At 45.6% G+C, this 144,179-nt stretch overlaps 1 protein-coding gene across 1 annotated transcript; it reads left to right on the plus strand.

Annotated features, from left to right (window-relative positions):
- Nucleotides 1-48,334: 48,334 nt before the first annotated feature.
- On the plus strand, nt 48,335-101,173 carry LY86 (lymphocyte antigen 86). Its single transcript, XM_061194795.1, has 5 exons — nt 48,335-48,461; nt 76,947-77,033; nt 78,624-78,752; nt 97,282-97,334; nt 100,804-101,173. The coding sequence occupies exons 1-5, from the start codon at nt 48,335-48,337 to the stop codon at nt 100,885-100,887; spliced, it is 480 nt and encodes a 159-aa protein (XP_061050778.1). The 3' UTR covers nt 100,888-101,173.
- The last annotated feature ends 43,006 nt before the right edge of the window (nt 101,174-144,179 follow it).

Below are 144,179 nucleotides of genomic sequence, written 5' to 3' on the forward strand. Positions count from 1 at the left end.
CCTGGGGCTCTCTCTAGGGCAGCTCACAGCATGGCAGCTTGATCCCCTCGGAGTGAGTGGGAGAGAGGGTGTCCACCGTCCCACTTTTCCACATACTCTTTACTAGGGACTAGTCACTAGGTCCAGCCCACATTCCAGGCAAGGGTGTTACACAAGGGCATGAGGCCCAGAAGGTGGGTGGGGACCCCTGGGACCATCTTAGAAGTTCCCTTCCATAGCCCTCAATACCATGACCAGTGATGATCACTCACCACCAGGTGAAGGGTATGATTAATTCAACCCTGTGTACCTGAGGTCCAAAAAATGAAAGTAAAACCAAGTGGCAAAAAGTACCCATGTGGCTTTGACTTTTATATATTTGTAGGTCAAGTGGTGGCTAACTGACAGTAAATAATGCTGACAGACTGAGTAGTTATTTAGGCCAAATTTTTGTCTTTAATTATGTCAATATTAAGAAACAGAAAAAATCATGGCTTTTTCACGTAGGATCAATGTAAAGAGGCAGAAAGAAAAAAGGTGACTATTAATACAGCTTCTACTGAAAATAGCAGCTCCAGTCCAGATTTAAAGTAAGCAATACTATTCTATACGCTAAACTTCTTTGATGTAGATTTGAGTAGTTTTATAATAGGAGAAAACTTTGAACATTTCCTCACTTAACAGGTGGATAATGGGAGGTCCAGATGGCCAGTGACTTAGCTCGGGCCGTGGCAGGCACCTCTGTCTGGTCAAGCAACTCTATCCAGAAGACTCTCCTGCCAGAGGAGAAATGTGACAGTCTCCAAGTAGCTTCTGGTCTGACTCTAACTGTTCTAGACTTGGTACAACCTTCCTTCCTTTCCCAGGAAATTCGCACCAAAGAGTTCATCGCATTAAAATGTCCCATATTTAATTTCCGTCTCTGCTAACAAGCAAACTTTCAACAACAGTCTCCATGTTCTTTCTTGGACCAGAGCAAGGCTTCTTTTATTTTGTTTCAACACTGTTTTCCTAAAGCTCTCTCATCCTTTTCAAGCTCCTCTTCACAGTGTCAGTACATGAAAAATTAACACCCCTGTTCAGCAGGGAAGCTAGCTCCTTTTAAAAGAATGTTCTGGCAAACCCAATGCCAGGACATGCATCTCCAAGCAGATCTGCCTTCGAAAGGTACAATGCGTTACGGAAGCTTCTCCCTGGAGAGTCTGGGTCTCCAGGGCTGTGGCAACGATGTTAGATTTCCTCTGTGTTTCCTCTACTGTCCTTTATTTAGTTCTTTCATATGATAGCACATTTTGGATCTATGAACTTGCAAAATGAAGGTAAATCACTGTAACAGTGGAGAAGCCATTATACTTTTTTTGAACTCCATAGCCAGTGAGGGACAGCTGAGGTCTCAAAGTCCAAATTCTACCAACAAAATGGCATTTGCAGTTGCTAAATAAAACAATTGAGTTTTATGGATCAGACATCTTGTTCATACCAAAAAGTTTAAAATATTAGTGTCAGCTAGAAAACATGCAGTGGAACAAGCATATCCAAGGGCTCATCAATGTCATGACAGTTCTCGCCAAAGAACATGGTTACTGTAGCATTTAATGAAAATTAAAATTGTATTTCTTAAAAGCTAAAATTATTTTTTTAAAGTTTAGTTCGAAGTACCAGTGTGTTTTTTATTCACAGTCACAAATAACCATTTGGATTAGGATTTTTTGCTGAGGAACCCTTTGGAGCTTTCAATGCACAAAGTCATAATTATATCATATTATGAAATAAGTCCTATGTATGTGATACGTAAGAGTAACCCCACCAGACTTCACTTTGTGATTTTGGTCTTATGGTGAAATTCGATCACAATTCTCCATTATTATGCCCATCCCTCTCTCCTCCCCCATCCTAAACTTTTTGACTTAGCTCATTCCAAATTTGTACCTGTTAGACATCAATCATCTCATAAAAATCACAAAAGCATCAGGTGGCTCAACAGCTGTAAGATAGAAGAGGTAGGGTCCTGGGAGATTGACACTAGCTGACCACCAACAGAAAACCTCATTCAAGTGAATTTGTTTTTCAATACCTTCATGTGTCTCTCATGCTTCAATACTAGAGCCTACTGGACCCAGCAAGCTCTCTGTCTCCTCCATTTGTCCTCCTTCTCTGAGATTCAACAGTCCAGATCGCTCTTAAAATCTTAGTTTTCAGAATCAAGTTAGATACCCAATTTAGTAAATAGCCTTTCACTCTGCTTACAATCTCTATCTTCCCACCACCACCCCCCATGTCTGAGAGTCCGTATGTCTCATCACCCGGCTCCAAAAACAGCACTTGAATTTACCAGTCAATCCTTGGTTCTGACAGATGACCTCATTCCCTAACGTGTCCTCAAAGGTCATAATAGCTGCCAGACCTTAGAATGAATGGAATAAAACATATGGAATTTGTAAACCACCTTCACACATAAACATGCAATGTTACCTTCTCTCAAAATATTTCACTGGTCCACCACCTTCCTCCTCAATCAAGTGAATGAGCATAGGACATTAATTTCCACAGGATGTATGCGTTTTGAAAGGCCTCTTTGATAAACCAGAAGAGCAATCAGAGAAACTCCAGAAAGTCCTCTCTCCCCGTTTCCAGGGTTGTTCGTTGGCTGAACCAAATCTCTCAGAATCAGATCCAACTACTTCTATTTGTCTTATGTGTGCCTCAGTCAGTCTACATAGAAAGAATCCATTACCTACTAGCTCTACAGATGATGCAAAATGTAAGAAGAATGCTAAAATAGCTAATACGACCCAGTGCTACCCTAATGGAGGTATAGAATCCAGAGCCTTAAAGATAACAGTTACACCATGTGGTCTTAGAGCAGCATAAAATAGGAGAGAAAAAAGTCATTTAAAACACAATTTAAAAAAAGAATCCTTTAGTCTAAAACTACAGTGGTCTAAATTCACTCTAAGTCGCCGCAAGATTCAATAGAAACTCAGAGGGAACTGCACAGTAATGGATTCTCAAAAGAAAAACACATTATAATCGAACCATCTTATTCCTTGGCACACATAACAGCTGGTCTGACCACGCATGGAGGATTATGTTTGATTCTGGCGCCATCTTTTAAGAGGACAATGAGAAACTGGAATGCATTCAGAATAGGGCAACCTATTCTGGAAACTACTTCATATAATAAATGGTTGAAAGAGCTGGTGATCTATATCCACCGGTGAGGGAAAAAGACAGCTGCCTGAAATAATAGGGATGGCTAGCAGGTGGGACTAGAATTAGAGAAGAGTGGGTTAGGACATTAATCAAGCGAAGAGCCCTAATGAAATAAATGCAAATATAAACAACAGTGAAATACTATTTCCGCATTCCCTCACCTCAGCAAATTGGGATATACACACACATATATTTATTTTTCAGGGGAAATGACCAGTGTGTCATGGTAGGAGGGGTGGGAAAAGCTTTTCTCATAGTCAGTTTGGAAATAAGGATCAAAAGCCTTAAAATTGCACATACCTTTATACCAAATGTTTTCACATCTGAGAAGTTACCTTGAGGAAATAACCAGAAATGTTTTCAAAGACTTTTGTAAATGAATGTTCATCAGAACTTTAATTATGCTTACAGAAAAATGGGAGCAATACCTAAATACCCAATAAAAATTTGGGGGTTGTCTACACTAATAATTATGGTATTTACAATGTGCCAGTCACTGCTAAGTATTTTTCTTGTAACATCTGTAATCTTCTCAACAGCCCTATGAAGGGGATATTATTATCCACATTTTGTAAATGAGGAAATTGAAGTTGAACATCTTAAAGCAAAGATGTTGCATTACTTAGGATCTGACAGACAACACATGGTAGAGCTGGAATTCCAAAATAATCATCCTGGCCCCGGCTCTGCACTCATAACCACCACATTATGTTGGTAAAAAGGCATGGCAACAGTATGGAGTTTCCTTAAAAAACTAAAAAGTACAGCTACCATATGATCCTGCAATCACTCCTGGGCATATATCCAGAGAAAACCATAATCCGAAAAGATTCATGCACCCCAATCCTCATAGCAGCACTATTTACAATAGCCAAGACATGGAAACAACCTAAATGTCCATTGACAGAGGAATGGGTAAAGAAGATGTGGTAATCAGCCATAAAAAGAATGAAATAATGCCATTTGCAGCAAGATGGATGGACTTAGAGATTATCATACTAAGTGAAGTTAAGTCAGACAGAGAAAGACAAATATATGGTATTGCTTATATGTGGAATCTAAAAAAATATGGTACAAATGAACTTATTCACAAAACAGAAATAGAGTCACAGATGTAGAAAACAAACTTATGGTTACGGGGGGAGGGATAAATTGGGAGATTGGGATTGACATATACACACTACTATATATAAAATAGTTAACTAATAAGGACCTACTGTATAGCACAGGGAACTCTACTCAATACTCTGTAATGGCCTATATGGGAAAAGAATATAAAAGAGTGGACATATGTATATGTATAACTGATTCACTTTGCTGTACACCTAAAACTAACACAACATTGTAAATCAACTCGACTCCAATAAAATTTTTTTAAAAGTCATGGCGTGTCAAAATATAGAATAACACGTTTCAAAATGAAATGAAAAAGGAATGTGATGAGCTCACTGGTAAGGGTTAGAAATCTATCTCAACCCCCTTTTGGAGAACTTTGAAGACCACCCTTGCCCATCTTCAGTCTTTTGCTCCCTCCTTACCCCGAGGCCCTTCCAGTTCCTGGAGATGGAATTCTCTCAGCCCAGAGGCTCAGCCACCAAAGCAGCTAAGAGCTTGCTCACAGCTGGCCACTTTTCACTCTCCTCTTTCAACTCCTATTGTTCCACAGAATCAGTGGATAGAAGTCACTAGCAGAAGTATTTTTGTTTTTACATTCCTCACCAAAAAAAATTTTCAGGCAAATTCAAAAGTAAAAAGTTAATAATGAGTTATTTTTTTCCTTTTCATTTTAGAGTAATTAGGGAAAAATTGGATGGCGGGTGTAATTACTAAGAGGAAATTTTAGAACAACTTAGGTCACTCTCAAGCACCTTTCAAATGAGGTCAAAGTTTTTGCATCTTTCCCTCTTGATGTTGAATAGTTCTTTGTTTGCTGGACAGAAAAACAAGAAGCACCTTGGGGAACAAACACCACAAACACAATTGTTGCTTCTTCTGTATTGGAAAATATCTTGTTTTAACGTTTGACTCACTTGTAAGTACACGCACATGTTTTAAACTCAGGCTATTTTTCTCCACAAATTCCCATTAAGAGCTAGATAAAAACACAAATGACCACACGAAGGGTTTTATAAACCTCTTTATTAACACCAATCAGAAGTAGAAAAAAATACATACGTAGAATTGCTTCGAATAATGCAAAGAAGTTTTTTCATAGCAAAATAAATATTATATAAAGAACTCTTCTACTTACTGAGTAGTCCTCCAAAATCTACGAGTTCGATGACTAGAGAGGCTGTGAGAGCTAGCAAGAGCTGGGGGTCACCCTGATCTTTTAATTCCTTTGGCTTGAACAGTATCATGATTTGTAGACGGTGATGTCCTGCCAAAGATTTATGTGACTTCCCAGGGGAGCCTTATATTCCCATGGTTACTCTTGGCCGTGAGCCTCTCATTCCTGCTGAATTAGTTGTAAATGTGAATCACATCAGAGTGCCTTACATGCTGTTTCTGCTCTGTCCCAAATTAATCCAGATATGGAAATGGTGCTTTCCTTCATTTTCACAAAAACCAAACTCACCAAGCAAGCAATAAAGTAAAACCCATGCTCACACCAATACTCAACATGGCAGACTCTACCCAAAGTTGGGGAAGATCAAAGAAATTTATACTGCAGCAATGCAAACAACAGCAACTGAACTGAGTGTAATCCTGTTCCCAAACCACTTGTGGCCACCTGGTTATGGATTGCTCACTGGTTACACCAACACAAATAAAGCTCTACCCCTCAGCATCCTGCCAACTTCCCTCCCTCTTCCTTCTCTCCTCCCAGCCCCTCTCTCACAGCAACATCAGTACCAAAAACGGTTTATTTCTAGCACAGAACATTTAGTACTCTCTCTCCTTTTCTCCTGCTAACCCCGTGTGATTTACGATGTTATTGTTTAAAGCAAAGGCATTTGCCCCTAACAAGAATGCTGTTGCTGTTATAAATGCAACTTTTTATGCAACTGCCATTGTAATCATAGAAACTTAGGAATCAGTTGGGCCAAGACCCTTGTCTTAAAAGGTGAGAAATCCCTAAAAATAAAGACTAAATGACTTTACCCCAAGGTCTTATATCTTAATAGTGGCAGAGCTAGCAGGAGAACCCTGCTTTTCTGATTCTGTCTGATGTTTTCCGTTACTAAATACAAATGCTAAAACATCTCAATACTTGCTGATATTAACCAGTAGGGAAAGCCTAAAATTCTATTTCATACATTATAAGAAAGTAGAATGTCTATTTAATGCAAAACCAGCCCCAGAAACTTTTCATCCTCAAATGTTTTTGAGTTCCCATTTGTGCTAAATGTCAGTGTAGACATGAAGGATTCAAAGTTGAGTAAAATGTCTTTGCCTGGCATCTAGATCCTCTGTGTTGTGACCCAAAACTACCTTTCCTAACCTATGGCTATAAATGCCATCTATATGCTGATGACTCTCCGAATTTAGGTCTCTCCACCGCTGACCTCAGCAGCAAGCTCCGTGTTTGTGTATCTAAATGCCTCCTTTACCAAGCTGTCTGGTTGACTAATAGGCAAAATGGAACTCTTGAATCTTTTCTCAGCCACTCCTTAAATAGTTCTTTCCTCGGGTTCTCCCCCTCAGTAAATAGCATCACAGCTGCCCAGTTGCTCAGGCCCCAAATCCTCAGAATTATCTTTTATTTGGCTCATTCAATTACGCCTACTCTCTCAGCTCCTCTCTCCCAGTACTTTCTGAATCCTTTCCCTTCTATCTCCACCATAACCACTCCATCCAAGATCTCCTGACAAGACTGCTCTAATAATCTCCTTACTAGCTTTCCTCCTCCACTCCTACCCCCTAGGGTCTATTATCCACAAAGCAGCCAAAGGGATTTTTTTTTTACTATAAGTCATAGAGTAATAATCTCCCACTCAAAACCCTTCAATGTCTTTCCATGAGTCTCAGTAGAGACTCAGTAGAACCACCAACCTTCCTTCTAGAGCCTACGATGGTCTGCTTGATCTGGCCCCCTCTAGCATCTTCGTGGTTAAATATATCAACCTGTTCTTTTATGGTTTTTATTTTATTTTATGTATTCCTTTACAGTCTTGATTAAGAAATTCTTCCTATTGTAAGTACATAAGGATATTCTCTTAAATTTTTTCAAATCCACCTGGAATCTAATACTAGAGAGGTAGTTTGAAATCTACTATCACAGAGGAATTGTTTATTTCTTCTTCTTGAACTTGTGTGAATTTTTGCTTTCTATATTCTATATCCACTTTGTTAGTGCATTTAAATTTAGAATCGTTATGTAATACTGGTGAATTGAATCTTTTAACACTTCGTAGTTAATCTCTAAAGCCTGAATAATTTATTTTGTCTTTTGTTTGATATGAATACACGTGTGTTTTGTGTTGTTGTTGTTTATGGGGTTTGGGGGTTTTTTGTTTTGTTTTTTGGCCTAGTTCATCTGCTTACTTTTTTTTTTTTTTTTTTATGTTTACAAATAATAATAACTTTTATTGAATATTTACTACCAGGCACTACAGAAATCACCCCATTAATTCTTTTTTTTTTTTTTTCACACACACTGTATTTTATTTTTACAAGAGATAAATGGACTGACACCAAGCATTGTACATGGATGACCACAACAAAAGCAACAATGATTGCAATTACCAAACATGAAACACACTCATACTATGTCATAATATTGACATTCAGTCCAGTAATCCTCCACTGTAACAGCTCCTTTACTTTGCAGTGAAAATTGATTTGTATATTCTTTGCCTCTGAGTTCTTGTGGGATTTTTTCTTTTTTTAAATTCAACCAGAAAGTCACAAAAATTATACTCATCCTCATCAGTTCACTCAGTCCCATGTAATTAATTTTTTTTTTTCATCTTGATCTTTTGTTAGCACTTTTATGAGCTCATCAGTTTTTCATTAGAGTTCTGAAAATGCTTATTCATTCAGTTCAGCAGTACAGTCAGGTACCAGAAACCTGTACTTGTCAGAGTCTTTTCCATGAATTTCCTGAAGATGAAACCCTTTTATAGGAACATATTTACAAAAGCATCAGAGTACACCCAGAACTGTCTGTAAATGACAAAAGACTTAAAAATGACCACGGTTAAAGATTTGATGAAAGTTCATAATAATGCAGTTGACAAGAAAATTAGTTATTTCTGAGATATACATTTTAAAGTAATAACTAGGATTATGACTTATAACATTATACCAGAACATATAAGATTTTTAGAAATTTCATGTAATGTCTGAAACATTTATATTAACATATTTCCATACAAATAACCCAATGAAAGTTTAGTATTAGTTGTTTTGTTTGTTTGTTTATACTGCAGGTTCTTATTAGTCATCCATTTTATACACATCAGTGTATACATGTCAATCCCAATCGCCCAATTCAGCACACCACTATCCCCGCCCCACCGCAGTTTTCCCCCTTGGTGTCCATATGTCTGTTCTCTACATCTGTGTCTCAACTTCTGCCCTGCAAACCGGCTCATCTGTACCATTTTTCTAGGTTCCACATACATGCGTTAATATACGATATTTGTTTTTCTCTTTCTGACTTACTTCACTCTGTATGACAGTCTCTAGATCCATCCACGTCTCAACAAATGACTCAATTTCGTTCCTTTTTATGGCTGAGTAATATTCCATTGTATATATGTACCACAACTTCTTTATCCATTCGTCTGTTGATGGGCATTTAGGTTGCTTCCATGACCTGGCTATTGTAAATAGTGCTGCAATGAACATTCGGGTGCATGTGTCTTTTTGAATTACGGTTTTCTCTGGGTATATGCCCAGTAGCGGGATTGCTGGGTCATATGGTAATTCTATTTTTAGTTTTTTAAGGAACCTCCATATTGTTCTCCATAGTGGCTGTATCAATTTACATTCCCACCAACAGTGCAAGAGGGTTCCCTTTTCTCCACACCCTCTCCAGCATTTGTTGTTTGTAGATTTTCTGATGATGCCCATTCTAACTGGTGTGAGGTGATACCTCATTGTAGTTTTGATTTGCATTTCTCTAATAATTAGTGATGTTGAGCATCTTTTCATGTGCTTCGTGGCCGTCTGTATGTCTTCTTTGGAGAAATGTCTATTTAGGTCTTCTGCCCATTTTTGGATTGGCTTGTTTGTTTCTTTAATATTGAGCTGAATGAGCTGTTTATATATTTTGGAGATTAATCCTTTGTCCGTTGATTCGTTTGCAAATATTTTCTCCCATTCTGAGGGTTGTCTTTTCGTCTTGTTTATGGTTTCCTTTGCTGTGCAAAAGCTTTGAAGTTTCATTAGGTCCCATTTGTTTATTTTTGTTTTTATTTCCATTACTCTAGGAGGTGGATCAAAAAAGATCTTGCTGTGATTTATGTCAAAGAGTGTTCTTCCTATGTTTTCCTCTAAGAGTTTTATAGTGTCCAGTCTTACATTTAGGTCTGTAATCCATTTTGAGTTTATTTTTGTGTATGGTGTTAGGGAGTATTCTAATTTCATTCTTTTACATGTAGCTGTCCAGTTTTCCCAGCACCACTTATTGAAGAGACTGTCTTTTCTCCATCGTATATCTTTGCCTCCTTTGTCATAGATTAGTTGACCATAGGTGCATGGGTTTATCTCTGGGCTTTCTATCTTGTTCCATTGATCTAAGCATTTCCTCTAAGATCAGGAACGAGACAAGGATGTCCACTCTCACCACTATTATTCAACATAGTTCTGGAAGTCCTAGCCACGGCAATCAGAGAAGAAAAAGAAATAAAAGGAATACAAATTGGAAAAGAAGAAGTAAAACTGTCACTGTTTGCAGATGACATGATACTATACATAGAGAATCCTAAAACTGCCACCAGAAAACTGCTAGAGCTAATTAATGAATATGGTAAAGTTGCAGGATACAAAATTAATGCACAGAAATCTCTTGCATTCCTATACACTAATGGTGAAAAATCTGAAAGAGAAATTATGGAAACACTCCCATTTACCATTGCAACAAAAAGAATAAAATACCTAGGAATAAACCTACCTAGGGAGACAAAAGACCTGTATGCAGAAAACTATAAGACACTGATGAAAGAAATTAAAGATGATACCAACAGATGGAGAGATATACCATGTTCTTGGATTGGAAGAATCAACATTGTGAAAATGACTATACTACCCAAAGCAATCTACAGATTCAATGCAATCCCTATCAAATTACCAATGGCATTTTTTACGGAGCTAGAAAAAATCATCTTAAAATTTGTATGGAGACACAAAAGACCCCGAATAGCCAAAGCAGTCTTGAGGGAAAAAAACGGAGCTGGAGGAATCAGACTCCCTGACTTCAGACTATACTACAAAGCTACAGTAATCAAGACAATACGGTACTGGCACAAAATCATCTGCTTACTTTTAACCTTTCTATGTCCTTGTGAGCCCATGCTGGATGTTTTGTGAGGGCTGCCCTCTTGCTGTTTGCCCTGATTCCTGTGGCTTCATCTCTGGGGTCCAAACTGACAACATGAGTTGTGTACAAGACCCCTCCTCCTCGACAGTCTGAACTGAGAGTTGTGTCTGCCCAGAACGGTGAGGCATGAGCGTCTCATGAGCATCACCTGTACTGGGGGCACGGACACCTGGTGAGCATCCCAGCAGCACGAGTGTACCAGCATCCTTGCTCAGTTTTCTGAGCGGGTGTTTCTGTTTAGTTTCTTGGCCTTTCACCCTTTACCTGCACAGCTTAGAAATCAGGAAATGTCTTGAAGAGAAATTGCATGCAGACTCAATTCCTTTGGTTCTATTTTCTCTCTGTTAATGGCCAATCAAATCCTAGCAACTTTGCAACCTGAACTCCAATTCTTTTGACTGTAGCAAGCTTTGAGCTGCCACTTTCTGTCTGGGTTCCACACCCCATGACAGGGCCTGAATCAGCAAATGCTCCATGGAGAGAACAGCAGCTGGAAAGAAAGGACTCACTTCAGTGCATTTCTCTCCTGTCTAACATCTTGGCCCTTCGAATCCTGGCAACCTTGATTGCTCTCTGATGCTCTCAGACTACTTTACATTTTATTTTATTCAGCTTCACAGTTCTTCTGCACGAGGTTATTCTGATATAAACTACTTCTTCACAGCCAGAAATGGAAACCTACTTCAAGGTATTTTTCCCTCCCAAGAAATGTACCAGGTGGCATATTTTCTTACTTAATGGAAATGCCTTTCTGTTGGCTTTAAATGTGAAAGATAATTTGATGTAGAACAAAACTCTTGGTTCACAAACACTTTCTCCTAAAAATTCTGTAGATGTTTCTCCATATTCTTTCTGCATTTAATGTGTCAGAGGAAAACTCTTATGTGAGCCTGATTTTCGTTCCTTTGTAACAGGTGTTAAAATTAATTAAATTAATGTTTTGGGCAAGACACCAAAAAGAATGATATCAGCTACAAAGCCATGTCTGCATAGATTTTCTGAGTAGGTGGTCAATAAGGAATTTCACAACTGGAGCCCTCCCACAGGCAAGACAAGGGGTGGGAAGCTGGGATGGTTTGTAAGGTGGATTTTTGGTGGGCGCCTTTGCAGTGCTGTGAGCCCTGGCTGGTTCTCTCACCTCAAGCGTTTGGGGGAGTGGATTGGGGTAGCTCAATGGAGCCCTCAGAACCCCTGAGATGCTATGCACCTTGAGATTAGGCAACCCTTTTCCCATCACCTTCTATTAACGTTTGCATATTGACCATGTTTAAAAGTTCATATCATATGGTCTCAACTAAATCAAACATGCACAGAAAAAATATTTTAAGGAAACACACTAAAAGGATTATAACGTGCTTGGAATCTGGGGGATTTTTATTTTTGTCTTCATTTACTTCCTTGTTTGCCAAACAGGTACAAAGAGGTATACAACTTTTTATAATTAGAAATCGTGTTTGTAAATATCTAAATGTAAAAACTTTACTATACACTATGTATGTTATGTATGTATGTATTTCTAACATACACTTATGTAAAAAATATTCACTTGGCCAAAAAAAAAAAAAAAAAACAACCCATAGAAGCCCATCCCCCTCTCCCCCACCCAAAAAACCGTGTTTTTCTCTGGATAGTGATTTCCCCCTATATATCTGCATTTTTATTTAAAAGGGGGTGGGGGAGGGCTTAAGAAAATACTGGTTCCAGACCTACGGTGGGTGGGTCTACCTGCGGGTCGGTCGGAGGAGCACCTGCCAGGGTCTCCCCGCCCCCGCTCCAGGTGAGTCCCACCTCATTCGGCCTCCTTCCTCTCCCTTCACTCCCTCCTCCCGCGCACCCCGCCTCCCCTCCCCTGCACCCCTCAGCCGCCCACAGCCCTCCTAGCTGGCCCTCGGTACGTATCCTCGCGCATCTTCGCGTTCGCCTGCTGGGCCCCTGCCTTGTGATGCGGTCTGCTCAGCAGCCGGCAGCTCCTCCAGGGCGGGGATGTGACCCCAGGCCGGGCTCTGGGGCGGCTTTGCGCAAACGCGATTCCGCCGACAGGCGCCCCGCTTGCCCCACGCCCGGCCCCGCTGCGAGGAAGCGCCGGCCCCCCAGCTTTGCTCCCGAAATCAAAACAGGGAAAGGGACGAGGAAACGCGCTGATGCGAGAAACAGCCCCTCTCCCGGGTCGGCCGGGGCGCGGTCGGTCGGGGGAGGGGCTGCCCCTGGCGCAGTCGGGTCCCTGAGGGCCCCTGGCCCGGAGGCCGCCTTCCGAGCCGCAGCAAGTGAGCTGTGATGAAAAATGCACCGGCCTGCGCTCGTCCACGGCCCAGATCCGCGCGGAGGACCAGGGCTTTAACGCGGCCGCGCCGCCCGGGATGCGCGCGAGGGTTTGGGGGGAGTAGGGGTGGGCTTCGGCCCGCCCGAGAGCCGGGCTTATTCTCCAAAATACCCGTGGGAAGCATGCCCTGGGCCCCAGGACCCTCGAGTGGGTAAATGTGCCCCCCGGCCAGGGCCTATTCTCCGGCCACCAGTCCCCGCAGCCACTGCGCAGCCAGAGCGCACGGCCCGCCGGCTGCGGGATGGCCCGAGCCCGCAGGTGCTGCAGCCCCCGAGCCGGGGTGGCGAGGGAGGGCGGGGGCCAGAGTTGGAGAAATGCACCAGAGCCGCAGGTTTCCGGAGGCCTCTGCAGCCCCTGCCATCTGGGCACTGCGCACACAGACGCTGCGTGGGCCCCCGGAGCTCGCCACCTCCGCGCGCGTCGCCAAACCGCCCCCGCCCCCGGCGGCGGCTGCGGGAAGGCTCCACGTCGGGGCTGCGGGGAGGGGCACCGGCCGGGCTCGCCCGCTCCCCAGACGCTGCATTTCCAAGTCAGTTTCCTAAAATCAAACTTGAAAGAGCCACTGCTGATTTGCTGTGGGCCACGCAGTACCGTGAGATGCTACACTCTGACCTCGCTGGGATGCGCAGCGTTCTTCTGTTGTTTTGCCGTTGAATCAAAGGCGGTGAAGGGGGAAGTTTTAGATTCAGGTCAGGCTTTCCCAGGACCTCCGGGCCCCGAAGGCGTCGGCTCTTAGGCCAACAGCGCCATCTGGTGGTCGTGGTCAGCACGTGCGGGCCTGTGCGGGGAGACCAGGCAGAGTGATGTCATGGTCCACGTTTGCTTCTCGGAATGGGCTCCCCTGCAAGGCCCGCGTTGCCCGGAGTTGTGTACCCGTTTTTCTTGTCAATGAGTCATCGTGCAAGGGGTTTCTCCATGGGACCCAGGTTATATATTACAACTGAAATTTCCCTCTTTGATTGCAATCTATTCTAGGGCTACTGGGTTTGAAGCTGAAAGGGACGAAGAGATCAAAAACTAACCTCCTTGATTCACAGCTTTGAAACGGGCTGGTTACGTGACCTTTCTCAGGTCCAGCCACGCCTGGACGGGAATCGGGACTCCTGATTCCCAGCTGAGGAATCGTTTTACATCCCTGTGATGTCTTGACCCCAACCAGCTCTTTCATTCCGCCAAGGACTGCAGAGTAGACGCCTCACTGCCTGAAAAGCTGGGGGCAGGGTCTCCCTGGGCACGTTCCGACCCCTCCGCTGCCCCTCTCCTCTTGGCCCCTTAACCCAACCCCGATTAACATCCTTAGCTGCTTCCTTGTCTGGCACCTCATCGGGCCAAGACTCACTGAGTAAGGTCACCACGCTGGGGACTAATTGAGCCAGAGGCAGATTTAGGTGATTGGATTTAGGATGAGCCCTCCCTGAAACTCTGCTTTCAACATCTGTTGATTCCTGCATTGCAGATACTCCAAATGTTTCCCTCTGATCTTCAGCTCTTTTTTTTTTTTTAACATCTTTATTGGTGTGTAACTGCTTTACAATGGTGTGTTAGTTTCTGCTTTATAACAAAGTGAATCAGTTATACATGTACATATGTTCCCATATCTCTTCCCTCTTGCATCTCCCTCCCTCCCACCCTCCCTATCCCACCCCTCTAGGTGGTCACAAAGCACCGAGCTGATCTCCCTGTGCTATGCGGTTGCTTCCCACTAGCTATCCATTTTACGTTTGGTTGTGTATATATGTCCATGCCACTCTCTCACTTCATCCCAGTTTACCCTTCCCCCTCCCCGTGTCCTCAAGTCCATTCTCTAGTAGGTCTGTGTCTTTATTCCCATCTTGCCACTAGGTTCTTCATGACTTTTTTTTTTTTTTCCCTTAGATTCCATATATATGTGTTAGCATACTGTATTTGTTTTTCTCTTTCTGACTTACTTCACTCTGTATGACAGACTCTAACTCCATCCCCCTCACTACAAATAACTCAATTTCGTTTCTTTTTATGGCTGAGTAATATTCCATTGTATGTGTGTGCCACATCTTCTTTATAAAAGAGTCATGTACCAAAATGTTCATTGCAGCTCTATTTACAATAGCCAGGACATGGAAGCAACCTAAGTGTCCATCATTGGATGAATGATCTTCAGCTCTTGCCCTTACAATACCTCACCGTTTGAAAAACAAATTCTCCCGCTTTCCAGAGATGAGTTCTCCTCATGGGAGCTCCCTCCATGTTGCCTCTTTTGCCCTTAAAATATTTGTATCATCTCCTATCTTCTCTTTCTCTCTTACCTCAAGGGGGAAAAAATCCTTTGTCTTTTCCAAACCAAATGCATCTACGTTTACCTCTAACCTAAAATATTGAGCCCAAACAAAACAGGAAGCAAAAAAACTCAAAAGAGAAAAATACAAGAAGCTGAAGGAAACTTTAAGAAACTATCAATAATGTTCTCAGGTGCATGAAAAAAACATATTGCATACCTGAGAAAAGAATGCCACAAGAAAAGGAATATTCAGAGGACAGAAAAACAAACCTCTTGGAAATTGAAAAGTATGATCACAACGATGAAAGATTCAAAGGAAGAGTTCACATAAAAATTTAGGGAAGCCCCAGAAAGTCGAACAAAAAGGCAAAACGATAGACAATTAAAAATTTAGAAATAGGGCTTCCTTGGTGGCGCAGTGGTTGAGAATCTGCCTGCCAATGCAAGGGACACGGGTTCGAGCCCTGGTCTGGGAAGATCCCACATGCCGCGGAGCAACTAGGCCCGTGAGCCACAACTACTGAGCCTGCGCTCTAGAGCCTGTGCTCCGCAATGGGAGAGTCCGCAACAGTGAGAGGTCCGCGCACCGCGATGAAGAGTGGCCCCCGCTTGCCGCAACTAGAAAGAAAAGCCCTCGCACAGAAACGAAGACCCAACACTGCCAAAAATAAATAAATAAATAATTAATTTAAAAAAAATTTAGAAATAAAACAACAGGATTAGTCAAAGAGGCAGAATCAGCTACATGATTTGAAAGGCTCTGTGCAAAATGATGATGTGAAGTCCCTTGTTTAAGAATCATTAAGATTTTCAAAAGCATTAAATCAGGCATTGAGCTGGTGCAGTGGATACAGCTCTCTGGCCCCTCCCTCATTCCATGCAGTTCAGGGATCTCAGCAACACAGGACATGAGGAGTCCTCCTGACCAGAGTTTTGAACCACAAGATCACTGCCTTTTAGACTATTTGGGGGTTGGTGGAAGACGAGAGGACCATATCAGCCCTAGGGGCTTCAAGCTGAGCTGTCCAATACAGTAGCCTTAAAGACTATGAGACCCCGACTCAGAAACATGGATAATGAGACTCAGATGTGATCATCTGATGGAGATGTGTTGTGAGTATAAAATATACAGCAGGTTTTAAAGATTTAGTATGAAAACAAGAATGTCAAATATCTCATTAACAATCGTGTTATAATGATTACATGTTGAAGTGATCATGTTTTGGATATGTTGAGTTAAATGTATTATCAAAATTAATTTCACCTGTTTCTTTCTACTTTTGTAAAATGTGGCTGCTAGAAAAAAGTGTAAATGTGGCTCATATTGTATTTTTATTGGACGACACTGATCTAAAGAGCTTTATTACTGAGCCACAGTCACTAACCTAGATACTTCTGTGTTTTGTTTCTTACTTTCTTATCACAAGGTTTCGGGGCAGCAGGCTTGGCCCAGGCTGTATCCATCAGTTTCCAAAGTAGGAAACAGAAATTACTCTAAGTATTTCCAAAGGATGGAGATTTGACATGGGGAATTTGGTTACCAGATTGTTATAAAGACTGAAAGAGCAAAACAGGAAGGTGGTGTTTCCTGAAATGCAGAATTGCAGAAAGCTACTCCCACCTGCCTCAGGAGCCAGTGCTCACGTGAGCCCACTCCAGTCACCCTGCACAGTTGCCCAGCAGCTCCGAGAGCTCGTGGTCAATTGCGGGCTACACAGCGCAGAGCCTGCTCACCTGTAGATGCTGGTGATGTCGGTTGGAGCTGTTGGCACTACAGCAGCCGACAGTCACCCTCTGCTATCACTGAGCTCAAGTGCATGGCATTTTTGCTGAGACACGGCCTGCCAGAAACGTAATGCCTTCTATCTTTTTACTCTTTCTAGTTTCTGTGAATGCCCCCAGTTGGCAGACTTTTAAAAAAATTTTTTTAATTTTTATTTCATATTAGATTATAGTTGATTTACAGTGTTGTGTTACTTTCAGGTGTACAACAAAGTGATTCAGTTATATATATATATATATATAAACTTTTATATATATATATATATATATATGACTTTTAAATATATATATTCTTTTTCAGATTTTTTCCCCCATTTAGGTTATTACAGAGTATTGAGTAGAGTTCCCTGTGCTATACAGTAGGTCCTTGATGATTATCTATTCCAATTGGCAGACTTAAGTAGAATTCAGCTGGTAATGGAGTCTGAAAAATGTAGTTTGCAAGCTTCCTTCCTGTCCTGGAAATGAGAAGGAAAGGAAGGTAGAATAAGGCACAGAGATTTTCTATAGAATCTCTTCTAGAAGATGAAACTGGCAAATGTAATTGAATGTACTGGGAAGAAAGTCTTTGGCTGAATGGGAATGAATTATTGATAGTGACACAGAAAACTAAGAGAGCAATACAAATTTAAAAATAAGTCAACTATAAACTCCAGGAAAAACAAAAAGTTGTACAATAAAGGAAATATAATTACAGTGCACTACTGGCTGTAATTATTCGGCTGTGAATAATGTTTCTGTGGTCATAATAATATAAATTCTTAATAGTAATTTAGCAAAAATAACACATAATTTCATTGGGATGATAGGGCATGTGAAATAGGTGGGTGAATTTGAACTCTAAATCTTCATTCCCCTTGGTAATAATTCAACACATAAATTCAAATCTGGGAGAGAAAACCAAGAAATAGCAGTATAAGATGGTCATTTCTATGTTTGAAGGTGTATCCTCAAAGAAACAACTGAATCATTAAAACAAGGAGAGGAAATCTGGAATGAGGAGTGGGGCAGTGACACTGCTGTTTGGGGTGATAAACTCTTGGGAATTATATAATTTGTTTCGATGATGTACATGTATTCTTTTGAAAGATATAAAATTTAATAAGTTTTTAATTTTATAAATAAGGAAACCTTCCCCCTCAAAACCCTTCACCTCTCATAGAGCATTCATTGTACACACATATCTATGATAATGATGAAAAGAAAATGCAATTACTGTCAGAGTAAAGCGATGCTTGACAGCACTGAGTGGCATGATTTATTTATGGAAGGAAGGTTGACTGGGCAGTAACTAATTATTATCTTTAACCAGTGTTCTTTACCATAAATCCATATAAATCTAGTTACACTTTGGATGAGCAATTGAGCTATAAATACTGCTTTGGAAGTCTGTATGCAGCATGCTGTCTCAGACTACCAGCCTTAACAAGACTGTTAGTTAGGTAACTTTGAAATCTATGTTAATTCTTTGGAGCTAAATTGTATCTGGACGAAGAGATTCACTTCTCACCAAATATCCACCTCTTATAGTTAGGTAGGGCCATGTGACATTCTAGCCAACAGGCGATATGTGGAAGTGATTCAAGTCCCTTATGAACCAAAGCATTTAGGAGCCAGGGTTCAACCTGTCAGCCCTCTCTCCCCAACCTTGGTGATTATTGAGAAGAGCATTCCAAGATGGCAGCAGCATGCAGCATCCTGGGTTGTGGAGTCACCACGTGGAAGATGGTTACCCTGAGAGTCGCCCCTCATTCAGTGGACCCTAAGTGGTTGAGAAATAAACTTTTATTGTTTTAACCTCTTGAGATTTTAGCAGGTATATGTTACTGAAACATAACCCAACCTATCTGACACAATGTTATTTTGTATCATTTCACTTACTGTATAATTTTAATATATGCTCTTTATAGAAGTCACTTTCTAATCCACCATCATAAATCCATCACCAAGTGTACTTACGCCATGATTCTCACGAAAGCAATCAGTTTAGGCTGAGTCCCACGCACTCCCTTGCCCGAGGCTCCTAGGATGACTTTCCTTAAGGTGGTTATCGGGATGGAGGGGGACAGCAGGTGGCCACATGATGGGTCTTTTCTCTGTGTGATGTTAACCCACCACTGAGGCAACTGGACCCAAAACCGAGCAGCCATCACGTTCTAGCTGACCACCCACCAAGGAAGCAGAATAAAAGGGCTTAGACTGTTTAGACTGAGTCAAACATTTCAGTCAATCAATCAATAACATTAATTCAAAGCCCGCTGAGTTCAGTTTGTTGAGCCAAGCACAACATGAGACTGAAAATGAATGGGAGATACATTTGTTTCCCCCAATACAGGAAAGAAGAACCGCCGTGGGAAAGGAAGGCTCAACATTTCTGTAAAACAGCATCCCAACAAATATACAACAGTCTACTTCAAATTTCATGCTGTCTTGAAGCCGAGGAATAAAGGAGACTGAAGAAGTTGCTCAGTGGAGGATTCGTAGGGATGGTGTCCAAGCTGGGCTTTGTAGGGGGCAAAGACAAGTAGCAGTCGAAAGGTGAAAAGAATATGGGCCAGATGAAAATATTGGCACATCCAGAAGTGCAGGAAAGAGCAGGCAATGTATGGAAGACAAGAAGATCTGCATGGGTGGAGTGAGGGTTCCTACAGGGGAATAAAAAGATGACATGGGGTAGAGAGAAATTAGTGAGGGACCTTGAAGGTCAGTGATACAAACCATTTAAGGAGAATTGCTTGAAGAGTTTTATATAAAATGATATGGAAAGGAGAGAGACCATGCAGGTGGGGAAAGAAGACCAAACAGGACGTAGTGCGATGATTTAACTGTGAAATTATGAATTGGGGTAGTGGTTTGGGGTTTGGAAGGGAAGGGTGAATCCAAAAGAATAACTCAGAAGGATCTGAAGATGTATTTCATGTGAGGGTAAAAAAAAAAAGAGAGGCAGTATGAGTGATCCCACATTTTCAAGCTTGAGGAAATGGAAGGTGTCTATTTGGGGGTAAATGAGCTTCCAAATCCAGCACTAGTATTTTTCTTTAATTCCAGGAAAAAGAACAAATTAGACTGAAGGAAGAAACCAAGCAGAGCAGGTGGGGAGGGTAATGATCCTAACCTGTTAGCTTTTTGAGGCCAATAATCACATGTTCAGTTATTTTAGCATCCTCTTCATGCGTCTAATACAAGGACTAGCACCTCAAACCAACCAAGGAATAGTCATTAAGTGAGCGAATAGATGGATTCAAACTGGTTTAGCTTTCCTGTAGACCAGACATGTCAGTGTGATCAGGAACTTTCCACTACACAGTGCAGGGGCTGAGGTCTCCATTCAGGAGCCACCAAAGGATTTCTCAGAAGAAACTCACTCTAAGTGGGGAGGGAGCCCGGTTTACCAAGGTTGAGCACATAGTAAAGCCTTAGGCAGCAGAGGGAGGTTGTGATTCGGGATAAATGGCTAAATCGTCTCCTGTACAATTAACTGGACACAGGTCTGTCTGAGTCCTGAGCATGGGGCCCTAAGACTAAAAGGGCTGCTTCCCTTCCACCACAATAGAGCCTAAGTGCTGTAGCACCCATGTGACTTCAGTGACTTGAGTCTTGGGTTGGCCATCGTGGGAACATGAAAGGCTACACTACCTAAAAGAGCGAAGATGGTGAAAAAATGCTGGCCACTTGGAAGAGCAGCATGAAGGCTACAGCCGTGTCGTGGAGGTGTAGAGACCACTGGAGTATATTTATTCATAAGTTGATTTGAAAATTCTCCCGCCACCTCCCAGAAGTACCTGAAGAGGTGGGAGATATTGCAGGGAGCTAAGGTCTGAACATCAATAAACCAGGTCACATCAGACTCAGGGTCTAATCAGAGCTTTGCCCAAAGTTCATGATACGGTGAAGCCCAACGCCAGAGATGGTGTCCATTGCAAACATTTGAAGGCGCATTCCAGACAAGAGGGGCCACTGCTGAGCTGGGAAAGTGGAAGGGTGTGTCAATAGCCGTCCAAAGATGCTGATGGGTAGGATGAAACCCAACTGCCGTGGACAAATTTCTTGCCATAATATAAAGAAATGTGCAAGGAATTGGTAAGCAGTTAACGGTACCACACAGAAACTATTACACAGACTTCAAATCTTAGCCTCCCAGCATGCCTTGCACTTTCCTACCTGTGCTGATCTGCCATCGGTCTCTGCATCTTCCTTACCAATAGTGCCTCCGCTTTGTCCTGTGTGGTCATGTGCACAGCTAGTGCTTCCAGGCCGGGGCGGGGTCGGGGGTGGGGTAGGCACGTACCCCATCTCTAGGAGGATACGGAAGTCTCTGGGCGATGCTTTCTTGGAGGCTTCCTAAAGGGGGTGGACTCCAGTGACAAGAGTCTCTTTCGTTCCCTTTCTCGCATGGAATGTAGGCCCCCCGCTGAGCTGGAGTGACCAGCTACCTGGTGAACACAAGGTGGAAACCGTGGAGACTAGAGCCACTTGCCCAGGAGGGCTGAGAAGAAAGAGAAGGAGATCAGGACCCAACGGCATCAGGGAGCCACCAAACCAGCCCTGCCTTGTCTACCTCGACGGCCCTGCTTCTTCCCATCTCTCTGCAAACCCGCCACCCTCCCCAACCTTCCTATAGGAAGGACCCCTCCCTCAACTCACTCAGCACTGTTGGTGGATGTGTCATGTGGGAGCATTTCCTTGCCCGTGTATTTCTAGCTCGCTTTTCTTGATGCTTCTTCTCAACTACATGGTAACATCCTGATAGCAGAGCCCATGGCTATCAGATAAACCTGCTATCAAATAAACCTGTTGTTTATTTTGGATTTTTTTTAACTTCTACTGAATCCATGGTAGAACCTGAGTGCTTGCTTCCCTTGTGGAATGCTGGTTTAGAAAGGCAATTTCATCCTTGTGTAAGCGCGTGAAGGGTGAGGGCAGGAGTGGGAAGCTTGTTTAAAATTTTTTTAAAATGTAGTTCCAGGAGATGGGGTATGGGTGAAATGGGTGAAGGGGGTCACAAGGTACAAATTTCCAGTGATAAAATAAATGTCATGGGGATGTAATGTACTGCGTGGTGATTAAGAAAAAAATAAGTAATTCCAGATTTTTGCATTAAAGTTCACGGACTATTTGGTCTCAACTTCAAATTTACAATACACTAATTATGATTCATTCAGCATCATAACAGCAGACTCTGGTCCACACACATAGCACCAGACACAGCCAGCTACACCCCAAGCTGTTAGAAAAACACCAGCTCAGGGTGGGGGGGGAGTTCCTTGATGTGAACACTCCTGACTATTCCTGAGGAAATGCTGAGTGACTCATCAGCTCCCCTCCAACACCTCCCTCTCTCCATCCTGTGCTGGGTCCATCTGGCTTCCCAGGGCCAAAATAGCATCCTGGGATGACTGTCCCAGAACATACCAGAATGGATAGACAGAATGAAGCCTCTCCAGAGGCACTCGGGTGATTTTCTAGAACAGAAAACACCAGCAGTTCTTTTCTGCACTGGAATCCTTTGTTTGACCCTGGGTACCAAAGATCATCCACTCACCCCATCTCCCCCTGCCAGGCCCTTCCCAACGCATTATTTTCCAGTAACAGTAAACTCTGCCATATGTCCAACAGATGTAGTATCGCTTAGAAACTTCAGCCTGTCTTCTCTGGTGCCCCTCTCCAAGGCGGAATGGATTGCCACAGCGCAGCGTGGTGAAGAGATACCTCCACACGACCCCATAATGGCATAGTTGCATTAGTTCTAATTTCCACGCTAGTCTCCAGACGGAGGAAGATTATACCCCGCGGCCCCAGGGTCTGTAAGTGCCCAGCCAGCCCAGACAGGTGTGCAGCAGCCCACACAGACCAGGTGCAAGGCAGAGCAGCCTCCAGCCTCACGATACCTGCCGTGTGCAAACGGAGTCCCCGAAACCTGCCTTTTTTTTTTTTTTTTACAACTGATCAAAAATGCATGAAAATGAGTCATCTATAACATGAAATCAAACCTCGATAATTCATCAGCAACATTTTATTTTTTTTATTTTTTTAAACATCTTTATTGGAGTATAATTGCTTTACAATGGTGTGTTAGTTTCTGCTTTATAACAAAGTGAATCAGTTATGCGAAACCTGCCTCTTGATTTAGGGTTGGTCGAATTCCAGGAGCCCTGTGAGAAGCTGCAGAGCAGCCAGGTGGCCACTAGGGGGCTCCCTACTAGCATCTGCCGGAGCCCGAGGGCTCAGTCCCTGAAGATTTCTGGTCCCTTCCGCAGGATTCATCAAACTGTTTATTTTCTCCTTCCGTAAAGATTTAGATGCCAAGTGAGGAGGAATATGCGTTGTTTTACTTTCATTTGCTTTTGGAAAGAAACTGAATTTAACATGGGCCAGCAGTATGGAACTGAGGTGGAGGTGGGTGGCAGCAAGGCACCCCATGGCAAACCTTCTCGAGAAAGGCAGCAGGATGGCCCTCTAATCCCAGAACTGTAGGGCCCAGGGCATTCCCTGTCCCAGAAGAAGCAGGAACCGTGTTAGCGCTACCCAAACACAGTATTTCTGTCAGGAAGACTAGGTCTTCTCCTCCTTCACCTTCACCTCCCCCTCCCCTTCCTCCTGCTTCTTCTTTTTCTTCTTCTTCTGAAATTGTTATTGAGATAACTGCAGATTCACATCCAGCTGTGAGAAATAATGCTGAGATTTCATATTTGCTTTACTCAGTTTCCCCAATGGAAACATTTTTCTAAACTGTAGCATAACAACCAGGATACTGACATTGATACAACCTACTGATCCTATTTAGATTTCTCCAATTTTACTGCTACTCGTGTGTTTGTGTCTCTGTGTGTGTGTGTGTGTGTGTGTCTGTGTCTGTGTGTGTCTGTGTGTGTGTCTGTGTGTGTGTGTGTGTCTGTGTGTGTGTCTCTGTGTGTGTGTGCCTGTGTGTGTGTCTGTGTGTGTGTGTGTCTGTGTGTGTGTGTCTGTGTGTGTGTCTGTGTGTGTGTGTTTGTGTCTCTGTGTGTGTGTCTGTGTCTGTGTGTGTGTGTGTGTGTGTGTGTGTAGCTCTATGCAATATTGTCACCTGTAGATTCAGACACCCACCACCACAGTCAAGACACTGAACATCTCCACCACCACAAGGATCTCTCACGTTGCCCTTTTATAACCACACCCCACACTCTCCCAAGCCTCTGGCAGCCACTAATCTGTCTTCCATTTCTAAAATTTTGTCTTTTCAAAAATATTATATGAATAGAATAATATAGTATGCACCTTTTCAGGACTGGATTTTTTTCTTTAAATTTTATTTATTTATTTATGGCTGTGTTGGGTCTTCGTTTCTGTGCGAGGGCTCTCTCCAATTGCGGCAAGCGGGGGCCACTCTTCATCGCGGTGCGCGGGCCTCTCACTATCGCGGCCTCTCTTGTTGCGGAGCACAGGCTCCAGACGCGCAGGCTCAGTAACTGTGGCTCACGGGCCTAGTTGCTCCGCGGCATGTGGGATCTTCCCAGACCAGGGCTCGAACCCGTGTCCCCTGCACTGGCAGGCAGATTCTCAACCACTGCGCCACCAGGGAAGCCCGGGACTGGATTTTTTTACTCAGCATAATTCCATGGAGATTCATCCACGTCACAGTTTGCATGCACTAGTTTGCTTAACCATTCACCTGCTGAGGAACACCTGGGCTGATTCAAGATTTGGCTATTAAATGAACTTGCTGTGAACATTAGTAGTGTTGTTAGTATTGCTGGCTAATGACGTTGAACATTTTCGTGTGCTTACTGTCTAACTGTAAATCCTCTTCGGGAAGTAACTCTTCATGTCTTATGACCGTTTTCTAATTGGGTTGTTCCTTTTTTGACTGTTGGGTTTTGAGTGTTCTGTATATATTCTGGATCCTAATCATTTGTCAGATATTTGGTTTGCAAATATTTTCTCTCCATCTTAGCTTATCTTTTCATCTTCTTCATGTGGACTTCCACAGAGAAAAAGGTTTTAATTGTGATGAGGTCCAGCGTGTCAATTTTTCCTTTCAGCAAGTGTGCTTTTGATGTCAAGCCAAAAATTCTTTGCCTAACCCTAGGTCCTGAAAATTTTATCCAACTTTTTCTAAAGGTTTTATAGTTTTATACTTACTTTTAAGTCCATGATCTATTTTGGTTAATGTTTATGTTATGGGGTTTAGGGCAAAGTCTTCTTTCTTTTTAATTTTTTAAAATTTTTTTATTTTTGCCTATTGATGTCCAATTGTTCTAACACCACTTGTTGAAAAGCTATCAGTCCTCCATCAAATTGCTCCTGTATCTTTTTCAAAAACCACTTGGGCATATTCATGTGGGTCTATTTCCAAGTTCTTTATTCTGTTCCACTGATCTATATGTCTGTCTTTCCACATTGTCTTGATTACTGTAGCTATATAGCAAGACTTCCTATCAGAAAGTCTGATTCCCCTCTGTACTCTTCTTTGTCAAGAATGTTTTACCCAGTTTTCTAGGACCTGTGCCTTTCCATATAAATTTTTGAATAAGCTTGTTTCTCTCTATAACAAATTACCTTGCTGATTTTGATAGGGAGTCCCTTAAAACTATAGATCAGTTTGGGTAAATTAATGTCTTTATTATTCTGAGTATTCCAATCCATGAACTTCTTTGCTTTCTTTCATCAGCATTTTCTAATTTCAGCCTAAAGGTCCTGTACATATTAACACTTATCCCTAAGCATTTGAAATGATTATAAATGATATTGTGCTTTTAATTTCAGTTTACATATGTTCATTGTTAGTATATGGAAATGTGGTTGATTTTTGTGTGTTAATCTTATATTCAATGACCTTACAGAGCTCATTTGTTTTAGGAGTTTATTTTTTGCAGATTCTCTGGAATTTTCTACATAGACATTATGTCATCTGCATATAGACAGTTTCTTCTTTTCAATATTTACTCCTTTCTCTTCTTTTTCTTGTCTTATTCCAGTGGCTAGAACTCCCAGTACTATGTTGAATGACAGTGGTGAGAGATATCTTTGCCTTATTTCTGATCTTACAGGGAAAGTGTTCAGTGTCTTACCATGAAGTATGATGTGGGTCATAGATTTTTTATAGATGCTCTTTATCAAGTTGTGATAATTCACCTCCATTCCTAACGTGCTAAGAATTTTTGTCATGAAAAGGGGTTGGATTTTGTCAAATGCTTTTTCTACAGCAATTGATATGATCATATGATTTTTTATTATGATATGATAGATTACACTGATAGATTTTCAATCACTGAAACAGCCTTGCATAACTGGAATAAATACTACTTGGTCACAGTATATAGTTCTTGTTATACATTGCTGGATTCAGTTTGCTAATCTTTTGTTGAGGATTTTTGCATCTAATTCATGAAAGATATTGATCTGTGGTTTTCTTTCCTTTGTACTGTCTCTCTGGTTTTGTTATGAGGATAATACTGGCCTCAAAAAAAAAATGAGTTAGGAAGTGTTCTCTTCTCTTATGTTTTTCTAGAAGAGATTGTGTAAAATTGGTTTTCACTCATATTTAGTTGTTTTATAAAATTCTCTGGTGTGCAGGAAAGAGTTAACATTGCAGACCTGATATTGTGATCCTTACAAAGACCTGCTTGCAAGGTTGGCCCTTGGCTGGTGTCTGGAAACCTGGGTTGTAAATAGTTCCCGATGGTGATACACAACTTTCCCTAAATACTAAGAGTGGCTCTCTGTACCTACACTGTTAGTGGAATGTGGTAGTGCTGAACTGATGCTTTCCTTCTGGGAATCTGGAATTTCAATGACTGTCATCAGTCATGTGCTTAAATGAGCAACTCTGATAAAAAATTTTTTTAATTTTAAAAATTAAGAAAGACCTGTACTCCTAGGCTCAGGTGAGCTTCCTGGGTAGACACCACATCACATGTGTTGTCACAACTCTTTGCTGGAGGAATTAAGAACTGTTTCACTCCCCAGGGAAATAACTCTTGTAAGCTTGCATCTGGTTTCTTCAGGACTTTGCCTCATGTGCCTGTCCCTTTGCTGATTTTACCCTGTAGTTTTCTCTATTTGGCTTGTTTTGTCGTAATAAATCTTAACCATGTGAACAACAATATGCTGAGTCCTATGATTCTCTCTAGTGAACTACAAGCCTAAGGGTAGTCTTGGAGACCCACAATACGTGCAGTGAAACCATCTGGGCCTAAAGATTTCTTTTTCAGAATAGTTTTTATGGCAAATTCAATTTCTTTAATGGTTTTAAGTATATTAATATTATTTTTTTCTTGCTTGAGTTTTGGTGGTATGTTGTTTACAAGGAAATTGTGCATTTCTTCCCAGTTTTCAAATTTATGAGCACAAAACTGCTCATAGCATTCCCTTGTTATCTTTTCAATGGCTGATGGATCTGTAGCAATATCCTCTATTTTATTCCTGATGTTGGTGCTGGGTGTCTTCACTCTTTTTATTTTTGTCAATCTTGCTAGAGGTTTTTCAACTCCATTGCTTTTTTTTCAAAGAACCAGCTTTTTGTTTCATAGATTTCCTCTATTATTGTCCTATTTTCCATCTCACTGATTTCTGTTCTTTATTATTTCCTTCATTATGTTTGGGTTTATCTTTCTATTCTTTTTCTAGTTTCTTGAAGTAGGTATGTAGATTATTGATTTGAGGGCTTTCCTCATTTCTAATGTGAACATTTCATGCTACAATTTCCCTCTCAGCACTGCTTTCGCTGCACCTCACATTTTTTGGTTTCTTGCATTTCATTTTCATTGGTGTTTTTTTAATTTCCTTTGAGACATCCTCTTTGAAAATGGATTATTTAAAAGTGTGTTGTTTCATCTCCACCATGTTTAGAGATTTCCCTGTGGTCATTCTGTTATTGATTTCTAGTTTGATTCCATTATGGTCAGAGAACACAGTCTACATAATTTCAATTCTTTTAAATTTGCTGAGGTTTGTTTCATGGCCCAGGGTATGACATATCTTGGTGAATATTCTATGAGAGTTTAAAAATCTGTATGTAATCTCTAGGCATCGGATAGAGTATTCCATATATGTCATTTACAGCCTGTTGATTGATAATGTTGTCCAGATGTTCTATTTCCCTGCTGATTTTCTGTCTACTAATTCTATCAGTTGCTGAGAAGGTGAAGCTGAAGTCTTTAACTATAATTGTGGATTTGTCTGTTTCTCCTTTCAGCCCTGTCAGTTTTGATTCATGTATTTTGAAGTTCTATTTTTGGTGAAAACCCATTTGGGATCATTATGTGTCTCTGGCGGATTGATCATTTTATCATTTTGCAATGTGCTCTTTTTCTCTAGTAATTTTTTTTTTTTGCTCTGAAGTCTACTTTATCAGAAAGTAATGTAGCTATTCATGATTTCTTTACTAATGTTTTCATGATATATGTTTTCCTATCAGCTTACCTTCACCCTATGTCATCAAATTTGAAGTGAGTTTTTTGGAAGCAACATATAGATTGGAGAGAGAGATATATATATTTTAATCTGCTCTACCAACCTCTGACTTACAGATTGGTATATTTAGACCATTTACAGTTAAGGTAATTACTGATATGTTAGTGTTTAAGTTTGCCACTTAATTATTTATTTTCTATCTGTTTCAGTTTCTCATTTCTGGTCTAATTTTTTCTTCCTGTGGGTTATATGGATACTTTTAGGGTTCCATCTTGATTTATTTCTGGTGCTTTTGAGTGTATCTCTTTATCTAGTTTTCACAGTGGTTGCTCTGAGTATTACAATGCACATATGTGGTTTATTACAGTCTACTTTTATCAACATAAACACTTCAAGTAAGATGTGGAAACTTCACTGCTGTTTAGGTCCCTTTGCCTTCCTCCTTTTTAGATACTATTGTCTTGAGTCTAAGATGGCATCATTTTTGTGTCAATCCTCAAATATGATTTATGCAGTGATGAGGAGTCCCCAACTTCTGACACCAACTGCAGGTTTGGGGGTCTCCAAGACCACACTCATGTATTACACCAACTGCAAGTTCAGGGGTCTCCAAGGCCACAGGGGTCTTGATAATTCATGAGAAGAGCTCACAGGTCTCACTGAAGATTATTATACTCACTATTATTGAAGCAAAAGGATACAGATCAAAATCAGCCAAGGGAATAGGTTCATGGGGTGGAGTCCAGGAGAGGTCGATGTGTAGAGTGTCCAGTTTTCCTGTCCCAGTAGAGCTGTGGACAGAGCTAACATCTCCTAGCAATGATGTGTGACAACGTTCACAGAGTATGGCCAAGCAGGGAGGCTTACCTGAGTCTTAGCATCCAGAGTTTTTACTGGGACCTGGTTTTGTAGGCTGATGGCTGACCTTAGTCTCCAGCCCTCTAGAAGCTGAGCTGATAGCAGGTGGCCCAGAGCCCCCACCATAAACCGCTGTTAGCATAGACTATCTGATGTGACCCAAGGTACCCAGGTAAACAAAGCCACTCTTGTCAGAGAAGACATTCCAAGCTCTTAGAGTTTGCCTCCCAGGAGCCAAGGGCGAAGGCCAGACCTCTCTTTAGGTAAGCTTAATTCTTTACTACTCAATTTGAAAAATTCATGAGGAAAAGGATAGTCTACGGATATGTACCTATATTCTACTCTTTCCATTATTCCCTCTTCCTTCCTGTTGATCTTTGATTCTTCTTTTTATCATTTTTGCCTAAAGAGTTTCCTTTAGCCAGTCTTTAAGGGTGGGTCAGTAGCAACACGCTCCTTTGTCTCAGAATGTCTTTATTTCCTCTTCAGTCCTGAAGGATAGTTTCACCAGATATAGAATTTGACTGACAGTTCTCTTCATTCAGCACTTGAAAAATACTATGCCATTTCCTCCTGGTGTCTGAGGTTTCTGAGAAGAAATCCATTCTCATTTGAATCGGTGTTCCCCTGTAGACAATGTGTTGTTCATCTCTGGCTGCTTCCAAGATTTTTTCTTTGGCTTTAGTTTTCAGAGTTTAATTATGATATGTCTTGGTATGGATTTCTTTAGGCTTATCCTATTGGTGATTTTCTTATCTTCATGCATCTGTTATTTGTGTGTCTTTTGCCAAATTTGGGGAGTTTTCAGGCATTATTTCTTCAAATCCTCTTTCAGCCCATTCTCTCTCTCTTCTTCTCAGACTCTGATGATACAGACGTTGAATCTTTTTTATTGCCCCATAGTCCCTGAAGCTCTGTTCATTTACTTTCTGTCTGTTTTTCTCTCTGTTGTTTCTACTGGGTGAATTATACTATCCTGTCCTCAAGCTCACTGATCCTCTCCTCTGTCAGGGAAGAGTGTTTCCCTTTCTGCTTATTGGTGGGACCCCCACTGGCCAGTGGTGTTGGGCACAGTGACTGTGCCACAGGGACTCCCATTCAACGTGGGGGAGGAGTTGGCCTCCCCGGGCTGCCATCATTGCTGGGTTTGTTATAACTGGCAGGTAGCTAGATACCAGCAGAGAAAGGAGGGCAAGGGCCAGGTGGCAGGAAATTGCACGTCTTGTAAACAGCAGGGGTCCATGGGCAAACAAAGAAAATCAGGAACCCCCAGACTGACAGGAAACCACACATTTTGGGGTAATAAGTGTCCTGGAGACAGACAAAGAAAGGTGAGGAAAGGCGGGAATCTCCTGCCTCTGAATGTAACCTGTTACTCATTATGCTCTCATTACAATAAAATTAGCCTTGCAGATAAGAAGGACCCATCATGCACCGATGCCCTGATACTTCTGATCTAAACTAAATAAGGACAAAAATCCCTTCCCACCTCGGGAAGGTGGAGCTGGGATGAAAATCAGGGAATACGACCCCCAAACTCCTCCTTCCCAGTGAATATTCCACTGCTTCATTTACATATCCTTCCCCCTTCATTTACATATCCCTCATAACCAGCTTGCCAAAGAAACCCAGGGCAGCAGCTCCTCCCCTCTCTGCCTGCTCTCCCTCTGAGCGCATATTCTTGCTTAAATAAATTCTCACTTCACTTTCTTAACCTCCCTGCTTCGTCTCCGAATTCTTTCCTAGGTGAAGCAAGAACCTTAAATTCACCGGGAACAGGTAGGGGGTGGGAAAAGCCAGGTCTGGGTGGCCTTCTTGTGTTGGATGAGGTGAGATGCTCTGCCTCTGGTACTCCTCCAGTCCCAGGACCCCTAACAAATTTGTCTTCTTCTTCCTTTCAGAGTTTTCCTTTAGTTTTCTGTTGCATTATTTCCAGGGTTTGTGCTTCAGTTGTGCTTCAGTGAGGAGGATCCAACTGGTCCTTGACACTCCCCACACCGGGCAGTTTTGGAAGCCTACAGAGGGCTAAGCAGGTATGCCCAGGGGCCAGATCAAGGGTCTGTGGGTCTGAAGAGCCACTATACTTGTGCAGATGCAGGGGGCTGTGCCCACGCTTGGAAGAAATATGGTTGGGTAGAGAGAGGAATTAGAAGTGACCCAATGGCCAAATAACACAACGTGACCTATGGACTGTTATGATAAACGTGTGGATCTTGAGAGCATCAGGGAAGCTACAGTTGAATGGAAGAGAAGAGACCTCACATTTATAGAGTTATGAACTGCAGTAACCCTTACTATACTACTTCACCATTTACAAATAGGGAAACTGATGCTCAGGGAGGTCAGAGCTGGGCTTTGGAGACAGGTCTGCCTGTCCCTGGAACGCAGGTCTCTTCCACTGCCCGCCCCCACCCCCCGCCCTCCTACAAGTGGGTCCAGACCTCTGCCTTTTTGGTCAGGAGGACACACTTCCTAGCAATGGAGTTAAATTGGCCTTGGTTCTCAATTTCAGGATTCTCTCCCTTGTTCAGACTTGGCAACATTGAAGTGTCTGGGCTAAAACCAGGGAAGGTGTTGACCAAAAACTCCAAGTCTGAGAAAACTCTAAACGTTCTTTGAAAGAGCAGGGGTGAGGCAGCCTACCTGAGCAGAATTGGCCAGGGTCCCTCCTCTCATCCTGCCCATTGCGGACTCATCTCCTTAGAGTCACATACGGGGCTCAGCCTGGGCAGAGCATGGGATCCTCCTCACTGCCCACCTGCTGGCCTTCCCCTCCATCATGGAGGGTTTCTCACCTTGGTGCAAACAAATACAGGTAAGTAAATGTGGTTGGAGTTGGAAGAAAACTGGATGGTTCAGGGTGAAGAACGCACTAGACAGACGTGCTGCAGCCTGGACGGAAAGAAGGAGGAGGATGATCCCAAAAGATCCTTTGTTTCGTTCCTTATTGTTAAACACTGAAAAAGGCTGAAATGCATGGAGACAAATCCTCCTCCATTCTCTTCTCCACTAAGCCCAAATTGAGACATTTATTAGAACTGAATTTAAAATTGTTAAAAATCTTTTTCATCCTAGAGGGAAAAAATCCTGTGTAGCTGATGTGCCCTATAATAATCGCTGTAATTAATCTGCTGAAGGTCTGTGCAATTCGAAATGCAGTAGATGGAGCGATGGCTGCTCCTTGACTTTGCAGCCTGTGGCTTCAGAACAAAGACTGCAGGATAGAGAGGTGATGATACAGCAGGAAACCCAAGGGCCACCTTCTGTCAGCTCCTCTGTGACATCCTCATCTACAATATCCCGTGGATGTCAACTTTGGGGGGAAATGTTACAGTTTAAAAATCACCGTTCCCAAGTTTGGCTATAAATCTCATATGAAAATTAAAGATGAAAAACACATTTCTTTTTCATTGGTCTCATTTGTCTAATAAATGCCTCAGGGACTCGCAACTCAATCAATGCTTTCAGTCTCCTGAAATTAAATTATCTTCTTTTCGTGAGCTAGATAAAAATGATTTAAGTAGGCGGAATAATTTGGCTCTTATCTTAGTATAATTGACTGAATATCATTACCATCGGTGTTTTTCCCCTCCTATATTATTTATTTCAAGAATAACCTGAGATTGATGAATATATATATACACATATACATATATATTATTTCACTAAAGAGTAAGTTTCCAAAATAGTCATCATACTTAGTAAATAGACGGTGCCCCCATTTACCCCTTGGAGTAAAAGTGTAAACTTGAGGTCAGTGGCCTTCCTTAAATGAAAGTGGATTTAATCTCCCCCAATTCAGATCATTCATAATAAATATAGAGCATTCTTACATAAGACAAGATAAGCACACAAATTAGAATTACAGAAGAAACATAGAAAAACACCTCCATCCTTCGATAAGAATAGTTTACCTTGGTATATTTTAATTCTTTGTTTATTATACAAACATTTATTTAACAATCACTATGTTCTAGACTCAAGCCCAGGTTCTGTGGTTAGAAAGATGAATATCACAGAGACCTGAAACCCCACACTTTATAGATGGAGAAGTACACCTAGAAATAAATACTGTTGATAGCGTGTGTAAATGCTCTAGCTGGGCTATATAACTGGGCCCTAAGTGGGAGGGATGGGGGAAAACTTGAAGGATATATATTCTAAAGCAGCACTATTCAACAGAAGTTTCTGTGATGAGGAAAATGTCCAATTTCTGTATTGTCTAATATGATAGCCACCAGTCACATGTGGCTATTGAGCACTAGAAAATTTTAGTTTTATTTAGTTTTCATTAATTTTAATAGCTACATGCAGCTAGTGTCTACCATATTGGATAGCATAATCCTAAAGCAATCATTCTCAAGCCTTTAGTCTGCCTCAGAACCACCTAAAGATCCTCTCAGTTCTAATTCAGTGGGTCTGAGGTAGGGCCCAAGAATTTGCACTCTTACAGGCCCAGGTGACTGATGCAGCTGGTCCATGGATCTCACTCTGAGAAGCTCTGTTCTAAAGGACTCAAGTCCTTGGAGGTCAGCATACAGCTAACATCTGCCCTTTGCCTGGTAGACTTACTGTGCAGCAAATGAAATCAGCTCCGTGGCCCTCATTAGTAGGGCTTCAGCAACGTGTTCATGCGGTCATAATTTGTAAAACTTGTAAAACCCAAGTTGGTTAAGACCATCATCTTCCACTCTGACAAACTCTCCATTACATTTCCCTTTCTGTCGGGTGATGTGGAGGAACCAATGGCATTTTGGGGATGGTATTACGGGGAGATTGAATTGGGCATCCATTTGGTTGGCTAAGTGGGGTATATTTTTGTGGTTTCCAGCCACTTGCATGAATAGAGTTACCGCAGGTGGTTCTAGTGTAGGAATTTGCACCCCCTCTGCTGACCTTCCAGCGCTAAGTAGATCAGAGCCTTACAGATGTTCCATAGCACCAAGCATAGAAGTATGTAGGTCATGGGGGAGAAATAAGGTTTGAAGTGGAATCTGTGAGAAATATTTCCAGTCATCAGACATTTATAATTGTAAGTGGAGGGTTCACTTATTAAAGGTACCTGGTCAAAATGGAAGCTCTTGCCTGTAGAAATCTATTTGGTGATTCAGCTAATACAATTATAAACAAACCGTCCTCTTTTCTTTTTTTTTTTTTCTTTTTGTAAAGAGAAAGATGTTTTAATAAAGCTTGAAGACATTGTTTTACCTGAATTTGGCAAGAGGTTTTGAAATGTATCAATAAAACAAGTGAAGAGTTACAGGGTCCAAATTTGGATACAGAAAAGCGGTATTTCTTTTGGTCATCATTAAATTTATTTATTAAAAAGCTAAAAGAAAAATCCAGCTAAAAAGTAATGGAATATAAAACAAAAGCCATTAGTTGAACAATGTAGTGATCAGTAGGAATTATGCTGATATTTAGAAGTAAGTTGTAGCAATTGTGTTTCTTTTTATTAAACCAAAAGTAGTAATTCATTCAAAGAAAGTAATACATTTTGAGTGGAAATAAAGAATAGACTCTTTGAGTTGGTCAATTATCTGATTGATGAAGAGGAGTCCATTCTACGAACAAAATGGAAAATATTTAACTCCTACTGATTTGGCAAAAACCACAGATACTGGAATCAACAACAACAACGCAAAACTCATAAGAAACCTTGGTGACAAAATGAGTGTTGCCAACACAAAGATTTTTTAGAGATTAATTAACGTACAAAAAAAGTTGAAAAGTCCTTTAAAAAGTCCTTGAAAACCTACTGTAGAGCACAGGTAACTATAGTCAATATCTTGTAATAACCTATAATGGAAAAGAATCTGAAAAAGAATATATATATATATAAATATATATATGTATGTATAACTGAATCACTTTGCTGTACACCTTAAACATAGTAAATCAACGATACTTCAATAAAAAAAGTCTCACCTCTGAAGCCTTTCCTCAAAAAAAGTCCCTGAAAGTCCTTTATTGCATGAACAAAACTCAATAGATGTTTTCCCAAATTTGACAATAATCCTAGAACTTAACCAATAACAAATTGAGCAACTACATAAAAATTTTTTAAACTAGCAATAGTTTAAAAAATCTGATCAACATCAATCAACAATGTTGGAAGAAAGACTGAATTATCCTTCTAGTCTCTTTATAGAAAAATATGACAAAATTGCCATCTGAAGAGAGTGAAAGCCACAAAAATCTAGGAGAAACAAGCACTTATACAGGACAATCAGATAGTTAATTAAAATGTTATTTTTACAAATTTTGCAGTGTTTGTGCTATTTGTTGGCATTTTAAATACAATGATTTTAAATCTAATGATATATTATTTCTTCTATCATTTGAAATATTCAATTTAAATATTCATTTGTATTTGCAATTTTTTTTTCTTTAAGAAGACCTATAAATTGCGAGTTTTAGGCTCCACAAAGCCGGAATTTACCCCCATCCTTCTCCCAGTACTTATGAAGTGAAATGAAAGAAACTTCTGTAAGCAAATGGACCTAGGAAATGCTTTCTTTACTCTTGCACCCTCAGCGCCTAGCACATAGTAGGTGCTTAATAAAAACTTGTTAAAGAGTAAATGAAGAGTGAAGCCATAAGCAAATAATGACGAGCAATTATCCAAGACAGAGCTACAGCATGAGGAGGGGTGACAGAACCCACATAAGGTAGAGCACACCCTTTGATGAGTGCCACTGGGCTGGGGAGGTCGTACGATGGACGTCAGAGGAGAGAGACCACCCAGGGTCGAGGTAGTCGGGACAAATTCATGGAAAAGTCGCTCCAAAGCAGAAGAAAGGAGAGGAAGTTGAGGGTGGGTGGAGCCAGGGATGGAGGTGGGAACCCACGTGGTCTCCTTGAGAGGGGACAGAAGGCAAACCACTCGGGATGAGTAGGAAGGTCAGACAGGAAAGTCTGAAGGGAGAGGTTGGAGCTGCTTTGGGATAATCAATCATGAAAGCCAAGAATACTCGACCACGGAGCTTGGCCCCATCCTAAGGGGAGAAAAGACCATGCAAAGGGTCTGTGTATGGGGAGACGTATTTGTGTAGGGTTCACAATGCCTTGTCCGCAGGGCACGGAGGAGGGCTTGGAAAGAGAGACCCCAGGCAGGGAGACCAGACCAGAGGCGATTCCACCAGCTCAGGAGCAGGTGCACGCAGGCCAGGGCTGGGGAGGCGGAGTGGAAAGAGAGAAGGGGGTATGGGGCTGAGACACAATGGAAAAAAGAAGGGCTTGGGGGTTTGTGTGTTTGTTTTTAACGTTTATTGAACGCCTAGTGTACAGCAGATGCTTTTTCATGGACCACTTCATTTAATCCTCAAACTCCCCTGAGATAATGGAGGCCATCATCCCCCTGACACAGGTAAGGAAAGAGGGGCTCAGGAAGTGATGCCCCTCACTGCCAGGCAGGCAGGATTCAGGCCCAGCCGTCTGAGGACATTTCCTTTTCAGGCTCATGTTCATTGCAGACCCCACGCCACCGCAGGGGCAAAGGGAGAGGTCGAGTCAAGAACAGCTTCTGACTTTGCCCCTTGGAGACTGTAGGCCATCTGCCAGCGAGCCAGGGGGCAGGAAGGAGAGGATCCCCGGTTTAAGGAGAATCTTCTAGAAGCGTATTTCTATTTGAACAGCTGGAGGACAGCTTCTTTGTCCTTGTTCTCCCAGCCTGACAAGTATTTTGAGCCCTGGGACTTTGAGAGAACCACTCCGCAGCTGTCCCTGACATTTTAAAATCTGTTCCCAGTTTGAAGTAAGTGGAATCTTCAGTCTTGGATGTGAGAGTTATTGCAAAAAAAAAAAAGGTTGTAGAAAGCAGTTTATTTCAGCTTTTCTTCCTTGTGGCAACTGACCTTCTAAATAAAAATGTGATACAGACAGGCTTCCCTGTCTCCCAGCGAGGGAAATTCTAGGCGATCAGATCCAACGGCATCCACGGCTGGGTGGTCCCGGATCTGCCTCCCAGAAAGGGGTTTGCTCTGCCTTTTTCCCCATTGCTGGGCCACAGTCACCCTGGAGGGTAAGCTAATAAAATGCGAGTACTTCTTCCACGTGTGTGTTTTCCATTTTCTCCAACTGTCTGAAGCTCCATCCTTGGGGAAAATTCAAACACTGAGGTATTCCCCGCAGAGATGTACATCTCCTGTTCAATAAAGGAGGAACTATTTAAGTATTTACATAAATAGACATGTAACAAAGCATGTTGATTTATTTAAATATTTCCTGACAGGCCCGTTTTAACATCTTATATTAATCTGCCAAAGACAACTCATTACAGCTGCAAAAAAAAAAAAATCCCCCCTTACAAAAATCAAAAAAGGTGATCACTTTAAAAGTTCCTCTTGCTGTGGAAAGTGTGAAAATTAAAGAAACACAAAAATGGTGATACTATAACAGGAAGCTGACTAAAGGCCCTGCAGACATTCTTGATGGTTTAAGGAAATGTTATTAAAAATGAAAGTAACAATCTCTACTGGCACCAACTAGTTGAATATTATCTTTAACCTTCCTTTTTCAATAGTACAAGTGTTATGTGGTCATTGTTAAAGACACAGATGTTCTAGAAATACACTTCTAGAACATCCCTTCCTTCACTGGAAGGAAATCCACAGATTATTGGACTGTTGTGATAATTACATGTAAACTTTTCAGCATAAAATTTATAGTATCTATTCCAGGGATACAATGGTCACTGCTTGCTCAGAAAGTGTAAGGCGCTTGACCGCGCTTCCTTAGCTACATCACAGACCTCCTGCATGTGTAGCATCCATCCGGGCCCATCACATTGCCCACGTGGGACTTGGGGGCAAGAGGAATCGATGCAAATATGCTGATGTTTATACTGCTCATTATACTATGAGTAATAATGTCCTTTGTTTCATGTCTTGTACCAGCATCCATGAACCAATAACAGGTTAGCTTCTTAGCTTGCAAATAAGGTAAATTCTCTGAATCGTCACAGTTCTTAACAATTGTTTAAGAAAAAATAACATCAAGGTATTATGAAATGTATAACATAAGTAGAAGTTAAATGTGTGTGATAGAACAAAGAATGTAAGAGATTAAATGGAAAGGTATTACTGCGAGTTTCTCACGGATGCATACTATAATCTCTAGAGCAGTGTGGTCTAATGGTAACATACCATTAACCAGAAATGCAAGCTGCATATGTAATTTTAAATTCTCTACCAGCCACATCAGAAATATAAAAAAGAGGAGGTTACTTTTAGTATTTTATTTAACTCAGAATCTTGAAACTACTATCATTTCAACATATAATCAACATAAAAAATTATTTGTGAGATGTTTTACATTCTTTTCTTATACTAATTCTTCAAAAATGAGTGTATATTTAAACTATCAGCATATCTCAGTTCATTTTAGCCCCGTTTCAAGTGCTAATGTAGCTAAAGCCTAGCTTACTGGACCCCACAGCTCTAAAGCCACCACTAACAACATAAAACAAGGAGGGACAGTTAAAAAGCAGACAGAGGAGATAAAATGGAATACTAAAGAAATACTATATTAATCCAGAAGAAGTCAGGAAAGAAAAAAATAGTACAAGAATCGATGGAACAAATAACACATCTAGGCATGGAGGATTAATCCATTACTTCCAGGTGCAGGGAAGGTGAGCAAGATGGCTCAAGTAATGCAAACAAAGAGTTTTAGTCCCAAACCTACCATTAATAATCTTTGGGAATTTAGACAGGAGACCTCATCCTTCTCATTCTGGACTTATTCCTTTATCATAGAGTATATCTGTTTATCGAAGCAATAGAGTGTCATAGTTCAGAAAATGGATTTGGTCATTAGCCCCAGATTTGTCTCGACTCTGCCCTTATGTGACCTTGGACAAATTGCTTAATTGCTCTAAAGTTCAGTTTCTTCATCTGTAAAATGGGTATTATTTAAAGCCTACCTTAAATCCACATAAAACACAGTGCCTGTCATCTTAGAAGCCCTCAAGAATATTCGTTGTTTTTTATTATCATTATTATTATCATTAAGCCAACTAACGCTAAGGACCATGAACTATGGGTTAGACACCATTCAAGGCAGTAATGATTCAAGTGTGAATGGCAAAGCCCCTTTCTTCAATAGAGAAGCCAGACACGTATCTGACTGCCTACTTAAATAGCTGTTATGAGGCTAAAGTAAGAAAACAGAGAGAGGTATTAGGGTAAAAATATGTTGCTATGTCAGCGTTCATATTGTGATGTGCAACCTTTTTCCTTGACAAAGCACAGTAACCAGGGAGCCTGGAAAAATCATGAATAAATTTCTGTTCTAGTCATTCTTTCCAAAAACTAGGAGGCTTTATTCTACAAGTGAATGGGAAGTAAATTATTCTCCTTTAACTTAAAAGAGCAGTTTCTACTTGTTCACCAAGAAGCTCTAATCTTCTGAATCTCACTGTTGGAAGCTAGTATCCTATTGATATTTTTCGTCACCAGCATCCTTTTACAAAAGTCTTGTGGTCATTCCCATATATGACCTAGCCCCTAATTTACAGAGTAAGAGTCATTCCGCAAAGAGGATTACCAGGTTTTTAGTGCCAAATATATAACAAGCACTTTCCATATATGTTCAACCTAGTTTTGTTTTCAAACCTGAAACATGGGTTTAGCAAGCTTCCCTTCAGAGATGAGAGTCTGGGACTTGCCAAGGTCACACAGTGGTCAGTAGTGGGGCCAGAATGAGGATGAAGGTCAGCCTGACTCCACCCATCCCTTACAAAGCTTCCTCTCCTGGTGGTGCTTAGGGGAGGTTGAGCAAGTCTCTGTCAATAGTAAAAGTCATGCCATGGAAGAATTGTAAATGACCAGTGTAGAGAGTGCAGTACGTTACAGTATGGGCAATTTGTACAGTGTGATTGTGTGTGTGTGCGTGTGTGTGTGTGTGTGTGTGTGTGTACCAAAAGGATATTTCACAGAATGTCAGCAGTGCTTATCTCTGGGTATTGAGATTATGGGTGATTATTTTTCCTCTCTCTCCAGCTTCCCTGCCCCATCTCCCTGCAGGGGAGGGTTATCCTGTATATCTCCAAAGTCCTTCATTAGAATATATTACTTTAAGAATGAGAAGCAAAAAGAGAGAAAAAGAAACTGTGATGTACTTTTGGAAAAAGATGACATCACACTTTGTGAACTTCTTGGGGATCCCAGACTCTCAGGCGAGGGAGAGCTCTTGCTTTGCCTTACCCGTGAGATGACTCACTAGGTCCAGAAGTCCAGTTGCCAAGGCCACAGAGACAAGCTTGTTGGGCTATACCCATCCTCCATATTTCATCTATTCAGTCTAAAGTATTTTACCAAGCACCTGCTCTGTGCTAGGCACTGGGCATACAATAGGCAGGAGGAAAAGAGAGAAAGAGAAAGAAGGAAGGATGAGAAGGAGGGAGGGAAAAAGAAAGATTTCTTATATATCATGAGAGACTCTGATGTTAACTGGATGGTGGCCATGAGCAGTGCTGTGAAGAGGTGACATCCCCCCAGGTGCACAAGCCTGTTTTAGGTGGAGTTGCCAGTGGTGGCAGTGGTGGCTCTGAAGGAAGTTCAGGCATTAAAGCAAGGAAGAGGTGTGAGCATTCCAGGGCAAGGTAACAGCATGTGCTGGAAATGCTGGGTCAGGAGGGAGCAGGGTTGCTATAGAAACAGAGAGAGGGCTGGGGGCAGCAGGGGCTTGGAACGGGAGAGATCAAATCAGGCGCAAGGCCTTATGGACACATTCAAGGCCCCCCCGAAGGGCTTTGGATCTGAGAGGGGGTAGGGAGGATCCTGGGAGACCCTGAGGCTTCCCGTCCCGGGTGGCAGCGGACGGACATGGGTGGGATGAGCCATCCTCACGCAGTCACATGGAAAGCGCTTGGTAATGGACAGACTATTTTTAAGGGACTTCATCTTTGACTCCCTGCTGGGGAGTCTACAATCTTAAGTTTCAAAAGCTCGAACAAAGGAAAGACCAGCTTTTTGAGCAGGAAGTGACAATGCAGGGCTGTGGCTTTTTAACACAATTAAATTCTAGGTGAGCAGAGGCCACAGCCATGGAAAGCACTGTTTTGCCTGAAAAGTACAAAGTGCTTTTTTCCCGCTTTATTCATCAATAACCTTACAATTGGAGCTGACACATTCAAGCTTCAAAGCAAAAGCGAAGAGCTAAGTTTGCGAATATTAAGCGGCTTGCTGCGAAACGGTCTGACCTTTGTTTCAGCGGCATCCGGTGGAGACAGGAAAGGGGATGTTCATTAGACCCCTTCAGGGGCTGGTCATCTCACAGGCCACCTTCTGTGGCCTCTCTCTTCTGAGCTTTCAAGGTCCTGTGACTTCACATTTCTAGTGGGAAGATATTTCTTCTAATGAGAAGGTATTTATGTCCCAGGAAGGTCCATCCGTTTAGTCACTTGCCATGGGGTGTAGGGCCTGAATTTGGCTGAAGTGAAAAGTCTGCAAACTAGATTACTGAGAAACTCTTGAGCCTGGCACTCAGGGCATCTCCCCATATATGATTTCCTCTAAAAATGAAAGTATTAATTTAAAAAGTTTACCATTTATTAATTATTAATGACTTTTTCAAAGGTAAAGAAACTTACATTCAGAGAGGTTATGTGACTTGCCAATACCACGCAGTAGAGGCAAGATTTCAGTCCAGGCCTATCTGACTACAAAACCTGTTCCCTCTGCATGACTCCAACTTGCCCTCCTCCCCCATTGCTGCAATTCTTCTCTGAGGGAAGCCAAGGTCCAGCCCACTCCTGGAAGCTTCACAGGTCATGTCTCATCAACTTCCAAGTAGTGGGGATAATTTGCTTCAATATCACTTATAGGGGAAGATAAGCAAGCATAAAGGCACAGGGGAAAAAAGATAATTTTCTCAGGGGTCAAGAACTTGTGTTCTGGGATCCAACCATCTGACTTTCAACTTAACCCTAATACATGTGTGATCTTGGACTAGTTACTAACTATGCCTCTTTTTTCTCATCTGGAGAACAAGGATTATCATAATACAAGCCCAGAATCCCTTAACTAAAATCTTTGGGTACAGATGTATTTTAAAGTTTAAAATTTCTTGATTTTAGAAAGGCAATAGGATTTATACTTCATAACACCCCCAGTGGGGTCGTGTGCAGGACCCATCACCCACTAAACAGTCACTTTAATATTTCTGCAGTGAAACAAATTAATATTCATATAGTGAGATAAATTAAGACTGTGAATTAAATCTACTAAACTGATGAAATTGTATAGTCTCATCAATTTAGATCAGATTTTCTACCAAAAGAGTTCCAAAAACATACATATTCTTTCCTTTTTCAAGACTTGGGGATTTCAAAGTTGTGGGTGGGAGAATCACGAGGCTGCACCTACCTCGTAAGGCTGTTGTGAGGATTAAAGAAGTGAGGAAATATACATATTAAGTGTTTAGAAGAGTGCCCTGCATATAACGGGTCCAACACACTTGGTTGCTCTTATGTATTCCAGAGGAGAAAAAACACAGGCCCCTTCAAAGATTATTATTTGTATGTCAAAATTACTGTTGAATAATAGGGAATAAAAAGGGAACAGAAAGCTCTCCATTGTACCTCTTCAGAAGAATCCTAGGTGAATCCAGCAGCCACTGCCAGGAGAGAGAAGTCAAGAAAATCTCCAGGGGTCTGATGCAGAGAACGGGTAAGTTAATTTATTCCAGCTACCACCTGCCAATCCAGCAAAATGTGCTCTCAAATAATTTGGCTTATATGTGACAAGTACCAATGCCCCCGTGACTGGAAGTTTTGGAACCAACCGGAATTGGTGGCAATATTGAAGCCCAGGCCTAGGGCTCCAGCTGCAACAACAAATCAGGAATCCTCTTTATACCATGGAAGAGAGATCCGTCCATTCGTTACCACACTCCTGGTTTCCTCCCGAATGCTTTTCCTTCAGCTTATTAAAATCACTTCGATCTTATCCGAATGAAATCTTGAGAGCATTCTCAACTTGAGCAGAGCTTTAGCTACAAGTTGCTGGTTTGTCCCATGCGGTAGAGAATTTTTAGGCAACGTGCATCAGTCCTTTCAGACTAGACCTTCCCTCCCTGAATCTCAGAGCAGTTTCTTCTGCCCTAATCAGATACTGCAATTTGCTCTTTTCATCATTGAGAAATTGATCAGATTGACCTACAGAGCCCACCTCCTCCTTGGTCCAGCATATGTGTTCCTCAAACAAGCAAAATTCATTTCTGTTTGTAGTTTGTCATAGGACTTATAGATCCATTTAGAAACCAAGTACTTTGCATGTTATGTCTCCAGGATAATTAAACATTAATAAATGTTACTTAAACATTAGTAATGATAATAAATGGGGCAATAATAAGGAAATTGGGGAGCAATATTTCAGATAGGCCTGCTACAGTTTGTCTGTTGGAGCAATTATCAGAAAGCCCTGGTGAGCTTCCAATCTGGGGTATTTTTTTTTAATTTAGTGTATATATGCAATAAGTTGAAAATATTTCGGAAAGCTCAGTCCAATTTTCTATGGGAAACCCAAGCAATCTTTCAAGAAGCAAAGTCTCTTTAATAAACAATGATACTAAATAAATTTGTTGATTGTTGTCTCCCCCCACTAGAAAGTACCCTCTATGATAACAAAGACTTTGTTTTCTGTTTTCTTGGCACTCGCAATCGTAGCTGCCATGCTGGAGTGCTTCATAAATATTTGCTGAATAAATGAGCGAATGAATCTGAAGCAAGTAGATGAATAGATGCATTTTTCCCTGTTTTCTGTAGAAAGCAGACTGTTTCTATGCTTTTCTATCAGATACAGACATATACTACATGATATCAAGACTCCAAGGGGTTTTAGTGGGATCTCACACTTTCCTTGGGATGAATGTCCCGGAAGCCTGGGAGACCGTGGAAAGACTCTACTGAGAGGCCTAGCTGGCTGGTACCAACCCTACAAGATGCTCATGTAGTCCACATAACAAACAGTAGGTGTGAAAATAAAGAGCAAAACCTCAGCAGTCAGCCCTGGAGGGGGTTGGGGGGTGGCGCTAAATGGTGTTACACAGGAAGTAGCACAGCTTCCTGACTTCTACACACGAGGGGAACGGTTTTTCGGTGGCACTCAATCTGGAAGACAAAAGTGAGAAGAGATCACACCTGTCTCATCCCTCTGCAATGTGGCAGAAACCCAGGGACAGGCCACAGAGAAAGGGAGCAAAGCGGCAGCGCTATATGAAGGGAAAGTGTCACCTAATATCATAAATATTGGAAGGGCATTAAAGGAGAGCAGCCACAGTTGAATGCAAAAGACCGTGAAGACACATTTGCCTCTATTAGCGACGGAGCCCTCTATCAGCAGGGTTGTATAGTCAGGGCTGTCGGCTGGCTGCTGGCACGCGAAAGGTGGATAAAATTGGCCTGAAGCCCCTGACGTGCGCTGCGAAAGTGCAGGGCCCACCCCGAGACTGAACCACTTTCCAAAGGGAGCTGTATTTCCTGGGGAAACACAAGCTGAGGCCAACGTGAAACCCTGTCCTTTTCTCAGTACACACACACGCACACACATACACACGCGCGCACACACGTGCACACGCGCGCATTCCTGGAGTGTGTAAGTCTCCACTGAACCTGTGAGAGTCACAGGGTGGAGAGGGCATCACACAGCATCCCCACAGCAAGCAATTTAGAATCTGTCTGTCCTTAGATGACCTTGGACTCTCCCGGCTGCTTCCTCCTACCCGGCAGCAGACTTTCAGCGGCTCACGTCTCCCTCCTTCCCTCCGCTCCTTTGTCTCTCCTTTCCCTCGCTCTCTGCAGCATAATCCAGTAACCTGGTGTAATCTTATCTTCTCCTGTGGAGGAGCTTCACCCTCACTTCCTCATGTCGCTGGACTCTTACCCTCAGCCTCCCTTTTATTCTTAAAGTCTCTCCTTAAACATCAGAGTTTTCTTAAGAACGCTGTCAGTGACAGCCAGCCTGATGAGAACATTTTCACCTGGCAAGAAAAGAAAGGCGCCATCCCCAAGCAAACCTCTGTGGAAAGAAAGCAGCTTGAGACACAGAGGAAGAGGATTATTTTATTATTATTATTAATTTATTTATTTATTTTTGGCTGTGTTGGGTCTTCGTTTCTGCGCGAGGGGTTTCTCTAGTTGCGGCGAGCGGGGGCCACTCTTCATCACGGTGCGCGGGCCTCTCACTATCGCGGCCTCTCTTGTTGCGGAGCACAGGTTCCAGACACGCAGGCTCAGTAGTTGTGGCTCACGGGCCTAGTTGCTCCACGGCATGTGGGATCCTCCCAGACCAGGGCTCGAACCCGTGTCCCCTGCATTGGCAGGCAGATTCTCAACCACTGCGCCACCAGGGAAGAGGATTATTTAAAAGAGTCGAAGAGAAATCTGAAAGAGAAACCTGAAGAAGACAGCTTCTTCAGCAGGACATGCTCAGGGGCTGGAAGTCAACATCAGAGCCTGATGGTACATTCAGTTCCATTTACATAGATGTAACCATATTTTAAGCAACCATCATAAACTGATCCTAATTTTATTTTATAGTTAGGGAACAAGACCTTCTCAACTAACTCTTTTGCTGTCTTCATGAAGCTCCTAATTAAAGAACTCCTCAAGACACTCTGCGTTGATTGAACTAGGCGAGCCATAGCTGGTGATTTCAGGTCAATCCTGGTTCTCAGGAGCAGAACTCCTTAGAGAAAGTGGCTTATTCCTATTCCTATACAGATGTGCTACATGTTCTACAAAATGTTGCCTGTCGTTTAGCAGAAGAACATTTTATTAAGAACTTAGATGATTTTTAAAAAATTGTACACTCTGCAACAGACCAAATCCCATCATCTAGAGCAGAGGTTCTCCAACCAGGGCCCCCAGCCCAGCAGCAGTGGCCTCACCTGGGAACTTGTTAGAATCAGGCTCTCAGGCCAGACCCCAGACCTCTTAGACTGTGTAATCTGTGTGAATGAGCCTTCAGGGTGATGGTGATGCCCTTCCAAGTCTGAGAACCACTCCTCCAGAGCCACCCCGCCACCAGAGTCCATATTTCTAGACGTCAGTGCAACCCCTGAATTATGCTTCTTTTCATGGCTAGGTCCTTTGATTTACAAAAATCTGTCGCCTGGTCCTCACATGAGGATCTTGTTTCCCTCTTGGGGCTGCTCGTGGTCTCTGCCCGGGTTTCTGCTCCCTGCCCCGAGCTCCCAGGTCCTTCAACTGGTGGGCGGTGCCGCTCTGCGGGGTCGAGGGGCGTGGCCTCAACTGCTCCTCTGGCTGACTGTTCACAGCTGTCTCAACAAGGCGCTCTCAGGGTGGGAGGGAGGGAGATGCAAGAGGGAAGAGACATGGGAACATAGGTATATGTATAACTGATGCACTTTGTTATAAAGCAGAAACTAACACACCATGGTAAAGCAATCATACTTCAATAAAGATGTTTTAAAAAAAAAAAAGTCCCTAGGGAAAGCCAGGCTCCGCCTTGCTTTGGGGAGCCTTGCCCACGGCTCTCCCCATAAGCTCTCACCCCCTGAACTCCTGTTCTCAGACCACCCGCCCTCCCACCCACCCAGACTAGGTGGGGCTACCTTGTCTCTTCTTACAGCAGCTTACCCACCTCTCGGGTGGGGCTCTGATTTCCCCTCGAGTCTCACAAAAGCCAGCGGTCCTTCAGCTGGAGCGTGTGTCAGACCCACCTGATGGGCTTATTAAAGCACATCTGCGGCTCCACCCGAGTTCGTGCTTCAGTGGGTCTTGAGTGGAGCCCAAGAACTTGCATTTCTAACAAACTCTTGGTGGAAGTTGATGCTTGTGACCCAGGAACCGCACTTTGAGAATCGCTATTGAAAGCCAATGTCACTGAACTTAAGAAAATCAATCCCCAAGTGACTATGCCCTGCTCTCTCCCTAGAAATCCAAAGTATCCATCAAGTAAGTCAACTTATTTGTTTGTCTTCACTGGTAATTAAATTCCACTTATTACAAAAAAAAGTTTGGAAGTGACTTTAATTCTTACTTAAGCCATGGGCAGAAATAGTGAACTTACCCAGGACGCTCAGAGAAACGCTTTTCCTCCCGAGGGAAATAAGTGTTTTCTGTTGCTTCTAAAATCTGCCGGCCTTGGTCCTGACTCTGGTTCTCTTAAACTATGGTGGAGCTGGGGCTGTGGGTGGGGAATCAGGGTTGAGAAACTTTGCTGTCACGATGCAGGACCACAGGGGAAGGGGATAGAGAGACAGATTCTTGGCTTTGAAAAGAAAGTGGGACATGACATGAATAATCCTGCCACTGACCAAAACAAGTCTTCAAAGGGAGGCCCTCACTTCCCCGTCCTTCCCCACCCTTCCCACCAAGCTGAGCCCAGAAATAGAACCCAGCTCGCTTCTCAGGGCTCTTCCCTCCACCTCGTCTCCAGAGACCACAGCTACTGCCCCCAGAGCACTGCCCTGTCCTCCCAGCTGCACAGTCGCTTCTGAAATCTTAATCCTGGAGCTGAAGCCAGAGAAAAGTGCCAACAAGGCAAAAGCCTAATTCCAGATCCCAAATGTCCTTCTGCAGCTCCCCAAATGCCAAACGCTGCTGGCCGGTCCCAGCCAGGCCCCTGGGCCACAGCCTACATCAGAGGCCCCTGGGGACAGGGGACCCGGGGATGGAAAACATGTGGAGGCCTGTGGTTTCGCTTTCCTGAGTTCTCTGCCCCAGCCGGGGGCAGGGCTGTAAGGAGGGTGGGGCAGGAAGGAGGGCTCTTTGGGGCCCCAGTTGTAAGGTCCTGCATCACTTGCTAGCCCCTCTCTTTGAAAGCAGAAAGTCAAACATTAACAACCCCGGACCCAGACTAGCCTCACCCGTTGATTCAAGCACCCAAGGTTCTGGGGAACAGCATTCAAAGGCCTCTGCTAACTGCCTTTTGCTTCTCAGAGTGGTTCCCCAGGAGCATAAAATATGAGAAGTGAAACTGAACATGTCACCCCTTTATGAGAGGAGGGGAAGCACCCTGAGGGCCCTTTCTCTTGGGCCAGTTATTCTTCTGTTGGTCACACACAGGACCTCGCCATGCAGGTGCTCATGGCCGCCTTTCTTGTCTGGACTCTGATGTCTCCCCAGGACCGTGGCACGGAAGCCTGGCCCACACACACGGCCTGCAGGGATGGGAGCTTGCAAGTCCTCTACCAGAGCTGCGGTAAGCGCTTTCTGAATGTCCATTTCTGTTCATGGGGAAATGAAGGCCCACAGATGTGAGCTGCTGGACTGTTTTGTTGGGGTGGGGGAAGGGCGAGGGGGACAGTGGCCAAACAGGTCTGCGAGAACCACTGGGAGCCCTGGGCAGAAGGGACGGTCGGGCGGGAGAGAGCTTAAGAGTATGACAAGAGGAACAGAAAAAGACAGTGAGAGTCTAGATACAGCAATTCATTAACGTCACAGAGCCCAAAAAAGAACAGACTGACCAATGAGTCTACCAAATCGTGAAACCTCGCCAGTTCAAGATCAGGAAGAGATACTCCCGTAGCCTCCCTCGATTGTACACCTGGGACACCTTGCCAAGTTATTTCATTTGCAAGTTGAGTGAAAAGGTCATTTATGCCAAAGGAGAAGATTCCTGTCCTTCTGTTGACACTCCCAGAGCTTCTGTCACAGCAGCAACATCATTCATTCATTCAACAAACGCTTATCTGGCAGCTGCCAATGCCAGGATTTTCTCTAGGGCTGGACATAACAAAAGGGAATGAGCTACGTTACCCTATGGGGCAAACGTAGATACCAACCAAAATTGCAATCTAATGAATAGAATGCTGGGAACTGCCGTAATCAGTGTCGGAACCAAGTCTTTGGAGTGTATATTTGTCTACTGGAGCTGTTAGAACACCACAGACTGGGAGGCTTAAACAGCAGAAATGTATTGTCTCACAGTTCTGGAGGCTGCAAGTCCACGATCAAGTGTCGGAAGGGTTGGTTTCTCCTTAGGCCTCTCTCCTTGGCTTGCAGACGGCCGTCTTCTTCTCCTGTCTTCACTTGGTCTTTGCTGTGTGCCCACATGTTCCTAGTACGTCTGTGTCTCTTCTTATAAGGACATCAGTCATATTGGATCAGGGCCCACAAGTATGATCTCATTTCATCTTAATCACCCTTTTAAGACCCTTACTCCATATACTGCCATATTTTAAGGTACTGAGGGATAGGACTTCAACATATGGATGGGGTTGGGGAATTCAGTCCATAAAGGGGGCCTGAGTGGCCAGAAATCAGTCCAGTCTCAGGATCACATCTTGAATGAAGATGAGAGCGACTGGCTCGTGAAGTCATGACGTTGTGAAATATGCCACTTTGGAGGTAGACAGGGGGCAGAATGCTGTTGGACTGTAGGAGGTGGAAAGGAGATGCCCTTTAAGCATCTAAGTCGGCCGCATGATAAGCTGAGGAGTAGTGTGGATGTTACACTGAGTAGAAGCTGATCCCTACGGCTGCCACCCAAGGAGCTGCCTCAGAGAGCTCCACACTTTACTCTTTTAAAAAGACGGAACATTGAACATTGAAATGCACACACAAATTTTTTTTAGTGTGAAAGAGAAGGAATGGCTGGATGCTGGAAGTGTTGATCACCGGACTCCTGCTCTGCCTGCAGGGATGGGGTGCTTTCTGCTGGCGTCTATTCATTTGAGATGCAGGACCAGAAGCAAAACTCGAGATGAACGCCCTGCTCAGGATTTGTTTTTCCAATTCGTCCTCCCATTAAGGGTTGCCATGGCTTGTCCATCCCTCAGACCAGCCTGCAGCATTCATCCAAGCCTGGCAACCACCTCTCAAGCCCCTGCCATGAGAGGCGAGAGGAGCAGAGGTATCGGGGAAAGAACAAACAAGGGCTTATCACTCACCAGCCCAGGGAAAACTCCTCCCTCTGAAGGGGTGGTTGCTCCGTGGGGTCAGTGAATGCTGACCACAAACCCTGCTCTGGGCACTCAGCAAAAGGAATGGCGGAGACGCAGTCCTGGTCCAAGAGTGGTGGGAGGATGAGACAAGCATCAGGGTAAAGGCTCTGTGGGAGGGGCTGGAACAGAGGCACAGGTCTGGCACCAGGGGACATGATGGTTGGAGAGGGTGAGATTGGGATCTAAACCCATAAGGGAAAGGTCATCAAGCTTGAGTTCAACCTTAAAGGATGATACAAATAGTAATTACAGCATCTCATGTTCATAGAAGGTTTATATGTGCCAGGCACCACGCTAAGTGCTTTCTAAGCATTATTCTCATTTACAGGTGTGTAAACTGAGGATTAGAGATGTCAGGTAACTTTTCCAAGGCCACAAAGGTAATAGTGGCAGAATTACATCCCCAGTGGCACAGAAGAGGCGTTAGGTAAATATTTGTGGAATTAAAATAAATTGATCCCAGACCTGTCTGACTCCAGAGCCTACTCTGAATCACCTGCCGTCTAGAATTTTGTCAGAAGGCAAATGGAGTGGAGGTGGGGAGCGGGAAGGAGCATTTCAGCAGAGAACAGCGTGTGTGAAGTTCGGGAAACGTGCCCAGGATTAGAGTTCACGGAGCTGCAGAAGGGCTGGGACGTGGGGGAGGGTGAGAGATGAGGTGGGAGATGTAGGCAGAGCCCAGGTGCGATGGGTAATTTTATGTGTCAGTGTGACTAGGCCATGGGATGCCCAGAGAGCTGGTTAAATATCATGTCTGGGTGTGTCTGTGAGTGTGTTTCCAGAGGAGATTAACACTGGAATCAGGGGACTGAGTAAAGCAGATGGTCCTCCCAATGTGAGTGGGCATCACCTAACCTGCGAGGGCCTGAGTAGAACACAAAGGCAGAGGAAGGTTGAATTCACTCTCTGCCCAACTGCAGAACTGGGACCCTGATCTCCCACTTGCAGCCTTCAAACTACACCACCAGCCTTCCTGGGGCCCCGGCTTGCAGATGGCAGATCGTGAGACTTCTCAGGTTCCATCCTCATGTGAGCCTACACCTTGTAATAACTCTCTTTCTAAAATAGATGCATATATGTGATTCTATTGGTTCCGTTTCTCTGGAGAACCCTGACTAATACACCAAGAGACCCAGACAAGGTTGGGCTGTATCCTTTTGGCAATGAGGAAAGGATTGCATTTTGGCAAGATTCCTCAGGTAAAGGTAGGAGCATGGATATGAGACTGAAAACTATTTGAGGCTTCAGGCAGGATTTGTAGCCTAGAGAATCAATCATCCAGGAAAGAAATCATGGGAGCTAAATTAGCAGAATTTCAACAGGCTTAATGTCAGAAGGAATCTTTGGTGTACATTGTGATCAGCAGAGAGGAAAGCAGTGTCCTGGGAGCTCCTCTAGGGATGGGCCTCCCTCCTCTCTTGAGAGCCTTTGAGCTATCGGGGACTGAAAGCCTGCCTACCCCTCTGCGGAGGGAGCTGCCCCCTCAGCTGCTGGATTCACAGCGGGGCAGCCCCTCGAGGCCTTCGCACTGATGACATAGACATAGTATGTGATGCTTCAGTTGTGATGCTTCATCCAGGCCTGGGGTTTAGACATCCCTGGGCACATCACGGGTCCCAACATGTTCACAGATGTGGGAGGATCAGCTGACAAAAATAAAGGATCTACTGTCTTCTGGGTTTAGCGCTTCATTTTTCCTTTCTCTTTTTGTTTTATCATTTTAGTGGGAGGGGGGATTTTTGGCTAGAAACTGTTCTGAATAAGACAAAAATCCTTGAGGTGAAAGAAAGACTTTCATAAACGGTTATGGGGCTCTGAACACAGACAGACCAGGAAGTGAGCAAAAGTGCCTGAAAAAGCAGAAGTCCTGCTCTGTCCAACCGTTAGCGCTGCAGCAAAGAAGAGAGTGACAGTCGTTATAAAAGCCAAAGGGGGAACAAAAGCGGTCAGGGGCCTTTCTTTTGTTAAATCATCAGACAATGTCCAGGGCTAGAAAAAGCCCAGGGGCCCCACCCCACATACATGCCCCAAATGTCCACCAATGTGTTTACAGAGGTGCTGCTTCTATCACACGAAGACGTGACGTGGATCACAAAAGTGCACGTGACTGGAAGATGAACTAGATAGTAGGGGAAGCGGTGGGGTGGGGAAGGGGAGGGGAATAATAAAGCCGGGGGGCTGGGGAGGTCAGGACACTTACAACAGAGAGGGGACAGCGGCGTGAGGGATAGGAGCTTGGGGTCTGGAATCATTCCAACCCCTAGGCAATACTCTCTGTTTCCGGTCTTTGATTGTAAAGTGGGTTTCCTTGGCGTTTGGTGGCTTTAAAGGACGTGCATTGATTCTTTTAGAGTTTTGGAGGCCAGGAGTCCAAAGTCAGTTTCACTTGGTCAAAGGGCACCCTCACTTGGAATCTCCAGGGGAGGATCCTTTCCTTGCTTTGTCCGGCTTCTGCAGCTGCTTCCCTGCATCCTTTGGCTCACGGCCCCCTCCTGCATCTTCAAAGCCAGCAGCATTGCACCTTGCCTCAGCTGTCACACTCCTTCCTTCTTCTGTGTCAAGCCTCCCTCAGCCTCCCTCTTGTGAGGACACTCGTGATTAGGATAATCTCACGACCTCAGGATCCTTAGCTTAATCGCTTCTGCAAAGTCCTTTTTGCCACTTAAGGTAACATTCACAGGTTCTGGGGATCGGGGCATGGATATCTTTGGGAACAATTATCCAGCCCACTACAATAGGGCTAATAATTTTATCGGCATCTCAGGGCTGTGTGAGGATTAGGTGAAAAGGACTGTGTGCGCAGTGCTGAGCACATACTATGTGCTCAGTAAATCTTTGCTGTTGCTGACTTGTAAGATATTTCACCGTCACAAGAGGTATATTTGACGCTGAGCTTCCTTGAAGCCAAATCAAACAAGGGAATTACACTGTTTAAAAAATAAAACCAGTTTTCAAGGAGATGTCCAGCTTTTTCTGACCCTGGAATAAGCTGCGAGAAGCATTTCTCCCTGGAGTAAGTGGCATCCTGGACAGCATCTCTACAAGAGATGCCACAGTGACTCACATCCACTGCTCCTCGTGGCGCCCCTCAGTGTAGACCAAGGGCTCATCACCAAAATGAAACTCAGGATCGATTTTGCAAAAGGCCACAGTAGAACCGTCCTTGAATGCAGCACTTGCAGGTCTGGGTTGCTCAAGGGGAATTTGAACACCCATAGGAATGGGTGAGCTGCAGGTGCGCCAGGACCCATCCATAAATACCATTATCGTGGCCATTGCTGCTGTTGCTGCTGTTATGGGGTTTTTGATAAGGGTTGGAGAGCGGAGATCTAAGTTGTATTTTCTGGCAAGAGCCTTGAGCGTACACCTCAGTGTTGTCAGTTAACCTGCCTTGACATCGACCAGGCAGAGAGGAGGGTCATAGAAAGTAAAGGACCTGTGACACATGCCCAAATCACTTCATGTCCCCCTTTTTGGTTTCTCTGATACTCACAGTCAACCTGGCCATTCACTTGGCTCCTGGGGGTCGTCTAGGGCAAAGGTCAGCAAAGGAAGCCCACAGGCCAAATCCCACCCGCTGCCTGTTTTTGTACAGCCCATGAGCTAAGAATGGTTTTTACATTTTTAAATGGCGAAAAAAAAATCAAAAGAAGAATAATATTTGTGACATGTGAAAATTATATGAAATTCACATTTCTGTGTCCATAAATAAAGTTTTTTGGAACTCTGCTACAATGGCACAGCGAGGAGTGTGACGGCGGCTGAAGGCCCACAGAGCCAAAAATATTAACTATTTGGCCCTTCATCGAAAAAGTTTGCTGCTCCCTAATCAAGGTCGGAAAGAATCTCTCAAGCTCTTCACCAGATCAGAGCCTCAAGTCCTGGGTCTTCTGGATGATTCTAGCCATAAAGAAACTCCATGGCCAAGTGAACTTGGCACCAAAACCACCACGACTGCAAAGGATTTGTAGGATCCCCTTGAGAGAATCGTCATTGCCATAACAATCTCCTGCTTCTGTATAACATTTTACAATTTATAAAGTTCTTCCACTTGTAAGGTCTCATTCAGTCCTTATGAATAGGAGGTATGTAGGGTGTGTATGTAGGGTGTGTATTTCCATTTTCCAGATATAAAAACAGAAGCACATGTATATTAACTATCTTAACAAAGTAACATACCTGAGCCCTTGATACAAACCAACCTAAGTGACTCCATGCCCAGTGACCTAAAGCTGTTATCGTGGAACTCTAATATGGAGTAAGCCATGCCAGCTGATCCCAGAAACATAGGGTGGGGTCAGGGAGAAGGCACAACTCAAAAACTAAGTCTTTGGGTGAAGAGGTGAAAACCCTAAGTACTAGCAAAAGGAGGAGGAGAAAGAGGACGGGGGAGAGGGAGAGGGAAGGAAGACACAGGGAGAAAGGAGGCTGGGCAGGAGAGAGATCTGTCTTCTGATTCAAGGGTTGTTTCCCCCTCCCACCCCTCCCCCCCAGTCTCCCCTCTCTGCACAAGTTCAGAGCTGGGCCAGTATGGCTCTTCCCAAGTGTCCACCAGGACCTGTAGCAGCCGCAGAAGACAAGGGACACCCACATCTATGTTTATCAGCCTTGGGTACCAAGTTCTCTTTTGTGGCAAGGTGTCTGGAAATGACACCTCCCAAATTAAAAGAAGCAAATGAAAGGCCATTCTCCTATGAGTAAGAACAGCATAGTTTATGGCGGAGCCCTCCTGCGCAGATGTCATACTCACCTCATAGGCAAACCCTATTTCCCTCACACCCGAGGGCAGCTTCCTCCGTGGAGAAGTTAGGGGGAGCCCCATCTCCAGCAGTAAGTTGAGGGCTGTGGGTGGTACCTGTGGGACAGACCAGCCACCTGGGATGTCCTAGGGTCAGGGGACCATGGCATCTGATCACCGTGCTTCAAACTTGCAGCCAACACCGGCTCTCGCTCCTTGAAGGGATCAGCTTTGTCCATTTCTGCCCAAATCAGTTTCACTTTATCTGACCTCCAAAAAGTCCTTAATGACAAAGTCAGAATCAGGCCACATGCACCTGAATAAGCCATAAAGAGAGTCACACAGGACAATGCATCAGACTCTAAGAATGAGAAGCGACGCTGGCCACATTTCCTTCCAAACAAGAGGGTGAACTGCAGTGGCCTGGCTGCAGAGCGGAAAGACTTTGATAAAATGTCCTAGGAAAAAAATTGTTTTAAACAGCCTGGAAGGAAAGGGAGGGGGAAAACCTCCTTTCCTCAAAACTAATAATTCTTCAGTAAATGGAGCATAAAACAAACAAAAGAAGCAACGAAGTCAAAAAATAATAATATGAATGGAAAACATCACACGCCACGTAGTCATTTAAAAATACTTTAAAAAATTACACGCAGAAAGCAATTTCTCTGTTTATTTTCCTAGATTAATAGGGATATATAAATACTGGGCAATTAAAGAAAAGTAAACAGCCAGAGAAACAAAGATGCAACTTCAAAGGGATAACTTAGGGCCTGCAGGATTCAACAGCTAGTGGCCTTGAGCAGAGTGGGGCCTTTTTGCCAAACTTAAAGACAGGAAGTTGATTTTTAAAAAAAAAAGGAATGTCAACATTGAGATGCAGATTTTAAAAAATAGGAACAGGAAAAAGTCAAAAGTGGGCAGGAGCTGGAGGGGAACCAGCCCAGCCCACAGATGCGTTTCTGCTAGAGCCCCTGTGTTCCTCCCTGTTTCCCTCTGGTTGTTACCATTTATGGCCAAGTCTCCAAGGTGGTGTTACTTCTCCTAAGAGCTTTTGAAGAGATGCTGAGTAACTTACTGAATAGGGACCTATGGAGACAAAAAAACCAAGAGTCTGTGAGTGTAAGAGGCTCTTTCCATCCTCAGGCAAAATCGGAGAGGCAGCTTAGCTCGAGTTTGGGGAGGAACCTCTTTGGAGAGTTAGCGATGGGGGAGGACCATCCTCCAGCTCTGCAGCTATTTTTGTAAAGACTACAACGCAGAGGACTCCCTGCAAAAGCAGCTGCCGGTGTGAGGTCCTGGGCCAGGCTGCAGACTCAGGCCGGCAGAAGGGGCAGCGCGGGTCCAAAGCAGCTTTTTTCTTAGAGGCCGAGGAAAGCGAAGGAGAGAGCCCCCTTGCCAGCTCCAGCTCTTCTCGCTGGAGCACCTGGCAGAGCCCGGCAGGTACCAGGCTCCCGTCACCCAGGAGCCCCAGGCTGGCAGGGCCCTCAGCATCAGTGGTGAGAGCAGTCGCAAGGCACAAAGCAGGGGCGTGCTGGTCAAGCATACAGGTGGGGGGTGGCGGGCGGGGGCACCCTCCAAACCTCAACCCTAAACAACAGTTCAGGGCAAAGGATAACTGAAAGAAAAGGGCCACCCACCCAGGAACTGTGTGCCATCTGGCTTGGCGTTCGTTGCTTCCCTGGGATGCCTTGTGAAGTGAGAGCCCAGGCTCCTGATCCAGTATTTCATTCTGGGGTCCTAGAGTAGCCAGGTGAGCATCCCTGGAAGTACTCTGGGGTCTCCCGGGAAACAAGCGCTACAGAATTCGCGCATGCGTCTGGGTGCGGCCGGGGTGATTGCTGCGCTGTGGGCAATGGGCAAGCCTGCGTCTGCTGGCCTCCTTGTGAGGGATCCAAGAAGGCCGAGTTGTGTCTCCGTGCCTTTTTGAAATTCTGTGCCCGTTTCCCCTGCGGTGCCTCTCCGCTTCCGGAACAGAAGGAAGTAGTAACCAGGCCAGGAGGTAATGGCCAGGAGGAAAAAGAAAAAGATCCTCAGCCCAGAAAGCGCTGCTTCCAAGCATAACTTACAGTGGGAGATTCACACAGGCTGTCTGGGGACGTAGAGTGAGGTCAATGGGCTCCCTTATTTGAAGCCTGGCCTCTCCCCTCTGGCCAGGTGGGAACTGCGCCAGCCCCGGGGACAAATCTAGACGAGAATGATCAGGGTTCCCTCTGCCTGTTCATCATTAGAATCCTTTCCCGTAGCTGGGAACTTTCTTATTCGGAGGGCTTCTCTGTATGTTTCAGTGCTCAATTTCATGCTTCCCATACTGTATTAAAAATAGCCCTTTAAACAATTAAACTCTACTTGCATAATTAATAAATCAAAACTTTGTAAATTTAACAAATTACTTTTATTGCAGGCATATATCCATGGGTCACAAATTTTTTAATAGAATTCTCTTAAGCATGTAAACAAATACAGCGGATTTCCTTAAATGCTTTAAAATCTTTAAAGGCAGGCAAAGCAAGCACAAATTATCACGGTGATTGTTCCATTTACTATGACCCTTTCCTTAAACTAGTGTCAAATTATTGGTACTATGTGTTTAACGTTATTTCTTTATCATCTTTACATTGATGTTTATTCTTCCCTGTATTCTTATCTTTTCTTGGAGTTATAACAATACTTAGTTCAGTATTTTCCTAGCTGTCTAGTATGTTCCAGACCAAAGATGAAGACTATCACTCAGACCATTCAGGACGCAGGGTTTTTTTTGTTGTTGTTGTTGTTTTGTTTTGTTTTGTTTTTAAAGAATTTACTGGATTCTGAGATAGGTCATGCTACCTTAAGATGAATCTTTTTTTTTTTAATTAATTACTTTATTTATTTATTTTTGGCTGTGTTGGGTCTTCGTTTCTGTGCGAGGGCTTTCTCTAGTTGCGGCAAGCGGGGGCCAACTCTTCATCGCGGTGCACGGGCCTCTCACTATCACGGCCTCTCTTGTTGCGGAGCACAGGCTCCAGACGCGCAGGCTCAGTAGTTGTGGCTCACGGGCCCAGTTGCTCCGCGGCATGTGGGATCTTCCCGGACCAGGGCTCGAACCCGTGTCCCCTGCATTGGCAGGCGGATTCTCAACCACTGCGCCACCAGGGAAGCCCCCAGGACGCAGGTTTTGAGTTACCAATCAATTGATCCTGGGCCTGGTGGCATCGGGTCAGCAAGTTGAGGTCTCTGTACTTAAACGTGACCTATTACATCCTGAAGACCTTTTAAGCCCCTTGCTTTCACAGGATTCCCTGTATCCTGCTGCTTTTTCATCAATTGATGTGTGTTTTGCTGGGTCATTGTGATGCCATCCTGGCATTATTATGCATTAACCCAGCCCGTCAGCATTGCTGGAAACGTACACCTACCACCCTAATGTCAGAAATACAGTGAGAGGGGTCATTTAGAGGAGATGATGGATTTTGTCTGCACAGTTGAGGCTCATCTTTACGACATTTAGCTAACTGATCCTCTTAGAACATAGCACTGGATTGTCTCTCTACTTGTATATTCTGTGTGGTTTCTGGTGCTGATTTGACTCTCGTCCAGCTTTCTATCCAATTTTTATATGAGGCCACTTGAGCTGATCAATCCTTCTGTTCTAATTTTTCCCAAGCACTTCTGTTATATGCATATACATATACTTTTTTCCTGGCTTATTCACAATGCTTTGTCCTTACTACTACCTACTTACAAAGATAGAAAAAAATCCCGTGGTTCTCTCTACTCTGTCCAAACGGGTGGGGACTCTCTGAATCTCTAAGAACAAGGCTTCGTGCTCATCGAGTGTTTGGGATGTGATGCAACTTCCTTTTCATCTTTGCTCAGGCTGCCTCACCCAGACAAGCTTGTGAAATGATTCTGAAAGAATCGCGACAGTTGAGGTCTTCAAGAGCCCCAAACAGCAGGCACTGCCTTTCTTCCTATTCCCAGAAACTGCCTGGTATCGCCCCAATCAGCAGAAGAGAGCAAGTCGCCGGTGGTCTCCTCCCACCTGCCCCCTCCCGCTCAGAGATGGCACAACAGGGCACCGCCCCCTGCCCCCCACAGCGTTGGCTTGCCCTCTGTTTCCAGCTCCGTGGCCAGCGTAGAGGACTTTGGTCTCTCCAGTTGCAGCTTGCAATGGCTGCAGAGCTGCTAACGGGCAGGAAGGGAGCACACTGCGGCACGGGGTGAGGTTCCCAGAGCCGCTCTTGGTGGAGCCTTAACGTTCTGTGAGGCTAAAGGATCTGTTTCTGACCGTGGCCTTGTGGCCATCTGCTGTGGTCATGGATGTAAGTGGCCTCGAAAGGAGCCAGGCGGCCAGGGACTGTCACATGACCACTTATTTATTTCTCCACCAGCCTGGCGCCCTGCAGGCAGGTGGGGCGGGGTCAGCCTTATTCCAGTCCCCGCCCACAGGCTCAGGGCAGACGGGGGACCTCTTACAGAACTGGGAAATGTGCTGGCCAGACAGAACCTCAGGGCACCTCCGTGTTCAGAAGAGGAAACTCGGAGCCAGAGGAGCAATGTGTCCCGATCACGGCCACAGAGCAGGGTGGTGGCGGCACCGTCCCAGGACCCTCCTGGGCAGCTCTGCATCCTGTCCTCTGCATAAAAGCCATGATGTGAACTCACCCAATGTCAGGCCAGAGATACTGCGTACACCGCGACCAGATCTTCTCCTTCACACTCACACCCCCAAAGTACACAGGATCCTCTTTCTAGGCAGCCCTTCTCTTAAGGCGATGTGCCCTCATCCCTCCCTGCCAGGCCCCTACAAAACAAGGGACTTTGTGTATACACAAGAGCTAAGGGGGCTCGTTTATAATACTGAGAGGACCATTTAGTTCCATAAATGTCCTATCACTGCAAACTTTACATACAAATGACATCGTTTCATAGAACAGTGAAGGCAAGAGCTTGTTTAGAAGGAAAGCTGACTTCTGTGGTATGAGCCTCATTAAGGATTCTAACAACACTTAGAAAGCAAATGACCATGACAGAGGACACCTGATGAAAATACGATAGGTGACTCAGGCCCCTAAAGCCCCAAAGCTTGACGTCAGCAGCCTGCTTCCTCTGGTCTTTTCTCCACGTCTAGAAAAGGTTGCTAAATACAGCCAGCTTCAGCCATGAAGGCAAATGCCAAATCCACCCACCCCCCTCCCCTGGTGTCAGCAGGCTTGGGTCTAGATCCTGGATGGTGACTATTCCAGAAGGGTAGTACTGGAGACTCAGTTCTCTGGAGTCTAAATTCTAGCCTGACCTACACGGAGCTGATGGAATTCAAGCAGGATGGAGAGTGGATAGGAAGATCGTGTTCCAGGGCGAACAGTTTTTCTGCCTCACACTTGGCTTTGGTTTTAACTAAATGAAAGAACAGTTCTTGTGTCAGTGAGTGTGCACGTTTCCAAAAAAAAAATACCTGAGGAGAAAATTGCCAATGGCTCTTGGTTTACTTGAAGCAGTGGTTGAACAGCAAGTATCAAGAGTCCAATTGTGTCTGAGGTTTTAGAGGTGGTAGCCAAAATAATGAGCAGGAGGTGCCTGTGTAAACACTGCCTGCTCTCGGGGTCTCAGCGGTGCTGCCTTGCTGGGGGAGCGGACCTTCAGCATTCTGGAAAGCAGTGACAGAGAGGAGACCATGGTTCCCTTCCTGCAAAACTCATCATTTCCTTACATCTCACCCATTCCAGAAGCTATAGAGCTCGGCTCAAATGCTCAAATACACTCATGGAAGAGGCAGATTATGAAGGAAGTGGGTCAGTTGTAATTTACGATAGAAAGTTACAGGGACACTAGCTCTCGTCTCATCTCAAAGAGGAAACTACTATTCCGCTCCACCTGACCGCTGCATGGGATTGTGGCACCTGGGATGCCTAACCTTCTGTTATACTTTTTCAGAAGAAAAGTTCCTAATCTAGAAGCACAACCTCCTAATTTATGAATATGGCAACTAGCCTAAGTGTTGTTGTTTTTTTTAGCATCTTTATTGGAGTACAATTGTTTTACAATGGTGTGTTAGTTTCTGCTGTATAACAAAGTGAACCAGCTATACGTATACATACATCCCCATATCTCCTCCCTCTTGTGTCTCCCTCCCACCCTCCCTATCCCACCCCTCTAGGTGGTCACAAAGCACCAAGCTGATCTCCCTATGCTATGTGGCTGCTTCCCACTAGCTATCTATTTTACATTTGGTAGTGTATATATGTCCATGCTACTCTCTCACTTCGTCCCAGCTTACCCTTCCCCCTCCCCGTGTCCTCAAGTCCGCTCTCTATGTCTGCATCTATATTCCTGTCCTGCCCCTAGGTTCTTCAGAACCGTTTTTTTTTTTTTTTTTAGATTCCATATATATGCGTTAGCATACGGTATTTGTTTTTCTCTTTCTGACTTACTTCACTCTGTATGACAGACTCTAGGTCCATCCACCTCACTACAAATAACTTAATTTCATTTCTTTTTATGGCTGAGTAATATTCCATTGTATATATGTGCCACATCTTCTTTATTCATTCATCTGTTGATGGACACTTATAGCCTAAGTGTTTTTAAACACTGTGCAGGCCAAAAAAACACATCTGAAAGCTAGGAGCAAATCAGGCTCTAGCCATTTATGGCCTCTGCTGTAGAGAGGGGAGACTTTAGTCTGGTCATGCCTTTTTTTTTTTTTTTTGCTACCTAGACCCGAATGGCTTCCCTTCCTGGACTCACAGTATCTGTAAAAAACCATCTTACAGTTCAGTTTTAACATCAGTCTCCTCTGTATCAAAGTGACATCACCATATGAATCCCCAAGAATGCCAAATATGTGAAAGTTAGGTAATCAGTTACTCAATTTGGAATATTCTTGCTGGCCTAAGAATCAAGTATTCAAGTATGTCCAGTCCATGCTATTTCCATCACCATCCAAACACCTGGAACTGCTAGTTAGATTTTGACCCAAATCTGTTGAAATGCTTCTTGCCACCTACAAACTTCACTAAAATGTGTATTTCTAAAAAAAACGCTAGAAAGCTGGAGGCCTAGAATATAAACTACTCTAAAGATGAAACTATTTCTTTGCATTTATCTTTGAAACCACAACAATTAGCACCATATACATAGTCAATATTCATTATAAATTAGAGGAATAAGTTTAAGCGTTAAGTTTAGAGTTTCCTGAGAAATGATCAGTGACACAGGAATTGAGTGCAAATTTATTTAAGAAATGATTCTGGGAAGAACCAGAAGAGAGTGAAAAAGTGAGGCAGGGAAGAAAAGGAAGCCAATCCAGGTAACCACTGTGGGCAACTGAAGCCTGGTCCTTCTGGGGACCCCTGGGAGACCTGTGAAATATGCCTTATGGTGGTCAGATCTGAAGGGAGAAGAAACTGGGGCATTGATCTAGCAACTTCTATCTGTCATGGTTGTTCCTGGGTACATTGACTCCCCAGCACTTATGGCTTGACAGTGTATAGAACAAGCTCACTCCCACACCCAGAGAAAGCCCTCAGGCAGTCATAGGTATTTGCAGGAAGGCTTTGGAGAGAATAAATGCCCTGCTACCGTACCTTTGTGCATTGGAACATCTCATATACACAAAAGCATTCATGAAGAGGACACTGACAAAAGAGAGACCAAGACAACCCACAAAAAGTGGCCATTGCAGATGGAATGGGCAAGCTTCTGGTTTCCACGTCATGAAAAACTGTCTTGCTATAAAATAGCTGAATAAAATGTGACACAAATCTTTTTAAATGCATAGGTAAGCTTGCATGAAAGAATGGGAGGTTTCCAAGAGCCAGAGCTAAAAGAAAGCACAAAAGCAGAGTGGAAAGCCAGCGCCAAAGCTATGTCCGCCCTCAGAACAGGTGTTTGACTCCATGGGCCAGAATGTGGCTTCAATGGCTCTGTGAGAGTCTGGCAACCATGCCCTGTGCTGTGCAAGATGGAAATCAATCCCATCATGAAACAAGGACCGTCAAAGAGTTATAGCCACAATTAAAAGTGGACAAGAAAAAAAAAACACATTCTTCAGTAAAATGGAAGACAAGTAAACTTATCTGACTCTGCTTGGCCTCTGGAGAAAGTAACTCTTCCCTGAGAACCAGGAACTCCAGACCTGATATCACCACTGGTTTGGGGCTCAAACCTGTATATACAAAAATGTATATTCCCTTCATGATCCAGGAAATCCCAAGCCTAGAAATTAAATTAAAATGGGTCTTGATTGGGAATACCTGGGACATATTAACAGAAGACAATGCAAATTTTCTCTGGAGGAATACATACTCTCAATTCAGGTTTCACATGAGTTCTGAAGACTGAGCTCACAATCCAAAATTTAAAAACACAAGGAAATAAGCCACCATGAGGGAAAGTCAGCAGAAAAACAAAAAGCAAAATTATAGCCCTAAATGTATTAGATTTGGAAAATATAAGATACAGAATATAAAACAGAGAACATGTCATTTGTTTAAAGAAATAAAAGAGGGACTCTAAAACATGAGCAAGGAAAAATACAATGTAAAAAAAAAATCTGAAAGATTTGAAAAAGAATCAAAGAGAAGCCCTTAAAATAAAATATTTAATTGTTGAAATAAAAAAATCATGGCTAGGTTAAAACACAGATTTTAAAATAGCTTAGAGACAACTAATGAACTGGATGAAAGGTCTGGAGATATTACTCAAAATGCGTCATGGAGAAATCAAGAGACATGAGCTACAGCTATAAAACAAAACAGAGATAATAGGGAAAAGGCAATTTCTGAAGAAAAGTACTGGGATTTCCTGGAATTAATGAAAGACATGAATCTTCAAATTCAGTAAACACAACAATTCCCATGTGGGATTCATAAAAAGAATTCCACAACTAGGCCCATCGGAGTAAAACCACAAATTACCAAAGGAAAAAAAATAATAACTGGTATAAGTATATAGCAAGAGAAATCATGTAACAAAAAGTTATATTTAAACTGATAGCAGATTTTAATATAGCAACAGCAATATACTCAGAGAAAAGAGAAAACAACAATCGACCGCGACTTCTATATTTAGTTAATTACCACTCAAAAATAAGAGGGCATTAAAGACTTTTTTTGACAAACAAAATCTAGAGTTTGCCACCAAAAGACTCACAGTAATGGAACTTTCTAAGGCAGGGGTCCCCAACCCCCCGGGCCGTGGACCACTACCGGTCTGCAGCCTCTTAGGAACCAGCCCACAAAGCAAGAGGTGAGTGGCGGGTGAACGAGTGAAGCTTCATCTGCTGCTCCCCATCACTAGCATTACCACCTGAACCATCACCCCCCCCACCTCCACTCCCCCACCCCCGCACCCCATCCGTGGAAAAATTGTCTTCCACAAAACGGGTCCCTGGTGCCAAAAAGGTTGGGGGCCACTGTTCTAAGGGATACTTCAGAAAGAAATAAAATGTTCCCAGAAATAAGTTCTGAAATGCAAGATGGAATGGGAGAAAATAATTAATAAATTAAAAGAAACAATGAATGATAATAATATCTAATTTGAAACAGGAATGTATTTGTTTCCTATTGTTGCATAATGAATTACCCTAAAATTTAGCAGTTTAAAACAACAACCATTATTATCCCACAGTTTTTAATGGCTGAATAACTTACATATATATAAATATAATAAAATGTTTATCCATTCATCCATCAATGGACATTTAGGTTGTTTCCGTGTCTTGACTATTGTAAATAATACTGCTGTGAACATGGGGGTGCAGATATCTTTCCGAGTTAATGTTTGTGTTTCCTTTGGATCTATTCCCAGAAGTGGAATTGCTAAATCATATGGTAGTTCTATTTTTAATTTTTTGAGGATCTACCAGATTGAATTTTAAAAATCAGCTCTCTGCTCTTTAAAGAAATGTACCTAAAATACAAATCTACAGTGAACATCACATTTAATGGTGAAACATTGGAAACATTCCCTTTAAAACCAAGAACCAGACAAGAGCACCCACCATCACCAGTTCTATTGAACATGACACTGAAGGCCCTCACCAGCACAGTAAACAAATGTTTAAGGATTTGAAAAGAGGATACAAAATATTATTATATGCATACAATATGACTGTCAACATAGAAAAACCTAATCTAAAATTTATTGGAATTAATGAGAGTTGAACTAACAATTTATTTTGAAATCAGTATATTACATTATTCCAAAAGATAGCTAGCATATGTAGCTTTGGTTAATTCACTTTCACAGCTGTAGAATATATCATTATTTGCATAGATTAAAATTATATACATTCTCCTTTTTTAAAATTTTTTTTAAAAATTTATTTATTTTATTTATTTATTTTTGGATCTGTTGGGTCTTCGTTGCTGAGCGTGGGCTTTCTCTAGCTGAGGCGAGTGGGGGCTACTCTTCGTTGTGGTGCGCGGGCTTCTCACTGCGGTGGCTTCTCTTGTTGCAGAGCACGGGCTCTAGGTGCGTGGGCTTCAGTAGTTGCAGCATGCAGGCTCAGTAGTTGTGGCGCACGGGCTTATTTGCTCTGCGGCATTTGGGATCTTCCCGGAGCAGGGATTGAACCTGTGCCCCCTGCATTGGCAGGCGGATTCTTAACCACTGTGCCACCAGGGAAGCCCCTATACATTCTCCTTTTAATAAATATTTAGGTTGCCTCCAATTTTTCACAATTACAAACGGTTGTGAGCATCTATTATTTATGTTTCCTTATGTCAGAAAATGCTTCCCAACCCAGGACTTTTCTTTCCATTTCTCTGAGGCTTAATTAAGCCTAGGCAAAGGTATGTAGAAGAATTTCTCTAGTTTAACCAGTTTTGTCTAGTAATGTTTCCATACAATAACAGTTTTTAAATGCTATGTTCTGAAAACACACGAACAGATGGAAAAAAAAAAAAAAAAAAAAAAAAAGCTGAACGATATCCAAATGGTTCCAACGATGGCGTGAAGGAGATGGGTGAGGTGTTGAGTCAGGTCTGCTTGAAGCTTTGCTGTGATCAGCTCCCATGCTGCATTGAACTTGTGTGCAGGTCATTGGGGCAGGTAGTCTGTGGTTATTCAGTAAGTGTGTGACTCATTTATTAATCTAAAGTCGGGTTTCCATCTTATTTTTCATGTCAGTTTGCAATCTTCCAACAGAATTCTTTTTATATTTTTAGCAAAAGTATTTTTAATCCTCTAAACAGGAGGAAACTAATAGGATTGTGCTGATTCAGGAAGCAGAGAAATGAGTCCTTTTCTTAATTAGGAATTTATTTTGCTGGCAGAGGGTCCAAACCAAAGGCAGCTGGTTCTTTTCTCCTCCAGTATCGACCAGTGAGTGCTTGTAGACCTATGTCATTCCTGCCACGGGATTCTGTTCCTGGGTGGTCCATGCCACACAATGAGAAACATCCTTCTCCTTCCCATCAGGGAGAGCTCTACTGCAAAGCTGGGACATCCAGCAGATTCATTCTGGTCCCATCTCCTAATGTGAGACATGCAAGAATAAGTGGTGAACCAGTTCTGGGAATTAGGAATTCTGCTTCCCAGATTTCAGTACAAGACATCCTGGTAGAAACTCTCACTGGGTACCAACTCCACTTCTTAGTAAATCTCCAGGGTGTTTTTAGGAAGAGTCGATTGCATGCTCTGGAGATACTGTGCCTCTTATTCTCTCGTGAAGAATGCATCTGTGATCCCCCTTGAACACTTCCTCTCCCTTTCAGTGCCTTCTGTTGGGCACTCATGCTCATTCCATATCAGGGTGGTCAATTCAGAAACAGTGTCACTCTCTGGACCCTTTGCTGACTGATAACAGTGAAGAGGAGGGTCTTTACACATGTTATGGACCGTATTGTCTCCCCAAAAGTCATATGCTGAAGCTCTAAACCCCAGTGTGATGGTATTTGGAGGAGGGGTGTTTGGGAGGTAATTAGGGTTAGATGAGGTCATGAGGGTGGGGCCTTGTGATGGAATTAGTGACCTTCTAAGAGGAAGAGACCAGAGAGGTCTCTCTCTCTGTCTCTGCCATATGAGGACACATGGAGAAGTCAGCAAACCAGGAAGAGGGCTCCCACCAGGAACCAAATCAGCCAGCATCCTGATCTTGGACTCCCCAGCTTCCAGAACTGTGAGAAATTAAGCCACCCAGTCTGTGGTATTTTGTTGTGACAGCCTGACAAACTAAGACAAACCATCAGCTCCATCAGTAGGCTTGCCTCCTAGGAAAAGTATACATTGATGTTTCCTCCTGTGACTCTGATGGGGGGTTGGAGGCAGCAGTGGACACTTTGTTACCCAGTGTGGGGAGAGCAGGACTCAACGGGGAAGAAGTATACAGTAAGTTGCTCTCACACTAGAAAGCGCTGGGGAAACAAGTCATAAGAATTAGCACTTGTTCTGCAGGCCTCCATGTGACAGCGTGACAAGAACTGCCTCAGGGGTCCTGAACACAGCGCTGGGAAGGAAGGGGGGCTATGGAAGGAAACCCCCATCATGGCTGGTCATCCAAGCCACCCTCCCCCAGATGGACATTACCGACAATTAGCCACTGCTGCGTGTGCATCTCACAGCTTCTAGGATTTGATCGTTCCTGAGAACATCCATCTCATGTCATGGAGGGAGTTTTGCCCGAACCTTGAAGGCTGAGTGGGCAAAGAAGTTGTCAACCCCCTGTAGTTGTTGACTGCAAGCCCCTTTCCCTATTCCTCCCAGGGAACAAACTTCTTGGGCAAGTGTTTCTCTTAAGAGGGCATGCCTACTAGGCTGGAGGGAATGTAATATGCATGGCCACTCTGGAAAACTGGCCGTTTCTTATAAAACCAAACATACACTTACCATATAACCCAACGACCTCAGTCCTGGGTATTTATCCCAGAGAAATGAAGACTATGTTCATACAAAAACTTGTACGTGAAAGCTCATGAATGCTTTATTTCTAACAGTCCCAAACTGGCCAGGTGTCCTTCAACAGGTGAGTAGTTAAACAAGCTGTGAAACATCCACACTATGGAAAACAACTCAGCCACAAAAACGAATGAGACACACGACCACCTGGATGGGTCTCCAGGACACCACGGAGAATGAAAAAAATCCAGTCTCAAAAGGTTGCATACGTGGTGATCATTTTGTAATGTATAAAAATATTGAATCACTATGCTGTATACCTGAAACTAATATAATATTTTAAGTCCACTATACTTCAATTTAAATATATATATATATATATATATATATATATATATATATATATATGACAAGTTAAGAAGAAAGCGTACATACTGTATGGTTCCATTTGTATAACATTCTCAAGATGACAAAATTATACTGCTGGAGCAGTGATTCATGGTTTCTGGGGTAGGGAAGGGGAGGTGGGGTAGGGAGTGCCTGTCAAAGGACAGCATGAGGAAGGTTCTTTGTGTCTGTATCTTGATTGTGGTGGTAGTAGTTGAAGGAGTGAATAACAACACCGTTACTAAGATTGCGTTTAACCTGCAAAGGGGCCGGGCCAGGTAGTGTGGAGTGAGAGCATGGGAGATACGTCTTGCACACAGAAGACAGTTTGACTCTATGTTGACTATAAAATGAGAGATTTAGAGTATACGTGTATCTTTTATTGAGTTTGTGTTTTGGCCATGTAGTATCGTAATTAGGTGATGGAAGTGTTATACTCCAGATGAGAGTAGAAGCCTGTTCTGGTTTGTCTTTGTATCCCCAAGGCCTAGTGCTCTTCCTGCCATGTGTCAGGTACTCAGTAAAATGAATGAGAGGCTAAGTTGCAGTTCCCATTCTCCAGCCACTAAGAGGCACCGTCACCTGTAAGACAGGTTCGAGTTTGCTCGCACCCTCATGTTAAGATTTTATGTGGTACCATGATACCCCCTTGGTAACACACAATAAAACTGTGCATTTAGTGTTTATTGTCAATCTACACTTGAGATGCAAAAGATCAATCTTAATAGCTTCAAATGGGTCGTTATTTTCCTTGAGACATTTGGCGAGGTGTTTTGGATGAAAGCTCATCCTCATTGCCATTTCTCTCTTTTTGGTCTCTAATGTGTATACTATAATACAAAAACCATCTCCTTCTAAGCTCGTGGAAGACAAATGCAGGTTATTCCTGGGGAGTGGAATTCAGAGGCCAAAAGAGGACGCAGGTTCACACCCCTTCTCCATCAATACTGAGTTCCAGTGAATCCGATTTCTTTTGCAGTTAGAAGCAGACAAGGTGAGGGATCCAGAATTTTGAATTTGGCAGCCCAAACCTACCTTCACACTCAAAAATGCATTCACCAGGCTTACCAGGCAGCCTGCGGGGTGTAGGAATTCTTGCCCTCTGTACAGCTACAAACAGGAGCTGTTCCACTGTGATGGTGTTCATGCATTTTGGTCGTGTTTGGTATCAGGAACCATGTTTAAGCATTTTCAGACACCCACTCTACATGTTCAAGCTGAAGAAACAAAAAGCCAGATTGTATACCCAACTTTGGCCAGGTGAGTCAATTCCCAATGAAATGCTGACCAAGGAGACTGGAATGGGGGCAGAACTACTATTATTTGAAATATAATAGCCCATCGGGGAGCTTTGCCGTGCTATTCTATAGTAATAAGATTTGACAGGTGGAGAAAAAAGGAGAGATCAGGAAATAATAGAACAACTAGCCAGAATACATTTACCACCTTGTAAGTCATTTCTTTCTCTTCAGTGGCAGGGAAGGAGGATGAGGGAAGGGAGAAAGAAACACACCACGGCACATCAAGGATAGAAAAGAGGATATTAATTTTCTGTTGCCATGGTAATGGATTTCCAGCAATGGCTTCTCACCGAAGACTTCCCCCCCATCCTTTTTTTTTTAGGGATAATGACCCTTGAATGTTATCCTAGGAATCACACAAGAAAATTAAAACTCCCCCATGAAAATACTGCCATGTAAGAAAGCAAACTTTCAGATCCATGCACAACCAGGCCTGTACTGTAAACAGTCCAAGCTTGCAGAGCTGGTAATCACCCAACCTAAAAGAAGAAGTCAAAAGCAAGATCTGTTTATCTTGTGTTATTTGCAAAAGAATTCTGAAAGATAGTAGAGGTACATCTGCTAATATTTGGCCTGGGACTAGATTTTCAACCACACTCAGAAACTCCATCCTAAGTGCCAAGGCAAATACCCTGGTTATTATGATGATAAAGTTAATATGTACTAACACCTTTCCAAAGAGCCTTCCAAGTGTGGGGAAAATCAATCACTGGCTTCAAAACTCAGGCTTCCCAAGTGATCACTGGCACCTGTCACAGATGGACGTGAAAGCCCAGCTTCCCTCCTGGTGTCATCAAACTGCCTGACCTTCTCTCCTTTTCATCTATTTGTCCAACCAGCTGAGATTCGTGGGCATGTCCAGTACTAGATGCTGGTTATCTAAGGATGGATAAATAAGACAGAATTCCTAACCTCCACAGCTTAAACCCTAGTGCCATCCATCTACGAGAGATACAAACCAGCAAGAGTTCCCACACTTCATGATGATAAAGGTATGATGAAGATGTACAGAGCAAGCCATGCATGAGAGACCTTAGGAAGGACAGACCAGGAAACTCCAGGGCATCCTGGGGAGGAGAGTGGTTGAGCTGGATTGTGAAGATACAAAAGGCAGGAGAGAGACAAACAAGGTTTTCCTATATGAGATCCAGACCTCCCTCATTTACTGGAAATTGTCCAAATTTTCATGCTGCAGATAGAGGTAAACATTTTCAAAAGGTAGAGAATAAAGCGAGAGCCATTTATCCTGCAACTCTGAGTTAGCACCTGCACTGGAGATACATGAGGTCAGACGCAATGAGAAGGGGAGAGTAATCAAAAATATAAGAGGATATAACAGAATAATATATAAGAGAAAAGTCCCACCCTCTTGGGCCTGACCTTGGTTGAGGAGGCAAGACATTATCATATAAGATAGTGTGTATGTAGTATGAATACTAGGTAGTCTACGCTAAATAACTGGCATAGATCTAAGTTCATAGGGATAGAGAGAAAGAAGCTGGTGGAACAAGGCAACATTTCCCAGAGAGGTCAGAATTTGGACAGAAAGGAGAGAACTGATCGCAGGCAACGAAAGCACAGGTCAGATCCTCTCACGCCCTTCCTCTAGAATCATTGATGGCTCCCCAGGCACAGTTTCTGGCTCACTCTCTATGCTTCCCTGGGACGAGGAGAGCCCTATCTATAATACTTCTAAAAACTAAGTTGGCTTTTTCTCACCCTCAGCCCCTCTTATATGAGCCAGTTTCTTAAGATAAATCTCTTGATAGACAGATATTATATATATTATATTTCTATATGTACATGATAAATATCCTCTATGTGTTATATCTGTGTCTATGTCTAGCTAGCTAGCTAGATATCATCTCTATATATTCTATTGCTTCTGCTTCTCTGAAGAACTGTAATATATCAGGTTTTATTAAAGAACAAGAAGCTATCCAGTGCTATTTCATTAACCAACCAGAAGCAGACCAGCTTTGCTCACATTCTGTTTGCCCAAGTTTTTCTTCTCTCCATAAACCGTTAGAGTCGATTTCACCAGTGCATCCGAACGATGTGCTGACAGTAAGCCCCTCCCCTGTCTCTGTTGTCCTTCTCTACCCTCCCCAAGCCATGCCTCTACTGGAAACATGCTATAAAACATGCCGTGGAATATCAAACTCCCCCGGAGCAGCCTGTTTTCTGCCAACAGCACACGCAGGAAGCAATATCAGCTCCTAAAGTCATGTGGGTTAAGGGATGTTAGAAGAAAGCCAGTGCTCTGGATCTCAGGATGTAGCCCACCTAAGTGCTGGAGGGGAGCACAGAGAAAGAGGGAAGGAGTGGGAGGGAGAAAGAGAGAAAGAAGGAGAAAGAGAGAGAGACTACCTTCACGCAGCAGGAAGGTCGTGGACAACCTTGGATGGACTTGGACGTGAACGTGGGGAAGACTAGTGGAGGGGAGGCTGGAGGGGCGTCAGCTCTTTTTCAGGGTGACACTGCTGTCGGAATTCCACCCTCCCCCCCACGGGAGCAGGAAAGCCAATGCTTCACCCACTTTGCAACAATTTTTAAAACCTAAGCAATAGAACTCCAAGCACATGTGCACACACGTGCACAAGTGTGAGTAAAGCTAATAAAATCTGAAAGAGCCCTGTGGGTTGTACCAACATTGATCTCTTTGTTTTGATACTGTACTATGCGTAAGATGTCACTGGGGCGGGGAAGCTGGGTGAAGGATACCTGAAACTTCTATCTTTTTGCAACTTCCTGCGAGAATATAATAATTTCAAAATACAAAGTTTAAAAAAAAAGCCTCAAGCAGAGCTATGAAATTGGAAAATGCGACGAGCAGCATGAGAGACGGCCCCCCTCCTCTGTCCTTCAAACCATGAAACCAGCAACACAGAGGATGGACACAGGGCACAGAGCAACACCATGGGCTCGAGGACTTAGGGATGCGTGGCTCGCCCGAGACACACCGGCTCCTGGCCCCGTCAGGCCCTCGGTCCCACCATCCTCGGAGAGGAGTTGCACTTCCAGAGGCTGAGTTTTGTTTTTTTCCCCCGATTCCAGTTGAGAGCCCAACACTGGCCAGAAACACCCCAGGCCAGTTCAGCCTCTCCTGGACAACCGCCCAGGGCCAGCCCCGCCAGGGAGAGCACAGGCAACCAACAGAACTCAAGGCCCAAGAATGGCTCTGGAGCTGAGACGTGTAAATAACCTGCACGTGCTAAACCTTACCTGCTTATCTAAGTCTATTCTACTCCATGAAGGAGCATGAAACAGTTCCAGGACGCATTTGACTGCCCTTAGCGGGAATGCAGGTGCTGCTGGCTGCTTCCCCAGCCTCCTTCCCCACCCACCGAGGGACTTACTGTCAGCCGTTTGGAGGAGCCTGACTTCCAGGCATACCTGGCCCCGGTGTGTGTGGACAGCAGGGCAGGTTGGGGCGCATCGGCCTCACCCACCTTAACTGCTGGCCTCTCTTAAGCAGAAGTCATACATGAGGACAGAACAGACAGAAAGAGGGTAGAGCTTAGAGGCAAAGGAAAAAATATTTTCCATGAACAGATCATATATTTTCCTATGAAGCTTTGCCTCTTTCCTCAGTCCATTCACTGCTATACAGTGAAGTGTCTGGAAGAAACATTTATCTCTGCCCTCGAAGCCCAGGAACACCAGCTCTCATTAACTTTCCCATTTTATTCTTTCAGAAGATCCACATTCAGATAATCCAATTTATATGTGGTCAAAATTACCTGAGGCGAGTGTCCAAGGAAAAATTCCTCCACCCTTGCCCCCAATCAATTCTTACACTGTATAAGGAGAACTCCTTTAAAAATGCAACCCACTGTCTTTTTTTTTTTTTTAATTAATTAATTTACTTATTTATTTTTGGCTGCATTGGATCTTCGTTGCTGCAGGCGGGCCTCCTCTAGTTGTGGTGAGCGGGGGCTACTCTTCGTTGCGGTGCACGGGCTTCTCATTGCAGTGGCTTCTCTTGTTGCAGAGCACAGGCTCTAGGCACGTGGGCTTCAGTAGTTGTGGCACGTGGGTTCAGTAGTTGTGGCTTGCGGGCTTTTAGAGCGCAGGCTCAGTAGTTGTGGCGCACAGGCTTAGTTGCTCCGCAGCATGTGGGATCTTCCCGGACCAGGGCTCGAACCTGTGTCCCCTGCATTGGCAGGCGGATTCTTAACCACTGCACCACCAGGGAAGCCCCAACCCACTGTCTTTAATTTTGGTAGGTGATTCTGAGGCATTTGTCTGGCAATTGAGAAAGCAATTCTTTAAAGCAATGGTTCTCCACCAGGCGAGTTTGTCCCCCAGGGGATATTTGGCAATGTCTGTAACCTATTTGGGCTGGAATTGGGGCCGGGATGTTACTGGTTTCTAGTGGGTAGAGGTGTTGCTGCACAGGACAGCCACCCCCCAAAAAGATTTCCGACCCAAAATGTCAATAGTGACAAGGTTGAGAAATCTGGCTTTAAAGTTCTGCACAAGTTGATTACAGATAACCTCTATTATTCATTCAACAAACCATTACTTGGAACCTAGTATAATCTTAAGATATTATGCTGGGCCCTGAAGAAGGGGAGCCTGCCTTGAAGCATCTAGTAGAGGTTTACAGGAAAATATAATGTAGGGTAGAGCAGCGGTCCCCAATGTTTTTGGCACCAGGGACTGGTTTCGTGGAAGACGGTTTTTCCACAGACGGGGGTGGGGGGTTTGGGGGTGTAGGGATGGTTCAGGCGGTAATGCGAGCGATGGGGAGCGATGGGGGGCAATGGCGAACATCCGATGAAGCTTCGCTCGCTTGCCGGCTGCTCACCTCCTGCCGTGCGGCCCCGGTTCCTAACAGACCGTGGACGCTAGCAGTCCACGGCCCATGGGTTGGGGACCCCTGGTATAGAGCATGCTAAGTGCCAGAGTGAAATTACAAGTCAAAAGAGGAACGGCTATAAGTGTGTGAGGGTGGGATTGGGGGATGGGAGGAACGGATGTCATTTTCCCCAAGACAACTGCAAAGTGCATATTCACTCTCAAATATAAAATTCACCCTCAAATATAGAATTTGCTCTCAAATACAAAATTGAAATAACTGCTAGAAAAGAGCACCAAAGCCCTAAGCACTTTTTAAGCAATGTGTCTTTCTGTTTTCATACTCACATCCTCAGAGAGAAGCAACCTGCTGCTTCCTTTTTAACTTTGTTTCTTGTTAAGATTATTTTCCTAACAATAATATTTTTCCAGTGCCAGGGAGATGTTTTATTTCCTTCTCCTGCCCTTAGTTTATTCTCTCCATCTATACATTTAAAATATCTATAAGCACAGTGTAATTTTGTACCTGCTAATTAGCTAAGCGACACATGGCTAGCCTCTGTTACCTTTCCGCAGATCACAAGTTAAATTTGTTCACAATTTTGAGGATGCATGTTCCTAAATGTCTGTTCGTTGGCCTCTTTTTCAATACCGAGGGCCAAATGTGTAGCAGAAACAATTGTCTCCTTACCCCCTGCTCCCATTTTCCAAGCTGAAAGAAACCCTGGGATGACACAAAGATGCCAATGAAGAAGTAAAATAAACATAAGAGAAAATGGCTTATCCCCCCAGAAAATTAGTGACCAGATCATAGGGGGTTTCATCAAACAAAAGTGTACCTAGATTAGATTCGCAAGGCTGAATAGCCTAGTGATCATTTCCACGGCAGATATCACAGACAATTATGTGATATTGGGCAGCGATGTGAATGATTAAACAGTCTGGAACGCTCCCATCGACAAATGTGAGCTCATAGCTAAGCTGAAATTGAAACCAGTTATGAAACAGAACTGCCAGATGCCATATGCCTGCATGCAAAATATTCCAGGCAATTTTACTAATCAGAAACTTAACATACGTCTTCAAGGTTCTACTTTGTGAGTGCCTCTGTGCAATACTGGGTGGCAACTTTTTATTTATTTGTTTTGAAGTGTGGGTTTGAATCTTGACTCTGCCACTTTCTAGTTCTTGAACCTAGGTAAGTCAGCACCACCGCTCCGAGTTTTTATTTTCCCGTCTGCGAAATGAGGACAATCATGCCTATCTCTCAAGATTGTCATTCATTCTATCAGTCTAGGTCTGGTCAGGAATTCAGAGACCCTGTCAGTTATTTCAACAGAGAACATTTAACACAGAGTGTTGGTTAAGCAGTTGTTAGAGAACCAGAAAAGCAGAAGGAAGCAGTGAGGAAGCAGCTACACCCAGAAGGCTATGAGCAGAGGACAGAGGTTAGGGTTGTTAGAACCTGGAAGCTTGAAAGAAGGGCCTGGGGAGCTGAGACGCTGCCAGCTGGGGAAGGGGTGATGGCCTCTGAGGCAGCATCATCACAGAAGTTTGGAGCCAGTAGAGCTGAGCCTCAGCTGATTCCAAGAAGGTGCAAAACTCCAATTAAAAAAAAAATAAGGCAAAATAAATAAAGTGTAGTATAAAGTAAAAAAAAAAAAAAAAAAGAGAGAGAGAGCTGGACACTGGAACAAATTACCACTGCCAGGGTGATAGGCCATCGCCGGGTGACACACTCAAGCATCAGCAAGCATGTAAGAAGAAGCAAGTCCTTCTCCCGTTCAGCCCCAGTCTGACCTCTGGCACATCTCTGGCAGGTGGCAAAGGAGAAACGTGATTGAAGAGAGCCCCCAGCTTCACACAGCAGAGCCCTGAAGGCTGGATTTGAAGCTGAAGTAGCTTAATACATGGCCCATTCATCCACTCATGTGTGCATTTATGGAGTGCTTACTATGTGTCCGACTGCAAGGCTCTGTGCTAGGCACTGGGGAGTCTGAAGACTTAAGTCGATAACTCATAAAGTGCACAGTTCAGTGTCTCACATAACATAGACTCTCAGTTAAAATCAGTAGTCCTCTCTGGGGCCCAGTGGGAAACATAGAGGAAGAGGACATGGAAAGCAAAACAATACAAACAAAACAAACACTGGCTCTTGCCTTTAGGAGCTCTGTGTTTAGGTTAATTATTGTGGGACAAGTCAAAGAACAAAGTACAAAGTCATACGTGCTTGTACACTTTAAAAAGTATCTCGGATACAGGAAGGAAGGAAGGGAGGAAGGAAGGAATAAAACAGGTATTGAGGACACGGGGAGGGGGAAGAGTAAGCTGGGACGAAGTGAGAGAGTGGCATGGACATATATACACTACCAAATGTAAAATAGATAGCTAGTGGGAAGCAGCCGCATAGCACAGGGAGATCAGCTCGGTGGTTTGTGACCACCCAGAGGGGTGGGATAGGGAAGGTGGGAGGGAGACGCAAGAGGGAGGGGATATGGGGATATATGTATACGTATAGCTGACTCTCTTTGTTATAAAGCAGAAACTAACACACCGTTGTAAAGCAATTATACTACAATAAAGATGTTTAAAATAAATTAATTAATAATAATAATTTTTTTAAAAAAAAGAATTGCTGTGCATTTTGAATATGCAGTGTCCTCACACCTAACCCGTTGTTTTCTTCTTGGCAGACGCATTACAAGATTTTGGCTTTTCTGTTGACCAATGTCCCAAACAATTAAAACCAAATCTCAACATCAGATTTGGAATCATTCTGAGTAAGTAAAAATTATTGACATAATATAAAACATTCCACAACCTCTTTGTGGCCCGGACACCCAATTGCTCGTATTTACTGCAGTGGCTGGCTAAACCACTGCACCCCATCACTCTCTGGAATTAACTCTATTTCCATTTTCGTTTCCATTTCTCTCTCTGGGTAATATCCAGGTAGAGCAGAACTCTCATTTAATGCTGTGCTTTTGTACCAAAAAGACCCTAGGCACTCATTTGGATATTGCAAGCACCTGGAATCAGTATATCCAGCAAAATAAAGAAAATATTTTGAGCCTAAATATTGATGTCTGCTTAAGAGAGACCTTTTTTGCTTAGTTATCTCAGCCACAAACAAGTCTGGTACCAGCAGCATGGTTTATCTTTGCATTATTTCATTCCCCAAATAGCTCTTATAAGTTCTTAAACCTTGACACAGGCAAAGACATGGAATATCTTCTCCCTCCACCCCAATCAATGAGCCAGAACGCTTTCTGATTGTTTATTTTTACGTGGTCGTGTCATTACAGTTGGTCATTACATTGCTATAGCTGCTAGTGTATCTCCTTTCTAACACAGATTCATCAAAACCAGAGCAGACCTACTAGAGAATGGACGTGACGATATGGGGAGGGGGAAGGGTAAGCCGGGACAGAGTGAGAGAGTGGCATGGACATATATACACTACCAAACGTAAAATAGATCGCTAGTGGGAAGCAACCGCATAGCACAGGGAGATCAGCTCGGTGCTTTGTGACCACCTAGAGGGGTGGGATAGGGAGGGTGGGAGGGAGGGAGATGCAAGAGGGAAGAGATATGGGAACATATGTATATGTATAACTGATTCACTTTGTTATAAAGCAGAAACTAACACACCATTGTAAAGCAATTATACTCCAATAAAGATGTTTAAAAAAAAAAAAACCCAGTGCAGAAGGAGTTAATAAACTGAGCATGTGGGATCACTCCAGAGAAATGGAGGAAACATTCCGGAGGCCAAGAACTCTCATGCATCTTCATATTTCCAGACCCTGCACAGCATCTGGGCTCTATACCAGCAGCTCCATGGATGATTTAGGGAGAGACAGAGAGGAAAGAGGAATAGAAGGAAGAGTGAGTGAAACATAGAAGGGAGGGATGGAGGAAAAGGCAGAAAGTCGGGAGCCAGCTCTGCAGAGCAGCCGGAAGCTTCCTGTGTGACAACGGGACAATGTCTGCCTGGCATCAGCGGTGAGGGTAGGCAGGCTGGACCACAGCCCACTGTTCTCAGGGGAGGCACCTGGGACTACGTAGCTGAGAAGCTGTGGAAGCCAGGCCCCCGGCCGCCACATTCAGGGGCCATGGCATCAGGCCAGGGAAGCAGGTCAACTACCTGCTCTAAGCAGGTGAAGTTCGTGAAAGGGCCGTGTTTCATCCCCAGGGCTGTCCCAGTAGCATTGCCCAAATGCTGTTTTACCAAAAAAGAAAACTGTTCCCCATACAGCGCAGACTTCTGGAAAAGAAAGGTCCTTCGGCTCATGCTTTTATGAATTTTGAATTTTGATGCACAGCAAAACCCACACTAACAGGAAAGCTGGTCCTCCCTTTCCCTTCAGGGGAGGACGTCGAGGAGCTCTTTCTGGACATCGCTCTCTTCAGTAAAGGACTGTCCATTCTGAACTTCTCCTACCCCATCTGTGAAGCGGACCTACCCAAGTTTTCTTTCTGCGGAAGAAGGAAAGGAGGTAGGTGTCTGGCTGGCTGATGGCCCAGAGGGAGGTAGACAGGAGCTTGCGGCCGAGGTCAGGACACCCAGGCCGGCGTCTGGCTTTCCCCCCTCACCTGTGGACGAGCTTCACCTCACGTATCATCACGTGTTGTATAAAAATGACCACACGGCCCATCCCACAGGGCCTGCCTTCCGGGGGAGTGTGAACATCAAATGAAATGTGCCCATCGGGTGTTTACAAAGAGAAACTTGTTACCGTTAGTGGTGGCACCTTGTGAAAAATGACTAGCGACAGAAAGAACCAGTAGCTTCCCTAAATCCACTGAGATTCAGTGTTTCCAGGCTTTTCGTCAGTGGTCCCTTTAGTGGCGGGGTCTCCTCGATATACGCTGGCAGGATAAAATGAAGCTTTCCAAATGTCACTGTTGAACTGTGGTCGTTCCCTTTGAGTCAATGGCCAATAGGGACATTAGGTATCTTGACTCAAAATATATTGAATAGAAGCATGAAACCCACTGTATTATCTCCTCTTTCTCCAATTCACCAACCCTCAACCCTCTGCTATTCGTACCCCACTCTGGCCTGTCCCCCGCCACGTCCTCCTTGCCCTCACCACCATCTTCACTGAGGCCCTGAGATGCCTCTGCGTATTTAACTAAAACTTGGGTCTGACTTGTGACTGACCTTCCCCAGAAGCTGCTCTCACCCCCCTTCCCAGGGCCTCCTTCCCGTCTCCGTCGGCCAAGGGGGAGCAGACCCTTAATCCCACAGCCCACAGACGCCTGCTTCTCTATTTCCACATTCACGCAAACTAGAGAGAAAACACCCAGTTATGCTTTCTGAACAAACCATCGAGAAGAATTGGGGTCCCCTTCCCATCCTAAGGGATGCAGACGAGGGAGGTTTGTGCAGGAAAATGGGGGAATTTAAGGGCGTGCAGGCTGGAAGAAGCAGGGTGGACCTGGCTGTGATGTGCAGATGACAAGCCTCAGCTCTGCCCTCCCTCCCCACCCTCCTCTCTGCTCCCCGAAGTGTGGGACTCATGACTCAATTCTAGCACCTGCCATGTTGGCCTCTAATTGCTCACTCGCATTTGTCATCTCCAATAGACTTCCTGTGGCTGGGATGCTATCATCTCCATCTTCTTATCCCCAGGTTATTGAATGTGCTGACACATAGGGAGTGCTAAGGACAGCACACGTACAGAGTGAAATAGCTAATGCAATATTAAGCACTGGTACCACACACTGTTCTAAGAGCTTTTCATCCAGTGAGTCATTTACTTCCTACCCCACCCCACCTCAATAGTATTATTAATACTCTACAGATGCAGAAAACAAGGCACAGAGAGTTTTAGGACCTTGTGCCGTCACAGAGCTGGTGAGGGACCCATGGCTTCAAGCTGGGCAGGCTGGCTCCAGAGCCATAATCTTGGCTTCTAAGGAATGAATGAGCAAAAGAACAAACAATGAAATGTATGAATGTGCCTTTTGACCAGGAGTTTATTTAAAATTATTACTTAAGAACTCTTTCTGGCCAGTGATCTGACTTTGTTTCGAATCAGGACATTTTAAAATTCTTAACTAACCTACCAAAGAATGATTAGTCAGTTTTCCTTTCTCAACTTACTGGAAATATTTCTGATTAATCGGGTGCATTGATGTATTTCCCCAGCACGGTGAACTCTTCATGAGTTGGCCCCAATTTAACTTTTTCTACCTACCCTCGGCCATGCCTGTACCAAACTCCTCACCCTACAGTCAGTCTCTTTCCCACTTCCTTCCTTCCTTCCTTCCTTCCTTCCTTCCTTCCCTCCTTCCTTCCTTCCTTCAACACTAAGTCCCTACTCCGTGCCAAGCACTTTGGGGAACCTGAAGATGAACCAAAAATAGTTTCTGCCTTCAAAGACATTCATGATGGTCTGAAGGGATTGGAGATTCACAAGACAACTCTTCCAAGTTGCATTAAAGAGGTATAAAATGCCAAGGAAACTGGATAGGTAGAGGTCATTCCCAATGGATTCAACCTGTTGGAACAGGGCAATCTGGGAAATTTAATACAGAATTACTTTCCTGATTGCCTTAGGTTCTTTGAAAGCCAGTTAGAAGCTATATATAATATAGCATAAAATGCTGATGGTCTGCAAGCATTCCTGATTTTACAGAATGTTTTGGAGGACCTCAAAGCATCTTGAACTGATAACTAAATAATAACCCCCCCGAGAAAGATTGACATCTTCATAAGCTGCTACCTCTAGCCGGCATCTACTGTCTTATCTCCCATCTTTGGCTTATCTTTCCAGTGTTTCTCCCAAATAAGTATTCTGGAACCCAAATGTACGGTATGCATTCTTCCAAGCATACTGGCATAGTGGTATGCTTGGAAGTACCGCCAGCTTAGTAAAAAGGACACATACTGGGCTGTCCTTCACTCCTCCTTCCTTCTACTCCCTGGATAAAGTCTCCCCATCTCCCTCCTGGACGACGGAAATGGCTTCTAATTGGTTTCCCTCTCTCCCTACTGCCACCAGCATAGTCTTCTCAAGTACCGATCTGTTCATGTCTCCCCTCTTCCCAAAAGACTCCAAGAGTCCCCATCTCTACAGAACAAAGTCTAAGTTCTTTAGTGACCAAAGTTCATCACACATTTGACTCTAGCCTGTTTCTAGACACATCCTGCCCCACGAGGATGCACCCTTAGCACCAGCTTTATCATAAGTCATTTGCCACTGTCCGACCACACCCTGTGTTTTCACTCACATGACGTTGTTCTGATGGTCCCCTTAGCCTCGAATATCTGTTCCCCCTTTGTCTTCTGCCCAGACCTAACTCACGGATCACCTCCTCTGGGAAACCTTCCTCCAGCCCCCAGCCTGGTGAAATGCTCCCTCTGGATCCTCCTGGAGTATCACATTCCTACTTATCTCAGCTGAAATTATACTATATAGTGTGTGTGCGTGTGAGTCTTCCTTGAAGGCAGACACCTCAAACTGTGAACTCCCTGAAGGAAGGGGGAATCTTTCTTGCTCCTTTCTATCTCTGCAGACCTGACAAAGAGAGCCTGGCACCGACTAAAGATGCAATAAATAATTAAATTTGCATACGATGGGTTAAATGCAAGTTTACCAGCCCACTTCAGAAGTGACCATCTGACGACGTTTATGCAGGCCACAGACAAAAAGCACATCAAACCCTAGTAAATATCTTGGTCCTCCAAGTTTAAGAAAACTGAACTATTCTTTCCTCCGTGAATGGTTTTAATAAGTTTAATAAAACAGAAGAGATATTATTCCCCGAAACTGAGGTAGTCCAATTCAGTTCAGCAGCTTGAAAGGCTGGTGTTTATCTTATCTGAACACTGGGCAGCCCTGCAGCCATTTACTGGCTTTCTTGCTGTGGGGTTAATAATTGCACAGGTGGGCTGAGAGCCGAACTTGGGGAATTGCCAGGAAATTTCAAGTAGTATAAAACGATCAGAAAAGTGGTACCCAAATGCTGCATAAACAAATGCTTATGTAAATTACATAAGCCAGGAAAGAGTAAAATCTTACATTCAGAGGCTTCTTGGGTTATTACATTTTTTTAACCCACCCACAAACCTACTGCAGGAATGATTCTATTGAAAAGAAGTGATTAGAAAAGGGGGAAAAACGGCACCGATGAGAAGTGAAGTCAATTCAAGCTCAAACACCGGTGGTGGCTGGTGCCGCGTTAAGGAGAAAGCTGAGTGCCTCCGGGGTTGCAGGTCCTTCTCAGCAGAGCGGTGAGAAGACTTGCTGTCCACCACAGGCCACACATTACGTACGGTGTCAGCCGCAGTTGAGTTGTGTGATGTTTCCACGGCATTACGATGCATTCCTCTGCACCCAGCAGGCTGTTCCCCAAGCCAGATAACACTACAGAATGGGTCAGGCTTAGTAAGACTGTGTGAATAAAATGCTGTTTCCTTTTCTTCTGCATCTTCCTCAGTTAGCTCCAAGGCAAAAGCACATGGGATTCAAAGAGCCAATGATGCTCTTTTGACGTTCCCATTTAGGGTGTGATGGATAATTTGGGGGAAACAGCCTATATGTCCAATTATAGGGAATTGGCTGAATTCAGCCATTTTTTCAGCCAAACAAAGGTACCATCTGCTGTGCTTTTAAATGATGTTGTAGGAGATTATTAAGTTACATAAAAAGATACTCATAAGAATATTGTTAAGTGACAAAGAAACTGCTATAAAAGAGTACCCACTACTGGATTTTGCTTTTATTAAAATGTATGTAAGCGTATACACCAAAAAACTCTGAAATAGTATACACTTAGGTGTTAATCATGATTACCTCTAAATGGTGGCACTGCAGATCTTTATTTTCATCTTTTTGGAAATCTCTTTTGTTATTATAATAAACTTACAAGGTTGCTCTTTTAAATATTAGTTGATCTTTGTAGGAAAGACTAGAGAGGATGAATTCTCTCCCCTCTGGATAGTAAATAAGAGTTTTCAAAAAAGAATCATAATCTACTTAACACTCAATGATATTTGGAGTTACACAGAATCTGAATCAAAGTGTTGGATCATCTAGTATCCATTCTGTACTCTTTCCCTATGTTCCCACAGCCCCCTTTACTGGCTGTGGGTTCATTGAGCAGGAACCAAAATCGGCCCCTGTTTTACTTCCTACTCTGTCAATGCTCCCCTCTTCCTTTCTCTCCTCCTGGCATCAGGTCATATAGATCCATTTGCTTTGCTTGATCTTGATGCTTTCAAACTGGCCCCATCAGTGTTTACGACTGAATTGGGATTAAATTGAATGTCCCTAGAGACCACACCTAATTACTAACCCTGAGGAGGGAAGCTGCAGTAAACTTCTTAATACTCAAGTTGTAAGAGTAATGCCGGTAGAATCTCCATGTGGTTAGATAGTGTGTGTCTGCGTGTGTGCACACGTACGCACAGGATATGTAAGATCATAAACTAGGAGACCTGCAGGGTAAGGGCTCTTCTTTGACACTTGACAGCTGTGACTGACATGGAGGAAACATGATGAGAGGACTTGACGTCATACATGTGTCAGAATCCCAGAGAAGACAGCAGTCCCGTGAGAACTGCTGACGCATGGTGCACCCATCCCTGTATATGTGCAACAACCGCTTTCCAGAAGGAACAAAAATCTATTATGAAATACACACAACAGATATTGACATACCTCGCTTCATGCAATATATAGGCTACAGGCAAACATTAGTTGTGGACTTAATTTTAAATGCATCGGGAAAGCTTGGAATTAAAATAAATATGACAGCGACACGTTTTGCAAGCTGATGAGTCAAGAAATAATTGCTCCCTAGTTTATCTTTTGTGTAAATCCAAACTTACCTACGTTCAGTGTTTGTCCAAAGTGGGCAATACATCATAATTAGATGAATTTCAATATACAGCAGAGAAGATCCCCTGAGAACAGTTTTTCAGGTCTGACATGACATTGCCCGCAAGGCAGATACTATCCCTGACAGCAGCTAAGGGATGCTGTTGCAAATCTCACTGATTTCACACCTATGAATAGATGAAGGTGAAATCTTAGTGGGCGCTCTTGCCAGCCACCTGTCCTCTCTCCCTCTTGTAAACCTGGGCATTTCTTGTCTGTCCTGGTTCACGCTGAGCACGTGAGCCCGGCCATCGCCTGAGACCATCAGTTGCAGAGGCTTCTCAATCTGACCGTAACTATACAGAGTTCAGTCCTAACAGCTCTGTCTAGATCAGCAATTCACATTTCATCAGCTAGAGTTCCATTGCCCTTGCTGTCTCTAAGTGCTCCTTTTCTCGGGTCTAAGAAATGGAAGAAATTTGGAAATTGCTTAGATTTGGAAAAATTCCCACAAACGCTTTCTGCAAAATGCCTCATACCTTGCACCTATAGGAGACAACAGGAAGAAACACTTTCCAGGCAAGTGCTACCTAGAAGAAGGTCCACCGTTTATCTATGCCAGTGGCCCAAAAGCCTCTGTCAAGCACACCGCAGCCTTACCTCGGGCCTCAGTTTTCAACTGTTTTGCATTCACGGCCCACGTTATTAATAAATGCAGGCCCCAGGAACTCGGTCACTGATTTCTGCTCTAAAAGAAGGGGGATAAGTGGCTTTACCTGAGGCCTCAGTTTAGGAATACATCTCCTCTGGGGTAGCATCGCCTGCCTGTTTGCTCATCTTTGATTTCTGGGCCGTTGTAGACCTCTTGCTTCTCCAAGTTGCTTTGCTTCAGGCTTTCTGCTCTGCTGGTCCTTGGGATTTTTTCCTCAGTCTCTCCCCATCCCAGCTTCTGGGCCTGTCCTTCACCCACCACTGGTCATAGCCCAGATGACAGTGTGGCCTATGTGGGAACGCGTGTGTCTTTGTTCCATTTCCTCTGGATGAGTCAACAGACCCCTGGAGGGAGTGATGGTCCTCTGCCACCTGGGAATCACACAGGTTCTCTGCCGTCATCATCCTCACTGTCATGTTAGAGCTGCAGGCAGCATGCTGCCAAAACCAATATTATTTTCTAAGAATTTTCTGCTGCCTGCCTCACCACTGGAGAGCGGGCAGCTGAGCCCGGTCCAGTGGTTCTCAAACTCGAACCTGCCTCAGGGTCACTTGGAGGATTTCTTCAACCACAACTTGCTGGGCCCACCCCCAGTGTCCCCTTCAGCACTTCCGGGGAGGAGCCTGAGAATTTGCCAAGTCCCCAGAAGAGGTTGATGATGCTGGTCTAGGGACCACACCTTGGGAACCACTAGCCTGGTTACAAATAAGCACAAAGTTGGAAGCCAGACTTACATAGTGCCGAACCTTTACTGTCCCTTATGGTTACGTGACCTCAGGCAAAATTACCCTGAGCCTTGGTTTCTGCATCTGACAACAAGGAGGTACAAGTGACTTCATGGGATTGTTGTAAGGATAAAATTGGACAATATATACAAAGCCCTTAGAATAGAGTCTGGCATACAGGATGCACTCAGTAAGTGATAAATGGCAGCGACTTCCTGCAGCTGATGAGGGATTTCTCAAGCAAGGGCTCTGAGCCCCTGAAGTCATCATTCTCAGAGTGGAAGTCTGCATTTTAACAAGGCCTGGCGAGGCAGCAGAGCCTTGGAGGCTTAGAAGTTTAGGACCTTTTTCCTCAGAGGTAGCAGGAGCCTGACTTTGGTCCAAGCTATGTATTCTCTGGTGGCTGACAAAGCAGAGCCTACGCAGCCCCCTTTCGCCTCTGGGGAGAGAGTCCTGTCTGCATTTCTCATGGAATTGGAAATTTGAAGCACCAGCAATTTAGCCTTCAGCCTTTCTTCTCTTCATGTTTTATTCTTTGTCTGCATACTTCAGGTAGCTGTGGATTTCCTGTTTGTTATGATCAGGCAGCGGTTGCTGCTGCAAATTCATGGAGAATCAACAAAAACAGTGGTTTATTATTGTATTGGCAGAAAATGCCCACCCTTGAACTGCCAAAAACAAAACGAAACAATAGAAACAATGGTCACCCTAGAGAGGGTACCAGCAATGACCAAGTGGGAAAAAAAAAAAGGACTTTTTTTACTGAGAGAAGAAAGAAAGAAAGAAAAAGAAAGAAAGAAAGGAAGGAAGGAAGGAAGGAAGGAAGGAAGGAAGGAAGGAAGGAAGGAAGGAAGGAAGAAAGAAAGAAAGAAAGAAAGAAAGAAAGAAAGAAAGAAAGAAAGAAAGAAAGAAAGAAAGAAAGAAAGAAAGAAAGAAAGAAAGAAAGAAAGAAAGAAAGAAAGAAAGAAAGAAAAAGAAAGAGAAAAAGAAAGAAAGGAAGGAAGGAAGGAAGAAAGAAAGAAAGAAAGGAGGAAAGAAAGAAAGAAAGTGAGAAAAAAGAAAGAAAACATATTGCCTGTTAAGGAATCCTGTAGCCCTGGGAGCTTTCCCTCCATCTTCTAATTCAAGCCTTTTTGTAAATGAGCCAAGAATGTGTTGAACTTGTCCTTTGAAATCCATCAATTCTTTATTTTTGTTGAGCCCAGAATATTGAGGCTAATGATGACCTAGGACCAAAGAATTTTTAATTCTCTAAGACAATATGGGATCCTTTACAAATTCTCGGCCTGTTGTGGAATTTTCATAAATCTGATTCAGTGACTTACACTTCCGTGTAATAATCATTTAAGAAGCTAGTTGAGAAGGCCAACTCCCAGCTCCCCTGTATCACTCCAAAACTCGGACCCCATGGGTTGCTGGTAACAAAGAGCCTGAGAGCTCTGAGACCCCCCAGTCTGAGGAAGGCCACACTCTGTGATGTCTATTTCATCATTTACAGTCACACTGCTCTTTCCTGTGGCCGCCACAGGTGTCTGAAGATCAACTCAATTTCTTCTCTTCTCTTTCCTCCCACCACCATCTTCTTCATTTCCATTTCTGGAAATCTAATCAGCCCACTGATGCACAATTTGTATTTTGAGAGTTATAGTAAATGCTTATCCACAGAAATCCAAAAATAGCTTGGTAGGGAAAAAAATTTAAATCCCCCTTCCCTTCTTACTGCCAGATGTTACAGATCTCACAGAGGAAACCTGGGCAGAAAAGACAAAAAGCCCTTGTAGGAGGAATGAAGTTGGAGAAAATCATTTCACCTCCTGGGCCATCCGTGACTTAATCATTAGCTCTGTCCAGTACAGTAGCCACTAGTCTCATGTGGCTATTGAGCATCAGAAATGTGGCCCGTCCAAAGTGAGATGTGCTCTAAGTGTAGCGTATACACCAGATTTTGAAGACTTTGTACAAAAAAGTAGTATGCAAAAAGGATTTAAAATATCTCATCAATACTTTTATATTGGTTGTATATTGAAATCATAATATTTTTAATATTCAGGTTAATATACATGAATTATTAAATTAATTTCACTTGTTTCTGTTTCCTTTTTTTCAAATACAAATTACAAATGTGGCTCACATTGTATTTCTATTAGACAGTGCTGACCTAAAACTGCACTGTCCAATATGGTAGCCACTAGTCACAGATGGCTATTTAAATCATTTACATTTAAATTAAGTTAAAAATTTAGCCATGCTAGCCACACTTCAAGCTCTTAATGGCCACATGTGGATAGCGGCTGCCATATTTAATACTGCAGATATACAGCAGTCGCATCTTTGCCGAATGTTATATTGAACATCACTGACCTGGTAGTTTCTATATGGCTCTAAATTTTTTTAACCATCTGTCCTGAGTTCAGCTGTATGAATTTATGCTAGAAATTTCACTCTCTAGTCCAGCCATAGGCCCGGGTACCTTCTCTTTTGCTGAAATCCTAGATTATGCTGGTGTCATGGTTCCAAAGGGCCCTTTGCTGGGACCCCCAAATCCAAACAAGCCACCACTCTTGGCCCCTCTCTGAGTCCACGATCAGTGTACTAGTTTCCTACTGCTGCTGTGACAAGTCACCACGACCTCAGTAACTTGCAACACAAATGTATTCTTTTACAGTTCTAGACATCAAAGTCTGAAATCAGGGTCAGCACAACTGTGTCCCTTCTGACGGCTTCGGGGGAAAATCCATTTCCTTGACGTTTTTAGTTTCTAGAGGCAGCTGGCATTCCTTGGCTTGTAGCCTCATCACTCCTCTCTGCTTCATCCTCACATCACCTTCCCCCTCTGATCTCCTCCCTCTTATGAGACCCTTATGGTTGCACTGGACTCACCCAGATAATCCAGGATAATCTCCCATCTCAAAATCCTTAACATGATTGCATCAGCAAAGTCCTTTTTGCCTTGTAAGGTAGTATTTACAGGTGCTGGGAATTAGCAAATGGACGTCTTTGGTGGGGCGGGGGGGAGGGCATTAGTAGCCTGTACAATCTCCAAATGGAAAACCAGTACAGCTTGTCCGACCTCTGCATACCATGACCGTGTGAAGAGGCCAGATAATTGTGCATAATCCAAGGAAAACTCAGACTCTGTATGTTTTCAATGAAAAATGTCCTCCTAGAAGTGACACTTCTGAGAACCTCACAGATCCTACAGCTGCTCATGTAGCTGGGGCAAGACACGGGTTTCTCAGTTAGGGGATCCTGTCACTGCTCAGAAAAGGTTTGCCTTATTGGGCTGTTCTTGTCGCCCTTTCCCAGACCCCATAAAGCTCCCACCTGCCATGTCACCTGCCCAGAGGAGAAACCATTTGGCTAGAAGTCAGTGACGAGACCCATGTGTGGGAATTTCTCTAAAGGGAGTAAGACGGACAACAAGTCCTTATAGGAGTTTGTCACTGAGAAGAGGCCAGCGTGATATCAGGGTAAAAAGAGCAAGGTAACAAACACATCTCCGAAAGGCTGGAGAGGTGGGATAGCAGGACCATGAGTGAGTAAGCCCTGGAAGGATGCTCATTTTAGAGTTTTATAAATGATCCATTGCAAGTGCACAGTGAATGTCTCCAAATATAAATAACAGTAGGTTTCTCTAGTAGTAAAAGGTCATACAGAAGATCTCACAAGCCTGTTTGAATGGACAGGGAAAGAAATCAAAGTGGTCAGCATGGGCAAAACTAAGATGACTCGTGTAGGAGCCCAAACTCTGATTAGATAGTCATGAGCTCCAAAGTACCACTGTGATTCTGACAAGGACAAGCTACGATTCCTGGAACACGCTGACCCTCCATGCAGCCAAAGGGGTCAACAATCTCGTGATATGCTGGGGATGAAACTGATTATGTTCTAGCCACTGAGCCCCCAGTAGCAGCAGAAATGATCCTCCCAACGAAAGGGTCATCTGACATGCCAAGGAATTCCAAAGCTTTCAACTCCAGGTTTTTAAAGTTTACTTTATATATTACAGGCTACACCACTGGGTGCACTACTCAGTGACAATACAACTCCATCCAGCTGAATGAAGGGGAAAAAGCCCAAGAGGCTGGCCGTGCGCCTCTCCCCTCCTTTCTCTGCTCCCTCTTCCCTCAGACTTGCTGGCTCCCTCCCAGCCGCACCCACATCCCGCTCACCCCCTTCTGGGCACAGCTGCGGTCGTCACCTCCTTGTCCCTCTCTCTTCGCCCTGCCCTCTCTGGAAGGGTGATGCTGGAGCCATCACAGGGACGATCCAGGGCATCCATCCTCCTTCCTGTTCTTTGGGGCTAAAGTCAGAGAACAGGATCCAGGGGCTTCAGATTTACATTCTAGGCTGCGTGGCTCCATCACCAGAAACAGGTCCAAATACATTGGCAGTCAGGTTTCCAGGACCACCTTTAGCTCCTACATGGCCTTCATACAAACTGGGAAAAGTGTACCTTCTGCCAGGAAGCGTCTCAGTTTGGGGTCCCTCCCCCGCCCACAGCAAAGCCAGAGACAAGGACTCAGGGGGTAGTTTATTGCATAGTGATGTCAGGAAGCAGGGTGAGAGAGGAGTGAGAGGGACTCGGGGCGGGAGGAAAAGCCAGGGAGCGATGTGTCAGGGACCTGATTACCAGCGTGGAGTAGGGTCAGCCCGCTGGACCCTTGGGGAACCGAGATGTGTGTCTCAGAATCATCCCTCTGAAGGTCAGAAGGCTGCGGGCATTTATCCCCGGATTCCAATCCTCCCTGGTTGAGGGCGTCCTCTGGAGGACACGGTCCTGCACCGCCCGGTCGCCCTCCATGGGCTGCTGAGCAGCAGGAAACTGGGAAGCCCTTGACCTGGGAGGATGTCGGAGAGCGTGGTGGCTGCCACCAGGGCCGCCGTGACTCCACAGCGGGCTAAGGGACGCGGCCCGGGACACCGGGAGTCTCCGCTCCCACTCACATGCCCTGTGGCCCCGTCTGCTCTATTGTACCGGTGTAGCTGCAGGATCACGCTTGAGATGGTGCAGGCATGCTCACAGCCTGGAAGTCCTCCTCTGACCTCCCCGCGGGGGGGACCTGCCGAGGCTCTAGAGGGTAACAGGCTACATGGCCCAGGAGACAGAGAAGCTGACCAATCAGGACACACCAAAAATATATAATACAAAAAATCAAATCTGGGCCTGGACTTAGCCTGGGGCTACCTGCCCACACCTGCCCGGAATCCACTGAAACCTTGATGGAACCTCAAGGCTTTGGGGCCTCACAGGGGTTCAATCTACAGCCGCATCCGCCCCAGAGGCAGTGAACACTCCTCTGTGTCCCCACCCCAGGCAGGTTCTTTATTAATTTAAATGAGGGCCCTACCCAGCAACTAGCTCAGCACTGCCCGGTGGGACCAGAGATGCTGACACACCCTCTGGGGTCGGAGACCGAAGGAAGCGGGGCTGGTCAGAGCTCGGGAGCTGAAGATGTGGGTCACAAGTGGCCGCATCTGGTGCCTTTAAGGAAATGCCCAAAGGCAGAGAGGAAGGACAAGTGTAGAGTTTACTCGGAGCAAAGCGCTCACTCCCTCTCACTCCAGAGACCAGGCTCTTGGTCCGACTGGAACCTCCCTCTCCATCCTGGGACCACTGCCCACAGCAGCCCTTGTTCATGCTTCCTAGACCCCATGACGCCGCCCACTCACTGGACGGCAGGATGTGGGCTGTGTCCTCCTGGCTCAACACTGCCCCCCAGTCCCTGGGGGTCAAACGGGAGTCAATGAATAAAGGATCCATGTAAAAAAGTCTTTGCTCTGAATATACTAATTGGCCTATTTTTGATAAATTGTAACTCTAAGTATTTTCACACTGTCAAGGACCTTAATGATGCTTAAATATTGACGACATTTTTGTAATAAGTTTGAAAGACCTGAGGGAATTCCCATAAGATACTAGCAAGGGCTGGGAAATGGTGAGTTCCATCTAACGGAATCCACACAATCAACAAGCACTTCCTTCCAGGCCAGGATCTGCCCTGGTTACTGAGCAGCTCCCAGCCTCATATCAGTCTGATCCACACTCTTTGGGACCTTTAATTTCCACATTTTAAAATCCATTTCCTCTCTAAAAAGACACTGTGTGCCAACCACACAAAGATCTGGGTCCCCAGAAAAGCTGATTGGCAGAAATGACTTCAAGTATTCAGAAGGAGAAGGGTGAAGTTCTTTAATTCACTGCACATTAAAAACTGATCACGATTCCAAAAGAAGGGAAGGAAGAAGTGGGTACAGATATACTGGGGCTCGTTTTATTGTATTGGAGTGTGAGGATGTTAATTAAAGGAATCTCGGAATCAGAGATGATCTGAAAAAGGAAGGAGCGAGAATTTAATTTCAGGTGTTGTTTCATCAGGTTAAAAAAAAAAGATAGTTTCATGAGTTACTTGCAGCAACTCTCAGGAACTTCGTGGGTCCCCAGAAAAGCTCCAGTTGAAGCTGTAAAGTGAAGAAGATCTAGTTCATGACACTTTCTCACCCCAGGAAAGGACCTTAATAGTGAAGCACAAATTAGCAAATCTTGGAGCATTAAATGAGCAAAACAAAATGCTAGATATCGTGCGACTGGTGTTCTTCAAAGAGCAGCACGCATCCATTTTTTAAAACAGAAGTTAAAAAAAAAAAAAAGACACCAGCAGAACTTAGCAGCTGTGCACATGGGCTCGGGAAGAAGATTCCCAAACCCAGTCTTGGTGTGTCTCTCAGCATCCCCTACGCGAGCCGTCACACCTCACTCTCCTTCACATCCAGTGAATAATTGTACAACGAACAACTGCTGTCTCTACCCTTACTGGGGACCCCAATCTTCTCCATGAGCTGACACACAAGCTCCTAGGCCTCTCAATGCCCTGCAGGTGAGGGGTTCCTGTTTCTATTTTGCAAGTGCGGAAGCTGAGTCGCAGGATAGTTAAGCAAATCATCCATCAACACTTAGTGAGTAGGAGAGCTGGGCCCTGAACCCGTTCTGTCAGCCTCCAGGGTCAAGCAGTTTGCACTGTGTCACCTTAGAACACTAAATAGAAGTATGAAGTGGGTACAAGACGTGTCCGAGGGAATCCAACCAGACCTGACATGCACGGGCACACTCACTCCCATCCTGGGACCCTGCTCCGGGGTCAGCTGTGTCCCATTCTCCGAGGGCCAGCGTGAGGGATCTTAGCTGGTTCATGCCCCTGGCAACCATGGTCCTTGAGCTGCAGGCAGGGAAATCCTAGTCCAACCAACAAAAGCAAAGGGATTTTCTTGAAAGGCCACCTAGGAGTCACAGAATCGGCGAGAAGGCTACAAGTGGACAGCTCTAGATTGAAATGAAGCAAAGCATCTCTTCCCAGAGTAGATGGGTCCCGAGTCTCTTCGACCCTCTGCTCGGATTGTCCTGACTTGGGTCAGCGTGTCCACTAGGGAAGAGATAATAGATAACGTCCTAAAAAGAAACCACGTACTGGCAGCTGGGCCCCTGTGCTGCACAGCCCCAGGGGCAGCATGGATCCTAGCGTGAACGGTATGCCCTGGGGCTGTAGACCCTCGAGCCCTGCGGAGGAAACCCGGCAGCCCCTCTGAGCTCTCTGCTCTCTTAGGTTCACCGCCCACACCCTCTCCTCACTCCTCACACAGTTAACTCTGTAGCTAGTCATTGTCTCTTCCCCAGTCACACTGGAAGATTCCTGAGGATATGATTCAGGACCTCAACATTTCTATTTCTCATACCACATCATACAGAGCAGCAGTTTCCAATAAACCTCTTGCCTATATCCACAACCAAATATGTTTCCTTTTAACAATGAATGGATCAGTACATTTAGAGCAATGAAATAGGAATGTCTTCCCACCCACCAGGTTTGCGTGTCACCCCTGCAAGGTACCAGGAAGTGACCGTGGGAAGGAAGGGTAGGACGTGGGCATTGAACAGAAGCCAAAGGCTGTGCTAAGCACGGGTCTTCTGGTAGAAGTTCAGGTCTCGGGTTGCCCTCATGCCCCTGATATGGTTCCACGTGGGCAGCTGCTCTGGCACCAGCCACGCTGCCCCTGCCCCTGCCCCTTAACTGGGGAGAGTCTGGTCTGTCTCCAAATACTCACTGAGCAGCTGTTAAGCACGAGGTGCTGAGTGAGGCAGGAAACCACCGTGCCATTAAAGAGCCCGGTACCCAACGCCATCAATAAACCGATAAGCGTTTGTCCTCCTGCATCCTCCCCCACCATCCCTCCACCCTCATCACCACATTGGCTGCTCTGAGTGGCTCCTTCCTTAATCCTGTCTTCTCTGTCAGCACGTGCCAGGCCTGGACCCTTCTAGCAGGAGGAGGATTACAATACCAGGAGCAGGAATGAAGTTGGAGGGCAAACCGCATCCTGGTTCTGGGTCTGCTCATTTGATGGCCTCATTCGTTAACCATATATTGCACCCCCGCCGTGTGTTAGGCTCTGCGCAGTGTACAGGGAGCTGTGTAAACCAGGAGACACGGAGGCCCTGACCAGAGAAGGAAACAGCCCTGTAAACAAATGAGTACAGTTCTGGGTGCTCAGTGATTCAGATGGTTCACATAATATTCTTGTCTACTGTGGTATCAGCACCTAGCATAGCGCCTGGCCTCTTTTAATTGGACGCCGGTAGTGTGGGTTGGTGGATGAACTAGGCAAGTCCTAGCTGAGTGTTTACCACGTGTCCGTCCCTCTTCGAACTCTGTTACAAGAGTCTTACGTGTACTAAATGTGCACAACATATGGGGTGGATATTATTATCACCCCATTTCCTGATAAGGAAACTGAGGCACAGAGATGCTAGGTAATCCGTTTACTTGGCAAGAAAAAGAGTCAAGATTCAAGCCCAGCCCGGATAGTCTGGCCCCAGAGTCTGTGCCACTCTGCTCGTCGTATGCCAAGTGCACGGTGCTGGGGGAATCACAGAGGAGATGGCCACCGTCTGAGGTTTCAGTATTCAACACTGACACGAACCCAGCACCATGATGTCTCAGCCCCTGAACCCCCTCACCTCCAACACCCACGCCCCCCTTTCCGCCTCAGCCCTCTCTCCCATGTGAGCCCTGCACGTGGTCACTGCAGCAAGGGTGCCATTTCTGAGATCTCGTCGTCAAGCCATCCTCCCTGTGGCTTCACTACATCCTCCAGGTCACGTACTCTAGGTCATGGATTGCAGGGATGGAAACTCCATTCAGCCCGCTCCACCACAGATTTTACTATCGATCAACCCCTCCCGCCTTCATTGTCTCCCTTACCCTCCTCAGATTCCATGGTCTGTTATCATCAACTTTCCTGCGTCTCTTCCCAACAGCCTTGCCTTCCTCTCCTTACATTTGTCCAGCAAGACCCCAACCCAACCATCTACCCCCTCTACCCTTGATCAGAGCTACTGAATGTTGCTGAGAAAATTCACATCTGGGCTGACTGCAGTCTCTTGAAATTTATGCCACAAATCTCAAAAAAAAAAACCCAAAAAACAACAAACAAACAAATGCAACACTGCCTAGTAATCCTACCGTTTTTCAAGTAAATTTTTCCCCACTGTCCACAACGACTATTAGAAACCAGCTTCTTGCTGCTCAATGTACCACAGCCTGCACCGCCCACTTTCCTCCACCTCTTTGCCCATGACCTTCACTAAGAAACAGAAGTAACCAGACAGGAGCCTACCATTGGTCCACTGGCCAATATACAAATCTGCCTGCGTCTGAACCTGTTCTGCTCTGTTTTCTCTCCTGTAAATATGGGAGCAATCCTCGCGCTCCTCTCAGAGGCAAATCCCTCCCCTCCCACCTTCTTAAACACTCATCCTTTCCATTATTTCCTCTCTTCTGCATCTTCAATCTCTCTCAAGAGCATTAACTTCAAACGAAAAATCTGGTGCAGTGTCTCCATCTTAGAGAAACGACCCTCTTAACCCACACCCTCCTCCAGTTTTCATTCATTTTTTCTGCTTCTCTCACCTCCGTATCAGTCTTCAACTCACCCCATTTGGGCGTTTGTTCTCACTTCTCCAGTGTTCTTGTCAAGGTCACCAAATGACCTCCATGTTGCCAAGTCCACTGCACATTTCTGTCCTTATCTTACATAACCTCTCAGCTGCATTCAACATGGTTGACTGTACCCTCCTTTTTGAAAACCATCCATCTCCTGGCTTCTCTGCCTGCCCCCCCCCCACTCCCTGGTTACCCTCCACTCCCTGGTCATTCCTTCTTAGTCTCCTTGGCTGTCCTCCCCTCTTCTCCCTAACTCCTGAATGTTGGAGGGACCCAGGAGTGGTCCTGGCCCTTCCCCCTTCCCTGCCTGTTAATTCTATCTTCCTAGGGGAGGTCTCATTCTCATCCTGACTCCAATAGGTCCTAGCTCTATCCCTGACCTCTTCCCCCAAATTCCAGATTCATGTGACCACCTGCTTTCAAGGACCCTTAATAACCACCTCCCAGAAATAGGGCTCTTTAGTTAACACACAGACACAGACACACACACACACTCACACACTCACTCCTTCTTCTTGAGCCTCCCTCATCTCAATGAATGGTACCCCGTCTACCCAGATGCTCAGTCCTAAACCCTCACGATACCATCCTGATTCCATTAGTTTTTCTCCATCTCGCCCCTACCACCACGCTTCACCAACCCATCACTCTCCTTGGCCACTAAACAGCCTCCACTCTAGGCCTCTCCACACAGCGGAATGATCTCTTCAAAGCATAGATTAAGTATCTTCACTTGACTTTTTGCCACCTGGCTCCTTACTGTGCCCTCAAGGTCCTGGAACATCTGTCTCCCCTCAGTCTTTCCAATCTCTTCTCAACATGGACCCTTGTGTTCACTCTGCTTTGGTAAATCCATCTGCCTTCCATCCTTCCACATTCTCAAACTCTTTTCCATATCAGGGCCTCTGTCCTTATTCTGCGGTGCTGCAGTGCTCTTCCCCCAGCTCTTTAAATAACTGCTATATTTAAAATAGATAACCAACAAGGACCTACTGTATAGCTCAGGGAACTCAGCTCAATATTCTGTAATAACCTAAATGGGAAAAGAATTTGAAAAAGAATAGATACGTGTATACGTATAACTGAATCACTTAGCTGTACACCTGAAACTAACACAACATTGTTAATCAACTATACTCCAACATAAAATTAAAAATTTAAATAATAATAATAATAATAATTGCCTCATTCTCCTCCCTCAGGGAGATCGTATCATGCATCCATCATCTCCTTAGAGATGCCTTCCCAGACCAACCACCTTCTCAAAACATGGCATCTCCCAGTTTGTAACTTTAGCAAATATTTATTGAGTGCTTTCCAGACATTGTTATCAGTGCTTTATGTTGATTAACTCTCTTCATTCCTCACAGCTCTGTTATTGTCATTATTATACCCATCTTAAAAATGAGGAAACTGAGCCCAAAGAGATCAGAACTATCCAAGGTCAATCAGTTATCAGAAGTTGTCTTAGGATTTAACCTTGAGCATCCCAGGGCCAGCCTGGCCCCCTAACCGTCACTCCATCTGCCTCCCTCCCATGACCTGCGTGTCTCCTTCTAGCACTTTTTACAGTCTGGACGCTATCTCATTTAGTGATTTATGTACCGTCAGCCTCCTCATTAGAATATAAACAACGTTTGGACAGAGACCTTCGTCTTCATCAATGGATCCCCAGAGCACAGTAAGCACAGATAATAGAGCAAATCGTTTTTGTTTTCAATGATTGAATGACCTTATGTGTGTTTTGTCTGTTTCTCCAGAGCAGATTTATTATGCCGGCCCTATCAATAATCCTGGATTTGAAATTCCTGAGGTAAGGTTTTGGTTTTCTGTTTTGTTTTGTTCCTTAATTATTGTATCTAGCAGTTTCTTAAAGAAGGAGACGCAGAGAAGGAGGAGGAAGGGGCAGGGAGAGGAGAGCAGAGGAGGAGGAGGAGGGAATTAAACTAAAAACTTAAAGCTTTTGTGTGGCCCATCACGAAGAAAACCCTTTCTCAGTGAAGCGGCTACCTCTTCGTGGGCACTTACTAATGCTTGATGCACAGGTTTTGGCATTTTGGTATTTAACGCTTTTGTCCTGTGGGGCAGCCCCTGTGTAGACAGCTCCCATGGGGAGGGATCCTGGGGCCCTGTCCTGCAGGTTGGCCGTGTCTGGGGGGCCTCCACATGGCTAGAGCTGTTAAGGCAAGGGCGGCAGCCACAGACGGGCTGGTCGTTCAGAGAAAGTAAGAAACACACAGCCCGGAAAGCGTAAAGCTCCCCAGTTACCGTTCTCGCACAGTATTCACGAGCTACCACCCAGTAAATAGAACGACCACGTCCTGCACATTCACTAGTGAGTTTCACAGCTACGAGTAGATTTTTCCTCTAATTCCTTTTCATTCAGTATACTGTGACTTTATGAAACAGCTGCACTCCAGCAGCTCTGACATAGCGAACCATTCTCAACACGCTACTCCTGAGAGCATCCTTCGGAAAAACATCAAAAGAATCACAGAAATGTAATCATTTTCATTTTTTGGTCTTCAGCTTCATCCTTTGCAACTTCCGAAACCTGATATGACTCTAGAAAAGAATCTCCTTCTCCATAAAGAATCTCTTGAACTCGTTTCATTTCCCTGTATGTTTCCTTTCTGTCCCAGCCTCTGGGTTCCTCAGTTTCAAGCCATCAAGTCTCCAGACTAGGTTGGACTTTCACTAGTATTGCTCTGGCAGCTGGGAAGTGTCCAGCCTTCCAGAGTTTTCTCCTCAGGCCTTTCAGTGTAATATGAGAGTTGCGCAAACTCTCTTCCCTTCTAGGATGTGAGACAATTTCTCTCCCATAGTTTTTGCCTTAAATCTTTGCCATTTGAATTCTTTTTCTTCCTCCATTTTCCTTTGGACCCTCTCCACACCTCCACTGGAGATTGACTTAAAATTTGCAAACAATTAACTTTTGTCTTGCATTATTAACTTTAAAAAAAAAAACAGTTACTCTTAGCAATTGCTGTGAAATAGAGGCGAACAAGTTAAAGTCACAGGATCACTTTGAAAGAAAAGGTAGCAGAGACGTAAAAAGCTTTATTGCAACCACCTGGGATGCATGAGTGAGTGCATTATCTGTGTCCTTCAACAACAAACGGTGCTCCTCGGGGCATTGCCCGACGTGAGACTAAGACAAGGCCAGGTCACCTGGCCCCTGGCCTCCTTGTTCAGGCATCCACAGATGCCCTCTGCCCAGCCCTCCTACCTCTTCCCCTTCTGGGGCCTGGGTCTGGGGAGCAGAAACCTGGCCAGCCCTGACCCCGCCCCAGCCAGGCCTGACAGGGGACAGAAGCAGAGCAGACACATGTGATCTGTCACGTATGCAGCAGGAAGCTGGAGGCCTTCATCCCCAACTTGAGCTCCCACGCTGGCCCAAGACCAGCCCGGCCAGCCCCGGCGCCCCTGGCTGACAGCCAGCCTGCAAGGCTCAGAGACTTTGCTTCCTAATATGGGACAGAAATGGTGTGAAGACGTTTGGTTTTAAAAGACCTGCCCCAGATCCCTCCTCTTCCCGCCAAATCCCCCAGAGATGGGCTTTGTGCTAATTCTACCCCCGCTTGGCCGAAAACTTTTCCACTCAGCAGTCAGTCTTCAGTGTCTTGGTATTATTTTCTTTTTAACACAAGCAGCCCCTTGGCCCCGATTGAAGTGCTGCCTGCAGCGTGCATCTGTCTATGGCTGCCGCTTTCTGACTTAGAATTTAGAGGCCCTTTGGGCTTCCAACTTGGATGCCAACTGGCAGGTACGGCCTGAACTGTGTAAGTGTAAAGGGTGCAACTACAAACTCCTACCTGACAAATCCAGTGCTCTTCCAACAGCAGAAAGGCCCCTGCTCTCTGTGCGTCAAATGTGCAAATGTGAGACGCAAATGTGAGCTGGTCTTTACTCAGAACTAATTCTCTAACTTTTACGCTCTGATTTAAACTCCTAACACGGCTTCTGAAATCACAGCTGCTGATATCTGAGCAGACTCAGGGAGCCTAGACCGTCAGAGAATCTTCAGGGTGAAGGGTGCCCGAGGTCACCCTCAGCAGCCCTCACGCCTGAGACACCATCCGTGCTGGGGAACCCACTCACTCTTGGGCCTCTGCTAATTGCTAGAAAGCTCCTCTCTCCTAGCCCGAGACCTTTCATGCAACATCTATCCAGTGGTCTGATCTGTTCCTTCCCTCCGGCTTATACAGATTAAATGTCTTCCCTTCCTTGGGGGACAGGCTCTTCAAAGATGTGCCAGAGTTTCCTGAGCTTTTCTTCTCAGGACAGAGCGTCTGCAGATGTGGCCCTACCACGTGGCTTGCGGGGCCGGGTGGAGCTTCAGCCACGAGCACGGCAGGCGTGGCTCAGGCCTGGGTCCCTTCTGCAGCTCCGCGCACGGCCTGGCTGGCATTCCCTGACCACGGAGGGAGTCCTCTGCAGTGCGCTGTCGCCAGAAAGGAACCCTAACAGGCAGAAATACTTTCTCTAGCGGAGCGTTTGGGTTTCATGCCGTTGGATTTTGCTCCCCCAGCTGCCTCCCTCTTCTCAGGAGACGACACTTTATCCCTCCTGTCGCTCAGGCCAGAGTCCTCGGGGTCACCCTTGACCCCTCTCTTTCCCACCCACGTGGGTTTCCTCAGCCAATCCTATCGGCTCTTCTTTCTGAATCCATCCAGAATCCCGCCCCTCTCCCCATCTCCACCACCTGCTCCAAAACTTCGCCACCTCCTACCCGGTCTTACTGCTTCCTACACCCCATCCCCGGCTCTTTTCCACCCGGCAGCCAGAGGGATCCCGCTGACAGGCACATGGGGACAGGCCACGCCTCAGGTGGAAGCCATCCCCAGCCTCTTCTCCTCTCCTCCTGTGGGCCTCTCCCCCGGAGCCCCTCGGCCCCTCACTGCCCGCAGTCGGCATGGCACGCTTCTGTACCACCTTCAGGTCCCCACCCCAACGTCACCTCCTCAGGGGACCTGCCTCGACCACCACCCTCCCTAAAACTGCAAACCAGCATGCGCCACCCCAGCATCCCCTGGCCGGCCCAGCACCCCCATGGGAGCTCCGTCGGGAACACGAGACCCCTCAGGTTTAGCCATTCATCATGGCACCACCTGTCTCTCCCAGCCAGCCCGGGAGCCACAGAGGGTGGGTACAGCCTGTATGGTTAGACTTTATCCCCGGTGTGTAGAGCGGAGGCTGCACGTGGAAGGGCTCCGCAGCCGCTCGCTGAAAGTTGATGGTTCTGGGCTCACACACCTCCTGCTTTCCCCGTATCCCTTCAGGGAGAGTACCAAGTTCTGCTAGAACTGTACACCCAAGACCACTCCACCGTGGCCTGCGCCAACGCCACCATCCTTTGCTCCTGAGCATCTGGAAGCGCGGCCAGCTGTCCCGTGGGAACCGCGGCTCCTCACACTGACCCTGCCGTGAGGAAGGACCGGCGGACGACAGAGCAAGCCTCTGGGGAGGCGCAGGTGCTCATTTCAGCCCCAGGACCAGAGGTCCCCAACTCCGCGGATGTAACGAAGCCCCCGAAACATCTGCTTCTCAGGAGCCCCCCGGGGGTCATCCAGCAGTCTTGAGGGTCCGTCCCTCTTCCCTAAGTGCTCACCTGACATCACGCACCTTTTTTCAGCTCCTGGGGGCCCTTCCTTGGTCGCCCAAAATAAAGAAACCGGCACCACAATTGTGCCTCGTGGTTTGTTAAAGAATCTTGGTACAATCCTGTAGCTCTGACATAAGTTCCTCTGCACACAGAGCCAGGGGCTGCCACGGCATCAGTGATGCTGAGAGATTCAGGACAGTGGTGGCAATGACTTCCCCGTTCCTTCTCCTGGGGAAGCCCCACGCCCTGGACGTGAGGGGCCAGAAGATGACGAAAGCTCACAAGCAATACATCACAGTCTCCCCTGAACAAACCTCATTATCCTGAATCGTGGCTGTCCTGGCCCCAGCGTGCCATGGCCCTCGTGAATGTGTTCGTTAATTCACTCAGCAAGTCACGGCCAGTCACTCACATGCTGGGCCCTGTGCTCAGCACTTAAGCTACTCCAGGGAGCAAAACAGGCACTGTCCCTGCCCTCATGGAGCCTGCAGTCCCCTGGAATATCAAAAAGCCACATGTCCACCAGGGGCCACATCATGCATGTACAGAGACACCTCCTTGGATGCCCCCTGTAAATGAAGAGGTTGCCTGTCTGTTGTCAGAGCCATTTGGTGTCCCTGTTGTCTCCTGTCCCCGGATGTGCAGAATCCCTGGGGGGCTCCACCTCCCCTTCCACATCCTGTGCTCCCCCCACCTCTCTCCTTCCAGCATCCCTGGGCTCCACATCTGGCCCTCTTGCTCCTGCAGAGGGGCCGAAGTCGGGAGACTGGGCTGACCTTCTCAGTTGATAAAAGTGCCACTGTGTTAGAGATTAAAAGAGAAAAGAAATGCATAGCTTAAAAATGTTTGTTGCTATTAATTACTGTCTGTACATAGTTGAACTACCCGGAATAGCAGGCCATAAATGCCTGGTGAATCCAAACCTTAAAACCAGCATCTGAGGTTTTCTGGGTTGTGGAGAGAGAAAATTATAGCAGTGTCCTCGCCTACGCCCAAAATGCTCCAGAGAAAAGCCCTGCTGTGGCCATGCCAGGCTCGGGGGCAAACCTCTGAGCACACACAGCGGACACTGTTGTGTACCCAGACGGCAAACTGGATTGCTGAGCCTTCTCCATCCCCTCCGGGGAGACATTTCCCGCTCCCTTTCCAGAAACATCCCTACGTCCAGTTAAGCGCCCTGGGTGGATCCCGAGTACTCACATGTTCCGACGGCTCAGGACAGCTGTCACAGCCTTCCATAGACAGGGACAGGGAACAGGGAACAAGCGGATCGAGCTGTTCCCTTTCCTGTTCTTCACTCTCTTCTTAAAATTCATTGAGTGTGTGTGTGTGTGTGTGTGTGAGAGAGAGAGAGAGAGAGAGACAGAGAGACAGAGAGAGTGAGAGAGAAAGAGAGGAGAGACGGAGAGAGGAAGGGAGAAAGAGGTTTCGTTAAACAGAGATTTCCACACTTGCGCAGGCTGACCCTAGTAGCCTCGACTGAGTACACAGGAGCACACAGCTGTTGCACTAAGGGTGTAATTTGAGGGGGGAAAAAAAGTGTTTCTCTGCCTCCAAAATATGTCTGTCCTTAGCGTGGGCCTTACATTTCACTGAGTTTCACTCCTGCAAGTTGAGAAAGCTTTTCACTGTTTATAACTCTCCTATTAAAAAATACAAACAGTCCTGGTAGGAGAAACGCCAGAATCATTATCATAACTCCGGCAGAACATAATAACGAAGACGAAGTTTGGAACTGTCATCCCAGGAAGAGGGAGGTGTGAAGGGGCTGGTGGGCAACCCAGGGCAAGCCCTCTTAGCTGGTCACCGACGTGTGCCTGGGGCGGGGTGGGGAGGGGGGTGACCTGCCAAAGAACTTAATTACTTCTCATCTTCTCATAAATGATTTGCCACTGTTTCAAAATCACCGTCAAGTATTCTAAAAACTTCTCCTGAATAAACTTCCCTGAAAAAAAAAAATCGGTTTTATTCAAGATTATGCTATGCCTCCAAACCAAAGAACTCTCGTGGAAATCAGCCAGCTCCAGTCATTTTGGTGTCCATAGGCCCTTCCTTATATTTTAAGGGAATCTGTGTGTGTGTGTATTTTTTAAGGGAATGCCAGTGCCCAAGGAAAGCTTTGCCAAGCAAGGTCCAGGCAGACAGCTGAAGACTCATGTGGCCACTGTGATCGTCCCACTCGGAACATTCGGCTGCTCCCTCCCACTGGTGCAGGTCCCGTCCCTATTCTTTGTCTCTGTTTTTTCTTTTTTCTCTTGCCCTACCCAGGTACGTGGGGAATTTCTTGCCTTTTGGGAGGTCTGAGGTCTTCTGCCAGCGTTCAGTGGGTGTTCTGTAGGAGCAGTTCCACGTGTAGATGTATTTCTGATGTATCTGTGGGGAGGAAGGTGCTCTCTGCATCTTCCTCTTCCGCCATCTTCTCCTCCCTCCGTTCGGCTGGAAGGAATGGAGACCAGCTCTGTCTGGTTACACACGCAGCTCAGCTCTGACTGCCAAGTCCCAGCTGGTTCAAGTATCAGCCATGGTTTGCTACACAGGTTCACACTGTCATCAGCACGTCACCTCTATTTCTCTGAAGTTCTTTCACCTCTGGCCTCCGTGAATATTGGCTTCACCCTCAGACAGTCTTTCCTGCAATGGCAAATAGTTTCACGCTTGTCCAAAGTACCAAGGAGAGAGACCTTTCTCCCGAAGCCCTGCACTCACCCTGATGTCAATGGCTTGGGTCACATGACCACTCCTGGCCGATCACTTTGGCCCCGTGCTGATTGGCTTGTCTAGATCACATGACCCACCACCAGAGCTGGATTGGCATTAGTCCTACTGGAACCACACCATTCCTTACGTGGACACTGGGGAGGTTGGAAAGGGTAAAGGGAGGAAAGGGGGAGATGCTAGGAGTGGAGCGTACGTCTAGAATTAGGCCAGCTTTTCAGCTGTTAACTGGGTGAGTGCCTCAGATTCTCTAAGCCTCTGTTTCCTCATCCGTACGTGTCAACAATAATAACACCTGCCTTACAGAAATACCCTGAGAATTAAATGAAAGAACAGTGCCAGGCATGTAACTCAATGAATGTGAGTTATTATTCTGTTCAGGAGGTGCCTTAGTCTGTTCGGAATGCTATAATAAAAATACCATAAGCTGGGTGGCTTACAAACAACAGACATTTATTTCTCACATTTTTCTCATTTATTTCTGGATGCTGGAAAGACCAAGACCAAGTTGCCAGCAAATTCAGTGTCTGGTGAGGGGCCGCTTCCTGGATCACAGACAGCTGTCTTCCTGCTGTGTCCTCACGTGGTGGGAGGGGTGAGGAAAAGCTCTCTGCAGTCCCTTTTATAAAGACACTAATCACCTAATCACCTCCCAAAGACCCACCACCAATACCATCACACTGGGGGTAAGAATTTCAACATATGAATTTGGGAGGGGGGACACAAACATTCAGTCTATAGCAGGTGGGTATTCACCTTGGAGCTGAAGCCCTGTTTTCTAATTTCCCTCTTCAATCCCTCCGACATCATCGCGGCAAACTGTCTTTGAGTCTTGACCTCACCCATAAGCCCACGTTCCTTTTTAAGTCCTGAAATGGTTCCTTGGCACCTTGATTTCTTCTAAGCGTAGCTGGTTTAAGTAGACCTGGGATGTTCACTGAGCTACATGAACTCTGAAAAGAATTCAAGGGAAACATTAAGGTACAAGTTTCCCCTGAAACAGAAACTTTATAACCAGGCCAAAAAAAAAAAAAGGCCTAGGAAAGAAAATGTGTGTAATTTTTAATTAAACTTGTTTCCTGTTTAAAAAAAAAAAAAAAAAAGATACACATTCAGGATGTGAAGAACTAAATGTAACATCTGCAAACTTGACAATTACATCTGCCTTCAGAAAAAAATCACCCAAAATAGCTAGTAAGAGAACGGAAAAGCCCACATCCTGATTCTGACCCGGACTTGTTAGGGAGGGAAAGTTTATCATTCCAGCAGTTCAATTTCAGATTTGAATCAGCTACAATTTTCTCAGTCAACTTTCTCAGAGGAGTTCTGTCTAGTTTCCCGATCATTTTATCTGGCAAGCAGGGGTTCCAGAGGAATTGGGAAAGAGCTACTTTACATCTAGTGTGTAAATAACTCCAGTTGTTCCATTGGAACTGAAGCCTTCAGCTGCCTTCAAATGTACCAGCCTGAATTTTCTTTCTCTTCTAACCCAGCTTTCCTTTAAAATGCATGACAAAACCAAATTCTTTCCTCCAGTATCTTGGTCTCACTCCTGAGGAAAAGCATATAAGCATCGATGTTATTTCTTCCTCCAGCTGATAATTTTGTGGATTCCCTGAAACCCAAGCAAGATGGAAAGAAAGAAAACATCCATGCCATGCAAGCCTGTATCATTTTATTTGGTTTTCCCTCCTTTTCTTCTACTCAGAAATAGTGGAAGAAAACTGGAGAAGGGGCCAGAGAATGTTATTGAAATGGTCAAAGGGATATAGCAAGGTTTCCACATAGAGGTAGACTAAAAAGGTTAAAATGTGTGAGTATAGAAAAATAACATCTGAGAAGGCAGAATAATAATAATAATAATAATAATAATAATAATAATAGCAACTGTTTAAAAGCTAACAATTATTTGAGCATTTGCTATGTGCCAGCATTGTGCTAGGTATTTTACCTGTATCTCAGTCCTTAATCTCAATAACAGCCCATGGGGGATAATCCAATGACCCACCTTATAGAAGAGGAAGGCATGGTTAGTAAAGTGAGGAAGCAGACAGACCCCTGCTTGTTCAGGCTCGTGAGCTCAGGGAGCTGGGATTCAAATCTGTCCGACTCCATCTCAGCTCTCACCAGCTGACGCTACCTTGGCTGTTTGGCTGGAGGCTATATAAGAAGGTGTACTGTGTGTTGTAGGCTTGCAGATTCTTTCAAGTCAAGCAGCAAACAGGCTGAAGACAAAAGGTAGACTAAAAAAGTGTTAGATTAATTCACTGATGAGAGCACAGCAAAAAAAGAGCAGTCCCAGCTGTGCTTGCCTAGCTGTCAACCCTGTTGGTTCATTTCAGGGGACTGGGACACGTTATATTTCTGCTATAATTGGGCAAGGAACTCAGTGTCAGACAAAATAAAGTATATAATGAAAGATGCTTTCGCCCAAGCCCAGGCTTTTCTGTTAATACTTAGCTGTGATCCCTGAAGCTCAACCACTCAGCAGGTATTTACTGAGGCCAACTGTGCACCCAGATCTCACCCAAGCCCGTGCCCTGCTGGAGTCCCCCTGTCACCCTCCTGAGCAGCTCCTCAGCATCCCTCGCTGGACAGAGGTTATTCTCTTCACTAAGCGTGGCCTCTTCACCCCTTTTCACGCGTGACTCACGTTGCCTGAGTCCCCTCTGGTGGCCGCAGGTGGGGGGCTGACCTGGTGGATGAGGGCTCTGTGCAGGGTTCCATGGGGATGGGGGAGGGATGAAGGAAGGAGGGGGAGGGGAGGGGAGGGGAGGGGATGCCAGCCTGAGAAGGGCGTCTGGACAAGGAGGCAGCATCGAAACCAAACAAAGGCTGCCGGCGGGAGCAGAGATTGGAGGGGCAGGGAGCAGCCGTTCTGAGGGTGGGAGGAGATCGGGGCGCACACGGGGCCACAGCAGCCTCTACGCGGACCAGTTCGGGACGGGGGAGCCGAGAGCCGCTGGGCGTTCAGTGTCCATCAGCTTCTTCCCAGGTTTACTTCTCCCAGCCAGACGCGGTAACACTCGAGTCGTGACTTTCCCCAGAGCAGGCTCACATGTTTGTGGTCTCTCCTCCTGTCTTAGTCTGATCTGCTGCTGTAACAAAGACATCACGGAACAGGGAGCTGAGGAACAACAGAAATTCGCCTCTCACAGTTCTGGAGGCTGCAAGTCCTAGGTGTGGGCAGATTCAGTGTCTGGTGAGGGTCCCTTCCTGGTCCCTGGTTCACAGACAGATGGCCAGACAGATGGTCTTCCCACTGTGCCCTCAGTGGCTGAAGGGGCGGGGGCTCTCTGGGGCCTCTTTGGTAAGCACCGTAACCCCACCCACGGGGAATCCACCCTCATGACCTAACCGCCTCCCAAAGCCCCCAGGAGGCAACACCATCACCGCAGAGGGTCAGTTTCAGCATCAGAATTTTGGACGGATGCAAACATTCAGACCTCATACCTCCCTTATGCTTTTCCTTTTCCCACTTCATTTTTGGTAATGAAATGGAAGAAATTGAAAGCTTAACATAGAAACTCCTCTACTGAAAATTATCCCAACCACCAAAGAGAAAGAATAGTTATGTGATGTGATAGAAGCGCTAAATATCACTTCGACAGCAATCAGATTACAATATATGAATGTATCAATGTAATGCCTTGTACATCTTAAACATTCACAATGTTATATGTCAATATATTTGATTTTTTTTAAAAAAAGAACGGAAGGAATAAACTCCTGTATTGGTTACCGGTCCACGTCTGCCGTTCTTAGTAATGACCCCCTCTGCCAACCTGGGGGACAAACGTCATGTCTGGAGTCATTTAGAAGAGAAAGGCGCTTTTCACCCCTGTCTCACTCCCTGGCCACAATTTTTCCCAATCGTATCGGATTTTCCCTTTGTTGCCTCCCAAGGTACCAGACTATTCGTTTGTCTGAGTTGAGTTTTTTCCCTTCACTTTCACACCCTGAGGGCTATCTGTCTACAGTTGTTTGGTTTGTGTTCAATTTTTTAATTGGATCTCATTGTTCACTATTTTATGTGTTCTGACTTCTATATTTCACAGCCACATTCAGGCTTCCAGAACCTTGGGCTCAGGAACAAGCCACTGAGGTTCGTCCCTGGGAGCCAAGGGGCACCTGTTCCACCCAGAGAGTTCGTTCCCAGACCCTGGAGAGACAGCCCTAAAAATTAGAAATTAAAAATGAGCACAGCTGTGGTAGGAAACCAATCCTCCCTGTAGCAAAAGACACCGTTTCATCTCTTCTGGATGTTTCGGGATGGAAGTGGTGATGTTGGCTCTGCCTTGTGGGCGAGCTTCTGGGGGCAGAGGCGGACAGGAAGGGGGGCCTGGTGTCCCAGCCCCGCAGACGTGCGTCGGAGCCTCAAGGAGAGAGAATCGACAGCAGGAATCTGGGCCAGTAGCTGACTCACCAGGGGTTCAGAGCCACCAGGGCACCCGTGGCATTTTGTGGCGCCCCCATGGCACTGGGGTACAGGGGCAGGAGGGGAGAACACAGCACGGCTTGTTCCACGAACCTGGGAGACCCAGCCCAAAGCAGGGAGGGGAGAGCCAGGCCTGAGCGCGGGTGCCACGCTGCCCCTGGAACACACAATGGCTCTGCCTTCCTGCAGCTTCGAGAGCTTGGATAAGAGCCCGGGGCAGACAAGAATGAGAGAGGAAAGAACTGCTCTTCTGCTGACAGAGGCCCCAGAAATAACCAGCGTGGAATGTGAGGAGAGTCTGCAGAGATTCCCTGATACGCAAGTGGGGGGACCAGTCAGTGACATTTCATTCCGTTCTCGTCGTTAGAATGTCTTCACAAGAACCCACAGACTGACGCCTAAGACATTCCAGCTTTGCTGGTGGGCAGGATTTCCCTCCCCCGGAGCCACGCCAGGATGGGAATCCATTTCCTTACCACGTGCTTCCACCCCAGCCCCTTCTGTTCCTCACCGACATCTGGGGGTCCACTTGGACCTCCTCGTAACCTCCACGCCGTCCCCGTGTTATTGTTTTTCTGTCTACTTGATGACGGACGGGATGCTCTTTTCCTGCTGTGAAAAGAGTCCCTTCCTCACCACCCTCCTGATGACAAGCGTGAGAATCTCTGTCTGTCTATGTCCTGGATGAGCACACCCCAAATCCCCACAGCCTATCAATTTACCTGATGCCCAAAGCAAATGTGTGGCGGGGTTTATAACAGAGGAAACTCCAAACTCAGGGTAATTTACAAAGTATTAGACCTTCACGTATACGACCGGACTGCAGTGCGTGGGGAACATTGTCCTAGCTACACAGGCAATATTTTTAAGTAACAGTTAACAGCTAACTTCTTGGAGCTTTATTGTGTCCCTCCTCCTTTAGGCTCCACAAAAACCAGATATAATCTCATCCTCAGGGTCATGAGCCAAACGCCATATAGCAAAGGTTCATACTAGCAAATTAACCAGGAGGAAGTAAATTAACCAATGAGATGAGAATACAATTAGAGTTTCAGTTCAATCTGCTCTCTAACTCTATGACCAGGACTCCTGGGGCAGCTTTCCAACATGTAGAATAGACTTTATTTCAAAGAAACAAATGCCTTGTCATGCAGCCAGACCAAATGCCATGCTGGCAACTACCACTAGGACAGATGGCACCTTTGGGTGCCCCCTCCCAGGGGAACCAGAATCAGTTGCATATGACTTGACAAGAAGATGACACCTTTGTGCAAAGCAAAGGGGTACCCATCCTCTGGGCAGACAGGGGCCCATGCTCAGACACATGGCTTGGTAAGTGGACACATGCCAGATTTCAGTCCCCTGTCTCCCCTTGTGCAGTCCACAACCTATACAACCTTACCCAGAGACCCAGGCCAAGCTTTGGAATCTTCTCCCACCACATGGCACAGGTTGAGGAAAGAGAGCTAAACAAAGGGAATCTTCTGCCTCAAGAAGGCACCAGTCTCTGCCTGTTGATTGATGGTCCCTGATCTCACCTCCAACCCACGCTACCCAGTCCCCACTCACCTCTACCAACCGACCAAAGTTAATAAGGTGACACCCTAGCTAAGAGTTATTCTGGAGGCAAAACTGCTAAGTGGAACAAACACATTGTCTTCTCTCTAATCTTGCTTGTTCACTGTCATTCTTCACATCGACTCGGAACTCACCTCGTTCCATTATAACAACAGTCATTCACAACCTTGCTCCATGGCCTGAAATTTTTGGAACATCACTCCCTCCAAGAAGCTATCTGTCTCTGGTGCCCAGGCTGGATGAAAGATCCCTCTTGGGGCTCCCCAGCACCTCCCCTTGACCGTGGTGTGACACTAACCACATTATACTATAATTGCTTATTTGCTTTTGGCTCTTCTACTAGGACATAAGCAACCTGAGAGATAAACCAGGTCTCGTTCACCTCTGCACAAATTCCAGCACTTGGCTTAAAATGTTTGTTGAATAAATGGTCTAAGACAGAAAAATAATACTGGTGGTATACTGCACTAGTTTGCTAGGGCTGCTGTAGCAAAGACCACAGACTGAGTGGCTTTAAACAACAGAAATTTCTGTTTAATCCATTTTACCCGGCACCGGAACCCCACAGGGTCATCAGAGAGATCTTTCTAAAGCACAAATCTGGTTATGTCACTTGTCTGCATAAAGTTCTTAAAAGCCCCCTGCCTCATGCCTGCAACACCCTCTACCTGTGATGCAGCGCCCTCTGTAATCTGGCCCTCCTCCTCTCGCCAGCATTCCCACCATTCACTTTACAGTGAAGCAACACAGGGCCGCCTGCATCTCCTGGAGCACAGAGTTCCCCTAAGCTTCCAGCGTTGCACAGGCTGCTCCGGTACCTAGAACGTGCTTCTCCCTTTTTACCTGGCTGCTTTCCCAAGGTCTCTGCTGAGATTTTGCTCTCTCTGGGGAGCTGTTGCTTATTCACGAGAATGGATTAGCTTTCCCTCCAACAAGCTCCATTGCATCCTATCACGGTGCTACTCGCTGGGCTACGATCACCTGTTTACCTCTCTGTCTTCCCCGCTCGACTGGGAGCACCCTGCAGGCAGGCACTGTGTTTTCTCCAGTTTCTAATAGAGGGCCTGGCGCTTAGTAAACTCTGATCGATTCCTGTGGAGTTGAATTGTGTCAGAACCAACAGGGCCCCCGGAAGTGGATTTCCTAGCGCTCCACTGCCACCCCCTTGGTCGACGTCCCTGATTACTACGCACTGTTTGGTTTCTTGTCAATAATATGCTCCACCCTGGGTCTTAGACTCCACCCTGGATCCCGGTGTGCCCTCTCCAGACCTCCTTGTCTGAGCTCCCAGATTTTCAGCCTGTCTTTAGACTCACGTGGCTGAGGGCTGAGTGAGGACCACCCTTTGACCCAGTCATCCTCTGTGGAATTGAACCGTATCAGAATCCACAGTGCCCTGGGAAGTAGATTTCCTTCCCTGAACCTCTGTCTCCTTTGTCTGAGCCCCTAGTGAACACCAATACTGACCAAGTGGACCACAATTTCCTGGTTCACTTTTCCACCCTGCCACACCCGTCTGCCTACACCCAAGCCATCCAGGAGAAATCTGATGTGCGGGCCATCCATGTCATTTAAAATTTTCTAGAAGCCACATTTTAAAAAAGGAAAAAGAAACAGGTGAAATTAATTTTTAAAAAAATAATTCCACCAACAGCAGCTTTATTGCTTATGGATTTCTTTTTTATTTTTTTCCATACGGCTTGGCATGAGGGATCTTCGTTCCCCCACCAGCGATCGAACCTGCACCCCCTGCAGTAGAAGTATGGAGTCTTAACCACTGGGCCACTAGGGAAGTCCCAGGTGAAATTAATTTTAATAATAGATTTTATTTAACACAATATGTCCAAAATGCTATCATTTCAATATGTAATCAATAGTTTAAAAAATTATCAGAAAAATATTTGACATTCTGTGTTCATACTAAGACTTCACAATCTAGTCTGTATTTTTCACTTGCAGCACACCTCGATTTGGACTACTCTCATCTCGGTGCCAAATGGCTACAGATGACCAGCAACTGCCATACTGGACAGCACAGGACAGGAGATGGGGTGTTAGTAATAATGGTAATAGCTAGTGGATACTGTGTCCTTACCACTTGCGCAGGGCTCTACTGAGCCTCTAAGACTTTTCATGCATTATCAAACTTACCTCTCACAGCAGTCCCATAAGCTAGGGACTTATGGTGCAAATGAGGAAACAGTCTCAGAGATTAAGAGACTTACTTACCACTGGTCTACACTACCTCCTGACCAATGGAACACTTAGTAAGCATGGGATTTGCTAACACTTAGAAGTCACATATCGAAAATGCATGTGAAGGCTAAAAAATGCTATGGATAACATAGCCAAAAAGTTTTGATGAGCAAATTCACATTTTGAAAGTCATCAGAGAGAACAGCCATATCCTTCCAGAAAATACCCCTCTGTGCCATGGCCAAAAAATGGATGAAAAATCCGACAAAGGGTAACATTTATTATGTTCTCAGGCTTTGAAAACTTTCAAAAGAATTAGTTTAGAGAAAGTTCATTTTCAACAGGTTTGACAGACAAAATCAAGCTGGTTTCCTTCTTTGGTCCCTTCATTCAGCAAACTCTGTCAGCCTCTGGGGCCAGTGTTCTTAGCCTGGCATGCAGTGGCGAGGGCGTTAGCTGCTTTCTCAAGTGCTGTTTTCCAAGACTTCTCTGTGATGGGGATCAGTGGTTTCCTTCTCTTGTCCTTGTGAACTGAGAGGGATGCCCCCCTAGCAACCAGAAGGGGTGACCTGTCACCACCCTCAACATACGGAATAAAGATCATCTCCCAGCAATAGTCTTAGGTAATTAAACTTTTCTTTGTGCCATGATTTATCCTCTGGGAAATATTTACCCCTTTCACCTTTAGACTTTATGTATAAAATGTAGGTTCTTTGCAATTAGGATTAAGTTCAGTTTCAAGGGACAGAAAATCAAGCAGTGACTTACACAAGTTAGAAGATGAGCTCTCTCTCCCATGAACCTAGGCAGTCCATGATCAGTGGGGCTTGAGTTTGTCTTATTTTGTGGCTTTAATCACCCTCCACAAATGGCTTCTGTCTCATGGTCTAAAATGGCTGTCCAGATCCAGTCATCTCATCATATTCCAGCCAGCAAGAGAGGCAAAAGGGCAGAGAAGGAATAACCCCTCTTTTAAGGACTCTTCCTGAAAGCTGTATATACCATACTGACCAGAACGTAACACAAGGCCATCTAAGCTTCAAGGGAGGATGAGAAATGTAATCTTTGCCCTGGGTGCCTTCAGCAGCGTGTGACCGTGCCTCTCAGACGTCCAACCGCAGGGAGTGCAATCGTGCAAGGGCCCAGCTGCTGTGCTCTGAAACCCATCACTGCATTTGCAGCGAGATCAAGCTTGCAAAAGGCTGCTTCCAGCCTGAGTGCATCAGTAATTCTAAGGCAGCTCTTTCCTAGGAGTCGTATGACTTCTGTGATGGGCGACATCGGCTAGAGGACTATATGAATTATCTGTGGATGCATAACAAATGACACCACATTTTAGTGGCTAAAAACAACACACATTTATTATCTCTCAGTTTCTGTGGGTCAGGAATTCAGTGCAGTTTGGCTGGAGCCTCTGCCTCAGGATTTCCCTCAGAGCTGAAGTCAAAGTGTGAGCCAGAGCTGAGGTCTCATCTGAGGTCTGACTGGGGAAGGACCTGCTTCCAAGCACCCCTGGTGGTGGTTGTCAGGATGCATCTCCTCACAGGTTGCTGCACTGGGAGCCTCAGCTCTTTCCTAGTTCATGGTTGGAGGCCACTTTCAGTCCCAACCTGGCAGCTTGCTTCATCAAAATCAGCACGAGAGAGAGAGAGTCCAGGAAGACGGGGGTCACAGTCTTTTGTAACAGCATCAGGGAATGGACATCCCATCACTTTGCCATCTTCTGCTCATTAGGAGCTAGTCACTAGGTCCAGTTCATTCTCAAAGTGAAGGGATTATACAAAGTCATGGGTACCTGGAGGTAGGGGTCATAGGGGCTCATCCCTGAAATCTGCCTGTCACAAAGGTCCAAAACTTGCCAAACTTTCTTTAGAACTGCACTGTAGTGTAAGATGTTCCCATCCAGCTCCTTCCATCCTCCCTCCCTCCCTCCTTTCCTTCCTCCCTCCCTCCCTTCCTTCCCTCCCTCCCTTCCTTCCCTCCCTCCCTCCCTTCCTTCTTTCCTTCCTTTCCTCCCTCCCTCCCTTACTTCCTTCCCTCCTTTTCTCCTGCACTTGGGGTCAGACCTGCTCTGTGTTCTGGTGGCCCCCCCCAGCCTTCCTCTAGCTGCCTCTCCATCTTTCCTAGCAGACATTCCCCCTAACAAACTCCTTGCACGTTTAATCCCTTCTTAGCACCTGCTTCTCAGAACACCAAGACTAACACAGTGGCCATGGGCCAGCTAAAATTGTGCAGTTTCTGTTGCTGAGGAATAAGAGAAGAAAGGATTCTGAGAAGTCTTGCCAATATCCCTAATATAATTCTGAAATCACCCACCTGTGGGTCTCAGCACATTCGATGTTAAAGGTAAAATACAACTTTCCCCCCAAGAAATTTAAATAGCTGGAAAGACATATTTCTACCTTGGTCCATATATGTGTATTGTATGTGTTACAATAATCCTTAACCTGACTTAGAATTTAAATTTCTAGAGAGTAAGAGCCTAAGAATAAAATCAATATGCAAAAATGATGAGGACTGATTCCAAATCTTATTTTTTATTGCATAATTTTAAAGACATACCTTAGGCCCCCCAATTTTTTTAAGTTGCAATTTTCACCGAAGTCCTTAATTCTGTACTGATTTTCCAAAAGTGGTTAGTAGATTCATCTAAATTTGTTAAGAACTCAGCTTTAGAGAGTGGGCAGGTCTTAGAAACTCAGATAAGGGCTGAACACTTAATTTGGAAAAGCTAACACCGAGTCAAGAAGGTATAATAAATTGCTCTGACAAATTCTTTGTTTGCCTCAAATGAGAAGAGTCCACTATGTTTTTATTCATCGTTGCTGTGTCTGCTTTATCATTGTTGCTAATATGAAATATGCAAAGAAATACTCTATCTAAAGAAGATTCCTCTCATTTCCCTTTTGCACCACTCAGAGCTGATAAAAAGCTGGAGAAAGGGGTTAGTAATCTTTCTTAATACTGTTTCCCTAGGAAGTCCAGATTGTGTAGTTCACAAGCTCAGCCAGGAGGTGGCAGTCATAACCAATGAGAAAATCCTGACCCTCTGCCTCTAGCAGTTTTGCCTTGCCCAGCGGACGCTTCCTGGACCTAATCTGATTCTTATGAACGCGATTTCCTTCTTGCAAAAACACCAGGCCCAAACAGAAACTAACCTCATCCTGCAGATAAAGAATGTTTGTGCCTTACAGGTTGTCGGACTCTCTTAGCTATAGCCAGAGCTTCAGTATTTTCCCAGCAGCAAGACAAGAGGCAGCTGCGCATCATGGGAAGCCGAGTGGGCACACGCCCTGCGCTGAAGCCCCACATCTTATCACTTGGGCCTTCGTGGTGGGCGGAAGGTGTATGAAGGGGAAGGACTCAGCCGGGCTGCTAGACTAAGTCCAGCTCCGGGAAAGCTGAGCAGCTGGGGGATTCTGCAGGAAATAACAAGCGGGGTAGCTGTTCTGTTGAGGTCACAGTGCTGTTCCCAAGCCCTGAGTCACTCAGACTGAGTGCTTTCCCACCAGCAATGCCCACGTGTCTTCTTCATGCAAACACGGGTCTGGTGAGCTTTCCTGAGAGGTGGTTCATTGAGATGGAATTATTGCCACCTCTTAAGCTACGGAACTAGGGTGGCTGCTCAGAGAGTAAAGGGTTCTGGAGGGCTGGGGAAGCCACTTAAAGAGTCCAGACCTGACCCCAAGGGCAATGGGTGCCAGTCAAAGATTTTAAGCAGGGCAGTGAGAGGGTGGACGGAACAAAATGTAGAGGTGGCAAAGGAAAGAAGACAGAGGACGCTCTCTTCCTGTCCCTGAATCTCAGCATCCAGCCACTTTCATCGTACTTCTCATAACATGTTGTGAAGGGTGACAACGTACCTTAGGCTCCTTCCTCTACTCCATCTTCGCCAGGGCAATAGCCCCCATTTCCGTCGAGTCCCGGGCGAGACAAATGATGGCAGAGCAGCTCGTGGGCTGTGGCATCAGAGGGAGCCAGCTTCAGGATTTGGAGCAGTAGCATAAGCTCTCAAACCTCTGTTTCCTTGTGTATTAAGTAGGGGTGAAAGTACAGCAGCTCAGGGGCTGCTGTGAGGGTGGTGGGAGATCAGACAGGTAAGTCCTTAGGACAGCGCTTGAGCTAGAGAAAACGCTCGATAAACTGGATGCCACAGACGGAAACTCCGCCTGGGAAGTGCTCAGGAAGCAGAGCAAATTCACCAGCAGATACTGAGTGAGCCCTGGGGCTCATCACACCCACGATTCTACAAAGACCCTGCGCGCGCGCGCGCGCGCACACACACACACACACACGCACACACACACAAACACACACACACAGGCATAAAGGGCTTCTCCTCCATCCTACACACACCCACCAGGTCTGCTTAGAGCCACCCACTTCTTTGCTTCTGCCAAGGTGCCCTGGAGGTGTTCCCTTTTCCATCTGCATGAAAATGCATCCAGAGGGCCCAGCTGGGGTTCAGCCCTCTGGGATTCTGTACCCCTGGGATGGCCCCGACTCTGGCCCACCATCCAGGGCTTACCGGAGCAGGCCTCTGCTTTCACCGCGGCCAGAGAAAGGTCACCTGCTGCTTTTGGTAAGTAACTAGAGATGTCGACTTCTCCAGCATCAGACACCTTGAGACCACACCAAGGCTCTGCACGTGTTTGAACCGCAGGGAAGGGCAGGTGTCCTGTGAGGTTAGAAAGATGGTGGGAACTCACAGGAGTCACATGAGGAAAAGCCACGCCTAGAAACAGCACGTTCACACCTGTCAGCCCCTGAGCAGGAGCCTGTCCCCGGGAAGTGAACCCGGGGCGCTGCTTACCCTGCTGCAGGGCCCGCTGGCTCTTCTCGCCCAGCATCCAGTGAGAACTTGCACTGTTTACCAGCTCAGCCTTCACCCAGATCGACTCCAAATGCCTCCCCATGCCAAACGGGGCGGGCAGCGAATGGGTCAGCCTCCCATGTCCAAGCTTCCAAAGCTCTGAAAAGGGGTCCCCCAGGAGGCAGGGGCAACTGCCAGGACCAGACTCCTCTGATGTAACTGACCTTGTGTAGCAAAACCTGTGAGGTCCCAGCTTACAGCTTCCGATGCCCCAAATGTGGTTTTGAAAGTTGGTTTGGTATGTGTTGTCCCATCAAAACAAGGAGGCTTGGACAGTGCATTTGTAGAACTCCCTAAAGGCAGTCAAACCCACTCCAGGCCTCATGCAGAGACTGGGAAGTCAGGGAAAGCCTGACAAGTTTGGGGGGACTGGACCAAGGTCAGAGTTGGGGGAGAATTGACAAGAAGTGACCCAGGGGAAGGTACACAGACACCCAGGGAGATGATGAAGGATTTTGGAAGCCACTTAGGAGTTTGGATTTACCTTGAGGGCAATGGGGCACCATCTAAAGGTTTTACACAGGGGAGACGCCAGACCACAAATTGTGGAACCCTTCTCCCCTCAGGGGTTGGGACGGTGGGTGCGAACTCAGCAGGGAGGAGCATGCACTTGGGAGGAAGGACCTGGGCTCTCCCCCGACCTCAGGGTCCCCTTCTCCCCCGACGGTGAGCAGGTAAGGGGACCCTGAGGATCTCGGCTTCAGTATTGGGAGACAGAGGGAGGGGGAGGGGGTGCTTGTTCAAAACGCCAACAGGCGACCAAATCCGAGATCAGAGGGCTAGTTTTAGGCGGGGGGCAGGTGTGCATAAACTTGGGGGATGTCTGCACTCTGCCTTCTTGGAAATGCCATCTCCTCCCAGCCTGGAAACTTCCATCAATCCAGACACAGCAACTGCATGGCAGTGCCAGGACTGGAAGAACGGTGCAAAACGGAAAGAAGTTTCTATTGTTTGTGAGGCATTTGTTATCTCTAAATGTGGGACAAAACCAAAGTCCACTACCCTTCAAGATGGAATAGACTGATTTCTCTTTGTACACAAGGCACTGCACGGAACTTGAGGCTTGTGGGACGTCACTTAAAGTTGAAATATTTTTATGATATCATAGTGTTTTTCTAAAAGGGAAGATAGTATAAATAAATACACAACCTGCAGCACCAATGATAAGGTTACATTTTTTCTTTTTTTTTTAAATTTATTTATTTATTTATTTATTTTTGGCAGCATTGGGTCTTCGTTGCTGTGCGCGGGCTTTCTCTAGTTGAGGAGAGCGGGGGCTACTGTTCATTGTGGGCTTTTCATTGCAGTGGCTTCTTTTATTGCAGAGCACAGGCTCTAGGTGCGCGGACTTCAGTAGTTGTGGCTCACGGGCTTAGTCACTCTGCAGCATGTGGGATCTTCCTGGACCAGGGCTTGAACCCGTGTCCCCTGTTTTGACAGGTGAATTCTTAACCACTGCGCCACCAGGGAAGTCCCAAGGTTACATTTTTTCTATTTAAATATATTAATAAATAAATCCAAGGGCACTCAAGGACACACATATCCCTAACCACGGGTCAGTTAGTGCAGGAGCAGACTGGCCAGGCTTTTGAACTGAAACATTTTTATCAAAGCCACACCGACTTTGCACAAATGACCATTCGTTCTCCAAATTGCACGTTTTGTAATACAAGCATTTTAATTTTGCTTGATATGTATTTCCTTTATTTATAAATTTCACCTATTTATATATTTTTCATTTATTTGTTTGTTTTTTTAGACAAAAGCCAGGATTAACAAAATTTTACCAAAAATACACCCAGAAACATAGGCTTATAGTATCGGAACCTCCCCTCTCAAAAGCAAGAAAGTTTCTTAGCTAATTTATGAAACCTTGGTAGGCTTCCATGAGATTTCGAAAATAGTTTCATGGCAAGATGGCTCACATATTTCTCCATGAATAGATTAGAAACAGATTGATGATTATTGAAACAGAAAACATAAATACTACTGTATTTCATGGAATCTGAGGCTCCTTCGGTGTTATTTAATGAAACACCAAGCAAGGGAAATTGTTGACATCTCACTGTATGTGTCACAATGCTTTCTTAGCACTTAGAATTTTTATTTTGAACGTGTTAAAAGAACTCTTTTAGACCTATTCAAACACAGAGTGTATTATATCATGTATCACTCTTCTGCATACACAAAAAGGAAATAGAGGCTAAATAAATTGGTTAAGGTATGCCTAAAACTTTTCCCCATACAGAATCTACCTCTTTGGAATCACTTTTGATGCAGGACCTCTGGAATCCATGTTTTCCATCCACCACTGTCCTATGAGCCATCGAGGGCTTTCAGGAGAATTTTGGTAAGGCCGTATTTCTTCTAAACGTGCTCCACAGTTGTCTTAAGGATTTTCCTCCAAGCCTCTGACACCTGTTCTCTAAGCTTTGATGCCCATACAATGCCAGCAACACTGTGACACACAGCTACCTAGCTCACAGCTAGAATAAGAGATCTCAGAATGGTTAGAGCATGAGAAAGTGTTCCTCCTAAAATCAGTGTAATGGGTGCAATGGACTGACTGTCCCCCTAAAATTCACATGTAGAAATGCTAATCTCCAATGTGATGGTATTTGGAGGTGGAGCCTTTGGGGGGTGATTGGGTCATGAGGGTGGAGCCCTCAGGATGGGATTAGTGCCCTCGTAAAAGGGACCCCAGAGAGCTGCCTCCTCTTTCTGCCCTGTAAGGACAAAATGAGAAGTTGTGACCTGGAAGAGGGCCCTCACCCAACCCTGCTGGCATGTTGACTGCCACGTTTCAGTCTCCAGAATTGTGAGCAATAAATATCTGATGTTTATAAGTCACGCAGTCTGTGGCACATTGTTATAGCAGCAGGAACTAAGACACATGATCACTTGAATTTAACATGCGCTTTTGCTGTCTCCCATCTCCACTTCCCCCCACTCAGATACAGGGGTGTGTGTGTGTGCACGCACATGAGCATACATAAAGATAACTTTGGGATAAGGAGGAAAATCTGGCATCCGTGATAAAAAGTAGGAAAGACCACATTTGAAAAAAGCATGACAAACCCATGGTTTGGGATGATCACAGCTGTCAACCATCCAGAATATCCGAGGCTAGTCCACAGCGTGACTCAGACATTCGGGAAGCTAGACCTCGTGCATTAGGAAGCCAGGGGGAGACCCACCAGACAAAACAGCACAGGCTTTGGGGGCAGCCCCTGCGTGGAGTGGATGGTGGTTTTCTTCTTTAACTTGCCCAGTGATGCTCCCATTACCATGCTCCATGAGCTCCAGGTTACTCAGCTGCAAAAAGGACAATTATGGTGCATGTCTCACAGGGGGTGATAAAGAATAAATAAAGTCACCTGTGAAAAGGCCATTAATAAATGCCAAATGGTTTTTGGTTGCCCCCCCCATTTATCCCGCCCTCAATATATAGCCCCAAGCCTTACCCCAAAGACTGAAAATAAATCAGAACTGAAAACAGAAAAATCAGAAAAAAACCAGAGAAACAAATTAAAGAAACAAATTAAACAATTAAACAAAATTAAAGCATGTTTTTGTCTGTATTTTACAGATTCCTGAGAGAAGACAATTTCTCCTGAAAACATATTTGTGTGCAACAACATATAAACATAACAGCTAAAGATTGGGGGCATTTTTCTGGCATTCTACTACGGAGTTATTTTTTTGTACAATTTTTAAAGCTTACACTCAATTTACAGTTACTACAAAATATTGGCTCTATGCCCCATGTTGTACAATACATCCTTGCGGCCTGTCTTACACCCAATTGTTTGTACCTCCCATCCCCCCACCCCTGTATTGCCCCTCCCACCCCCACTGCCAACCTCTAGTTTGTTCTCTGTATCTGTGAGGCTGCTTCTTTTTTGTTCTATTCACTATCTTTTTAAGAATAGTATGTTAGCATTACTCAGATCTGCAGAGAGCTGAGTTCTGCTCTGTCCTTGGCATCCGTGAATGGAGTCAGACTCTTCCCAGGCAGTGGCAAGTTCAGCCATGGGCAGACGGTCAGCGATGACACAGCAGATCCCAAGCCTGCCTGCTCAGAATGGCTCTCCCCTCCCTATCCCAGGTACACCTCCTGCAGCATCCTCCCGGGCCATACCAGGTGAAAGGCCCCAGTACAGGACAAGCAAATACAAACCTCTGCCTTCCAGGAAGCCCACAAACCTCCTTCCCTGGGGTTGGTTCCAGTCAAAGGTTGGGCTTGGCTGCAGTGGGCAGGAAGCCCAAAACGTAACCCAAAACTCAGCAACGACTTTCTTTTATGGCTCTGGGAGATCAATGAATCACTTTGCCTTGGTTTCCCATCTCTATAATGAGAATAATAGCCTCATCTCCTCTGTAAGTGTGTTCAGAGGACTAAGAATTTGCGAAACGTGACTGCTTTGTATCCTCTAATGAGTGGACCACAGAGGGATTGCTAAATACGACTAAGGCACGATTATGGCTGAACTTCCAGCCTGACCATTCAGTAAACCATATTCCATATTCCCATATGTATATATACTGAGAGAGAAAGAGAGAGGGAGAGAGAGAGAGAGAGAGAGAATAACCCTCTCTCTCGTTCATTCCTTCCTGTTCTTGGTGTGTGCAGTTTATTTCCCCTCTGCTTCTAGAAACAGCACTCCTTTTCATTGGGCATCTGCACTCTCCCCACCATAACCACAGCACCCCATCCCGTCTCATTCCTATTTGGGAGCCCCAGGCAAAGACCCAGGCCTCAGGTCTGGCTAGTTAGAAGACTTCATTTCATTAGCCCTGGTTTCCCTGAAAACAGAGTGCCTCATGCAGCAGTTTATTTGGGAAGAAGGTCCAGGCAGCAAGAGTGAGGGAAGGAGGAAATGTCACCACGAAGATGTGTTACTGGCCACCAAGGCAGCTGCCTGGAAAGAGATCTCGCTAGGCTCTTGGAGAAACCCATACAGGGCATCTCAGAACCATCCACCTGAGGGATGAGGGGCAGGAGCGTTTCTCTGGTGGTCCCTGCCCCAGCCTCACTGGCCCTTATTTACAGGTTGATCCTGTGAGAGTGCTGGGAGGGGCCCTGCAGGCATCCCTCACCAGGGTTTAGGGGAACCACGGTGGGAGCTGGAAGCATCCCAAGCTGAGATGGGACATGTGAGACCCGAAGAATCCTGACCGATGGAGTGTGGATGCAGCGCCTAAACAGCCCTGCAGAGCAGGGAACATCATGACAGAAGGGATCACCCTGCTGGACAGGACCACCTTGCAACTCACAACAGTTAAGCAGGAGCCCCTTGAACTTGTAGTGTACTTGGAGACCAAGAGCTTAAGCCTCTGATGATTGTGGTGAATTTTCTATGAACATATTTAGACAACCAGGAAATCGCAACAAAATCTTATTTTAGTAGATACATAACTTATAACAGATATCATCTATCTATCTACCTATATTTATCTATCTCTATCATCTATATTTATCTCTATCTATCTCTATATCTATATCTATCTGTCTATTTTATCTCTATATCTATCTATCATCTATATTTATCTATATCTATCTCTATCTCTATCTATATCTATCTATTTTATCTCTCTATCTCTCTATCTATCTATCTATCTATCATCTATCCTACAGAGGGAGCTGTCAGGATGGAGCTCAGTGATCTAAATTTTCTAACGAATCACAATCTTCAGGGTCTCATCTCCTTTTACAGTCTCACCTGTCACCCCTAAGCATGAGATGCTCGCCTCCACATCTTTGGTGCAAACCCCTGTCCTGAAGGTCCCTCCTGCATTTGCAGTGGCATTCTGGATGCTCCTGCAGGCACTTTCTGCTCTCCATGTCTAAAACAAATCTCCTCCACATCCACACGAAACCTCTTCTTCCTCCCGACCTCCCTGCCACCTTCCAGACCTCCCCCACCTGGCCCCCAGAGGAGGTGTCCCCCACTTCCCTGGCTCCTGATCCAATCAGCAGCAGAAGTGACCTCTGTCTGTCTGCTCCGCTGCCTTCCTGCTGCCTGCACCGCAGTCCAGGCCTCACTTCCTTTGCGGGAGAGGCTCCAGCAGCCGCCCCTGCACCCTCCACCCCCGGGCTCCCCTGCCCCAGTCCCGCCGCACACGGCACCCCTGGCCATGCAGCTTCCATTGCTCTCGCTGTCCGCTAAATGCAGATTTCCCGTCCTGCGACGTAGAGTTCTCTCTAATTCGTGTAGCCAAACAGCTACCCCTGCCGGTTCCGCCAAAGCACCGCTTTAAGAAATCCTTCCCAGGTTGCTTCATCAGTAACACTGATGATAGAAATGGCTGGCCCAGCAGGAATGGAGCTGTATTTCTTCCCTGGTATTTGCCTTCCTCTCCTATCCTTCCTTCCTTTCCCCTCCCAGCACACACAGAAAACAATTACGCCTTTAAATACAAAAGGACACTTCTCTGAAATAGTCAGCAAAAATCAAGGATGTGCAGATGTCACACGAGGAGCACGGGGGGGACGAAGCACAAGGAAAATATAGAAAATCCCAAATTTCTACCAATAGTCATCATGACCTCGTACAGCCTTCACTAAGAGAGGCATTTGTGACCCAAATCCTTCCAGAAGGATGAATCAAGGCTAGAATCAGAGATTTCCCGGAGGCTGTCCAAAGGCAAGTAGGAGCCTCTTTCAAGGCCTGGAGACAGAAGTCTATATGCCTGAAAATCACGAGAATCCTTTTTCCTTGACACCAAGGAGTTAAATAAGAAAATGTACATGCAAACAGCTATGAGGGGAAGGAGGAAGGGAAGAGAATGTGGCCCATTTCCTCACTCGGGCAAAGAAAATATGTTTACATAGAACAATGAGAAGGTGGTGTCATGATGAGATACTGCGCAGCGTGTCAGCTGGTGAGCTATTCATACGCAGCCTGGCCTGGAGCTTGGCCGACCACGGAGACACTTCCTGCCTCTTTGCAATGACCGCTGTAGGAAACTGCTGAACACATTGTGTGTATGTGTGCATGTTTGTGTGAGTGTGTATGTGTGTGCATGTGTGTACGCGAGTGTGTGCATGCCTGCGTGAGAGCATGTATGTGAGTGCTTGAGTGTGCGTGTGTGTGTGGTTTGCACGTCTGCATGTGTAATTGTGAGTGCGTGTGAGTGTGTGTACATGTGAGTCATGTGCGTGTGTCTTTGCACATGTGTGCATGTGTGATTTGTCTGCATGTGTGCGTGCGTGCATAGTGTGCACATGAGTGTCTCAGTAGAAGCCAGCACAGGCTGCTTTGGGGAGCATCCACTCCCATTCCACCCAGAGCTGTCCAAGGCCAGTCTGATTAGTGGGGAGAGTGAAAGAGAAAAGAGCAGACAGACGAAAAATTGTTCCTCTCCCTTCATCTTCACTGTACTCCTAAATGCAGGAGCCTTTGGGGTTGAAGACAATAACCCAGTATGTCCTAACCTGTATTCAGTGGACACGGACCTGGGGCCCTCCTTCTGGGACCTTCAGAGAAGCACACACCTTCCCCCTCCCCCTCCCCCAGCAGAGAAATAGACCCTTCCCGGCCCCCCAACTCTACTTCCGCGTGCACCCAAGTTCCTCTCTCCTCTCTTCACCATGGAAGCCCCCGCCCTCAACTTCCTTAAATCAAAAATTGGCAAATAACCCAAGGAAATGAGTATCCTCCCAATGAACTGAAGTTTTGCTCTGTGCTGTTTGGATAATACCGTCCTAACAGAATACCTGGAAGTTACAGGACAGGCTCATTAAACACAGCTACCAGTTCGTGAGCCCTTGAAATGTCTCGGGAGTCCCAGTGAAGACTCTTCCAGGGACAGAGGGCTGGGTGGTGCCTAGGTCTGGCTTAGGAATTAGATTTCATTTCAGAGACCGCTCGCTACACTGTACTGAGACTGTTTCAGTGGCTGAATCAGGCTGCCCTGGGGGAAAAAAAGGAATTTTTTTTGTGAATTTATGCCACCTGCCTTGGGCATGGGAAAGGGAGTGGCACCGTCTTGCTATCCTCAACGGGCGACGTTCTCAGGCTTTGTCTTATCTGATCCGCACAGCTCCTTGTACAATAAGTACCACGCTCATTTCATAAACAAGGCATCAGAGGGTTTCGCACTCAGAAGAGAGGGATCCTTGTGTCCGGGAGATGCGGTTTGGCATTAGGACTCCCCATAGGCCTGGCTGAAACTTTCTTAGACCTGCACCAGTGCCCTTCTCCTTCCACTGGGGCTACACCTGCATCTCAGTCCAGGGTTCTCCCAGCCTCTGTCACAGGAACCTGGGGCCCCTCGGGGGCTCCCCACCTCTTCTCTCTGCTCTTAGGTGATAAAGACTGTCAAGTCCAGCTTAACCTGTTGGGGATGTGCTGTGTTGATGAAGAAGGAAAGAAACGACACACCAAAGCTGCTGCAAGAATTAGCCGTGTTTACTGGCAGGAGCTAGGTGAGCCCTCCTGGGACTGGATTTTGAGGGGACTCGATCAAGGAGGCCAGAACGTCAGACTGGAGAAATCAGGAATTCATAGATTCAAGGGCAATTTCTCCAGAGTCAGGATTTAACATCCTTGCAGGGACCCCAGGGAATGGACGAATTCTCTGCTGGAGAAACTGATGGGCAATGCTGGGTGAAGCAGAAAAGCCCAAGCCTCCCTGGCAGGTGGCCAAGGAAGGGTGAAGAAGCAGCAGGCATGCTGGGATGGGAATATTAGGTGAGGCAGAAGACCCACCAGAGGATGATGCCCCGCAGGAAGCCCAGAAGACGCACCTTCTCCCAGAAGGGGGACGTGCTGGTGAGGGGGACCCAGCATCTCAAGATGTTCAGGATGGCTCTGCTCTACAGATAGTAGGAGGGCTGGCCGCAGAGCTGGGCTCATGAATAACCATGGTTAGAATGAGGGAGAGCCCCGAAGCGCTAGCTGGAGCCTGCATTTAACCACCAGAAGCTACAGGGCTGCTACCACCCTACTGACTGGCGAGGTCACAGAGGCAGCCAGAGAGGCGTGACCACCAGGGAGTCACAGACACGGTTAACAGAGCATGGTGTTCCCAAGGGAAAAAATAAACAGGCAGCCAAGAAGGGTGCTACTCAATATCTGCAAAAACAGAGGCAAGAACAGAGGACCAGGAGACGGCAGGGCTGCCCCCAATAAAATATTACGACTTCTTACTTAGTTTCTAGATGCAAGCCAGTTTTCAGATTTGGAACCCGTTGACCAGAGAGGTAGAACCCTGCAACACCACTACAAGCTGTACTGTGACAATAGCTGCATTCGTTTCCTAAAGTACCCCAAGTAGGTGGCTGACAAGAGAAATTTATTCTCTTACAATTCTGGAGGCCAGAAGTCTGAAATCAAGGTGTCAGGAGGGCCATACTCCCTCTCAAACCTGGAGGTGATCCCTCCTTGCTGCGAGCTGGCTTTTCTAGTGGTTTTCCAGCAATCTCTGGCATCCCTTGGCTGACAGATGCACCACCCCAATCCTCCCTCTTCACGTGGATTTCTCCTTATGTCTTCACACCGTCTTTCCTCTGTGCATGTCTGTCCCGTGTTCAAATTGTCCCTTTTTATAATGACTCCCGTTACACTGGATTAAGGTCCACCCTAATGAACTGAACTCATCCTCATGTGGTTAAATCTGCAAAAATCCTATTTCCAAATAAGGTCACATTCACAGGTATGGGCGTTAGGACTTTAACATATCTTCTTTTGGGGGGAAGAAAGCTCAACTCTAACAATAGTATCACTGAAAAGGTCATTTCCTAGGTGAGTAATCACTGGGAAAAGGTGAAAACTCAGACAATGTAAGAACTATTGGGTCTGAATTGACATTGACCCCTGGAGACCCAAAGTGTCATCATGGCCCCCTTGTTAGAGTGGGGACCTATGGGGCTGGGCAATAAATGGAGTCCAGGTCAATGTCCAGCTCACAGTGGTCCTGTGGTTCCACTGACATGCCTATGGCCGTTTCCTTACTAAGTGCACAGTTGTATTGGCTATACTTGGTGGTTGGATTAGCTTCAACACTGGGACTCTGGTCCTTGGGATGAGTTCTATCATAGTGGAGAACAACAAATAGAAACCTCTGAAAATACCCCTACCTGTCAGGGTAGCAAATCAAAAACAATATCGCATTCTGAGCGGGGTGGCAGAAATTTGTACCACCATTAAAGACCTCTGGGGTGCACAGTGGTTTTAACCATCCTATCTCCATTTAATTTACCAATCTGGTCCCTGCAGAAACTGAATAGATCTGAGGGAATGACTAAACCCTACAACAAATTAAACAAATAGTAGCCCTGCTCACGGGTGTTGTGTTGGATTTAGTCCATGGCAAACAATCATTGACCTGGCAGATGCTTTCTTTTCAATTCCAATCAAGAAAGAGAATTAGAAACTGTTTGCGTTTATGTGGGATGGAAAACAATATTCAATTAGTTCTTTGCCTCATGGCTATATGAACTCTCCTGCCTTCTTCATAAAATGGTCTGAAGATATGTGGACCACCTGAACATCCTACAGAACATAATGACATCATGGAGATTGGACAGAAGAAAGAATAGGTTCATGGAGACCTTAGTAAAATACCTGCACCAGAGAGGATGGCAGGCAAACCCTGTGAAGATCCAGGGGCTTACATTTCAATGAAGTCTTTAGGAGTCCAGTGGCTAGAGAATTCCTGAATGCCCCCTCCAAGGTAAAATACAAATTTCTGCATCTTGCATCCCCTACCACAAAGAAAGCAGCACCATGCCTGTTGTGCCTCACTTGATTCTGAAGGCAGAACATTCTACACCTAGAAGTACTGCTCCAGCCCATACACTGGGTGGCACGGAAGGATATTAACTTTGAGTGGCACCTGCAGGAGGTCCAAATTGCAGTGCAAGCACACCCACCACTGGAGCCATGTGATCTGGTGGCCCATGAGGTTGGAGGTGTCAGTGGTGGGATAAGATTACAAGTTAATCACCAAAGGGGATGCTGCCTATAAGCTTAAATTATGCATAATGGCCCATCTCTGGGAACCCTGCCTCCCAGGTCATGAGCATTAAGCTAAAATACCTTTGTTTAGCTCACAGGAAACATCCTGACTAGGCCCACCTGTGAAGGACTGCAGGGAGGAAGAAATTAGCACATCCCCTCTGGAGGATGACCAGAACCAAGAAATGTTTGACTTTACTCCATCCCCTTTTAGTATAAAAAAGCCTGAGCTCTAACTCAGGCAAGATTGCTCTTTGGGACATGAGTCCACCATCTTCTTGGTCTTCTGGCTTCTGAATAAAGTCACTATTCCTGACCCCAACAACCCGTCTCTCAATTTATTGGTCTGTCATGCAGCAAGCAGTACGGGCTTGGACTCGGTAACAATCATACTTAAAACTAAAAATAGAACTACCATAGGACACAGCAATCCCACTACTGGGCATATACCCTGAGAAAACCATAATTCAAAAGGACACATGTACCCCAATGTTCATTGCAGCACAATTTACAATAGCCAGGTCATGGAAGCAACCTAAATGTCCAACAACAGATGAATGGATAAAGAAGATGTGGTACATATATACAATGGAATATTACTCAGCCATAAAAAGAAACGAAAGTGGGTCATTTGTAGAGATGTGGATGGACCTGGAGACTGTCATACAGAGTGAAGTAAGCCAGAAAGAGGAAAACAAATATCGTATGTTAATGCATATATGTGGAATCTAGAAAAATGGTACAGATGAACCTATTTGCAGGGCAGAAATAGAGACGTAGACATAGAGAACAGACATGTGGACACGGGGCGGGGGGAAGAGGAGGGCGGGATGAATTGGGAGATTAGGATTGACATATATACACTACCATGTGTAAAATAGAGAGCTAGCGGGAACCTGCTGTAAAGCACAGGGAGCTCAGCTCGGTGCTCTGTGACGACCTAGATGGGTGGGAGGGGGGTGGGGGTGGGAGGGAGGTCCAAGAGGGAGGGGATATAGGTATACATATAGTTGATTCACTTCATTGTACAGCAGAAACTAACACAACATTGTAAAGCAACTATACTCCAATAAAACATTTTTTTAAAAAGTACTGCCTAGAAATGGAGATCGTTCAGGAGGAGATAGAAAGGCACTGGGTTCTCCCAGGTTTTTCTTTGGTTCCTGATTAGAGTCAGCTGCCAGTCTCCAGTGACACGGGATTTCCAGCCCATGCGTCACCCTTGGTCGTGCAAGTCCCACAGGATTCTCATCAGCAGGCAAAATGTGCAGAGTCCTGAGCTGCAGGGCTGTGTGAGGAAACGGAGGACTGATGAGAGCCTATTTTTACTTTAAGAATTGCCTCTCATTCCATTCACATGAGACACTTAGAGCAGAAAAATCATAGAGACATATAGGGCAGGGGTTGCCAGGGGCAGGGGGCGGGGGGTGGGATCGTTTGATGGGGACAGAGGTTCAGCTGAGGAAGATGAAAAGCGTTCTGGAGACGATGGTGGTGACGGTGGCACAACCGTGAATGTATTTAATACCACTGAACTGTACCCATAAAAATAGTTCTGATGGTAAATTTTATGTTATGTGTATTTGACCACAATGGAAAATTTTGAAAGAAAAAAAAGGGATGAAGCATGTACTGATACATACTCTGCCGTGGATGAACCTTGAAAACATGATGCTAAAGGGAAAAAAAAAAAACCAGTAGCAAAGGTCACATATTGTCTGATTCCATTTATAGGAAACTTCCAGAACAGATAAATCCACAGGGACAGAAAGCAGATTGGTGGTTGCCAGGGCTGGGGAGGGGGATGGGGGGAAACTGCTTCTGGGGTGATGAAAACATTTTGGAACTAGATGGGGTGGTGTTTGCACGACACCGTGAATGCGCTAAATGCCACTGAATTGTTACTTTAAAATCGTTAAGTTTATGTTATATGAGTTTCACCTCAATAAATTATTTTTAAGTCCAACAAAAATCACCGATCCGGCTGGTGGGTGTGAGTGGGAGTGAAAATGCTCAGTGCTGCGAACCGCCCTTCTGCAGGCGGTCTTTGGCCCGGATGCTCCCTGGCTCCCGAGGGTCTTCTCCAAGGGCCTTCTCCAGGGACCAACACCACAGTCTGTGCACAGAAGCCCCCCCTCAGGCCTCAGGAGCCTTCCATCCTCGGAACCATGTGGCAGTGATTTTTCCCCTTTTCTGTGGGTTCTCTGTGGTTATCCATACGAGACAGGCCCTGTGTGTTTGCAGGGAGTCACCAGGGGCAGAGGCTCGGATCAGAGCAGCTGGGCAGGGAAACGAAACCCTGGGCGCTGCTGGGTCCACAGGGAGCAGGCGGCCTCCACTCTCTGACCACGACCTCCCCTGCCCGGCTCAACCAGGGGCTTGCAAAGACCTTGCCAAGCACCAGGCAGGCGCCCCGTGGGACCAGACAGGGATAGGGGAGAGGGCCGGGGTGGGGGAAGATGAGACCCTGCATGACAGAGGGAGGCTGGGTCTGCACTGGGGGCTGGAGGGAGAAGCCAAGTTACTGAAGGATGTAGGGAGCAGAAGAAAAAAAGCCCAACTCAACAAACAAAACAAAACAATGCTTTGGTGACAGAAACGCTAAAGGTGCAGGAAAGGGTGTGATGAAGGGCCACGTGCCAGAGCAGGTGGGCAGTGAGGGCACCCTGATGGGGGAGAGAAGGGGGGGGGGCGTGTGGAGGTCATTCGAGGGTGGAGGGTGGGAACTTCAGGGAGCGCAGAGCAGATGCCCTCGATCTTCTAACTGGGAAAGGGGGCCATGCAGAATCTGGCCGGGGAGATGGTGGGCAGGACTGGGCAGGAGGCACACAATTCCCCAGCGGCCAAGGGGTCCAGGAGAGGGCATCCTGTGTGAACAAAGGTGCTTCCTGAGGAGAATCCCCAGGAGGGATGTCAAAATGCAGATTCCCAAACTCCTCCCCAGAACTGGGATGGGACCAAAAACCTGCATTGTTAGGACAGCCGGAGTACACGCTTCACACCAGGCAAGTTCGAAGAAAGAGTGGGTTAAAAAGTGCTGAGCATGGAGAGCCCGGGGCAGCCTGGATGACGTGAAACTGCGGGGAATCCTTTAGCATCCTTTCACCTCGCATAAAACCCCGCTGCCCAAAAGCCCGTGAGGACAAGACTGACGGTTGGGGTAAGCCCTGTGAGGAGCGTCTACCCAGGAGGGTGGGGTGCATTCAGGAGGGTGGGGTCTACCCAGGGGGGTGGGGTCTACTCAGGAGGGGGGGGTCTACACAGGAGGGTGGGGTTTACTCAGGAGGATGGGGTCTACCCAGGAGGGTGGGGTCTACTCAGGAGGGTGGGGTCTACTCAGAAGGGTGGGGTCTACCCAGGAGGGTGGGGTCTACTCAGGAGGGTGGGGTCTACCCAGGAGGGTGGGGTTTACTCAGGAGGGTGGGGTTCACTCAGGAGGGTGTGGTGAGAAGGCATGGGGGGGTGACTGTGAGCACAGTTGCAACACTTGACCTTGGGGTCACACTTGGCAGAGACTGAGAGTGAAGGCAGGAGAGAGCTGATAGACGGTGAGAGAGGAAAAGTGGAGGGGAAAGGTCAAGATTGGAAGTGAGTGAGGGTGAGGAAAACGCGAGCGTCTGAGCAGGAGGTGGGGTTTCAGGGTCGGACGGGGGAGCTGGAGTCCAGGCAGCGCTGCTTGGGGCCAGGAGCCGTGTTCCCAGGTCACCCATCAGTCCCAGGACATCTTCCTGAGGCAGCCAATTTACACAGCTATTTGGGGAGGAAGTTATTTTTATATTGTAACAAACACTTTCCATTAACTCACATGAAATAGTAAGATATTTTAAAAAAGACTTCAAAGGCCTTTCTCCTGGCTGCTTCAGGCTCCGCAGCCGGGGTCCGCGCCCCTCTGTGCTTTGGTGATGTGGAAGCACTGCTGAGGAATCTACACAATAAAGACTGACATCGGAGTCTGGATCTCTGGGTAGGGAGGGGTGGCCAGGCTTAATAACTGGAACTTCATGAAATTGCCAATAATTGACCATTTCTATATGAATGGCTCCTTCATGCGATTCAACCCAAATCATAGATTCCCTTCTGAGTTCTCTGTTTCGCCACTGCCTCCACCATGTGGCCTCAGGGGGCACTGCTCCTCCTCCAAAGGGCAAAGGCCACTTCCTGGGCCTCCCGAAGCATCACTAAGTCAGGGTTGGAACAAAGAAGACTACTTAAAAAGGAAGTAACCAGAGAGATGCAGGAATCTGGACAGGGCAGCTCCTTGTCCCCTAACACATGGTCCCCAGACCTGCAGCATCACCTGGAAGTTTGCAGAGTCTCTGGCCACCAACCAGACCTACGGAATCAGAATCAGCATTTTAACAAGCTTCCCAGGTGATCTGAATGCACCCTGATATCTGAGAAGCACGGGTCTAGCTGGCAGATTCTGCTTCCTGGGCATCTACCGCCTAACTGTAGCAACCTGGGCCCTGCCCATTTTGCACCCACCCTCAAAAGTGTTCTCTTAGACCTTCCTCTCCCCAGAATCTACAGAAAGCCTGGCCCTCCAGGAATACAGCTTCACCTCTTCTCTTGGGAGTGTATTAGCTATCAATTGCTGTGTAACAAATGACCCCCAAACTTAGTTTAAAACAGCAAACATTTATTATCTCACAGTTTCTGTGGGCCAGGAATCTGGACATGGCTTAGCTGGGTAACTCTGACCCACGGTCTCCCACAGGCTGCACAGAGCCAGCAGTCACCACTGGGCTCCACTGGGGGGCATTTCACTTTCAAGCTCACTTGTGCTGGGGAGTCAGTGGGTCCACACTGGCGGTTGGCTGGAAACATTCATTTCCTGCCACCTGGTTCTCTCCATAGGAAGAATCACAACATATCAGCTTGCTTCCTTCAGAGCAAGGGCTCTGGACGGGAAGAGGGAGGGGGCAGAGACAGACAGACAGGGCAGGCAAGCAGAGGTCACTTTTGTCACCAATCTTGGAAGTGACATTCCATCACTTGTGTCCTATGCTATTGGTTAGAAGCAAGTCACTAGGTCCAGCCAGACTTAAGGGGAAGGGGTTACACAGGGGTGTGAGTACCAGGACGTGAGGGGTCACTGGGGACTGTCTTAGAGGCTGCTTACCTCAGGGGGTGATATCATATCTAAGGGGCACTCCACAGGGCAGCCATATCAGAATACGAGAAAATAACCGCCACGGTCATAGGCAAGGATTGGCTTGCTGTCAATAACAAGAGGTTTATTCCCTTTAATAGTAGCTTAAAGAGCAATTCTACATTAGCATCACTTGGGGAGCATTAAAAATGCCAGTGAAGATCAATTGCATCCTAATTTCCAGGCACTGATTTTTTTTTTTTTTTTAACTTCCTGGGTTTGAGAATTACTGCAGCAGATAAACAATTTCAGATGCTGCAATGCCAGGGCTGGGACAAAAGAAGACGTGGGGCCGGCAGCTTGGAATTCAGATGGGTGACCTGCAGCAGGAAGGTGGATGGGGCGGGTAGGGGGTGAGCCAGGGGATCTAGACCTCAAGGAGAGTTGGGGTCATCTTGCAGGTGAGGAGATAAGACTGACAAAAATAAATGACTTTTTACAATTGCCTACCTTAGCCAAATGACACATGCAAGAGTTAGGAAGAAAGGCAGGAAGGATTGGATATATACATGTGTGTGTAACTGAATCCCTTTGCTGTACACCTGAAACTAACATAACATTGTAAATCAACTATACTCTAATACAAAATAAAATAAAAATTAAATTTTAAAAAAAGGAAGAAAGGCAGGAAAGAATGGATGCATGTAGATGTATAAGTGAATCCCTTTGTTGTACACCTAAAACTAACACAGCATTGTAAATAAACTAGACTCTAGTATAAAATAAGATAAAAATTAAATTTTAAGAAAAGGAAGGAAGAGAGTGAAGGAGAGAGGGAGAGAAGGGTGGGGGCAGGAGGGAGGGCAGAAAAAGAAACCTGTCCTTTTGTAAAGCTTGTCCTTGACTCCGGCTGATGGCTTCAAGGAAATGGAGGGAGAAAAATGAAGAAGACATAACCAATAAAAGTGCCTCGTAATCTTTTACTCCTCAGTCCACAGACACACGGAAATTCAGAACTGGAGAGGCTCTGACCATCTCACCACCCCCATTTTATGGGTGCGGAAACCGAGGCACAGAGAGGTCACGTGATGGGTCGTGGTGTTGCTGGGATTGGAACTCACAGCTTTGCACGGGGCCCAGAGCTCCAGTGGCAGGCTTCCCACACACCGCCCATCTCTCCCCATGGGGTGGGTTCCGTTCTTTCTCCTGCCCACCCAGCGGCGTGAGGATGAGACATACGGAAGAATCGCTGGGGGGAAATACCACGCACTCTCTTATCGTGGTCCTGGGAGAGCATCGTCCACGTGAATATTTCGATAAGGGTCAGCCCACAGTAGGTTGGTGGCACACAACCAGGACTGCAGCTGCTAATTTACTGTTCGATGGAGCCAACGGGTCGATTATAGCCTGGGCGTCTAACAAGCTCCCCGTTGAACTGCACCTGCTCCTTGGAGCCTGTGACGGACCCACGCAGGGCTTCATCCACAGCAGGAAGGTGGCTCTACTCTCTAGGCGAGCCCACCTTCCCCTCTCCACCCTGCGCCTCCCCTGCCTGACCGCATCTTATCCGCTGTTCTCAATCCCAGGGACCTGGTCGCTCTGTCTCGTTGCTATGTCCACCAGCCTCACCCCAGGCACCCCAGCGCTGCGGTGCTCACGGGTTCTGGCTGACACCCAGGCAGATGCTGAGCAGTTGGGGAAGATATCGTTCTTGTCCAAAAGTTGTTCCAAGGCTGTTCCATGGGACCCTCTAGGCTGTTGGCTGAGTCATTCAAAGCTGTCCACTTGGCGGCCGTCCACAACCGACCGGGGATGGTTCATTTCTCTCCTGCACGAGCTTCCAGGCGCCTCTAATCCCAACCTTAAAGAGCTAAAGAAGGCTGTTCCCGGAGCTCAGGACCCTGACTGGTTACTAAACCCTGAAAACTTCACTGGTTGCCACCAATTCTCCAAGCTCCTAAGAGAGTGGTGAGGAATATTGTCCCAAGAGGTCCAGCCTGACCCCTTCCCCGGTTCCTGAGTGTCCTGTGACCCCGAAGAGAAAGAAATCAGTGAGGGGTGGGGGGAGGCAAAGAAGCACACGGCTGAGACTAGAGACGTCCCAGGTTCAAAAACAAAGGCAAACCTCCCGCGTGTGACACAGACTCAGGGCGCGGTCCTGGTGATTCGCTGGCCCAGCGCTTGTGTTCACTGCCATCACAAGCAGCGAGGGGCTCCGAGGGGCTCCCTGAAAACCCACGTTACCAAGTAACACCTGTCCCTTGGGGTGGACAGCATGCCTCTCCTCATTGGGACTCCATCCCAAATCCCGCACTGGGCACAGGCGGGCAGGGCACCCTGCAGGTCAGAAAGCAGCGCGGCAGCAGAGAAGGTTGCTTTCACTATGCTGCTTCCAATCCTCCACTCAGCTCACAAAGCCTGGAAGATGGGAGCCCCCAGCCCCCAGGGATGTGCCCCATTGTTGCAGAGCCCAGCCCAGGGGTGGGGGGAGCAGGAATGCACTGCCAGGTGTTCACCCACGTGAGAAGGGGTCAGGGTGGGGTAGGCAGCGGCCACTCCTGCTGACCAAACCACAGCCGCTCCAGCCACCCAGGGGCCAGGGCCACCAAGCCCCTCCCCAGGGCTCATCTTTGGCGTCGATCTGCCCAGAGATGCTTTGCTGAGAATTGCCCTGTCCTTTGTTTAGTTTGCAAATAAATAAATGGAATATTCAAATTGAGCTGCCTCAGAGAGGCGTTTTCTTCTTTAGAAGTAATGTCAAAAAGTACCGCTTTCCAGTGGGAGAGAATATGATCGTAAGTTAATAACTAGTTAAAAATTAATGAGAAAGATGCCAAAGGAGGCTGTGGCTTGAATTTCTTCATACGTTTTTGTGCTCACTTGGAATAATTCATTCAGTTTACCATTTAAGTTTGAATGTCTTCATAAAGATTTATGGTTTAATTTTTAAATTGAGGGACAGCGTGTTTACCTCTAGAGCTGGCAAAGCGAGCCTCGAGTTCAAGCCTTGATATTCAGACCCCACCGCCAGGCCCATCACTACCACCGACTTTTAAACACATCCCCTAAAAGCGGGGAACAAAGACGGTGAGTATGAACGCTGAATAGGCCGGTGTTCAGAGGGATGACAGCGTCACACGTCCCAGGAGAATTAGCACAGACCCCCGTGCTTCCCTTCCCGTTCTTCTCCCCATCACCTCTCCCCTCCCGGCACGCACATCAGTCCCACTTACTCAAAATGACCCCCAGTCTCTGCAAAGAACATTTAGATGATCAAGAGGCTGGACGGGGTCCAGCAGAAAGAAGCCTCAAACTGGGCAAACAAACTGGGCTGAAATGCCTCCCAGAGCTGCTGCAGCTGCTGAGACACACCATTTACTGAAAGACAGTTGGAAACTTCTTGCACCACGGAAGGCTGACGCCTCATGCACACTTCGACCTGCGCGGCACACGACTGTGATCGCCCCGTCACTCATTCACAGGCCCCGCGGGTCCCCGGGGCGGCAGCTGCTCCCAGACCCGCCCAAAGCTGAGGCAGGATGAGCAATGTTTTCCAGCCGGGCTGGGCTGCATGTGGTGACTCACGGAAGCCTCTGGATAGGGAGGCAGCTCAGGACTCCACTTCATGACGGCAGTGTCCCCGCGAGAACGGGCATGGAGGCAGGCCTGCCACTCTCCAGATGGGTAAGGGAAAATTCAAGTTATTTTATTCTATTCTATTCTATTCTATTTTACTTTATTTTATTCTATTTTATTTTATTTTATTCTATTCTATCCTATTTTATTCTATTCTGTTCTATTTTATTCTATTGTATTCTATTTTACTTTATTTTATTCTATTTTATTTTATTCTATTCTATTCTATTTTACTTTATTTTATTCTATTTTATTTTATTTTATTCTATTCTATCCTATTTTATTCTATTCTGTTCTATTTTATTCTATTGTATTCTATTTTACTTTATTTTATTCTATTTTATTTTATTCTATTCTATTTTACTTTATTTTATTCTATTTTATTTTATTTTATTCTATTCTATTCTATTTTACTTTATTTTATTCTATTCTATTTTACTTTATTTTATTCTATTCTATTCTATTCTATTCTATTCTATTCTATTCTATTCTATTCTATTCTATGTTACTGAGTTTCAAGTAGTTGGAAGGCTCATGTGCTACTGGCAGCTGCTGACTTCCTGAGGCTTTAAGCAAAATAAGAAGTGTCTTGGGATGTGGTATAGCCCAGCACAGCAGGCTGGGGTCCAGGAGATGGTTTGGACGTGGCCCTGCCCCTTACCAGCTGCGCTGCCCTGAGTCACCTACCTTCTCAGGGCCTGCACCTCGGAGACAGGCTGCAGCTTCTCCTGCTGCTGTACTGAGGCTCAGAGGAAAGGCAGGCAGGGCAGTGTCTGTCCCCAGGGGCTGCCACAGGAGAGGTGCTGGGGGCATCTGCTCGGAGCCAGGGCATGGATAGGTTTTCAGTATCTGTCACCCAGTAGTCACTTGGTCTGTGTTGATTTTGTCCCCCTCCTTTCCCAGATGAGCAGCCACCATAGAGCTGGTTCCAGAAGCTCCACCTCTCAGCCAAGCCACACACGGCTTCTTAGAGGCGCTTAGTTCTCTCCACAAGGTGACTCCAGAGGGGGAGTCTGCAGACCAGTTTTCCAGCCCTGCTCTGTCACTAGCAGGTGGTGCACCTTTGCATGGAGAGATCACAGTCCTCTACCCTCCTGCCGAGCCTCCACTTTCCCATATTTAGTTAGAAATTGAGCTTTCTCTCCCATGAACCTAGGCAGCCCATGACCAGTGGGGCTTGAGTTTGTCTCATTTTGTGGCTTCATCACCCTCCACAGATGGCTTCTGTCTCATGATCCAAAATGGCTGTCCAGATCCAGTCATCTCATCGTATTCCAGATGGACCAGATCCATTGTGATAAGCCATTTTGTAGCATTGAAACCTTTCTTCTTGAGAAATCTTCCCCAGTGCCCCCAGTTGAATAAAATGACTCAGTGGAGGGGAAGAAGGTCTGCTCAGCTCCCCACCCCACCTGTTCTTAGAGCTCCCCAGCCCACCTGCTCACAGAAGGCACCCCTTAAGGAACCCCCTGGGGTTCCCTGGAGCATAGTTAGAGAACTGCAAGACTACATTCTAAATTCAACATTCTGCTATTCTAAGTATTCACAGAGTCACTTGGGCACATTTCTGAGCCTGACAAAATTAGCTCAAGGCTGATGTGCAACACATATCAGAAAAAATACAGACAAGATTCCCCTTGGACCCAGCTCTGCAGATCTGCCACCTGGGCAGAACCCACTTGGCAGGAAGGTCCTTTTAACTGATCTCAGCTGGACACTCGGCGGCTTTGGGGGAGGAGGGAGGAGAGGGGGAAGTAATAGGGAAAAAAGGTGTAATCTTATACTGAAGAGAATGTCCTGTGAACTTAAACCAATCAGCGTAGGCTGTAGAAATAGGACCTGTAATAAATTAGCATGAGCGGTGAGGGAGCGGAAGGGGGCGGGGAAGAGCACCGGGCAGGAGATCAAAACACCTCACCCCAGGTAGGCGTCAACTGCTGACCTTGAGCAGATCACACCTGTGTCTCGATGACCTCCACGGGAGGGCTACATCAGGTAGGGCTTAAACTCCGCGGGACTTTTCCAACCATAAACTTCTGTGATTCTAAGGATTGCAGGCACTTGAGAAGGTTGATAACAAGATTGCCAAACTGTCCCTGTCAGCGGTCTCCAGCGACTTGTGTTCATTACAAGGGAGATGGCTTTGAGTCTGTAAGACCAGTCTGTACAATTCCCAGAGGCAATTTCGGCATGTGTGGGCACTTCTCAAGTCCAGGAAGGATGAGGAAACATTTGCAGGCCGGTAGACTTGTCTAAGTATCTGCAAGGATTTTCTATAGCTCTGCTGCTTAGCTAATGTTTTCTGAGGTCACTTTCTGGGGGTCTCAGATTTACTAATTTTTTACTATTATTTTTTAACTCCTAAACTGAATGACCCTGAAGTTGGAAGCCTGAGGTACGAACACAGAGAGGCAGAGAGACTCCCTGAGTTGATTTAACCCTGGGTGTGACTGGACCAGGCTTCTTCAGGTCACAGGTGACTCTTACAAGGTCATCCATTGGCCTGAAGAGGGCAGTGCAGGTAAATGCAGCATCTTAAGGATGGCAGGTGTCTCGGCTGCGGATGGTGTGGGATGGCATTCCATCCGAAATCTGACGGCAGGGTCTGGTTGCCAGCTCAGTCGCTTCAGTCTTCTAAGTTCCAAAGTCTTATGTGGGTGGAGTAGGTGGCCCCTAGTTTTATGTGTCCACCTTTGTCAGCAGCAGGGAGCAGAGACACACAGCCAGGGAGGAAAAAGGAAGTAAAAGAGGATGGTGCTTACCCACTAAGGACAGAATGTCCCACTACAGCCACTAGAGTGCTTTTGACCGCAAGAAACAGAACACTCAGCTGCAACCAGCTTTAAAAACAAGGACGTTTTTCTCTCAGGTGATAAGAAGTCCAGTAAGTTCGCAGGGGATTAAAACCAGTGGTTCAATGATGTCATCAGGAACCCAAGTTCCTTCCGGCTCTTGGCTCTCCCATCCTCAGGGCACTGGTGTTGGCCCTAGGCATCTTGTCTCACGGTCTCCAGAGCCCTTAGAAGTCCTGGTTTCACATCCAGACCAGCAGGGCGACTTCACAGGTCGTCCATCTGTGAAGGTTCACAGGGCCCTGTGCTCACAAGGGTCCCACGCTTGGTTTAATGCTTTGCTGTTGCCATCTTGAAATTGCTAATAATTTTATCTTTGAACTTGTGTTTTGCGAGTGGAGTCCTAAGGAGCAATGAAACATGCACGTGAGCAGAGGAGGTGTATGCAATGTGGTGCCCACCCTTCCCTGTTGCCCCATTCATACGATCCTGATGCCAGGAGCACAGAACCCCAGGGTACCCACACGCCCGGGAATCCAGTGAGATTCAAGCGTGATACAGCGGCACTGAGTAACTGGGGGCACCAACGGCCCCTAAAGGCCACGCTAAACACAGAAAGAGGACAACAGAGTTCTAAGAAAACACAGAAGACGAAGAAACCCTATCCTATTCTTTCTAACTAGTGTTACCTCCCTGTATTAGCCAAGCACTTACTCTGAAAATGATGACATAGAAGGAAAAACAGAAGTGGTTGGCTAATACACCAGTGTGGACTATTCCGGAAGAAAACCAGTAGAACTCCAGCCTGTAATTCCGAAAGCCTCAGTTTCTTGCCTTGTTCCTATCCCTTGACTTTTTCTCCTTTTCTTCTATCAACAGAGCAGCAGGGCAACCACCTAAGCTGTGTGCAGTGGTCTATCTCGCTGTGGATGTCTGTCCAGAACTGAGTGTCATCTTCCTGGACTCTGGCCCCTCCGGCCTCCTTTCCTAAGATGTCACAAGAAAGAGCCCCCTCAGTTTGGTGTTCTCTCCCCTAAAGCAGCAATTCTCCAACTTCTTCAGTTCCCCCGGGACCATTTTGAGAAGAAAACAAGGAACATCTACCCCGGAGATGGGAAGAAGACTTATTTTTCACCGTATACCCTTTTTCATATTTAAATGTCTTACCGTGTGTATAGATGACCTATAAAAAGTGTCTCCTAGGTATATTTTTAGAATCACCTATTCTCAGTTGTTTCAGAAAACAAAACAAACAAAACAACTCAAACCTCTTGCATGAATACCAAAGAAAAAAATTCAGCTTCTGGAGTTGAGACTAATAAGAACTACAGAAAGTGAGCGATAATTCGTCCCAGAAAAGAGTGTAGATCTTCTCAAAGAGTGGCATCAAAATGTCGGGGCCAGTCATCATTTCTTTCTTGAGAATAACTGGCATGTCACAGCTCCCCGGACTCCAGTGTGGAAGCAAGTCTCACAGATGTCCCTCTGCCCCGAGTTGGGACAGTGCCCTGGCCAGCCTTTGGGGACCTCCCCCTGGCCAGCCTTCCTGCCTCCCCACCCCCTCCTTTCTCAACAGCTGCTTCTCAAGCCCGTGTAGGGAGGGGAAGCCGGGCACGCGGGGAGCACAGCTGGGTGTGGAAGGGCAGAGCACCACGGGCTTCTTCTTCCTTCTTCCTGTTGTGCTTTAGCAACTCTCCACACTGACTCATGCATGGACTTGTTAGAGAATAGAAACTGTTAGAGCCAGAAAAGAGCTGAAGACACTTATTTCCACCCCGAGGAGAGCAGAACTCCCAAAGACACATGGCAGTGCCGCAGAGCAAGGACCCAGGGCACCGTGCTCCTGGCCAAGTTCTCTCCCAACAGCATGTATTTGCCCAAGACCAACTTTTGTCCAGAAACAAGAAGACTGTTCTGTTTCTATTTCCACATTACAGCTCGTAACATTTCAAGACAGAACACTTCTATAAGCATCAACTTCCATCACTGAAGCAAACTGGGTGATTTCTTTTTATTTCTTGAATCAGATTGGAGAGTATCATAGAAGCAGTGCTGCCTGCATCAGGGTCTCCCAGCCTGGGCAGTGCTGACACTTCGCGCAGGATAACCCTTTGCTGTGGGGCTGTCCTGTCTTGGTGGGTGTGTAGCAGCCTCCCTGGCCTCTGCCTGCTAGGGGCTGGTGGCACCTCTGCCCCTCAGGTTGTGACAACCAAAAGTATCTCCAGACACTGCCAGATGTCCCCTGAGGGGCAAAGTTGCCCCCAGTTAAGAGCCACTGATCAAGAGGAAACTAGATTATTTGGTTGTCCCTAGAAAACACTTACCAACAACAACCAAAAAATTGCTCACAATTATCTTGGCTTTGCAGCCAAATTATATGGGACACTGGGAGTGTCCGAGGCATTCCTCCACATGGTTTGTGTTTCCACATAACCTGTGGAGCCACCAGAGTGGCCAGAGCCCAGGAGAGTGTGCGAGGAGCACCCCTGCCCCTTCTGCCTGGCACCCTGTTCCTGGAGTTGATGGGCAGGCAACTGTGGCCCTTCATGGCGGAGCCCCACGCCTAGCGGCTCTTAGCTTCCAGCTTTGGAGTCAGAACTGGCATCAGCCTCATGGGAATTGGGACATGAGTTTTTCTGTGTGTGTTTCTTTTTTCACCTTTTTTAAAAAACCAGTATACAAACAATACATACATACTGATGATAAAAGCCAAACGATACAGAAGGAACATATACTAACTGTAAAAGGAAAGTCCCCCTCCATCTCACTCCTTTCCCCTTGGGTGACATCCAGTTAACACTTTGCTGCATTTTTTTCTGGATCCTTCACCATGCATTTACATAGATGGGGAGGTGATTAAAATTTTATTATTTTTAATGTAATTCTAGGCTTATTTTTCTGTGACCTATTTTTAAAGTATTCCATGTCAGCACATGTGACTCTTTTTCATTTCTAAATTTATATTAACTTTATAATTTGCATGCAATAAAATACTCCTATGTGACAAATGTATACCTGTGTAACTACCATCACAGTCAAGGTAAAAGCATTTCAATCACTCAAAAACGCTCCTGTGAGGCCCCTTCCCAGACAATCCTCTTCATGCTCAGCCCCAGGCAACCACTGATCTGCTTTCGGTCACTGTAGATGAGATTTGTCTTTTCAAGAGTTTGATATAAACAAAATCATGTCGTATGCTGTTTGTACTCTTTTTGTGCGCGGCTACTTTCTCTCAATATAATGCGTTATTCAATTCAGCCATGGCGAGTGCACATCTTAGTAGTTTGGGGGTTTTTTTATTGCAAAGTAGTGACTCATCGTACGGACACCCCAACTTGTTTATCCATTCACCTATGGATGGACAGTTGGACTGTGTCCGTTTTGGGGCTACTATGAATAATACTGTTGTGAAGACTAGTGGTTAAGTCTCTACGTGGACATGTTTTCATTTCTTTTGAAGAGAATGAATTACTCAGAGAGCAAATGCTAGGTCTTATGGTAAGTATATGTTTAACTTTGTAAAAAATGCCAAACTGGGCTTCCCTGGTGCCGCAGTGTTTGAGAGTCTGCCTGCCAATGCAGGGGACACGGGTTCGAGCCCAGGTCTGGGAGGATCCCACATGCCGCGGAGCAACTGGGCCCGTGAGCCACAACGACTGAGCCTGCGCGTCTGGAGCCTGTGTTCCGCAACGAGAGGCTGTGACAGTGAGAGGCCCGCGCACCGTGATGAAGAGTGGCCCCCGCTCGCCGCAACTGGAGAAAGCCCTCGCTCAGAAACGAAGACCCAACACAGCCATAAATAAATAAATCAATCAATAAATATTTTTTTAAATGCCGAACTGTTTTCAAAGACAGTGGTACCAATTCGTATTCCCACCAGCCGTGTATGAATGAGCGTTCCAGTTGCTCTGTATCCTGCAAGTTCCTTTCTGAGCTTCAGTTTCCTCATCGGTAATACAGAGATGGTTATGATACCCGCCTCACAGGGTTTGGGAAAGGACCAGATAAGGTTATGCTTAGCCCAGTGCCTGGAGAAGAGTGAAGCTCAATATTTCTAGGGGTTAGGGAAGTCACCATTACGTGTATTTTCAGGCACTTGCTTGACCCTGCCTGCTGGCCCCTCAATTATTTTCATATTTTTCTCTATTCCTTTACTATCACACTTCCTGAAAAAGTAGTCTATGCTTTTTTCCTTTTCCACTAACTCATCAATCCTCCTGCTGCTCTGAAAGGCTCTCTCAACATCCCTCATTGCTTCCATGCAGATGGTTCCTAAGTCTGCATCTTGGTCCCAAAAAGCTCTCCTGAGTCCAGAGCCCGATTCTAATTGAAGGACACAGAGCCTGTTCTTGACCTGCAAAGTCCTTCCTCATCTCTACACAACAAAGCCTTTTCCAGCCTCCAATACACCCCTCAAATGCCACCTTCTCATAAGCTTTCCCCAACCTCTTAATTCCTGGCCTTCCAGAGCACTTTCCATCTCTATTATTAGTATAGCAAGAACAAATGTATTAATGGTTAATGTGGGAGAATTCATAGCCATAGCACAGAATATAGAGAAAGAACTCTGCCTGTGAATCCCAAATCTGCCGTGCCCTCTCATGGGACATGAGAAGTTACTCTGCTTTCCTCTTCAAAAAAATGGGGGGAAACATGCACAGCTCCTAGGGTTATTGTGAGGATTAAATGAAATAATACATGTATAGTCCTTAGAACGGTGCCTTACCCATAGCAAGTGCTCAATTAATAATAGTTTCTAATGTGAAAAA

The sequence above is a fragment of the Eubalaena glacialis genome, chromosome 7 (assembly GCF_028564815.1).
Source record: "Eubalaena glacialis isolate mEubGla1 chromosome 7, mEubGla1.1.hap2.+ XY, whole genome shotgun sequence".
NCBI lineage: Eukaryota > Metazoa > Chordata > Mammalia > Artiodactyla > Balaenidae > Eubalaena > Eubalaena glacialis.

Bases quoted from the DNA above. Each gene is read 5' to 3' on its own strand.
- LY86 (XM_061194795.1), top strand. From the start codon at position 48,335: ATGCAGGTGCTCATGGCCGCCTTTCTTGTCTGGACTCTGATGTCTCCC. The intron at 48,462-76,946 runs GTAAGCGCTTTC...TCTTCTTGGCAG, and splicing joins AGTCCTCTACCAGAGCTGCG to ACGCATTACAAGATTTTGGC. The intron at 78,753-97,281 runs GTAGGTGTCTGG...CTGTTTCTCCAG, and splicing joins CTGCGGAAGAAGGAAAGGAG to AGCAGATTTATTATGCCGGC.